We start from the raw sequence: 144,179 nt of genomic DNA, 5'->3' as shown, positions 1-144,179 counted from the left end.
ATTTCTCTTATTACTAGAGATGTTGAACATTTTTCCATATGTTTGTTGATTGCTTGTAGATCTTCTTCTGTGAAGTGTCTATTCATTTCCTTAGCCCATTTGTCGACTGGATTATTTGAATTCTTGGAGTAGAGTTTTTTGAGTTCTTTATAGATTCTGGAGATTAGTGCTCTATCTGAAGTATGATTGGCAAAGATTTTCTCCCACTCTGTAGGCTCTTTCTTCACATTGCTGATAGTTTCCTTTGCTGAGAGAAAGCTTTTAAGTTTGAATCTATCCCAGTGGTTGATTCTAGCTTTTATTTCTTGTGCTATGGGAGTCCTGTTAAGGAAGTCTGATCCTAGACCAACAAGGTGAAGATTTGGACCTACTTTTTCTTCTATAATCTGCAGGGTCTCTGGTCTGATTCCGAGGTCCTAAATCCATTTTGAGTTTAGTTTCATGCATGGTGAGAGATATGGGTTTAGTTTCATTCTGTTGCATATGGATTTCCAATTCTCCCAGCACCATTTGTTGAAGAGGCTATCTTTTCTCCATTGCATATTTTTGGCACCTTTGTCTAGTATGAGAAAATTGTATTTATTTGAGTTTGTGTCTGTGTCCTCTATTCTGTACCATTGATCTACCTGTCTATTTTGGTACCAATACCATGCCGTTTTTGTTACTATTTCTTTGTAGTAGAGTTGAAGATCTGGTATTGCAATACCCCCTGTTTCACTCTTCCTGCTAAGGATTGCTTTAGCTCTTCTGGGTTTCTTATTCTTCCAGATGAATTTCATAATTGCTTGCTCTATTTCTGTAAGGTACACAATTGGGATTTTAATTGGAATTGCATTGAATTTGTATAGCACTTTAGGTAGTATGGCCATTTTGACAATATTAATTCTTCCTATCCAAGAACATGGAAGATCTTTCCATCTTCTAAGGTGTTCTTTAATTTCTTTCTTTAGTGTTGTATAGTTCTCATTGTAGAGGTCTTTCACCTCTTTTGTGAGATTGATTCCCAAGTATTTTATTTTTTTCGAGGCTACTGTGAATGGGGTAGTTTTCCTAATTTCTCTTTCTTAAGATTCATCACTTATGTATAAAAATGCGTTGGATTTATGAGCATTGATCTTGTAACCTGCTACTTTACTGAATTCACTTATGAGTTCTAAGAGTTTTCTGGTGGAATTTCCAGGTTCCTCTAAATATATAATCATGTCATCAGCAAACAGGGATAGTTTGAGTTCTTCTTTTCCAATTCATATCCCTTTAATTTCTTTGGTTTGTCTAATTGCTCTGGCCAGAGTCTCAAGAACGATGTTGAATAGAAGTGGTGAAAGAGGGCATCCCTGCCTTGTTCCAGTTTTTAGGGGGAATGCTTTCAGTTTTTCACCATTTAGAATGATGTTGGCCATGGGCTTAGCATAAATGGCCTTTACAATGTTAAGGAATGTTCCCACTATCCCTATTTTTTCTAGTGTTTTGAGCATGAAGGGGTGCTGTATTTTATCAAATGCTTTCTCTGCATCTATTGAAATAATCATGTGATTCTTGACTTTAAGTCTATTAATATGGTGAATTACAATGACTATTGGGTCAAAATAAGAATACAAACTAAAAATGCAGAATTTGTTAAAATGATGACCTCTTAGAATCTATAATGCAGTAAAACAATGATTCTTTAAAACTTACATCAAATGTGAAAGAATGAAGAAAAATCACAAAGAAATGTAGGAAAAAACCAAGAAAAAGTGCATAATAAAAAGAAAAAAATTAGTTATAAAGCTTATAAATTTAAAAAGCTTATGTTAAAAAACAACTGAAAATAACAAAAAGTATGTGAGGAAATTATTAAAACACAGAAAAAACAAATAAAATAAAGGGTGGTACATTCCCTATATTAAATATCATTATTTGCCATAAAGATGTCAATACTTCCCATTTTAAAAATCTTTGGAGATAAGTGAAGTCATATTTGAACGTCCAGAAATGGGCCCAATTTCATGGAAATCTAAAACAGTAGTAAGACATTGCAAATAGTTCTGGAAAGCAATGAATTAAAATGGTGGTGTTTCAGTTAGATTTTCCTGCATTACCAAACAACCCAAAGTTAACTGACTTAATTCACAATAACAATGTGTTGCCTCTCATCAAACTGAAGATTGCTTGTGGAGGACTTGTGATTCCAAGGAGCAGCCTTGTAGCAGAAGCAGTACGTTCAGTCATAGGTGGTGAGGTTGGTGGGCTACCCCAGGCCAGATGTGGTGCACGAATGTGGGGTTAGGATCAGAGTCACAAGACTGTGATGTAGGAGAGTTGATAAGGAATAGTGTGTGAGGTACTGGCACATAGGGAACTGCAGTCAGAAGTCACTGCTGTGGTGCAGGCAAAGGCAGCTGCAGATACAAAAATGTCATATGCCCTGTGAAACCAGAAAGGCTCACCTCTTCCTCCTGAGGTCTTTCCAGAGTCTTCAGGAAAGGGGTTAATATTGGCAGTGAAATTTTCAATGTGTAGGTCAGATGCTCTTTGCACAATCACTGGCCTGACCTTATTACTTGGCATAACAGGGTCAGAAGTACAATGCACTATGTGACCAGAATGAGAGGAAAGGGAAACATTTGGCAACTAACACTAAAAGGCAGCACACACCACAAGACAGAGACATCCAGGAAGCTCTATGCAAAACATCCTTGGGCAACAGTGACCATGAGAATAACTGGAAGACAAGAGAGTCAATCCCCAGGTCCCCCCCGCCCATTGTGCTGAGAATTGAACCCAGGGCCTTCTGCCTGCAAGGCAAGCATTCTTCCAACTGAGCTATATGCCCAGCCTCAATCCCCTCATTTTAAAGGCTCCAAGTAGAAGAGAGGTCATGGTAGAAGAGAGTTTTGCTTTGCACTTAGCAGTGTAAGTATCTCAGAATTCCTTACTGCTCTTTTTATGTTCAAGTACAATCACATTATCTATACCCATGTGTCCTGCATCCACAACTTCAACCAACCACAGAGAGACTCTATTTAGTGAAAAATTGTGTGTACTGAATATATGTAGACTTAATTTTCCTATCACTATTCCCTGAACAATACAGTATAACAAGCACTAATTTAACATTTACCTCATAATAGGTATTATAAATTATCTATAAATGATTGAAGGTATATGAAATGATTTACCTAGGTAATATGTAAATATCCTTCTCTTTGATATAAGGGACTTGATCTTCAGTAACCACAAGGGATCTTGGGACCAGGCCCCTGTGAACCCTGATGGAAAGGTATAATTGAGCAATATTGTCTGTGCTAAAATAGAGAGGAACCAGTAAAAATAAATGTGAATTCTTTCACAGGAGTGAAAAATGCTTCTTTCTGCAACTTAGAATTGAGTTTAAAATACACAAGGAAATGGATTTTCTACAGGCATTTTACACTGCCAGGCATGACCGTGAGTTATTAGCAACGCTGACACCCTTTGACTCTACCTGCCATACTGGGAACTTAGGATAGAACCTCATTTTTGAACTAAAGATCTTTAGGGAGGTTAGTGAACAAAGGTTTCAGAATCAGTGCATAATACTGTTCTCTGAAACCTACATAAGATGGACTGAGGATCCCTTTCTTGAAGGGGCTTTAGTCAGCCTTTTTATCACTGAATTCAAAAGATCTGCCAAGAAACAATTGAGGAGGATATGTTTATATGAGACTCATGATTTCAGAGGTTGTTGACAGTAACTTTTGTACTGGATTCTAAAGTTAGATGGGATCCTTCTGTTGAATGTCACAGAAAACAGACACATATATCTTCAACAAGTGTCAGATAAGGTCAAACATTTGGTAAATGCCAACGTATGACCTGTGTATCAGGAACAAAGAAAGCCACTTGAAGTCCTTGCTTCCTCTTTAAGGGTCTACAGAGACCTAAAGGAAGTTGGAGTTTTATTTGAAAAGCAGAAAAACTTCAGGATGCAGGTCTGCTACCACTCACCTACCCTGCAGTTATTTCAGAAGGAATGATTGAAAGGGAATAATGGGGAAGGCCATTTAATCTTTTATTTATTAACAAATACCTCCAACTAACTTTTACTCATTTTTGATGTCACAAAAATGTCCCCAAGGGCTGGGTAGCTCAGTTGGTAGGGTGCTTGCCTTGCAAGCACTAAGGCCCTGGGTTCAATTCCCAGCACCGCAAAAAAAAAAAAAAAAAAAAAATGTCCCCATGATAACCCCACAATGATATTAAGATAGAACCTCTCTTGAGTGGGATTTTATTTGATAGCCTTTCATCAATTCTTGTCTCACAACAGGCATATACTAACTCCCACTGTAAGTCCCATTACCTTGAATGTTGTGAGCAGTAGCAGACCCCTGAGAAGACCCCATGTAGGCACAGACATATCTGTGAAAACTACTGCATATGTGGACTTAGTTGTTTGCCACACTGGTCAGCAGTTATCAGCCAGGGCAATTGTCAAACCCAGAGGACATTTGTCCTGGCTAAAGATATTTTGATTGTCCAAATTTTCAGGGTCCAGTATTAGGAAATCTAGTAGGTAAAGACCAGGGTTACTACTAAACAAATCATCATGCATAGGGAAGTCCTTCATCACAAAGAAGCATCTAAATCCTGCTGAGGTTTAAGAATCCTGGTCTAGATCATAAATGCTATACAGGAAGGCACTTGGCCTTTTCTGGTTCATATTTTGTCCCCAGTGCTTCAAACACAGAGATTATCTCCTAGTAGGTAAAGAAGGGAGAAAAGAAACAAAAGGGGGAGAGGGAGACACAGCCTATTCTCGGCAGAACCTTCAAACTTGGAGGCAGAGGAGTTACTAATTTGGGCCTGATTCTTGTGCTACAGTCTCTCTGTCAGAAAGTTTTTTCATCCTTTCAAAAATTTTTCAGTCAGAGCCCCATTGTTGATGTTGAACCAGATGCCTCTCCATGAATGTCAGGCAAGAATCCTCCTAGGTAGTAATTCCCAATAGAGAAAGTAGTATTTCTTCCTTCTATATCCCAATCATGCATAACGAGTCATTAAGAACTTGAGCTGCATGCACAGGGCATGCATGCACACACAAACACACACACAAAAACTAACATGCAGGACATCAAAATCCACTGCTCCAAGCTGGAACTGGTGGTCTGGGGAGGTCTTAAGTCAACTGCAAGGAAACCCTGTTGACTTCTGATACCATGCATTCCAGAGTGGTTGTGCAGTGCTTCACTTCCCCTTCCATGTTGCTATCAGAATATAAGCTCCAGTGAGACACAATGTCATGCAAAGACACCCCACTGCCCTTTTCTCTCTATCTGAGAAGTCTTCTCTTTCCAGGCTTGCTGAGCCTGCTCCAGGCAGATATCTGCTCATTAGTGTTTAAGGATCAAATGACAGACTGTTGAGGGGCATCTGCACTGTCTGCTCTGCTGGCCAAAATTTTTATCTTACCTGAAGATTCTCCATTAAAACAAGGAGTTCTGCTGTGCAGTCACTCAGAAGTCTGCTTAGTGTCCATGACATGTGTAACCCATAAGATGATAAACACTGGTCCTGGCCTGGAAGGACCAGAGGGCAGACTTGCTAGGAACATCTGCAGGATTATACTTTTCTTCATTTCTTGGAATGGATTTTGGTTATATTAACCATGACTTTACTGTTGGTAGCCTGTTTCTTTGACATTGGGGCTTTGCTGAACCTTAAGGACATGCTCTCCTATGCTGTTTGTGTGTGTGTGTGTGTGTGTGTGTGTGTGTGTGTGTGTGTGTGTGTGGTGGGTGGGTGAGTATTGGAATTGAACCCAGGAGCATTCTCCAACTTACCTATAACTGAAGAAGATCTCTAGCCCATTTCAAATTAGATTTCAAGATAGGATGTCATTAAATTGCCCAGGCTGTCTTTAAATTTGCAATCCTCCTGCTTTAATCCCTTGAGTCATTTGGATTGCTGGCACGTACCACAGTACCCACAGCATGCCGTCTGAGGGATAGCAATTCCTAGAACAGTCAGCTATCTCCCCAGTGTGTTCACTTTACCCAAACTAACAAATCAAGTTCCCACACCACCAATACCCTCCCTTTTGGAATTGTACCCTCCTGGGCCACTAGCCACTATCTGTCTACTCTAATCACACCAGATCCAGGAACCAGAGAATCAGGGAAGGCCCTTGCCCCTGGAGCCTACTGAAATTACTGAAACAATCTAATCCTAAAACTTCTTATGCTGCTTCAAATTTTCTTTCTGCACAAATACAATAAAGTCTCATTCCCATGTTCTCCCCTACCTTCCATACCCTCTGTCTCCTGACCAATCCTGGTGCCTCCCACATGGCCCTGCACAACTATTTTAGGCAACTGTAGAGGTCTGTGCCTATCAAATCTGTTTCTGGGTCTTACCATACCAGATTAAAAGAAACCCAAGTTGAACTTGCAAAAATGCCAAACCTGCAAAGTTTCTTGAAAGGGCCAGGGCAATTACATCCATGGCCTGCACCTAGGTAATGAGGGGTGTACCCAGTTCTGTGCTTTCCATTTTATACTTTAGGCACTCATTATCTGGCTGTGAAGAGCCCCTCTGTGCTGGTAGAAAAGTGTATCCCCGCCATCTAGTGGTTGCAGGGAACAATGGTGAGGATCTGCTTTCCATGACCCAAGATCTTCCATAGAAGAAAAAACGTGGTCCCAAACATGTTACCAATCATGATCACATCACAGAGACTCGGCTTTCAGAGCATCTTAAACAACATATTGGTTATTGCTTCCACTCCCAGAAAAGAATTGAATATTAAAATGTTTACAGGGTTTTGACTATTAGGTTTGGGTATGGTTGAGTTTCTCAAAGTGGACACTGCCACAGAATTCCCTGAATTCCTGGACAAAAGGGAACTGGGTGCCCGATTCCTCGGATCTCAGGATCTTGCTACCTGGATACCTGTCTGCCTGAAAGCCCAGTCTCTGCGATGTATACATATATATTGTAGATCTATAAATATATATTGTAGATCTAGTAAAAAATGATTTGTCTGTACTAGCATTTTGGTTAATGTATGACTACTGACAAATATGTATATATAATACAGAAAAAAAGCAAGAACTTTCAGAGTTGACTTATCCATTAGGAAAAAAAAAATACAGTGCCAACCTAAATTGGAACTGTTTTATCTTTAAATACAAAGAAAAAAATGAATAGTACAATCTGTCCTGGATTATATTTAATTCACTCCAGTCCAGGAGCAAAATGTAACTTTTAACTTTCTTTTCATAGGAAGAGGCCAATGAAGGCAGAAATAACTCTCTAGGAGTTTCAAAGTCATGGTCTAACAGATGGGGAGAATTAGGTCATTTTCAAGGACTCTATGGACTTAAATCTTCTTTGGGGGGGGAGGATAGCAGGAATTGAACTTAGGTGCACTCGACCACTAAGCCACATCTCCAGCCTATTTATTTATTTATTTATTTATTTATTTATTTATTTATTTATTTATTGTATTTTAATTAGAGACAGGGTCTCACTAAGTTGCTGAGAACATCTGTTTTTTTTTTTTTTTTTAGAACATCGTTTTTGCTGAGGCTGGCTTTGAACTCACAATACTCGTGCCTCAGCCTCCTAATACACAGGGATTACAGCACGTGCCACCATGTTCAGCTGGACTTAATGTTTTATTCTCCACATTTTTATTAGTGCATTATAGCTGTACAGAATGCTGAGATTTGTTGTTACATATTTGTACATGCACACAATATAAACATATAATTTGGCCAATATCACTCCTTAGCACTTACTTCCTCTCTCCCCAGCAACCACACATTGGTCCCTTTCTTCTACTGATCTTTCCATGGATTTTTGGGAGATTCATCTCCAGCTTTGTTTTCCTTTATCCTCTCTAGCTTTATCCTCTGATATGACATATGACCCTTAATCCTCTGATTTTGATTGCTTTCATTAACACAATGGTCTCTAGTTTTATCCATTTTCCCTGCAAATGACATAATTTTACTTTTTCTTTATGTCTGAATTACATTCTGTTTTGTATATATACCACATTTTCTTTAGCTTTTCATCCATTGATGGATGCCTAGGATGTTTCTGTAGTTTGGCTATTGTGAATTGTGCAGCTATAAACATGGGTATATATGTACCTCTGTAGTATACTGATTTTAATTCTTCAGGATAAATGAAGAGAAGTGGTATAGCTTGGTCATATGGTGGTTCCATGCCTAGATTTTTGAGGAGCCTTATTTCCATAGTGGTTGTACTAATTCACAGTTCCACTAACAAAAATTGTTCATTTTTTTTCCACATTATATCCAGAATTTATTATTATTTGTATTCTTGATGATTGTCATTCTGATTGTGGGAAGTGAATTTTCAGTGTAGTTTTGATAGACCTTTTCCTAATTAGTAATGATGTTGCACATTTTGGGGTGTATATTTGTTGTCTATTTGTATTTCTTTTGTTTTTGAAGTATTTGTTTAGTTTATTTGCCCATTTATTAATTGAGTCATTTGATTTTTTTTGAGATTTAATCTTCTGTTGTTCATTGTTACCATTCCCTTGTCCCTCCATTACTATGAAAGAAAGGGAACTGAGGGCTGAGGATATGGCTCAGTTGGTAGAGAGCTTGCCTCACAAGTACAAGGCCCTGGGTTCAATTCCCAGCATCACAACAACAACAACAACAAAAAGGAATTGAGAAAATCAATAGGTCAATCAATAATTTAGGTTTCAAGTGACAGAAAACCAACTCAAACTAACATCAGCAAAAGGAGTGCTTTTCTGTTACAAGTAAAAACCCTGGGTGAAGTTCTGATTGCAGGCACACCTGGTTTCAGTGATCCACTGTCTTTTTTCATTTCTTAGTTCCCATTTTTTTTTTTTTTTCTCCCCTGTGTAAGCTTGGACGGGCTCGGCTGGCTCAAGGGCGGGACCACATGTAAATTCGGCGGGCTTGGTGGGCACAGTTAGGAGCCAAATAAAATGGGACAGAAAAGTGGCCAAAGCAAGCTTTATTGGAATTTGGCTCTCGGGTGAAATTCCCAGACCCCTGGAGGTATAGGGACCCAGAGAAAGAAAATCACAAGTGGCCCTGGCTGCCCAGGGTTTTTATAGACTAGGATGGGAAGGGGTCCTGTTGAGTGACAGGTGGGTGTGAAGGGTCAGTGGAATTTTCCATCCACCTTGCTGCAAAATTTCTGGTCACCATTGGCGGGCTGGTCTTTGTTCTGGCTGCTCAGCTTTGCCCCCTACAGTCGCCTAATTTCCGACCTAACACCCTGTAGCCATAAGATGGCAGTAAGTTTTTCATGCTCAGTTCCAACCAGTCATTTTTGGGCCTCTGAAACAATCTGCCTCAAACCAACTTGGCAGACTCAGTGCCTCTTTGTTCAGGGAACTTCCATGCTGACTTCTTAGACCTGATCACCTGCCCCATGCAGAGGGGGATTTCAGGAAAATCAGGAGCTGAATATGGAGAAGAGAAAAGAGATACACCCTTTGAGCAGGCTCCCCTCTGATCTGCAGAGGAACAGCAGTCTACACCATAGAGCTGGGAAACAGCTGTTCATGTCAGCTCATGTCACTGTCCAAGAGTCCAGATATCAGGACATCCCCACTTTATAGATGAGGAGATGAGAGCCCTCTGCAAAACTACTGGCCTTGAAAGTGGTAGAGCCAGAATGTGAAGTTAAATCTAGTCTCCAAAGGGATGTTTTGAATCAGTCTTGGCCTCCCAGCTCACTGTTAGTCTTCCACGGGGAGAAATTATCATAGACCAGAGCAAGAAAGGGAAAACAGGAAGAATGAAGACTCCCTGACAGCACCTCACAGAGGCCCTGCATTGGTCAGTTTGTTTCTGGGTTTGGGAGTTTTCCTTTCTGCTCATGTCTTTTAAAGTTTTCCTCATATATTTATTTTCATGTCACCTTTGCAATTTTGCCACTTCTATTATTTTTTGTTTACTTATTTTCCTAAGTCAATTTGTCTGTCATACTTACAAAACTGTATTCAAAACTCCCAATGTTTATGGCAATTTTCAATCAAAATGAGTACCACTTGACTCAAATAAAAATTAACTTCAAAATCCCATAAAATTACTAAGTCAAATACTGGCCATATGTGCATGATTCAAAATCATCCACATCTGAGGCAGAGTCTTCAGACTACAGGAGAATCACAACTACTTGGTCACACCAAAACACACCAAAACCTCTGCCACATGCATACTTGTTTTCCAGGCATACCTGAAATCTCCCTTGCACTCTGCACTTTTCTACAACTGAGCTTCAGTCTGGCCACCTCTCTCCTCTCACACTGTTGGTGGGGTATGACGAGGAGAAGACACTGCTTCCCAACTACTCAGATTCAGCACAACTATACTAAAAGGAGGGCTGAGAAGGCGTGCAAAACACAAAGAGGCAAAGGGGACATAGGTCTATACAATTCAAGGGCAGAGCTTGTGCCAAGGGAACAGAATTCCAAAGAAGGCTGCTCTTCTTGGGAAATGATGGGAGAGAAGAAAAACCCTCCCTCAACCAAAAATACTTCCTCTACCCTCATTCTTTGGTTTTACTGTTTTGGGTAGGAACTTTCTATTTTACAGATTATTTTTATAATAACTAAAAGATAGGAGGAAACTAAATATTCAAAAGGGGGAATATAGCTGGGTCAACCAGGGTATAGCTGCTCTACAAGCTCTTGTTCAGTCTTAAGAATGATGTTTTAAAAACATGAATGGGGCTGGGACTGTAGTTCAGTGGTAGAACACTTACCTGGCACATTTGAAACACTGGGTTCGATCCTCAGCACTGCATAAAAATAAACAAATAAAATAGATACACATAAAATATTTAAAAAACATTAATTGTCATTAAGATAATGCTCAAGTATAAAAAATAAATTGCATTTATGATGAGATTACTACTGCTATCTGATGCTGTACTTCTGGGTCTTGAAGTATATAAAACTCTAGTGGTGCTAGTGAACTTCTGAAGCAGTTCATAGAAATATAGAAGGATATGACCCCATTACAGTCCTTGTCCCAACTCAGAGTCTCAGAGCCACCTGGACACCCTACAAGGCTCTGCATGCCCTACACAGTTGTCACTTGGACTTCTGACCAGGAACTCATCCTAGCCTATCCTGCCTCATGGGAGGGTCCATGCCAAGAAGGATCACACAGAACTTGCAGAATCCAACTCATCTTTAGGTTATTTTTTAACCTAAATATTCAGTCTTGAAGTTGACATTCATATAGGACTGAGTGTGTCAATGGTGCATGGGCATCGAGCCTTGACCCTCACCTCAGAAAATTCACAATGCAGGGTGACTATTCACATATGAACACTTTCTATCTCAGTGTTACCAAAGCATCGTAAGGGAACTCGAGGTTGCCAGTGCATGCCATCAACCACTGTGACAATTCTCTTTGTCTCTATTCCTGCTGCCTAGTCCCCTAGCAGGAACCCACAAGGGAGTTCCTTCATCAGCACAGTTAAAGCCCATATGTTGACATGCTGCTTATTAATACTAGGAGAAAAATCCCTGGAACCATGAATGTTTTGTATCTTCTTGGAGCTCCTACTTGCACTGGCAGAAAATCCTTTGAGAGTTTGCAACATATCTGCCATGCCAGAGATTCTCTGTCACCCTTCAGCACAGTACCTGGCCCAATGTGTCAAGAAGGAATGGCTGACTTAATTAAAATTTGATAAGCCAAGAGTGTACTAAACTGAGGTTGTGAGTACCAGAGGCACATGGCATGCCATGACTAGGAGGATCTTGGGCACATTTGTTACCAGTCTAAGCTTGATTTACCTATGATAATGGCCTTTAGGGAAATGGCAAAATGGCCTTAGATAGGAAAATACCCACTCCTCTCATCAAGACCTGTTGACCAGACCTGGCTCCAGTTAGCCTTAACATGATGGAGGAAGGTAAGACTCCTGGCCTCAATTCATTGCATTTTCTGTCCTGTCCCCTGCTCCCATCCCTCTTGTCATCTCACTTTCATTTTTTCTCATCATTATGGGCAAGACTGGATATCCCTGGAATCCTGGGTGTTCCTTAAGCTTCCCAGTCCATCCTTTAGGAGAAACATTGTTCCCATTTGGAGCAAAAGTGGAGCAAATGTGGTCCCCCAAATACATTTGATGCTGTTACTGAGAAGTAAAAGTAAAAGAGGAACATGGGACAAAAGCGATGCATCATAGCTTGTTGATTAAATGTCTTTAAGTACATTCCATTATTTTCTGAATCTCTCCCCTGGCAAAGGCTGCCAACAGTATTAGAAACTGAGAGAAAGGTAGAGGTTCAGGGTTCTGTACAAAGGAGCAGAAAGGATCCCACCCCCAGTTACATTCATCCATTGGTGAAGAGATCCCAGGGAGCAGGGAGTCTTAAAACCTCTCACATGGAACTAGGGCAAAGAGAAGTAGTGTACCTTTAAGTGAATTAGTGAGAGGCTTTATTTATTTATTGGCAAGTCTATGGAATTATTTACAAAATGAGGAAAATCTATAATCAACTTTCCCAGACTCACAATGAAAGTCAAATATTTTTTCCTAAAAGAGAGAGATCCCTGAGCCCCTCTTAAAAATAACATTTCTCTTTATTATATGACTTTTTTGCACCACTGAAATTTGGGAAGCATATGAACCTCCCTTTTGAAACAGATTATCTCTGTATGCATCAAGATAAGAAAGCAAGGATGAAGAGTTTGCGATGCTGCCCCCCCCCCCGCCCCCCGGTAAAACGCAGTTTCCAGCTGAAAGAAGGATATACATCTGGTCAGGGCTTCTGGTTTTTGTAGGAAGGCAGGGGAGCACACACTGCCTGGGATCAAGGTGACTGGTAGGAAACCTGAAGAAGCATGAGGTTGGTCTTGGTTTACGTAAGGGTGCCATCATGTGGCCACCACAGGTATTTCTTTCAAAAAATGGACCACCAGGGAGCTCGGTTTTAGAAGAGTTTGTGCTCTCTGTCTCTTCTGTGCCAATCGCTGTTTTCTGCCTTCAGCCAGAATGCAGGTTCAAGATATAGATTAAACTCAGTTGGAGAAAAATCAAGTTCTAATATTTACCATCCACAACTGAGTCTTTGAGAGGGCATCTGCCCAGTCTGCTCTGAGTCTCCACCAAAGTGGGCAGTGATGCATTGACAACTTCCCAATGGGTTCAAAGGTCATCTGTTTGTATAAGTTTGCATAGACGAGGAGAGGCCAAGTTAGTACTCCAAAAGACACTTTGAAAGGTTCTTATTATATCAAGAGTCCCAGGTAATTAAAATTTTAAAGAGAGACCTCAATTTCTTAGCATTAGAACCCAAAAGAGTTTAAAACTCTGGTAACCAGGCACCCATATTCTAGAGACGGTCTCTTATTCAGTTCGTATGTTGAAGGCAATTGGGCAAGAGAGCTGGATGTTTTCTTGATTTCTCCATAACTTCCAAGGTTCTAGGAACAAAAATCAGATTTTGGCTCAGTCTTTACACCAGACCATTATGGCCACTTATCCAGAGCCACCCACAGGTAAAATAGGGCAGCCCAGAGAAGTCCAATCCAGGCAAGTCCTCTTCTATGATCACATGTGAGAAGTCCTTTGAGCTTCTCCTTCTGTCAGTGCAGGGTGGGCAGGAGTTGCAGCGGATCTGCAATTTCAGGAGTAGGTTATTCCATGTTAAAATTGTGGCAGAATTCTGTTTGTACCACTGGACGTGGCTGGTAGGGTGGATATTTTAGTATTGGATGCTAGTTTTTCCTGCTCAAATATTTATCTGTAGACCTTATTCTGTAACCCAGTGTCACCACTGCATGGAGGCCTGTGCATATATTTATATTTACCCAATGTGGGTATAAAAATTTTCAATGGAATTGTCCCCTGTGGAGTCAGTCAGAATGGTCAACATTGATTTTTGTCCTACATGTAAGACAATCTCTTTTCAGAGTTCCATGAAGATCATTCTTGAGATACTTGCTAATTCTGTCTCCTTGGGGAATGAGCAAGTGTACTACACAACCAACAATAATACCTCTGATCTAAGGTTAAAGGAGCTTTCTTGAAAAAGATCTCCACAGGCAGAAATTGGAGATGGCCAAGAGAGGTCCAGGACAAATACCCATATATGGGAACTCCCCTAAACCCTGTTCCAGGAATTTACCACTTGAATGACCTACATTCCATTTCTCAAAGAAATCTGGACTGTATTACTCCCACTAGCAACTTAATAGGTGTAAATCTCCAGATTGTAGAAAGAAGAGAGCAAATATGTTCACATCTTCTTTAATGTTTACTGGGCATGAATATTTCTTTTCTCAAGCTACTGTTTTTGTTTTTGCTTCTTGTCCTAGGTACCCATGTAGCAGTCATCCACTGAACTTGAGTTCTTTTACAAGACTTAATCATTAGCAACTTTATCACCAGGAAATTATTGACACAAAGAGGAGTGAGGATTACACAAACAGATGAGATAAAAGTAGTCTACATGATTTCATGACTGTGTCATACCACAAAACAAATTTCTATAGCCCCAGCAGGTGAGGAGTGTGTCTTCACATGCCTTCATAATTTTTCAGTAAGAAATGCCATTTATAGCAGCAGTTCAGCCTTTCAATGCTGGTGGAATATTATGGGAGTCAATTGTACCTTCAGTCAGCCATACTTCAGGGAGAGTACATATGTGTCCTAGCGGACTGTGTCAGTATCATTGGGCTGTCATAACAATGCCATAGATGGAGTTAAACAAAAATTTATTTGTGCTACTTCCATATTCTGTATATCAAGATACTTGCTGGAATAACTTCCTTTGAGGCCCACTGTTTGACATGCAGATTGCCATCTTCTGTCTCTATATTTGCATGGCATTTTTCTGTGCTTCTCTGTGTCCTTATTGCTGCTTTTTATAAGGAGAAAGAGTTAATTAGATTAGACTCTACACCAATTAACTGGATTAACATTAATCATATCTCTAAGAACCATATATTTAAATAGAGTCAGTCTGAGGTGCTAGGTATTTGGAATATCAATATATGAGATTTGAGGAGAGGACACAATTCAGCTGGTAACATAAACTTGTCTCCTGCTGAAGACAGACTCCAAGAAAAGAAAATATTGAGTGAAGGGATATGCACATGTAACATTTTAATAGCTACATTCAGATTATTTCACATCACAGAAGAGTTGTTAAAGTTACATTGCCACAAGAAATCTCTGGTTGTATCTGTTTCTCTGCATCCAGTATTCTGTGGGTGTTGGCATTTAAAAAGTTAAATTTATTGGTTCATCTCTTGTGTATGTGGAAAATAAAATTCCACTGTTCCATTATTTTCCTGCAATTTCCCAAGTGAGAAGTTCTAGTTATCTTTAGTTGATTATCAGTCATTTTGATTGTTTTCTCCCCCGAGTCCTACTCAGATTTTGAGCCCTGTGTTGGGCTTTCTTGCACCCTGCAGTCTCCAAGCATTTGTCCTTGAGGAACCTGGGTTGTCATAGCTCTGTTACTGAACACTTCCCTCAACATAAGAGGATTAAAAATAGTCTTTCAAGTCAAAGTACCTCCTGGGATATCTTCCTCAGGCTCTCTCTTTAAAATGGAGAAGAAAGTATATTTCTCTAAATGTTCCTATATCAGGAGCAAAACAGACTTTGAGAAGATTAGAAGGAATTTCATACAATTCTGTCCTGGGCACTTCTCAGTTTTCACACATGTTGCTGAGAAGCCATTTAATATCTTGAAGCCTGTGTTTTCTCATCTTTGCAATTGGATGTTTTCAGAGGACTCAATTGGCTAAGGGCCTCATGGGGAATATTGTTATAAGTACTCGCTGTGCTGTGTATTAGTCACATAAAGTTACTATTCTGTATATGCTGAATTTCAACTGTTTATTTTTATGTTATTAATGTGAATAGTAGAAATATTTAAATTACCTTTGTGCCTTCCGTGTTGTTTTCAGTGGACATTGTTGCTATACGGCTTGCTTCCCCGTTCAATGGTCAGTCTGTCTTCTAACAGGACCAGAGAGCAGAAAAGTTAAATAAAATTTTATAGTAATTGTCATCACATTATTTTCATTCATGAATAATATACAGACAAAAATAATTCATAAACTGAAATTGCTGGGGTCCAGCCCTAGCAGGGGTCCAGCCCTAGCAGGATTCCATGGGTTCCACACTGGTAAACCGGGCGTGGGGAGACAGCGTCGGCGATGGATGGAGAATGAAAGACACAGACTCTAGTCTGGTGCAATCAATCCCACTTTATTCTGGGGAAGGCTGGGTTTATATACATTTTTCTTCAGGCTTTGATGACAGGCTTGTGATTAATAAAATCAAAGAAATTTCCAAAGCATAGCAGAAATTGTTTTTACCGAAAGATTATGAGAAAACAGTAACCTTACAGATCATCCTTACCTAATCACAATTGTTTTAAGCATATCTAACTACGTCAATGAGCTAATACAATGTTTATTGTCTTAATATCTAAACTCTATATGACCTAAGACTATTATTATTCTCGCGGTTAAAGTGATAGACAAATAAGCTCACGTGACCATTTCTACTAGGTCCATCTGGTTAATATCTAAATTGCTGAGCGAAGGGCTACAGGAGGGCAGTGGTCGCAGTGGTTCTCATGGCCAAGTTTTTTTACTGAATAGATTACATTGTCTTATGTAGCTCTTTTTCCCAGAACAGGGCATTGTGTACCAATGTTTATTATAGGGGTGAACTATTCTTTGTAGGAAGGAACTGAAAGAATGGACATTTTTTTAAGCTGTCTGTTTTATCTCAACTCCCTAAGGTTTCCCTCCCAGTAATGGGAACAAAGCCCTTAAAGCTGTTCTCTGTTCCCAAACAGAGAGTAAAAGAGTAAATTGAGCCTGATAGCCAGATAGTGCTCAAACAGTAGGATTACCAGAAACTATTGACCAGAATCTACAGCCTGTTGTAAAACATTGTGAAACATGCTGTCAGCAAACCCAGACCCCCTTTGAAATTTCCTGGCAGCTTTGTTCCCCATTTTTCCTTTTTTCCCCCTTTTCCCCCTTTCATGTGTGACCCCTCCCGATGTGTGGTTTCTGCCTTTATAAACCTACAAGATTTCCTGCTAGGGACTCGACTCCTGGAGTTGGGTCCCAGCGCGCTGGAATAAACACCTCTTGCGGTTTGCATCAAGTGACGCCTCCTGCGGTTGATTGGGGTTGCCGTCCATCCATGGGACAGAGTTGGGGTTTCCTTTTTGGGGGGCCTTACATTTGGGGGCTCGTCCGGGATAAGATGGCCCCCCTCATCCGCGGAGTCGACCTTGGAGGTAAGAAGGGGTACCCCGAAGTTGTCTGTCTTTGTCTTGTGTTTTGTTAGTTGGTCTGGTTCTGTGAGCGCGCTTTCGGTTTCGGTGGCAGCCGTTCAGTGACTCGTGAGAGTGGCTGAACAGTGGCCGGCAGACGTGCCTGGGGGGCCACAGGTTGCAGCCCTGGGGGACGCCCTAAGGGTGGAAGGAGAGCCAGGGACGCCTGGTAGTCTCCGTCGGTAAGGGCGCTGATGGGGTTCAATTGGTGGATCAGAGATTGGCGCCCGTCTGTATCTGGTTCTGGTTCTGTTGTGTGTTTGTGGCGGAGGTGGAGGAAGGGTTGGAACAACTGGGGGGTTCTCGGCCCGGGCTACTCTCGGGTGGACCCCAAAGGTTCCTTCTCTGGACTCCCGCTCCGAACAGCCCTGAAAGGTAACTTAGCAAAGTAGCTTCAGTCTCAAAAGTAATGAAAAATAAGGTTTCATAATTTTAACATCCAACCTGTCCGGATGAGATGGCTAAAATGCCTTAGACACAGAGTTTCTGTTAAAACCTGTTAGATCCTTCCACATCTCAGTCCAGGCTTACATTGAAATATAAATAAAAGAAGCCTAAAGGCTCAGTAGGAGACCGGTCTCAAACCCAGGGAAAGAAAAGGTAAAAAGAGTCTTTAAAACTCCAGCAAAGTAAATGCTATATTTTTAATTATATGTTTTTTTTGAGCTCATGATTTTTTGATCAGTTCTATTTTTTATTCAACTAGAGTTTTTGAACATCTGTTACACTGCAATGGAGATTCACCTATAAAGTTACAAGGGCTTGATTTTGTGTTATTTGTATGTTGTGCTGTCTGATGTCATGTTTTGTCTGTATCAAAACTGAGCGCTCCTAAAATTAAAATTTAAAAATGGATCCAGATACTTTTAATTCACGTGATTTAAAAAGGTTCAAATTGGGTAAACTAATAAGAGTAAAATGTCTTTGAAAATAACTTGCAAGTCTCTAGGTGGTCAAGCTAATAAAATATTGATGTTAATAAAATGTCTAATATCAATTGTTTCTAGGACTTTTCTTCAACAGGAAAGAGACAGCAAATACTGTTCAGGACACTTGTCTGATATCTTGGTTTTTTTTACAGAATAAGTGAATTAGAGTTAACATGTATGGGATTACTCTAATGTGTTTGTAGAGACATCTGATTAATTTACAAAGTTAAAATGCTAATTGTTAAATAACATCGAGTACTTTTAACTCCTTAAATTCCATGGGGTATCATACTTAAACATTATTGGTGTTTTCATAGGTTGGTAAATAAAAGGGTTTAAACTTGCTTTGTGTCATCACTAAACTAAAAACAAGGTTACTAAGAGTTATGTCCTAACAAGTGCAATTCTATATACAAAGGGTCCCAAAAAGTTTCAACTGTGTTTCAATTAGAGTACTATAAACATCAGAATATTTAATCTTATTAAAATAGAGTAATTTATCTAAATTCAGAAATTTCATAAGAGTTGTTTCAGAATGTGAACAAAAAGGGGACAACGAATAGGAAAGAGAAAATAAAAGGTTCTGGGCATGGAAATATATTTAGTAAAAGGAAAAAGGAAATGTTTCTGGGTAAGAAAGTGCTTGTGTGATGAAATACATGAGGGTCTAAGTAAGTGCTAAGAAAGTCTGTGTAAGTAAAGGGCAAGTTTCAACAAGTTTGTGTGTAACTAAGTTGGTTATATGTATGTGAGACAGCTAAAACTATTGAAGGTTTTTCCTAAGGTGAAATACTAACGTTCTGATATAAACCAAAGTTTAATCTATATGGTAGAATGACATGGTAAATGACAAGGATTTGAAACACTAATTTACTCTTAACTTTGTGTCTATTAAGTTTATTCGTTAGAACAATTAGTCTTAAAAATTGGGGTGTATACAATTATGGTTAAACAACTATTATAGAGTATTGTACTTTGTTACAGAGTCTACATTTCTCTTTAAAAACTCAATTTGGTAAGATAAAAGTGTCAAGGTATTTGTGAAATGGTCACTAGTTGTATATTAAATGTGTTCATATTTTTCAGGACCACAAGTTTTTAAAGCAAGGAATTTATTAAGCTCTGCTATCCTCCAGATTAAACTTGTCTGTAATGGTAATCTTAAACTTATAAAGAGTAAATTTTATTGGGGATTTATTTCTATCATTTAATGTTCTATTATAGGACCTGCTATCAATAGGGTATGTGTAAAATTTGTTACTTTTTACACTGGGATAAAGAATTTCAAATGTAAATGTATTTCTAAACATTAGAATCTAATTTGTTTAAAGGTTAATATTGTGAAACATGAAAGAAACATGAAAACATTTTGCCACTTAATCACAAAAGGAAAGTTAAAAGCTCTCTCAGCCTTTCTTTGATTCATGCTTTAGATACTATGTTAAATTGTGTTAATTATAAAGTTTATATAGACTCAGGAAACAGTATATGTAAACTACTTAATGGTATTTAAGGAAAAGAAGCAAAGATCAACATCAGAATTAGAACACTTAAGATCTGTAAAGAGCCACGCCTTACCTGAGATAAGGCTCTGCCTCCCATCTCACTGTGTGTAGAATAGCTCCAAAATAAGCCAGACTTCAGCTTATTTAAAGTTATAGTCAAAAGATTGGTTCTTGTTGTAAAAGTACTGTGATCTCAAATAGGGGATAGAATGTAGTTCTCAATCAAAATTCAAGATAGCTATTATACAAGCTGAATATATTTTTACTCTTGCTAATTTCATTTTGTAAAACTGTTACCTGTTAATGTTTTGCAGAAGTAGCTGCTCCAAGAACAAACAACCTAGGTAACTTGTGATAATAAGCCATCACCTATAGAATAGATAGTGGTAACTTCCAGTACTAATGCAGACTCCAGTTAGATAAAAGGGTAAATAACTGTAAAGTTATGGACATTAAGGTTAAAGCCCATTACTCTTAATTTATGACTGGTGAGACTGGCTTGCTGGATAATTAAGATCAAACTTAGAAATTGGAGTTAAATACAGAGGTCAAGAAAAGTCCATATTTGGGTCTTGCCCTCAACGTTAGCCTGAACCCAGGGAGTAAGAGAACTTCTCTAAGGAGCGTTGCAACTCTGGGTCACACAACCTCCTGATCAAGGAGATTGTTGAGACTAGAGGATAAAAAATTATCCAGTGCATCTGCTGCAGAGGAGGGTCATGGAAAAGGGGAAACATCCCTTGATGTTTCTAAAGGAAGTCACCTCATCAAGAGACCCTGCCTAATCAAAGTCACTGGTGGAGCTAAGGAGCCGCTCTTAAGTTCTGTACGAGTGACCCCTGTGGGAACTCAGCTGATTCTTTAACAAGACAGGAACCAGGTCAATTTGACCAACTTGATCATAGATACCCAGCAAAACAGTTAAAACCAAAATATAGCCATTCTTGGGCATTTAAAGGAAATAATAATTAAATGTAACTTAAGATGTACACTTGTATTAGCCCACTAGAATAAAGGCTGGAAGCTACAAATGAAAGAAAGATTCTTCAGCAAATGTGCCTGATAACTATCAAGAGAAACTGCCAGAGTCAGAAGTTTTTAGTCAGTTTAAGACCTTCCTAAGCTACACAGGTAGACTTAATCTATGTTTGCTAGTATGATTATCTATTCCTAAGTAACAGAAGTATAGAGATCTCTAGTAAACACAGGTTATACCAATAAAGGGATATTTTACAAAATCAGATGACATTAAGTAGCTTAACTATATTTTCTGGGGACATCTATGACAATGTTAAAGTCCCCAAATAAAGGCCTTGTTCTCTCCAGCCTTTGCTAGGCCTAGTTATGGGAACAATTTCTCAGTTCTTCCACCTCCTGGTGAGAGATTAACTTCTGTCATTTTCATGATACTCAGTGGCATGTTTCAGATGCTGCAACATTTACTTTGTGCTAATCTCATTTCAGTACTCATGTCTTTTTGATCTTCTATCATAGAAGCAGCCGCCCCCAGACTCGACTCCTGGAGTTGGGTCCCAGCGCGCTGGAATAAACACCTCTTGCGGTTTGCATCAAGTGACGCCTCCTGCGGTTGATTGGGGTTGCCGTCCATCCATGGGACAGAGTTGGGGTTTCCTTTTTGGGGGGCCTTACAGAACGAATGTTGTGAAACCTTATTTTTTTCCTTACCACCACACATAAACAAAGCCATCATCTGGATTGAACCACCCTGTAGGAGACGGGGAGATTTATATCTACCTTCTCTAAGGGCTTGCCTTTAGGGGGGTACCAGGGCTTGCCATTGATAAAATAAGCTGGTCCATATCTAGTAGCTACTGTGGGAGGTGCCTTGTGCTTAGAACTTGGGGAAACATTGTTATATATAAATTTCTGTGCCCCAACAGGTTCTGGCTGTGCCAGTAAATGCAGTGTTTGATTTTTAACATAATAAAACATTCTCCTGTAGTGAGGTTAACATCACAGGGTTTCAACATGTGTTTTGTCTCCATGATGTTTTTCTGGAAATTTGTAGAATTATTCCCATCACTTCCAGCAAGATCCTCAGACTGAAGTGAGTAATATATTATTAGGAAAACTCCACAGAATAACATCCAAGCTAGGGAGGCATACATATTGGCATGCAATCCTTTTAGGATGAGTCTCTGCAATCATCCTTCAGTGGAACTCTGTCAAGCACTGCAAGGAGAGCCAGGCGCCCCCGTATGAAATGACCTTATATGCAAGGTTAAGCAAATGTCCTGCAGTTTGGAGGCTTTAGGGTGTAATTACCAGATCTCAAAAGAAAAAAAAAAGTACAACCAAGAACCTGTCATTCTGGCCTTATTCATGCCTGGATTGGACATTATTCCCTGTCACTCAAAAAGAAGGTTCCCTGTGCTAAGATTGGGGGCAGGGTCTGAAGTTGTGTCCAATCAGGAGCACTAAGTGAGAACTGTCCAATCCTGTGTGCAGCCAGTTAGGAGGGGGCGGGCTTCCACAATCTGGCGGGGTTCTTTTCTCCTGCATCCGCCATTCCTGCCATTCGGCACTAGGGTTCACTCTCACTTTCTCTAGTCCCCAGTTGCTCTGCTTTTGGGGTGCTGAAGATCCCCAGGGAGCAGGCCTGATTTTTGAACACCAGGAAATGGTGAGTGTGCAGTGGCATCATGAGTCTGGGGAGGGAGGCTGTGGGAGAGAGACTCTTGGAACCGGGTACTGGCTATGGCGGGAACAGGAGCTGGTGGACATGACTCCAGGCAGTCTCTCAAGTCTAGGTCTGAGCCCTCTTCTGGGGGTACCACTGACCATTCAGGTGGGGAGCATATCAGTGACAGAGACCCCTCACAGCTTTCCTTATCCCTGCAGGGGACCCTCAGCCCCTGACTCAAATCTTATCTGGCATGTATGTGCCTGTGGCCCAGCATCTTCCCAGACAGGAGCTGTGGTCTGGTCTATAGGAACCTTGGTTCTTCCTGAGCGAGCTAGTTTTCATTTATTTTTTTATTTAATTTACTGTTTTGTTTTGTTACTGAAGGTTGAACGGTGGAATACTTCAGCTCTGAGCTATATCCCTGGTACTTTTAATTTTTATTTTGAGAAAGGGTCTAGTTAAGTTGCTAAGATTGGCCTTGTGGTTTGATTTACCTAGATTTTGTATTACAATTAAGTATGTAATTTTTATATACATATGGGTTCATGTATGCATTTTGTTTATATTGTTATTCCTTGATGATTATCGTGATAGTATAGTTTCATAATATTCGTGAATATCAGGTAATGATGAGACTTCTCTTGCTCTTATAATTGAAGAGTTTTTTGGCTTAATTTATATATATTTAACTTTGTGGTGAATTTTAGAACTGTATGCTTTGGTTCCTTCTTTCATTAAAAGTAATTCATGTTGATTTTTTTTTTTTTTACTATTGCATTATAGTTATGCCTAATATTTTGGTTCATTTTGACATTATCATGCAGGCATGGAATATAATTTTCTTCACTTCAGTGCCCAGTTGTTTCCCTTTCTTGCTCCATGTACCTTCCTGTCTTCCTTCTATTTATTGTTTTTAAAAAAATTACTGCTATATAGATACACATAAAGGTAGAATTCACTGTAATGTAGTCATATATGTACATGGTGATTTTGATTAATATATTGTAGATTAATTTGGGGAAAATTGTCGTCTTTATATTGATAAGATTTATCATCTACACATGGGATTGTAACTGTCTTTTTGTGCTTCTGATGAATTTTATTTTCTCGTAAGTTCTACCTATTTTCTAAACATGTATACTTGTGAATATATGATACGCATATTGCACCTATATAAAACTTAAATATGGTGTTTATACCATTTTTAAACTGAATATACCATGGCCAAATATGTGACTGACCCCTAGTGACCATTTTCCCCACTAGGAAAATACTATTTCTCTCTTCCCAGATGTACATTGTCTTGAACCATCTGCCTGTGTTTCAAGTGTTTGAATGAGTTCTCTTGTGTTCTTACTGGTTATCATGTTCACATGTGCTGTAATTTCAATGTTTCTGTGGTGGGTAGTATAATGTATCTTCAATAGCAAAAAAGTTTCCACAAGTAGATAATATCTTAAACAACTCTTGAGTTTTTGAGTTATATATCTTCGACAACACTATTTAGTTTTGTCTATGATGAGATTTTATTTCATATTTCTCTAATTTCTAAAGATGTTGATTTTTTATGCTTATCGAACACTTACATATCTCCTATATGAATTGATTGTTCAAGGCCCTTACCTGTCTTTCTTTTGTGGTTTCTGGTTTCAAAGATAAAAGACAGAGTTTGATTTCAGGGAATAATGGTGCTATTTTTAATTATTAAAAAAATTAATTTGCCTTTTTTCTTTTCTTGAGTATACATTATAGGTTTCTTGTCTGTCTTATATTTGGAGATTATTTTAAATGGGATTGTAGGGCTTATCTTTGAAAATTCTAATAGAAAAAATGAATAAGGGAAATCTCTCTTCTGCATGGCTATAGGAGAATGAATATATTTCCTCAAAATAATTCGGTAAGTAAATTGTTGAATGACATACTCAGAAAAACATCCACTTCTCTTTCTTTAAGGTTTTTTTTTTTATGTTTTTGACAGTGGATCATGCATTCTACTGTCTGGATTTTAGAGTTTAATACAAAATCACATGGGAGAAGATTTGGCACATTCTAGAAATATTCACACATGATTTATTATTTATTGAATGACATGCTGTGGAGATAGCAACAAGAGAATATTTATTTTTAGAAATAGTTACATATTTTTCAATTTATTATATGCCTTTTAGATTCATTTTTTTCCTGAGTTGTGCTCAGGCTCTGGGACTGTTGTGTGCTTTTTTTGTACCCAGCAGTTTTCAAACATTTACCCTTATAAAGAATCTGGGTTGGTAGATGTTTCTGAAGAGTTCATTAATATGAAAGAAGAAGAAAAAATCTGTGTTGCCTCTGTGATGTCTTCTCTAGGCACTCTCTTCAAAATGGGAAGAAAAATAATATTTCTCCAGATCAACATCCTCATATCAAGAACTAACCAGCCTTTGAGAAGCTTTGAAGGGAATTCATATAATTCTGTCTCTGGGTAGATCTCTGTGCGCTGTTGAGTTACCATTTAATGTCCAGAAACCTGTCTCATCTATACAATGGGAATAATTTTCAAGGATAAAGATGGATAATATGCTTTATGGAGGCTACCAATATATGTATGTGCTGTGGCCCACAGCTGGACAAAACACCTGGAAGACACCATGCAGATATTAATTATTGATCCATTGTTTGCCACTCACATTAATTTTCTTTCAAATCTTGTAATGACCTTTTCACTGTAGGCACCCATGTCATGCATATGCTTGAATTTAAAGGTTGAGTATTCCTTGTCTGAATTCCAGATTCTAATTCTGTAGTGGTTTAAGGTGGTGCAACTAACATGTTTCTCCTTGTCCTCCTTTTATTCTATGTCCCCAATAAAATAGTTCTCTGCTCCATGCCTTTATAACCCATGTTCAGCTATGTTTAGAAAATGACATGGAAAGCTGTATCAATTGCTGATTCATAAAGGAACATTGAGATTACTTCTGGATCATGTATGTCCTTGTTATAAACTGAACGAGGATTTCCATAGGTCCCAGGTAGGAAATCTCATAACCAGTAAGCTATGTGAAAAGGTTTTGTTTACGTATATACAGACATAGCTGCAGGCAAGTCTATTGCCTGCTTTTCTTTCAGGAGAGGACTATAATTCCTTACCAATATTTCTTCTCAGATCCAAAAAATAGGAAAGACACTGCCCTGAATGAGAGCAGACAGCTATAACCAGAAAGTTTCCAGAAGTAGACTTTATCCTATCAAATCCTGGTCATGGTTTATTCCATAACAGATATCAGATGGTAAGCAAAAGACACTCTACACAAATACATAAATCATAAAAAGATATATTATATAGTAGTATGTATAAACACACTTAACAGGCACACAAGTAGAAATCCTGCTTTCTTGACTAAGTGTCACTAAATCCCAAAATAATAAGAAAAATATATCATGTGGTGTAGTGGAGGTTATTTGGGCTTTCAAATGCAACCCTTTTTTTTTTTTTTTTTTTTTTTTTTTGGTGCTGGGGATTGAACCCAGGGCCCTGTGCTTGCGAGGCAGGCACTCTACCAACTGAGCTACCTCCCCAGCCCCTAGAATTTTTATATAAATAACATTTGACATATTTTGTGGCTGCACGTCCTGAGGATGAAATGATTGATGCCTCTAGTGAAAACAAACAAACAAACAAACAAACAAACCAGCTTTGATTGGATAATGGACTTGAAAAGCATTAATATGAATAGTGTGATCTTCCTGGTTGCTTTCGGCCTTTGCTTTTTTTTTTTTTTTTTTTTCTTTTTTCTGAGGCAGAAGCATATTCAAACCATTTTCTAGTGGAACAGATGTAATATTTGAGGACGACTGAGGGGTGAGAAAATTGAAGGTTGTCTCATTGCTTTCCTTATAAGTTATGTAAAGAACAAAATGAGCACTTATTAGTAATAGGAGTGACATTTAGAAGACTGAAGAGTAAGAAAAGTACTTGAACATTATTTCTTCAGAGAGATTCTTTATTGTTATAAAAATATGATTAATATGATGTGTTATGATACATTTAAGATATGTCAGTATTATTGATTACATTTACATTTTGCACTTATACAATCCTATACTAAGCCCTTAAGAATTCAGGGAAATCAAACTTTGGAATATGGCTTATTAGCAAAATTTAGTAATGTATTTAAAGTATAATTAAATTTTATATGAATTCATAAACCAGGCACATCTGCATTGATTTCTTTCCTAGATAAGAAAAAGCTAGAACATGTTTGAATGCTCTTCACTGAGAAAACAGAGCCAACATTAATGCAGCTCACAAACTGATGTGAATACTCATTCCACAAAAGATATTTTTAAAGAATTGTTTTTTCTTCAGTTACACTTAGTCCTCATAATAGTATGTGGGAAGGACTTTTGCATTAGGTAGTTGTCACCAACTGTAAGAATGTATGGTGGAAATTCAGGCCACAAACAGATTCCTTACAGTAAAACCCAAATAATAAATGGCAGTACATTTTGGTTTGCAACAAACTTAGTCACAGTACTAGCCACCATAAAGTCTATGTATAGATTTTTTCCCTTTTATAGGACACAAATATCCCTATGGAATAAAAATGTGCACTCTTCAAGATACTGCACTCTGACACAGAGATCAAAAGTACTGTACCACCACTTCCAACCTCCTACAGTTCTTCCCCATGGACGAGGTTCCCCCTAGAATGCAGTGCCAGTTCATCCTGAAGCCCAGGCACCTGGCTGTGTCTCAGGATTCAAATGGTGAGTTTGCTTTTCCTCCTTTACAAGAACCTTCCTTTGGCACAAGATTTCCTTCCTGAGCACAAATTTAGTACAAAGACAAGGATCCAAATTTTCATCCTGATGAAGTACTTTTTCTTTTGATTCTTCTAGTGTTTTAAAAGGAAAAGCTGAAGGTTTAAGATCATGGTTTTATAAGTAAGCAATAGGCATGGCTTCTCTATAAGTAGCAGTAAGTAGCAATAAAGTCACTTTTTTCTTCAGCTTTTCCTTTTAATCTCTTACCCATAGCAGAGTCAAAGAAGCTATAAGTGCTTCTTTGTACCCAAATATGCTATGTGTGTGCTCCCTGAAATGTTCACATTATATAAAGAAAGTTACCCATTGATGGGTATAAGAAGACAGTGAAGTCTTACCTGGATACTTGTACTGGTTAGTATGTGAGCACTAACATGATTTCTAGAGAAGTCTCTTCTTAGCTGAATAATCTAATATACATTCTGTGTAAAATCTCTCTTTCTTACCCACCCCACAGTATGGATTCTTACATAGTAAGGGTGGTGATCAATGAAAGAGCCCCATAAATTACCATACTTTTGCTCTTCCTTAATGTATACAAGTATGACTTCAAAAGAAACAAAAGAAAATGGATACTAACAAAAATAAATGTGATTTTTAAAGAGAAATAATTTCTACATCTGCCTTTTTCACTCTGAACCAACTAAAGGATTCAGTGAGCAGCATCATCAATGTGTTTTGCAAATCAGCAAACCTGGGCTCAGGAGGGAAAGTGTAGACCTTGTGAGATCATTGAGGACAACTCACTTTCTGCCACATGTCAAATTATGGGCATAATCTGAATGCCAGATGAAATTCCAAAATATTTTGTCTTCCTATGACACAATTGATGTAGTATTAAAGAAAAAGTATCTCATACTCCTTTTAACTTTAATTTATAATGACACCAGTTTGTGGAAAAATTGTATCCAAACTTAAGGAATACTGACAAATCACCATTCATTGTAAAGTTTTATTTTTATTTGATTTAGGTATTACGCAGTATGAGCCTTTAAAAGATAACCTCCCTTAAAGCTTTTAAAATTATTTAGTTAACATTATTATTTTCATACTAAAACAGACTCTCTTAAATAACTGGAACTTTGGTATGTGCTGTGTCTACTTCCTTCCACTCTGACACTTGACATGGTCTGTTGGAGTAGAGGATCCAACACTTGACACAGTCTGTTGGAATAAAGGACTCAACACTTGACACAGTTTTGTTGATCGTCCTCCATCTTGGGGACGATAGGCGTGGCATGTCTCCATGTAGCTGCTTTTTCATATTAATAATCAATATATCATTAGAAACTTATTGGGAAGGTTTTACTGTATTGGGACACAAAATAGTGCACAATAAAAATTTGGCAGTTGTACATAGATAAAATATATGAAGATAAACAATTGTAGCTGTGCTTGAGTTTAAAGGAGCCTAGGATTACTTAGTATAATAATAGATGGATAAAGAGGCATTCCTCTGAGCTTGGATGGGTTGTTTAGCCTTTGTTGCTTTCTTAGTTTCAATAGTTGATTCTACAGATACTTTACATAATAAAAACATTTAGCTTAGTCATAAATATAATTTGTGCTTTTCCTATGTTTAGTCTAATTCTTTGAGAATCAGAATAAGATTATAGTCTGCCATTATATGATATTAGAATAGACTAAATATTAACTATAATTTGATTTCTTTGCCCTTTAATAATAGTAAAAGTTTCTCACTGTTAAACACTGGAGTTCATGGTGGGAGTGGTTTCTCAGAGAATCTAGTGATGTGTTTGTTCTGAAGGTTGAAGACTGCCAGATCATGGTGCCCTCAGTTCACCTGGGAGACGAGGTTGTTTTAATCTAGCTGGGATATAAGATTGCTTTGGTCTGGACAGTCATACAGAGAGAATGTGTACTTTGAGAAGAAGCATAGTTGTACTTTTGAAGGTTTTTCTTGTTTTAAACTTAACAAAAATGATATAATCATTACTAAAAAAAATCTATAAAGAGGCTGGCAGAAAAAATAAAGATAGATTTAGCCTCAGAACACTTGGTGTCTCAATGTGCTGTTTCTCCACCACGCTGATGCCTCCCATCCACCTAGGACCCCCAACCCTTCTAGGGCTGGATCCCTGCAGGTATGATTATTATTATTATTTTTTTTTTTACTATGCCACATTGATTCAAAATTTTAAGTTTTGGGGGACCAAATGGTTATAACTGCTCTCTGTACCCTTTGTTCATTTTCTGTTCAATATGTTTTTCTTTCTAGAAGCCCAGATTGCTTTTTACTGCAACCTGCTGTGCTCTGCCACTTTCTCCATCCATTAGTGCCATCACATCTTTATTCTTGCCTCCATGCACAACTTAAATCCCATGGTATCAGGATAAGAACCCTCTTGCAGATATATTGCTTGATTCTCCCTAATTTTCTCTACATCTGAGAATATCTCACCTCTTGCTGAACTGTAAGGACTCCTAGAGGAAATCATACAGCAGAAAGGCAGTTTAGAATCAATAATGTCCAAACTCAAAAGGCAACTCCGTATTGGCTGGGCTGTCTTAACTCTGTTTTTCTAAGGTAGTTTCCAATTTTTTCAATCATGTTTTATACACATTCCCCAAACTTGCACAGATAACTTTATCATGTTCTGTTGAACTCACCTCAAACATTTTACACTCCTGAAGTTGTTAATGGTTCAGTTATCAGGAACTCCTTTTCCATAAATCTCCAGATCACTGTTTTGCTAGCTTAATTGCAAGTTGTTTAAATCTGTCCACAAATATCTGATCTAGGTGTTAACCAGAGATGTAGGCAGAAGTTGTCCACAAAACTTAGGGTTCCTACTATTATATTTTCTTCTTTCTGCCATTCCCTCTTTCCATGAACTGTGGCTATCACTGCCTTTATTTTCTAGTTCTGCAAGCCAGCCAGACTGAACTTTCTCTAAAAATATTGTCAACCCCTCCAGCCTTTTCTTTCCTCATGCTAAAAAAATGAATGAAGAAAAAACCCCACACCCCAGTGCCATGCCAATGCCTTCTTCCAAGTGTTAAACTTTTACCTGTATTCTCTATCTTAATTTAGTCATTCTTTGGTGGCTCCATGAAAAATTACTTCCTTTGTCCAATGTTTTTAATTTTTATCTGTGCTTTTGTGCAGGGGGAAGGGAAGAAGAATAGTGGTCCAATTTAGAAGTAAATTTTAAAGTGTTCTCTTTTTATATTTAAATGGTGTGAAAATCCATAAACTTTCATGTTGGAGTTAAACGTTTTGACACTATGGTGTGGTAAAAGAATAATGCCTATTTCATTTCCCTTAACTCTATTTTGCTAAAACACCTTTCCCCACGTAAGCCCTTTCTCACTTTTAGTGTAAAGCACTGTGCCGGGTGCTCATTGCCCCGGTTTCACTTCCCTCCTTCCCTCTGAGTAGATGTGGCTTACTTTCTTCTGACTGCCTTTGATGCTTTCTTCCTCCCTGATGATGTTTCATCTACTCCTATCCCTGCTTTTATCTTCACCACCACTAGTCTTGCTCCCTTCACTGAAACCAGTCTTTGTTACCCGTATGAGTCACTGTGAACAGGCCAATCTCACTCATATTTGTGGCTTTCCATGCTGCCTTCAACATACTTTCTAAAATTGTGTACTGGAAAGATATGCGAGAGATTTTGCAGTTGTAAAGGAAGGGAAAAATAATCTAGAAAATTAGTCCTTTGTCTCCATTATCAGTAGTAGAGTGAGACATCAAGTAATAAACATTGCTTGTTTCTGGAGAACAACTTAAAACAAGCAATACCTCTTCTCATTTTTCCCTCATCTTGCCGTCTTTTTTTTCTCTCTTCCCTTTCTTCTCACATTTTTTTCCCACATTTAATTGTGGCCTAATTCAATTTTCAACATTTTTACATAGCTTGTCCTATCTTGTACAATGGTAAAATATATGCATGTGCATAAAGCAGTTTATAAAGTTGTTTTTCTTCAGTAAAAGAAACTTCCTTTTGCCTGTGAGATTTTGGGAGATAAACTCAAGTAAACAGTTCAGTGAAATCCCCCAAGAGGAACATATAATAAGTTTCTCCATGATTTACAATATAGTTATAATTATAATGTAACCTCATAGGTTTTCTTTTTGTTAATAATGAACCACTATAAGAATTTTGCATCTTTCAGCCACTGTAATAAACATATTCTAAAGTAGATATTATAGAAGCAAGGATAAGTAAATTTCACTAGTTTCCTTCATTTTCAATTTTTCTGAGATTCAGAGTGGAATATTCTTAGAACATCTATCATAATCTGGGCTGGATGCTGTAGTTTGAGCACTAATTTGGACACTTCACCCATCCCAGCAAAATCTCCCAAGCCAGGACAGCTGTTTGGAGTGCCTGTAGCAGACATCTGTGAGGATAACCATCTACCCAAACCTTTACTGGTACCTCTTGGTCTAGACTGTAAACTAAGGGTAAGGGTATTTGGGAGGGAAGTTCTCTGGAATGCCAATGTGTCCTCACATGGGAAAATGATAGAAACCATTGGCATTAGCTGAGCAGTTTTTTCTTACTTCAAAAAATTTTTAAAAACTCATGGGGCTGAGGAGATAGCTCAGTCAGTAGAGTGCTTGCCTTGCAAGCACAAGGCCCTGGGTTCGATCCCCAGCACCACAAAAAAAAAAAAAAAAAAAAAAAAAGAAAGAAAGAAAAGAAAAAAGAAACTCATGTAGACTCATGTAGCAATTGCAACATAAGGAAGAGATAATCTAATCTGTTTCATGAAAAAGCAGCATAAAACTGCTCAGATAAATTAGACTGTGCTCTGTAAAGAATCAACATTGCCCCTCACCTATCCTTTCTCAAACTCCACACAGTTCTTAAAGTCTTCTTTGTCACTGTAACAGAAGAGACTTCTCAATCTTGTGTTTTCTGAGGTTTTAAGGACTGGTTTACATGTATTTCCACAATTTCTTCATCAAGATATATTCTGTGGAATATAATTATCCTTTTTTTTTATAGAAGAAAACCACTGAGCTTGCATTTTATCCCACTGAAACAAAAAACACTGATAAAAACATTTATTGAGGGATGGCGTTATGTATCAATGGTAGAGAACTTGCCAAGCATGTGTGAGGCACTGATTTGAATTCCTAGCACCACATATAAATAAATTAATAAAAATAAAGGTCCATCAGCAACTAAAAAATTTAAAAGAGACATTTAATGAGTATCCAGTATCCTTCAAGCTTTATAATAAATGGATGGCATTTTATGTTATGTTGTAGCTCTGTATATGGCAGACACTATGATTGTCATTTTATCATTTTAACTTTTACAACAATTTAAGGGGCAGTTATTATTATCATCAACATTGTTACCTTAAAAATGAAAAAGTAACCACAGAATATAAGGTTACATATGAAATAACTGGCTTTCAAATCTCACGAACTTTTTGTCTCCAAAATCTTTTCTTTTTTAACACTGCAGGTAGAATACATACAAATAGAAAAACAAGAAATTTGAGAAAACTTAAAATCTACTCTCATTAATTTTAAAATATATAATATTATTATTAAATATAGTTACCATGTTAAACAAGAAATCAGCTGAACTCCTTTTCATCTAGCTGAAACTTTGTATCAATTGACCAGTATATCTCCAGCCCAAGTCCCTGGTCACCGCCATAGTGTTTTCTTAAAATTGACTTGAACACTTGTAGTCAGCCTCTGGCTCTGGTGCCTCACTGCTCTCACATTGGCCTCTGACAGTCAAAGAAAGCAAATGCCTGTTCTCTTGAATGTACATCTTCAGGCAGTCCGCTAACATAAGGTCTTGCAGAGAATTAAAAGAAAAACTGAATAATGGATTTGAAGTAAAACTGAACTGTGAATCTGTTATTACTATTGTCTTAAAGGTTGAAGTCCATCTTTACATGTCCCATTATGTAGTTATGGAGCAAGATACATGGTTTGTTTCAGTATGTGTAATATTTCTTTCTGGAAAGATCTAGAAGGTATAAAATTTCACAAAGCTGACATTGGACTTTAAAAGTCACCACCAATCATAAGATATGTCAGATGTGCTTTAATTTTTCCTTCTACTACTCTCAACTTCACGTCTGCCACCCTTTGCACCAAATCAAAGTTTAAAAAAATTTATTCTTTCTAACTTTTCATGAAAGTAGAGTCTGTTTTGACATTAATACAAACATGGAGTGTATCTTTTTTAATTTTTAAAATTTAGATGTTTTAGTTATACAGGACAGTAGAATCCATTTTGATATAATTATACAAGCAAGGAATATATCTTAGTCTAATTAGTACCCCATTCTTGTGGATGTACATGATGATGGGGTTCATTGTGAAATTTTTATATATGTGCACAGGAAAATTATGTCAGATTCATTCCACCATCTTTGCTTTGCTTATAACCCTTCCTTCCCTCCATTCTTTATTGTCTACTGAACATCTGTTTTACCCCTTCTTGTGGGTTAGCTTCCACATGTTGGAAAGGACATTATTCTTTGGATTGTGCACACTGACTGACTTTACTTAGCATGATAGTCTCCAGATCCATCAATTTACTGACAAATGTCATAAAGCCATTCTAATTTATGGCTAATACCCCATTGTGTGTGTGTGTGTGTGTGTGTGTGTGTGTGTGTGTGTGTGTGTGTATCACATTGTATTTATTCATTCATCTTTTGAAGGCCACCCTGGTTGGTTCCATAGCTTAGCTATTGTCAGGTGCACTGCAGTTAACATCAATGTGACTGTGTCACAAGTGTGCTAATTTTAATTCCTTCGGATATATACCAAGAAATGGGATAACTACATTGAATGGTTGGTGCCATTCTGAATTCTTTTGAAGAATCTACATACTGCTTTCCAGAGTGGTTGCATCAATTGACAATCCCACCAGTAATACATGTGTGAATGTACCTTTTCCCCCACATTCTCACCAATATTTATTGTTACTTGTATTCTTGATAATTGCCATTTTGACAGGAGTGAAGTGAAATCTCAGTGCAGTTTTAATGTGCATTTCTCTAATTGCAAGAGATATTGAACATTTCTTATATATTTGTTGACCATTCATATTTCTTCTTTTGAGAAGTGTCTGTTTAGTTTCTTTGCCCATTTATTGATTATTTGATTTTGTGTTGTTAAGCTTTTTAAGTTCTTTGCACATTCAGGAAATTAGTGCCTTATCTGAGGTTCAGATGGTAAAGATTTTCTCCCATTTTATAGGCTCTCTCTTCATGCTGTTTGTTTCTCTGTGAAGAAGCTTTTTAGTTTGATGTCATCCCATTTATTGTATTTTTATTTTAATTATTGTACTTCAGGAGTCTTGTTGAAGAAGTTGGTTACTAAGCCAACTTGATGGCATGTGGGGACTTCATTTTCTTCTAGCATGAGCAGGGTCTCTGGTCTAATACCTAGGTTTATCATCCATGTTGAGTTCAGTTATTTGCAGGGTGAAAGAGAAGAGTTAAATTTTATTTCACTACACATGGGTTTCCAGATTTTCCGGCACCAGATTTTTGAAGATAATATCTTTTCTCCAATGTATATTTTTGGTGCCTTTGTCCAGTATGAGATTATTCTACTTATGTGGTTTTGTTTCTGTTCTTTCTATTCTACTCCATTGGTGTTCTTCCCTGTTTTGATGCCAACACCATGCTGTTTTTGTTACTATAACTATATAGTATAATTTAACTTCTGGTATTGTGATGCCTCTTGCTTCCCTTTTTTTTTTTTTTTTTTTTTTTTTTGGCTAAGGTTTGCTTTTACTCTTTAGGGCTTGTTATTTTCCCAAATGAATTTCATGACAGTTTTTTTCTATTTCTATGGAGAATGGCACTAGACTCTTTTTAGATGTTGATTGAACTTTATTTTATTCATTTATTTTTATGTGCTACTGAGAATCAAATCCAGCACCTCACACATTCTATGCAGGTGCTCTACCACTGAGTTACAACCCCAGCCACATCATTTGAATTTTAAGAGGAATTGCATTAAATCTTTTGGAAGCTTTTGGAAGTGTGGCCATTTGGTGAATATTAATTCTGCCCATCCAAGTACATAGATCTTTCCATCTTCTAAGTCCTTCAATTTTTTTCTATAGAGTTCTGTAGTTTTAATTGAAGTTTCACCTCTTTTGTTAGATTATTCCCAGGTATGTTTTTGAAATTATTGTGAATGAGATAGATTTCCTAATTTCTCTTTAAAGTTGATTCATCAGTGATATATAATAGCATAATTGATTCATAGCATTTTGCTGAATTCATTTATGAGTTCTAGAAGTTTTGTGGCAGATGTTTGTCTTTTTTAATTTGTTCTTTTTAATTATATATAACAATAAGGATATTGTGACATATTTATTGAAACATGGAGTATATCAAATTCTAATGGGATCCCAGTCTTGTGATCATACATGATGAGATTCATTGTGTTGTATTTACATATATAAGGAAAGTTTTGTCATTTATTCCACATTCTTTTCTATTCCTGTACCCATTTCCTTCATTTCCCTTTGTCTAATCTACTTAACTCCTATTCTTCCCCACTACTTCCTTGTGTTTTAGCATCCATGTATCAGAGAGAACATTCAACCTTTGTATTTGGGGGTTTGGCTTATTTTACTTAGCATGATAGTCCATGCTAGGATCCATCCATTTACTGGCAAATGTCAGAAAGTCATTTTTTTTTTATATATGAGCAATATTTCATTGTGTATCTATACCACATTTTCTTTATCCATTCATTTGTTGAAGGGCTCTTTGATTGGTTCCATAGCTTAGCTATTGTGAATTGAGCTGCTATAAATACTGATGTGTCCACATTACTGTAGTAGGCTGATGTTTTTCTTTTCTTATGAGGGAATGAATCCAGGGATACTTAACTACTGAGTCATCCTCACCTACCTTTTTTATATTTCATTTAGAGACAGGATCTTGCAGAATTGCTTGGGCCTTGTTAAATTGTTGAGGCTGTCTTTGAACTCCTGATCCTCCTGCCTCTGCCTCCCAAGCTTCTGGGGCAGTATACTGATCTTAACTCCTTTGGATATAGAGTTTTTAGGTCTTCTAAATATAGGATCATGTCATCAGCAAATAGAGTTTGATCTCTTATTTTCCTACTTCTATCACTTTAATTTCTTTCTTTGTCTAATTTCTCTGGCTAGAGTTTCAAGGACTATGTTGAGTAGAAGTGGTAAAAGAGGGCATACCTCTCTTGTTCAAATTGTTATAGGAAATGCTTTCATATTTCTCTATTTAGAATGTTTGCCTTGGTTTTGATGTGTCTAACTTTTACAATGTTGAGGTATTTTCCTTCTATCCCTGATGTTTCTTTTTCTTTTTTATTTTGCATTGCTGGAGATTGAACCCAGGGCCTTGTGATCTATATCCCCAGGTCTCTAGTGTTTTTAAGATGAATGGATACTGTATTTTTTCCATTTATAGAGATAATCTGTGATTCTTGTCTTCAAGTCTATTTATTTGATGAATTACATTTATTTATTTATGTATATTGAATCAATTGTGCATCCCTGGGCTTAAACCTACTTAATCATGAATTTTTAAATAATCAAAGAAAATACAGAACACTTTTATGAAAACATATAGCTTACTTATGGTGACTTTCTAGTTCACTGACTTCCTAATAAAAGTTTTCAAAACTACACTTTTATTAAGCTTTTGACATAATTATCAAATATACAATAATGAGCAAACATTTGTTTTACAACTAAAAGTAGACACAGATATAAATTCTATTTTCATAACCATTTTGCAAATACACCTTCCTCTCATCCCTTAGGGCCTTTACTTTAAAAGTGAACTAGAAATGACTATTTGCTGCTTCTTTTACCTTAACCGCATTTGGCATTCATTATGGTTCTTACCCCTTACCCACATTGACTTAAGTTACATCTATAATTATACAGTTAAAGTGTACTGTATTTTGTTCCCCATATTCTTGGAAATTCCCTACATTTGTAAATTCTTAAGTCAAGAATCTTGACCATAGCAGAGGTTTCTGTACACTTTTCTCAGGCCCCATCTTCCATGGGGTTGGAATGCAGAAGATCCTGGTGTAGAAAAGGACCTATCTTGCATCCCAGGACCTGTGACATGGAAAACAAATAAAGAAAAACTGGTGAAGAATTTAATGTACCTATACCAGCTGAGTAGCCGAATGCTCATAGAACCAACATCATTTTAATAAAATTAGGTGTTTCCTCATGTGGGTCATATGTTCCAAAACAAACCCTGTTTGAGACTTATGAAGTAAAGTATCACTAAAGGGGTCTAAAGGGCTTGAGCTAGATGGGTTTTGCTTAAATGTAAGACTAGCACTTCAGGGGCTGGGGGTATAGCTCAGTTGGTAGAGTGCCTGCCTCGCAAGCACAAAGCCCTGGATTCAATCCCCAGCAACTCCCTTCCAAAAAAAAAGACTAGCTCTTCAAACTTAAATTTGAATAATATTGCTTCAGACACTATAAGTTTAATTCCCTAAATCTTTGAGTCTACCCTCAAATTTAATTCCTGGAATCTCATTGCCAATGAATTGTAGAGTTTTGATGACCTGGGCTCTCGTTTTGAAGGGTAAGAGCATTTCAGTTAATTACTGCAATTTAATAAATATAATTCAGAACAAGAATCCATATCATTCTTAGGATGGTTGTATTTCTTAATTTGTTTTTGGGTATCTGGGAGAGTTCATTGAGATATAATGACATGTAATCTTTTAAATAAAGGTTTGAGAATTAATGTTTTATCTTCAATTAGATCATTAGTTTGATATTCATGTGATTTAAAAACATAGCATTTGCCATTCTCTCATTATTTTTTGTAATGGGAATTGAAACCAGGATCAGTTTACTGATAAACTACATACAGTTCTATTTCTTTTTAATTTTGAGGGATGTTTTTGCTGAGATGTTGAGGCTGGCCTCAAATTTGTAGTCCTCCTGCCTCAGATACTTGAGTCACTGGGATTATAGACATGTGACATCATGCTCACTCACTATCCTCTTTTTATTCATTTTTATTTTTATTTTATTTATTGATTTATTTATTTGTGGTGCTGGGGATTGAACCCAGGGCCTTGTGCTTGCAAGGCATGTACTCTACCACCTGAGCTATATCCTCAACCTTTTCTCTATCTTGTTTGTGTTACCCCCTTTTTAATTACCAGAGATAGCCCCTTCTAAATCTGGCTTTTTGACTGGTTGATCCAACTAAATTTGCTTTGGAATTATTAAAACTTAATAACTCTACCCAAGAAAAGGTAACTTTGTGATGACATATCTGAATCACAAGTATGTAGGTAGATTTCTACTGAAAGAGGCAATAAAACATAGAAGTACTTTGAATAACTCCATCTTCCCCCTTACTAACGCTCTTTAAAAGTATGGAAATAAATTGACATGAGTAAAAATATTTTCTTAAAATTTTCCAAGGACCTCAATTATAGTTGATTGGTTCTTTTTTTTTTTTTTTTTTCATCCCCCATTTATACTTGATCATGTGGCACATAGTAGCAGTTCAATTATGGCATCTTCTGTGGCTGGAGCCATACATCACAGTGATGTGCACAAAAAGGTGAGGGTCCGTGCCAGCTCTGGGAAAGTTCATAAGCAGGGCAGAGATGCCCACGTAATCAGCTAACTGTAGTACTGAGGTAAAACTGCTTTTCTTAGCAATGTAAACATGATATAGGTAACAGGTTTTTTGTTGCCTTCTACAAGGCAAATACAGGTTAATGATGTGGTGTTACCCCAATTGCACAAATTTGCCTGTCTTCATGTTGTAAATATAAATTTGCAAGAATATAGCCAATAATGTGTTCAGTGCTCAGATAATACAAATAGAGTTCTCTCTGCCTCAAGTTTATTAACCTGGAAACAAGATTGTAAGTTTTTTCTTTTAATGTCATATGAAAAGCAACAGAGAGAGAGAGAGAGAGAGAGAGAGAGAGAGAGAGAGAGAGAGAGAGAGAGAGAGAGAGAGAGAGAGAGAGAACAACATGGGTGGGGGAGTTGGCCAAAACCAAATTACTAAGACCTGGCAGAAGTTTGTTTACTTTAAGTTTAATATAAACAAAGACCAAACAGCAAATATCTTTGTCATTTCCAAACTTGTTTTGCTGCACCAACTCTGCACTTGGTCTGAGTGGAATAGGTTTTGACATCACCTTGAATGTTTTCTTCCCTGAAATATGTGAGAGCTCTTCTGTGGGGGATATAGGGAGAAACATTAAATACTTTGATGCAAACTGTGTCTTAGTACCACTAGAACGTGATGTTCTTCCTCATGAAATATTTCATTTAATACGTTTTGTAGTGCCAGCTTTTTCATTGTGAATTCTTTTAACTTGTGTTTATCAAAAGTTATGAAAGGTTTTTATTTTATCCTCAAATATGAAGTTTATTTTTCCAGGGAATAGTATTCTTGGATAGCATACATTTTCTTTTGGAACTTTGTTGAAATTATTTCAAGTCCTCCTAGTTTTTATGGCCTGGGTTGAAAAATCACCTGAAATCCAGATTGGTCTACTTCTAAATGTGACCAGTTTTCTCCAGCTGCTTTAAAAATTCTGTCTTTTTTCTGTAGGTTAGGCAGAAATGTGCCTCGAATTGGGTTTGCTGTAATTTTGTATATTTGGAGTGCTGTATGCCTCCTGTATTTGATTTTTCAATTTATTTTTAAAATTTGTGAATTTTCCTGTTATTTTATTGAAAATATTGTGCATTTCTTTAATTTGTACCTCTGAGCCTCTATAATACCTAGATTTTAATTTTACTATTATCTCATAATTCTTGAAAATTCTGTTCATGGTCTCTTAACATTTTTTCTCCATGATCAAGTTTATTTTCAAGATCATGGGGCTGGGGTTGTGGTAGAGCACTTGCTTAGAAAGTGTGAGGCACTGTGTTCAATACTCAGCACCACATATAAGTGAATAAAATAAAAGTCTATCAAGATCTAAACACAATATTTAAAAATGAATTATGTCATTGTGTTTGTTGCCTGAAACATATCTTTCAAATGATCTAGTCTATTAGTAATGCTTTTCATTGATTTTTTTAAATTTTATTTTAATTGTAAACAAATGGGATACATGTTGATTCTCTGTTTGAATTTTTAACTTGGTATATTGATTCTTCCATTTCAAGTATTTCCAGTTGATTCTACTTCCAAAATCCCTATTTCCTTTTCAAAGTGATCTTTCACTTCTTGTATTTTCTCTCTGATTCCACTCTTTACATCATCTTTTACCTCTTAGATCATCTTATCTATTAACTTTCTATATTTCATCCCTGACATTTCCTGCACTGCAGTGTCAATGGAGTCTACTGTGAATCATTCTGTTTTGTTGTGGAAGTTTTCCCTTGCTTCTTAATATTGTTTATGTATCTACCCATCTATTTGAATGGATTTGAAGCAGTAGGGCTTCTACTCTGCAAGCTTTTAGTGATCTTGTAGGTTTACAGTGCCTCACAGATTAGGGGAGTCAAATAAAAGCGAAAAACTTTATATATAACATATGGGATTAAATTAAGTCCTTAGTTCCTATTATGACATCTACAGTGTTGGTTGACACGGTAAACAAAAATGGTGAGATCAGCAATTTCAGTAAAAGCAGTAGGTACTCACAAATTATGTCTGTCATAAACTCAGATAATAGGTAATATTTATGAATTTCTCCGTATTAACTGTTGCTATAGCATTAGTGGTAGGATCTGGTATGAATCTACATTGGAAAGAACAGATCAGAGAGTAGAAAAAGGTTTGCAATTTCAAAAGTTGAATAGGGCTGATGCAGAGGCAACATAGGATGTGTTTATGAGGGACAGGAGAAGAATAGAGGTATAAAAAAAGCAAGAGCAAAAGAGCAGACAATGAATTTGTCTTTTATTGTTTGTCTTCTATTTTTAGATTTTTTAATTAGTGCATTATAGATATACATAAAATTGAAATTCACTGTGCTTTTTTCATTTATGTACATGAGAGAGTTTTGTTTGTTTCATTCCACTATTTATCCTCTCTTTGTCCCCCTTCCCTTCCCTATAACCCGTTCCTTTACTCCGCAGATGTCTCTTCTATTTTCAATGGATTTCCCCTTTTTCCATTATTTGGTCAAGCATTCACATATGAGGGGAAACATTTGACCCTTGACTTTCAGAGTCTGGTTTATTTCACATACAATTGTATTCTTCAGTTTCATCAATTTTCCATCATTTTATTCTTCTATATGACTAAGTAAAACTCCATTGTTTATACACACCATATTTTCTTTATCCATTAGTCTGTTGATGGGTCTGTGGGCTGGTTTTGGAATGGTTATTGTGAATTGTGTTGCTTTAAATACTGAAGTGCCTGTGTCTTTATAGTATGCTGACTTTAGATCTTTAGATATATACAGAGGAGTGGAACAACTGGGTGCACTACAACTTCCTATTCTTCTGTGTGTTCACATAGAAACATAGAAAAGTCATGTCTGATTCATTCTACGGTCATTCCTATTCCTATCCCCTCCTTTCCCTTCATTCTCCTTTATCTAACTCAAGAAACTCCTATACTTTGCTTCCCCCTGATATGTGGATCCCTCACATTATTCACATTATTCTTGGTAGTTGCTATTGTGAGTGAAGAGAGATAAAATTTCAATGTAGTTCTTTTTGAATGTAGTAGTTTTATTGAAGTATAGGAAAAGAGCAAGGGGACGATAATAGACTTTCTCCTCCATGCAGTTTTTTAAAAAATTTTAATTAAAAATCATAAATTTACATAGGGCAATGTTGTTTGATTCATTCTGTTATTTTTTTCCCTTCCCCCCCACCCCTCCCACCCCTCTTTTCCCTCTATACAGTCCTTCCTTTCTCCATTCTTACCACCCTCCTTATCCCTAACCCTAAACCTATCCCTAACCCTAACGCTAACCCCTCCTACCCCCCTTATATGTCCTCATCCGCTTATCAGCAAGATCATTTGTCGTTTAGTTTTTTGAGATTGGCTTATCTCACTTAGCATGATATCCTCCAATTTCATCCATTTGCCTGCAAATGCCATAATTTTATCATTCTTCATGGCGGAGTAATATTCCATTGTGTATATATGCCACAGTTTCTTTATCCATTCATCAACTGAAGGGCATCTAGGTTGGTTCCACAATCTGGCTATAGTGAATTGAGTAGATTTCCAGTGTATCACCTTCCCTCCTTCAGTAGCCTGAAGTCTTGGAGTAACTTGATAACGCAGTGCTTCCAAGGAAAGCTGCCCCTAGTCCTCTACTGGTTCCAGGACTTGGAGCTGGCTCTGTGTGGAAAGGCCCTCACTGGGGGGTCTGCTCCAAGAAGCCAGCCTGGAAAGGTGCTTCCCACCAGAGGGGGCCGGGCTGCAGGCTGCTTGGGGAAGTCCCTGGCTGCCGTGTCCTGGTCCTTGAAGCAACCTGTGGGCAGGAACTCGCAGCCCTGGTTCAGGGACTTGAAGCTTGGTTCTGTGCAGAAAGGCTCTCACTGGGGGGCCTGCTCCTGGAGAATCTGGTCCTGTGGGAGGAGCCGAGGGCCAGAGCCCGAGGGCTGCCTGGGGAGGACTCTAGCTGCTCTGCCCTACTCTAATAAGCCACCCGAATCTGGGCCTGCGAATCCGGGCCTGCCACCCGGGCAGTGCTTCACCGGGTGGGGGAGACTCACCCCGAAGCTCTATTTTAGTCTGAGTCTCTCAATGCCTCCCCTTCTTGAATCCTGGGTTCTGGAGCGACTGGAGATGCAGCCACCCTCTAGTCCGCCATCTTGGATCGCCCCCTCCATGCAGTTTTGATTTGCATTTTCCTGATTGCTGGAGATGTTGAGAATTTTTTCATATATATGTTGGCCATTTGTATTTCTTCTCATGTGCAATGTGTGTTTAGATTTTTCCCCATTCAGTAATTGGGGGAGTTCATGGTGTTTCCAGTTCTTTTTATATACTGTGTATTAATTTCCTATCTGAGGAGAAGGTGAAAAAGATTTTCTTCCACTGCAAGGCTCTTTATTCACATTCTTGTTTTCTGTCTGTTGAAGAAGTTTTGAAATTTTATTTCATCCTACTTATTGATTCTTGGTTTTATTTCTTGCGTGGAAGTTGATGCATTTGTCAATATATTGGAGTGTTGGACCTACATTTTCTTTAAGCAACTGTAGTTTCTTGTTTTATTCCTAGATCTTTGATCCACTTGGTGTTGGCGTTTGTGCAGGGTGAGAAATAGTGACCAAGTTTTATTTTTTTCCACATATGAATATCCTATTTTCATAGCACCATTTATTTTCTTAAAAAAATTTTATTATTATTTTTATTTAGCTTTTAATTTTTTACAGACTGCATTTTGATTCATTATACATAAATGGAGTACATCATTTTGTTTCTACGGTTGTACACAATGTAAATTCTTACCATTTATGTAATCATACATGTACATAGGGAATGATGTCTGTCTCATTCAACCATTTTTCATACCCCTCCCTCTCATTTCCTTTTACATATTCTAAAGTTCCCCCATTTTTCTCTCATTCCTCACACCCCACTCCCATTATATATCATTATCCACTTATCAGAGAAACTTTCAGCCTTTGGTTTTTTGGGCTTGGCTTATTTCACTTAGCATGATATTCTCCAATTCGATCCATTTATTTGCAAATGCCATAATATTGCTCTTTATGGCTGAATAGTATTTCATTATGTATATATATATATCAGAGTTTCTTTATCCATTCATCTGTTGAAGAGCATCTAGGTTGGTTCCACAATCTAGCTATTGTGAACTGAGCTGCTATAAACATTGATGTGGCTGTGTTACTATAGCTTGCTGATTTTAGGTCCTTTGGGTATAAAGTAAGGAGTGGGATAACTGAGTCAAAAGGTGGGTCCAGTCCAAGTGTTCTTAGGATTCTCCATACTGCTTTCCAGAGTGGCTGCACAATTTTTTAAAAGTCTCTTCTCTCCAACATATATAGTTGGTAGTTTCGTCACATGTCAGGTCACTGTATCTATGTGGATTTGTCTGTTTTCTATTCCATTGGTTATATATATGTCATATATATATAGATTTATATGTATATATTTATGTATATGTATTATATGTATTTACATATAAATTTATATATGTAAATGAATATATATAAATTATTTTTTGGTACTGGTGATTGAACATAGAAATGAATTGCCGATTAGCTATGTATACTACTAACCACTTTTAAATGATTTCCGTATTTTTATTAGTACATTATAGTTTTGCATAATGATGAGATTTATTGTTACACATTCATACATGCATTCAATATAAAAATATACAACATCATTTTCCCTCCCTCCCCCAGGTTCCTTTCTTCATTTTTTATTTGTTCTTTTTAGATTACACATGACAGTTGAGTATATTCTGAGATATTATAGATGCATGGAATTTAGCTTATTCTAATTAGGATCCTATTGTGGTTGTACATGATGTAGAATTCACTGGTCATGTATTCATATGTGAAAATAGGACAGTTATATAAAATTCATTTTAATGTCTTTCCTATTCCCATGCCACTCCCTTACATTTTTTCCTCTTTTCTAATCCAACGAACTTCTGTTTTTCCCTCCCAACCCCTTATTGTGTGTTAGCATCCACATATCAAAGAGAATATTTGGCCTATGGTCTTTTGGGACTGGCTTATTTCACTTAGCATGATAGTGATTCATCCATTTACCAACAAATAGCATAATCTCATTCTTCTCTATGGGTGAGTAATATTTCATTGTGTATACATACCATATTGTCTTTATCCATTCATCTGTTGAGGGGCACCAAGTTTGGTTCCATAGTTTTGCTCTTGTGAAGTGAGCTCCATCACTCTAGTATGCTGATTTTAAATCTTTTGGATATCTACTGAGGAGTGGGATAACTGGGTCAAATGGTGGTTCAATTCCATATTTTCTGAGGAATGTCCATATTGCTTTTCACCAATTTGCAGTCCCACCAGCAATGTAAGAGTGAACATTTTTCCCCACATTCTCACCAACATTTATTATTGTATTCTTGATAATTGCCCTTCTGACTGGAATGGGATGGAATCTCAGTAGTTTTAATTTGCATTCATCTAAATGCTAAAGACATTAAACCTATTCTCATATATTTGTTGACCAACTGTATTTCTTCTGTGAAGTGCTTGCTAAGTTTCTTTGCCTATTTATTGATTTTTTTGGTGTTAAGTTTTTTGAGTCTTTATATATTCTAGATATTAATGCTCTGTCTGTAGTGAAGGTGGCAAAGATTTGTCTCATTCTGTAGACTTTCTTTTCATGTTCTTGTTTTCTTTGCTGTGATGAAGATTTGTCATTTGATGCCATCCCAATTATTCATTCTTTATTTTACTCTTTGTGCTTTAGAAATCTTGTTGAGGAAGTTGGTTCCTAAGCCAACATGGTGGACAGTTTGGCCTATATCTTTGGCTAGTAGGCAGAGAATCTCTGATCTGATGTCTAGGTCCTTGACCCAGGTTGAGTTGAGTTTTGTGCAGGTTGAGGAATAGGGCTTCAATTTTACTGTAGTGCACATGGATTTCCAGTTTTCCCAGCACAATATGTTGAAGAGTCTATCTTTATCCAGTATATGTTTTTGTCACCTTTGTATATTATGAGATAACTGCATATATATAGGTTTTTCTCTGTGTCTACTATTCTGTTCCATTTGTCTTCATGTCTGTTTTTGTGTCAATACCATGCTGTTTATTATTACTGTAGCTCTGTAGTATAACTTAAGGTTTGATGTTGTGATGCCTCCTGCTTCAGTTTTCTAACTAAGGCTTGCTTTAGTCATTTAGGGCCTCTTGTTTTTCCAAATAAATTTCATGATTGCTTTTTCTATTTCTATGAAGAAAATCATTGGAATTTTTATAGCAATTGCATTCAATCTATAATCCTTTTGGTAGTGTGTCATTTGACATATTAATTCTGCCTATCCAAGAACATTGGAGATCTTTTGATCTTCTAAGGTCTTCTTTAATTACTTTCTTTATTGTTCTATAGGTTTCATCATAGAGGTATTTTGACTCTTGTTGGATTTATTTCAAAGTATTTTTTGAGGCTATTGTGAATGACTAGTGTCCTAATTTTGCTTTCAGCTGATTCATCAAGGGTGTATAGGAACACAATTGATTTGTGGCATTAATTTTATTTCCTGCTACTTTTCTGAATTTGTTAATGGATTCTAGAAGCTCTCTGGTGGAGTTTTCTGAGTCTTCTAAATTTAGAATCATGTCATTGGCAAATAGCGATAGTTTAAGTTTTTCTTTCCCTATTCATATCCCTTTAAATTTCTTTCTTTTGTTTAATTGCTCTGGCTAGACTTTCAAAGACTATGTTGAATAGAAGTGGAAAAAAAGTGCATTTCTGTCTTGTTCCAGTTTCTATCAGGAATACTTTCAGTTTTTTTTTTCCATTTAGAATGATAGTGACCTTTGGTTTAGCATATGTAATATTTACAATGTTGAGAAATATTTCTAATTTTTTTGGTGTTTTAAGCATGAATAGATGCTGAATTTTGTCAAATGCTTTTTCTGCATCTATTGTGATAATTATGTAATTTTTATATTTAAATCTGTTGATGGGATGAATTATGTGTATTGATTTCTGTATGTTAAACCATTCTTGCATTCCTGGCACAATCTCACTAGATCATGGAGCTCTATATTTTTATTATGTTCTTTGCCAATATTTTATTTACAATGTTTGCATCTATGTGTACAATTATCTTTCCTTGCTGTATCTTTATCTGAGTTTGTTATCAGGGTGATTCTAGTTTCATAGAATGAGTTTGGAAGTGTTTTCTCCACTTCAACTTTATTTAATAATTTAAGAAGTATTAATGTAACACATTCTATGAAGGTCTGGAAAAACTTGGCTAAGAATCTATCCAGTCCTGGGATTTTCTTGGTGGTAGGTTTTTGATGGCATCTTCAATTTCATTGCTTGAAATTGTTCTGTTTATATTTTCTGTGACCTCCTTCATTAATTTGGATAGTTCATATTTCTCTAGAAATCTTTTGATGATTTCATGATTCTCTATCTTATTAAAGTATAGATTTTTCAATATAGTTTCTATCATCTGAGTTTCAGTAGTGTCTGTGGTGCTACTTCATTTTCATTATGAATTTTAGTAATTTGAATTTTCTCTCTTCATTAGCATGACTAAGGGTTTATCAAATTTATTAATTTGCTCAAAGAACCAACTTTTTTATTGACTTTGAATTTTATTTGTTTCAGTTTCTTTGATTTCAGCACTGATTTTAATTATTTCCTGTCTTCTACTGTTTTGGGAGTTGATTTGTTCTTCTTTTTCTTGGACTTTTAGATGTAATGTTAGGTTAATTACTTGGTGATTTTCTATTTTTTTATTGAATGAGCTCAGTGTGATAATCTTTCCTCTTAGAACTGCCTTCATAGTGTCCCAGAGATTTTGGTATGTTGTGTCACTATTCTCATTTACCTCTAAGACTTTTTTTAACTTCATCTCTGATTTCTTCAGTTTTCCATTAGCCATTCATTATTATGCATTATCCACTTGTTAGGGTAGGTTCTATTTTTTATTTTATCATTGATTTCTAATTTCATTTTATTATTATCCGATATCATGCTAGATATTATTTCTAATTTTTTGTATTTACAAAGAATTGTTTTGTGGCCTAAAATATGGTCTATTTTAGTGAAGGATCCATGTGCTTCTGGAAAGAAAGTATATTCAGTCATTGATGTATGAAATATTCTATATATGTTGGTTATGTCTAGATTATTAATTGTATTTTTTATTTCTAAAGATTCTTTAGGTTTTGGTTGGAAGATCTATCAATTGGTGATAGACATGTATTAAAGTCACCCAGTACTATTGTGTTGTGGTCTGTTTAATTCTTGAAATTGTGAAGAATTTGTTTGATGTATGTAGATGCTCCATTGTTCAAGGCATAAATATTTGTAATTGCTATGTCCTGTTGATGTCTAATTCCCTTAACCAGAATGAAATGACCTTCTTCGTTACTTTTGATTAACTTTGGCTTTGAGTCCACTTCATCTGATAAAGGGATGATGATATATTATATATATCCCTCCTTGTATAATAGTTCCATGTAAATAATATTTTTTTTCCCATCATTTTACCTTTAGTCTTTTCCTATCAGGTAAGCCTCTTGGAGACAGCATATTTTGGGGTCTTGGTTTTAAATCCAATCTGTCAGTCTATGTCTTTTAACTGATGAGTTGTACCATTTAAATTCAATGTTATTATTGAGATATGATTTTATTTCCTGTTATTTGAGTTATTTCTGTTTTTTTTTTTAATCTGAATTAGTTTCTCCTTTGATTAACAATCTACTAGTGTTGTTCTTCCCTTCACTGGTTTCCACTTCTTCATGATATATCTTATTGTCTGTTTTGTAGTGAAGGTTTTCTAGTTGTCAGTGCTTTTAACTTTTGTTTAATATGGATGGTTTTTATTTCATTGTAAATTCTGAAACTTAATTATTCTGAAAATAGTATCCTTGGTTGGCGTCACTTTTCTTTCAGAGCTTGGTACATAGTATTTCAAGACCTCCTATCATTGAGTGTCTGAGTTGAGAAATAAACTGAGATCAGATTTGTTTCCCTCTAAATGTTACCTGTCATTTTCTCTGAATGTCATTAAATTCTGTTCTTATTCTGTATGTTAAGCATTTTTGTAATAATTTGTCTTTGTGTGGGTCTCTTGTAATTTTGTACATTTGGGTCCTTTTGTTTTTAGATGCATTTAATGAGTCAGAGTCTCTGATTCAGCTAGGACAGACTGCCCCTCCAGTCTCAGGATTTTTCACTTTAAGCCTCAGGTAGAAACATTGTTACCATTGCTTGAGTTCTGGATAGCTGAACTAGGAGAAATGCTGCCTTATTCTAATGGACCAACTTGTGCCTCCCCTTTCACATTTTATTTTGAGACGTGATCTTGGTAAATTGCCAAGTCTAACTTTGATCTTGAAATCCTGCTTCAAATTCCTCTGTTGCTGTAATTAAAGGTCTGCACCATTACACCAGCTTCTAAGTAACAATAATTCTTAAAAAGTTTTCTAAGTTTCATATGCTTTTGTTGTTTTCAGCAAGAATCTTGAATTTTCAGTCTGTGCTGAACCACATTAACACCCAATGACTTCCAATGGTGTAATGAACAGAAAGTCAACACAGGTTAGTCATGTTGAAGAAGATGGCCTCTTAAAGAATATTGTTCTGCCTCAGGCCTCACCACCACAACCTACCTTCCAGTACCTGTGTATCAGCCAGAAAAAGAATAACATTGACTGCCTGGCATGTATTTTTTAGAAACCTTGCATACCTTGGGTGAAACTCACTTGATCATGGTGCATTATCTTCTTAATGTTTTGCAATGTCATTCAACAATAATTTATCAAACATTTTTACATGTGCGTTTGTCACGAATATTGTTCTGAAGTTATGTGTCCTTGATATCCCTTTGGTTTTAGAATCAGGGTGGTTCTTGCTTCATAGAATAAATTTGACTGTGTTTTCTGCTGCTCCGTTTCATGGAATCATTGGAGAAGAATTGGCTTTAGTTATTCTTTAAAGGTCTGATGGAGCTTGATTGAGAACACTTTAGCTATTGGGTTTTTCTTAACCTTAGCTTTCTTGATCCTTATTACTTCACTCTATGCTGATAACATCCCTCCTTTTGGTGAACTTTGAGCTCTTTTAGAGAAAATCATACAACAGGAGTGCAGTTTGGAATTATTAATGACAAAACTCAAATGGTAACTTCACATTGACTGGGCAGTGTTTGTTTTTATAAGGTAATGTCCAGTTCCATGGATCACCTGCTTTATACACATCCCCCACACATGCACAGACAACTTTGCTATGTTCTTTTTTTAATTTATTTTTATTATAAACAAATGGGATACATGTTGTTTCTGTTTGTACATGGAGTAACAGCATACCATTTGCGTAATCATACATTTACATAGGGTAATGAGGTTTGATTACATTCTGTTATTTTTTCCTTCACCCCCACCCCCCCACCCCTCTTTTCCCACTATAGAGTCCCTCCTTCCTCCATTCTTGCACCCCTCCCACCCCCCATTATGTGTTCTCATCCACTTATCAGTGAGATCATTCGTACTTTGGTTTTTTGAGATTGCTTATCTCACTTAGCATGATGTTCTCCAATTTCATCCATTTACCTGCAAATGCCATAATTTTATTATTCTTTATAGCTGAGTAATATTCCATTGTGTATATATATATATATATATATATATATATATATATCACAGTTTCTTTATTCATTCATCAATTGAAGAGCATCTGGGTTGATTCCACATTCTGGCTATTGTGAATTGAGCAGCTCTGAACATTGATGTGGCTGTATCTCTGTAGTATGCTGATTTTAAGTCCTTTGGGTATAGGCCGAGGAGTGGGATAGCTGGGTCAAATGGTAGGTCCATTCCAAGCTTTCTAAGAAATCTCCACACTGCTTTCCAGAGTGGCTGTTCTAATTTGCAGCCCCACCAGCAATGTATGAGTGTACCTTTTTCCCCACATCCTCTCCAACACCTATTGTTGCTTATGTTCTTGATAATCGCCATTCTAATTGGGGTGAGATAGAATCTCAGTGTAGTTTTGATTTGCATTTCTCTTATTACTAAAGATGGTGAACACTTTTTCATATGTTTGTTGTTTGCTTGTAGATCTTCGGTGAAGTGTCTGTTCATATCCTTAGCGCATTTGTCTATTGGGTTATTTGTATTCTTGGTGTAGAGTTTTTTGAGTTCTCTATATATTCTGGAAATAAAGTGCTCTATCTGAAGTATGAGTGGCAAAGATTTTCTCCCAGTCTGTAGGCTCTCTCTTCGCATTTCTGATAGTTTCCTTTGCTGAGAGAAAGATGTTTAGTTTGAATCTATTCCAGTTATTGATTCTTGCTTTTGTTTCTTGTGCTATGGGAGTCCTGTTAAGGAAGTCTGATCCTAAGCCAATGAGTTGAAGATTTGGACCTACTTTTTCTTCTATAAGATGCAGGGTCTCTGGTCTGATTTCAAGGTCCTTTATCCATGGTGAGTTGATTTTTGAGCAGGGTGAGAGATAGGGGTTTAGTTTCATTCTGTTGCATATGGATTTCCATTTGTTGAAAAGGCTATTTTTACTCCATTGCCTATTTTTGGCACCTTTGTCTAGTTTGAGAAAATTGTATTTATTTGGGTTTGTGTCCATGTCCTCTATTCTGTACCATTGATCTACCTTTCTATTTTGGTTCCAATACCATGCCATTTTTGTTACTATTGCTTTGTAATAGAGTTGAAGATCTGGTATTGCAATACCCCCTGTTTCATTCTTCCTGCTAAGGATTGCTTTAGCTATTCTGGGTTTCTTATTCTTCCAGATGAATTTCTATTTCTGTAAGGTACATCATTGTGATTTTAATTGGAATTGCATTGAATCTGTATAGCACTTTGGGTAGAATGGCCATTTTGACAATATTAATTCTTCCTATCCAGAACATGGGAGATCTTTCCATCTTCTAAGGTCTTCCTTGCTATGTTCTTTTCACGATCTAGCTTCAAACATTATAAATTCTTTAAATTGTCATTAGGTCAATCACCAGAACTCAGTCTTCATGAATCTTCAGATCTCAGTTCTGTTAGCTTAAATTTGTTTACAATCAGATGTTAGGCAGAGAAGGTATCCACAAAACTTGGGTTCCCCACTCTCAGGTTTTCTCCTTTCTTCATTACTCCTCACTTTGTATTACCTAGGGAAATCTGTCTGTTTTGTACATCTGCATGCAGCCAGACTACAGGTTTGTGTTAAGATACTTTTACTCCTTCACCCTGGGGCCTGTCTTCATGAAAAATGATGAAAGAAAACCTGTGCCCAGCCCAGACCTGATTTGGTCATTCTTTAATTCTTTTGGGTAGGATTCCTTTTGTTCCTTTGTCCAGAGTTCACAATTGTTGTTTCTGCTTATGTGCTCGGGATAGGAAAGAAGAGGGTCAGCCACACTAAGAAGTAAGTTTATAGAGCTCTCTTTTTATATTCAAATGGTGTAAAAATCCATGAAACTTCTTGTGGAAATTAAACACATATGATACCCCAAACTTCTTGGTACTATGCTACAAAATCCCAATGCCCTGTCCTTCTTTCTTCCTTCTTCCTGTTTTCCTAATTAGATATATTTCCCACGTAAACCATCCTCATTTTTATTGCAATTCACTGTGCCGGATGTTCCATCTCTTGAAATCTGCCTCCCCACAGGAACACATCTTCTCTTCCTTGGCAAGGCAAAAAGGGCTTCCCCTCAGTCACCCTTGCTGAGCTTCTCTGTGTCTGTGGCCAGCAGTTGCCATACAGTTTATGTTGTTTTTCATTTATCAGGGAAAGTTTAGATGCATAAATGATATGTCCCACTGTCAGACAAAGAGAAGGAAAAAAGAATCATAAGAATTTGTCTAGTCCAATTATTAAGGAAACCTGAAATGCTCAGTTTCCTTCAGTGGTTTACAAACAATATGCTAGTCTCTTTTATTCTGTGCTACTGAAGATCAGAACAATGAAGTAATTTCCCTGGAAATAATCCATTGTTATGTGTAATTATGTGTCAAGTATTTTGGTAGTGTGTGTGTGTGTGTGTGTGTGTGAATTTGATATCTTTCGTTTTGAGAAGGCCTATATTATTTTGGATGAGTTTCTTTTGGTAGGGAAAATTTGGGAAATATCCAAAAAAAAAATGTTCTGAAAGCAGTGGAGCAGGCTGATCTACTATAAGAATCACAGCATGAATATTTTAATGTCCTTGTGCCTTAAATGACTACTCATCAAATATGCAGAATTTCACAGAGAAAATAGAGAGCTGATATACTTATGAAAGAAAATATCCTCAGCTTGGTGACTATCTTGTTAAATAATAATAGACTATTTCAGAACTAATATCATTACAATTGTATGTTTTTCTTTTTTGAATTTCTCTTTCCTGTATTACATCATTCTATATATGATCTTGATATAACTTGTTCACAAATGATTTAAATTCTATTGACAGGGTATGACATGTGAATGTTTTGAATAATAGTTTATCTTTAACACATGCATGTTACAATTAATGAAGCATCTATAATTATTTTATAAGTGAAAATATAGCATTCATTATTGTTTACCAAAGAGACTTTAACTGAAGTACTTTGTTAAAATAAGCAATGCCATAATATTTCATGTGGTTCAGTCTTCAAGTGCTGAAGGGGAATAAAAAAGAAAAGAAAAACTACAGCGAGATTGTCTTGTAAACTGAGTTATAATGTTCTAATGTATCACATAAAGGGGTATGTGGACATAATAAAAGAAAGTAAAATTAATATGTACTAGTATACAATATTTAAGGTTAAAACATTCAGTTATGAAATTTTGTAGAGCCACAATTATTGAATCACTTTTGTGCCAAATAATGATATTGATCAATATCTTTAAGAACTATCAGAAAGCTGTGTCATAAATGTCTCTTCTGCACTATATATTGCTCAGTGATACCACTTTCCATATATCAATACTGATCTTATTTGTATAGTTCAAAAATTCTAAGACTATTTCAATACCTAAATATTTATATGTATGTATGTATGTATGTGTGTGTGTGTGTGTGTGTGTGCGTATATATATATATATATTTTTTTTTTCCATGCTAGGGACTGAATTCAGGGCCTTTTGCTTCACAGGCAAGTACTCTACAAACTGAGCTATATCCCCAGCCCTATATTTTTAAATAAAATACATTTTTTGGATTTTTTTTCACATCACAACCACTCTGGAAAAATAAATAAAGATATCTCATAATTAAAACCTGCAGTGAACAGATTCAGACAAACATCATTACCCTATGTACATGTATGATCACACAAATAGTATGAGTCTACTTCATGTACAACCAGAGAAATAAATTTTACCCTATTTTTTATAAAATAAAAAAGTAGAAAAACCTGCAGTGAACTTCACTCAGTGGTTAATTTGGGCCACTCCACACCCTCCAGGATTCATTTTTTCTCCCAAAATGTCCCCACAACTTCACAATGGAACCATATAATTTAAAACTTTAAGTACTTGGGATTTATGGTTCACATGAAGACATTATCTGAGCAATTTGAAATGATGAAAGGCTCTCCATGTAAAAAAGATGTTTTGTAGTCACAATTACCTCAATAAGTATTTATATTCAAATAACCTGACATATCATGCCTTAGCAATTTCGAAACCATTATCTTGACAATGGCCATTAATAAGTTATGCAAATGTGAAATGCTAAAACAGCTAAAAAGCTGTTCTGTTTCAGTGTTCTAAGAGTGCTGCAGAACTCAGGTAGTGAATTTTTTTTTTTTTTAAGTTAACATAACCATCCCAGAGTACTGCATGCTAATTCAAGGAAGGTAATACCTTTACTAAGTTACAAAACTTTGGCAAAGCATTTCAGTCTCTTTAATACAATAACATATTATTTATGTTGGAGTCATAGTTTAGACTTATTAATAATATTCACTCCAAAATTATCATTAAGTACCATATCAAAACAAAGGTTTCTAGGAAAGCATGTTATTTTATACAGTTTAATGTATTTTAAAACTCTATGATTTCTCCTTTTAGAGTGATTTCCCTCATGCACACTGTTCTATTCTGTATTACCAAAGTGATCTCACTTGTTTCTGAGGTTGGTCCAGAGTCAGGTACAGTTCCAAAATATGAAAAGTGTTAAAATTATATTTTATGGAGACTCAATGTCAATACCAATTTTCCCAAGTACTCTTTAAAAAAAATTGTTAAATTTTTTACATAAATACTAGAATTTTAGAAATTAGTCATTTCAAGCTCACTAACCTCAGGTGATTCCTTGGATTTCAGAAGCCTTGTATCTTTGTTTGGATATAAAGTCACATAACCTTACTCCAGATTATTTTTAAAATTCTACCTAAAATATAGTTGTAGTTTTTAATGACAAATACATACATTGTCTGCTTGGAGAGACCTAGGGACCTGATACATCCTGACTTTTTCATTTTTTGACTCAGAAGTCTGGAGTCTGAATCATGTGATCTGAAAGACCATAAACACAGGTCCTGGACTACAGGCACCAGAGAGCAGGTTTGCTAGAAGCACCTGCAGAGATACACTTTCTTCCTTTCTGGGTATGGAAACTACTTCCATTAACCATGCCATTTATTGTTGGTACACTATATCATTGACATTGGGGCTTTTCTGACCCTGAAGGGCATGCCCTCCTATGCTATTTTGTGTGTGTGTGTGTGTGTGTGTGTGTGTGTGTGTGTGTGTGCATGCGCATTGGGGGTGGTTATTCAGATTGAACTCAGGAGCATTCTACAACTCACCCACAACTGAACTAGATCCCTAGCCCCTTTTTAAATTTTATTTTAAGGCAGGATCTCACAAAATGACCCAGACTGGCCTCCTGCCTCAGTTCCTTGAGTCACTTGGATTACAGACATATGCCACTGCACCCAGAACATGCCTTTCTGGAGAGAGCTAATACCTGGAGAGTCAGCCATCTCCCCAGCATGTTTACCTTACACAAACCAATCCAGTTCCCACACCACCAATTCCCTCCCTGTTGGTCTTCCAAAGTCTTGTGCCACTATTTGATTGCCTTAATCATACCAAGCCCAAGTCCCAGAGAACAAGGGATGGTCCTAGTCTACTAGAGCCCACTGAAATTATTGAAACATACTAATCCTAAACCTGCTTATGCTGCCTTCTCTTTATTTCCTGAACAAATAAAATAAAGTCTTTTTCCCAAGTTCTCCCTCACCTTCCACACTCTGCTTTCTGACCAACCCTGGTGCTTCCCATATTGCCTGGCACAACTGTTTATGGAAACTGTAGAAGTCTTTGAGAGTCAAACCTGTTTCTGTGAGTCTTACCATACCAGATTGAAACACACCTATGTTACCCTTACAAGAACGCCAAACTTGCAAAGCTTCCGAAAAGAGGCAGGGCAATTGCATCCATAGCCCAAGTCCCTGGGCCTGGGTCATGGGAGCCCACCCAGTCCTCTGTATTCTGTTATGCCTTCCCCATCTTTGTGCTGAGGAATAGGAAGGGCTGCAAGAGATGGGAGGGGAGGAAGGTCGCTACACCTGGAAAGTGGGAATTGTGCAAGCACTCTTTCTATTGCACATAATTTCTTTGATCATGGCTGCAAACTTGGGTCACAGAAGAGGCACGGGAGCAGACAAAAGCCGACAATAGTCTGTAGTAGAGCTAGACTTTGGTGTTTCAAATACTAGTTTTCTTTTCACTTCCTCAGTTACCTTCTCAATGAACACTTTAAATCATCATAAAGGGCAGGTCATTTTCTTTCCTGGGTGTTCCTACAATCAGATTAGACGTTCCATGAGACAAAAATGGCCTGTCGTGACTTTGTGACCTCTCCTCCTACTGATTGGTATTATCAGGGCCTGTGATCAGATCTCTGTCATCCCCAGGACTAAGAACTATGGGAACATGGTCAGCCTAATGTGCATGAGGATTAGGACCTGTAAAATTCTAAAGGATTTTCCTGCTGCAGTACCAAGGTCATTACTCCCTCCAGTCAATGCCCCTGGATGCACATCACTTCCTGGACACCACAGTAAAATCATCCTCAGCATACTGACAATTTAGGGACTCTGATGGGGTCAGAGAAGTCAGAAGTCTGACTGCAGAGTGCCCTTTGTTTTTTGCAGAAAAGTGCACTCTCACCATCTAGTGGTCTCAAGGGGAAACAGCAGGGATCTGCACACCATGACCCAGGATCTTCCATACAGGAAAAACGTGGTCCTCTCAATCGCAGTCCTCCCAATCGTGATCTCGGCGCAGTGACATGGTATTTAGAGCTTCTTAAACAACAGATTAGCTAATGCTTTCACCTCTGGAAGAGAAGTAAAGGTCAAAACATTTATAGGGTTTTGACTATTAATCTTGGGTGTGGTTGTGGATTTTAAAGGGGACACTGTAACAGGATTCTCTGGACTCCTAGGTGCTAGGGAACAGCTTGCGCAGCCTTTTGTATCTCAGGGTCTGTCTACCTGGGCTGAAACTGACTAACACTGGAAGCCTGCCTGTCTGCAGTGTCAGTTAGTGAGATCATCATAAAAAGGGTTTTTTCAAAGTGGTGAAAAAGATTGTGTTCTTGGAGGAAAGACCAAAACAGGTGGTGTACTGCAAGTGTGTACCCAGAGAGATCATGAAACTTAGGATCCCTGCATCTGATACTGTAGGTCTGGGGTGTGGCTTGAGAATCTGCATTGCTATCAAGTTCTCTGGTGAAACTCAGTTGTTCTGGGACCCACTCTTAGAAACTCATTCAACCATAGTAAAACTTAGGCAGAACTGTTTCTTCTTAAATGATAGGGGACTGATAGGGGACCGACAGATGTGAGCACATGAATTTAAGAGAATAATTTTATAAAGTGGGCCCACTGTGCTGATTTCTGCTTGCTTTCTTTTTCAAGAAGCAATTTACCTGCAACCCTGCCAGGCCTAAGTGGACAGGATATGTCATATTCCTCAGGAAACTACCAGTTTTCTGCAGGAGAAATACAGTCCTGATATAATGTTGATAAGGAAGGGACATTTTAGTGACCCTTTCCACAGGCCAGATGCCAAAACTCAATGCAATAAAGACAATTCCTTCTAATCATATAATCTGTAAGAATTTTTGGTTAAGAATTCAATGAGAAACCGTCAGCATGGGTGAAAGTCACCTAGGCTTGTTGTGGCAGTGGGGACTTGACAGTCTGAAATCATTAAGCTGTCAGTCAAAAATCAAGATGAGGACATTGTTGGAATTATCGGGAAACTTCTCTAGGACTCTCTAATGAAACTAGAGTGCAGAAGAGGCACACAGTCTCTCATTTCTGAAAGGACTCACTCTCTTTTTCCAGAGTGTCCCTTTCCCTTGTCCTATCCCTTCAATAAACCCATTTCTATTACTCTGAGTGACATTTCTGAAGTCTTTCTGACTTGATCACAAGAATTGGGGTTTGAAGAGGAGCCTTTTTACTGTCTCAATTTCTCAGAAGTCACCAGTTCTGTAACATTAAACATTTGAGTGGGCTGGGGATATAGCTCAGTTTGTAGAGTGCTTGGCCTTGCAAGCACAAGGCACTGGGTTCAAATCCCCAGCACCACAAAAAAATTTTTTTTTTTTTTTTTAATTCTCATGATCTGCATTGATCTTGCTCCAGATACACTGTCAAGATTTCAGGGACCTCAGTCTACAGCTCTTTCAGGAAGAGTCAAAGGTAGAAATTGTAAGAATAGAGGTAAACACTAGGAGTGTCTTTGCCCTTCTCACACTCTAGCAGATAGGTTCACCAGGAGATAAATTTGGACCCATTTCTGAGCATCAAGTGCCCTTGTTTCCCACTGCAACATGCAAATGGTCAATGATGCCAGGATTCTCATCATTCATATTCCCCAAGGCCAGGTTTTAGGTGACTCTACAAGATATACATAATTTTTCATTACTTTTTTGCAAAGATTTACATGTGATGCTTTTCATGATAGAGATTTACCAGTACAAAGGGGAAGCCTTGGCACTGTACAAAAAGCATGATTTCATACAATGATCATTTCCTGCCTGCAGTCTCCAGCACATGGGTTCTGACCAATGCTGGGTCCAATAAGAAAACTGCATTTAGCCAGTTAAAGGTGAGCACTGCTCTGAGCTCCTCCCTTACTTCCTGTTTGGTCAATAAAACTGCAACCACATTTGGCCAATCAGAAGTGATTGTTGCTCTGACACCCCACCAACAGGAATCCACAGGGCTATACCTGTTCTATTTACTCAAGAAATATGCCTCAGTTGATGTGGTTCTTAATATGCACTGTAGATCTAGTGAAAAATGATTTCCTTGAAATAGAAAGCAATTTTTTGGTTTCAAATGTATGCTCATTGACAAAAATGTTATTTATAATACAGAAAAAAGGAAGCACTTTCAGAGTTGACAGTAGGCAGAGTGCCTGCATTGCATGGAAATGTTTTATTTTGAAATCCTAAGAAAAATATATAAATACATTCTGTCCTGGATTATATTCATCTACATACCAGCCCAGTAGCAAAATGTAACTTTTAATCTTCTTTGAATAGGGAGTGATACATGAGGGTAGACACATGTCTCTGGGACTGTCTAAAGTCATGATTCAATATGTGGCCAGTATTCAAAGCTTGTATGGACTTAAACTTTTTTGTCACATTTTTTATTGGTGCATCATTGTTGTGAGACCAGGGCAAAGAGAAAATAGCTGATTACCAATGAAAGGGAGATGGGTAGATATCACTCACCATCAATTGATTGCTGACAGCCCCTAGGGGAGAAGAAGGATCACATCTTCCAATAAAAGCAATCACCACCTTGTTGGCTCCCTTCCTGCCCTTTTGGTCATCTTTGGCCACAGAGGCAAGGTAAGAGGAGGAGGGGACATGAGAGAAAAGGAAACCTAGAATTTATAAAGGGAAAATTCACCCCCACTCCTTTGGGCATCAACACTGGACTCCTTTCCAGAGAACTAATTCTTTTCATTAAATTAAACTTATTTTCTTGCCTTGGAACTTCTTGGGTGTTTAATCTTCAATGCAGGAGGAAAAAGGACCCTTTTTTAAGGTCCTGGTTTCAGTTTTTAAGACTGGTTTCAGTTGTACATAATGCTAGAAATTGTTGTTTCATATTTGTACATGCACAAAATATAACAATATTATTTGGCTAATATCAATCCCCAGCACTTCCCTCCTCCCTCCCTACATCCCACCCCTTTGTCACTTTTCTCTACTGATCTTCCTTTTTTTTAGAAGTTTTACCACCTGCTTTGTTTTCTTTTTTCTCTCTAGCTTCCATATATAACATATAACCCTTAACCTTCTGGGTTTGACTTATTTCCATTAACATGATGGAGTCTCGTTCCATCTATTTTCTTGCAAAGACAAGTTCAGTTTTCTTTATGGATGTGTAAAACTACATTGTGTGTGTGTATATATATATATATCACATTTTCTGTATCCACTCATCTATTGATGGACAATAGACTTGATTTAGAGTTTGGTTATTGTGAACTGTGTTGCTGTAAACATGGGTATGTGTGTTCGTTCCACTGCAGCATGACGACTTCAATTCTTCAGGTTAAATAGTGAAGAGCAGTCCTGCTGGGGCATATGGTGGTTTCACACCCAGTCTTTTGAGGAGCATCCATATTATTCCCATAGTGATTGCATTAACTTACTTTCCTCCCAACTGTATGAAAGTTTTTCTTTTTCTCCACATTCTCTGAAGTATTTATTGTTTTTATTCTTGATGACTGCCATTCTGACTTGTGTGAGGTAAAATCTCAATATAGTTTTGATTTTCCTTTCCCTAATTGGTAAAGATGTTGAATGATCTTTCATAAATTTCTTGGTCATTTGTATTTCTTCTTTTGAGAAGTGTCTGTTTAGTTTTTTTTTTTTTTTTGCACATTTATTAATTGGGTTATTTGATTGTTTTGGAGATTTAATCTTCTGTTGTTCCCTGCTATCATTCTTTTTTCCCTCCATTACTACAAAAGGGAATTGAGAAAAATAATAGGTCTGTCAATACTCTTGGTTTCAAGTGACAGAAAACCAACTCTAACATAGGCAAAGGTAGTGTGTATGTGTAGGGGGGTTGTGTTCTTTTACAAGTAAAAACCCTGTGGGTAGTTCTGAATGCAGGCACAGCAGGTTTCAGTGATCCAATGTCTTTTTCTCTCTCAGTTCCCATTCCATTTTATGGCCTTCCCTGTAGACAATAGATGACAATATGCTTTCCATGCTTACTTTCTAACAGTCTTTGTAGGCCTCTTAATCTCTCTGGGCCAACTCAAGGCAATGTGGCAGGCTAAGTGTCTCCTTGTTCAGGGGCCTTCCATGCTGTGACTTCTTAGGCCTTGTCACCTGCCCCACTCATCCCACATGGGGTGAAATGCAGGGGGAGAGCCCAGATAAAATCAGGAGGTACTTCTGGAAGAAGAGAAAACAAATACTGTAGAAAGATAACACCCTCTGGGCACACTCCCCTCTGATTTGCAGGGGAAAAACTGTCTACTTCATAAAGCTGTGAAGTCTCTGTCTTTGTCAGCTCATGACACTGTTCAAGAACCCAGAGACCAGAACATCCCCTCTTCATTGATGAGAAAATCAGGGCTCAGAGAAAGAAAATCTTCCTTCCCAAGGCCACTGACCTTCAAAGTGGTAGAGCCAGAGTATGAAGCCAAATCCAGTCTCCAAAGTGTGTTTTGAATCAATCTTGGCCTCCCAGATCATTGCTAGTCATCCTCAGGTACAAGAAGATTATTGTAGATCTAGAGAAGGAAGAGGGAAAGCAGGAAAGATGAAGAGTCCCTGACAGCACCTCACAGACCCTGCACCAATCAGTCCGTTGCTGAGTTTGGGAAGATTCCTGCCTACTCATGTCTTCTAGAGGTTTCCATACATATTTATTTCCATGTCAACTTTGCAGTTTTGGCACTTATATTATTTTTGTTTACTTATTTTTCTTAATTCACCTTATCTGTTTTACTTACAAAAATATATTTAAAATTACAACCGTCAAAGGCAATTGTCAATCAAAATGAGTACTACTTGTCTCAAATAAAAATTCATTTCAAAATTCCATAGAAATACTAAATAAAATGCTCACCAACTGTTCACCATTTAAAATCACCCCATATCTGAGGCAGGATCTTCAGGCTCTGTTTGGAGAATTACATCTAGCAAGTCACACCAGAAAACACATGACTCTATGCTCCTCTACCACAAATAACTTTCCAGGCATGCCTGCAGTATCCCTTGCACTCTAAGAGCAAGGTGAGGGAAGTCACAGCTCCTCACAATGAGGTGGTCAGGATTTTCTACCCCAAACATGGCCTCATTGCCAGGCTCCTAGTTCTGACCACTGCATCCTTAGTTTCTGACCACATACCCTTGCAGACATATGATATTCAGAGGCTGTGGTGCCTTCTAGCACCATTTTGCCTAAAAATTCAGTCATATCATAACTCCTAATTTACCTCTTCTGTGATTATTACTGTTTAAGTGCTCTCTGAAGAAGAAACAAGGTTTTCACAGTGTCCTCAGGAAGCCAGGCAGTTCTAGACTAAGCACAGTCACATCTTGGCCCACTATCCTTCTGTACAGGTGCTGCTGAAATGTCTGCCAGAGACCAATCTCCATGGGAAGAGAGAGGAGACACCAACTCCAAAAGGAAGAAGGGTCTTTGAGAGCATGAGGGAGAAGCTGCTCACTGTAGAGAAAAGGAAGTCAGTTCTGAGGGCCCTTGTCTCCTTATCTTGCACAATTTCTGGATCAATGTCGCCTGACTTCTAGCACAAGTTTCCAACCCAGATTACATTAAGTTCATAGTTCCAGGGACAAACTTCTCATCTACAATAATCTAGTTTCTGTTGTACAACCATGTAGTCACAATGACATTCTCTGACCTGGGAGATAAACCACATGACCTGATAGACTAATGATTCTATAGAAATAGAAATCATCTAAACAGCTCTACTCCACCCAACTCTCATCCAGAAGACTTCAAGACTTTCCATCCTGTTGATAGGGAACCTCAAATCAGATGCTGCATATAGATTAAGTTTCATCATTTTCAGAAAGCAATATGGAGTCACTATGTTTTAGAGGAGGCAGGACAGTGGCCTGAGCCCTTTTCTCTCACAGGTGGCGGCTCGGCTCCCTGCTGCTCAGTCCTGTTCCTCAACTGAGCTTCAGTCTGGCCACCTCTGGTACCTCTTCAAATGCTAGTGGGGGTGTCCAGGAGGGGGTACTGCTTCTCAGCTACCCAGATTCAGCACAACTACAACATGAGGAGAGCTGAGTATGCATGAGAGACACAAGGAGGCTAAGGGGACAGAGGTCCAAACAATTCAAGGGCAGAGTTTGCACTAAGAAAACAGGATTACAAGGAAGGCTGGTCTTGTGGGATAACAATGGGAGAGAACAGAAAACCTCCCCCAATAAAAAATACTTCCTATACCCTCACTCTTTGGTTTTACTCCTTTGGTTAAGGTCTTTATGTTTTACAGATTATTTTAATGAATGCTAAAAACTAGTAGGAACCCAAACATTGAACAGAACAATATGTCTGGGTATGGCTGTTCTGCAAACTTTCATGCAGCCTTATGAATAATGGCCTAAAAATATGGATGGTTTAAGTGATTCAGGTAATATTCAAATGTAAAACAGTAATTGCATGTATGATGAGATTACTATTGTGCTATCTGATTTTCTTGAGCAAAATATCTGAAGTATATACAAGTGTGATGGTACTAGTGAGCTTGTGGGACAGTGTGTAGAAATATAGAAAGATATGATCCAATTATATTCCCTGTCTCCACTCAGACTCATGGAGGTGCCATGCAAGAAGAATGGCACTGAATTTTGCAGAATTCAAGTCATCATGAGGGTTTTTTTTAGTAAATATTTAGACTTGAAATCAACATTCAAATGGAACTGAATGTGTCAATGCTGCTTGGGCATTGAGCCCTGGCCCTGATCTCATCAATTTTACAATCCAGGCTGAATATTCACAAGTGAACCCTTTGCTTCTGGCTCCTTTAGCATTGTAATGGAACTCAAGGTCACCAGACCATGCTGCCAGCCACTGCTATAGTTCCCTGTGTCTCTTTCTGTCTCTCTCCCTCCTGCCTGCCCCACCCACCTCAGCAAGACCCACATGTTGATGTACTGTTTGTTAACACTAAAATAAAATTAGAGCCCTGGTCTTCTTACTGTCATAGCTTCTTGTTGGTGCTGCTACTTGCACTGGCCAGAAAATCCTAGGAGAGATTGGACCATGTCTTCCTTGGCCGAGAGTCTGTGCCAGCCTTCATCACAGCACCTGGCCCAATGTGTCTGAAAGGGATGACTGCAGAAGACGTGTGTACTGACCTCAAGTTGTGACTACAAGAGGCCTGTGGTATGACATGGCTGTGAGGAACTTGGGAATATTTGTTACCAGTCTAAGCTTGACTTCACTAGGGAAATTGCCTTCAGGAAAATGGCCTTAGCTAAGGAAATGGTGTATCCCTCTCACCAAAACCTGAGGACCATGCCTAGATCCTGTTAGGCTACACTCCATGGGGGGAGATTGAGCTTTCAGTCCCAATATGTTGCATTTTCTCTCCTGCCCTTGACTACCTTCCCCATTTTCACCCCACATCCATTTTAAACAACTGTTACTTGGCATCCATGGAATTCTGGGAATGTGCCTGAAGTTTCTCAGTCAATCCTTCAAGAGAAATATTTTTCCCATTTTGTAAATGGAGCAAAACTGATCACCAAAATACCTTGAATGCTGTTATTGACAAGCAAAATTCAAAATTACTGAAAAGAAATGTGGAACCAAATTGCTATAGTCACAGCCTGATGATGAAATGTGTTCAGGTACAATCCAATATATCTGAATTTCTACCCCAGTAGAGATATACCAAATGTGTCAGGGACTGAGAGAAAGGTAGATAGATGTTCAGGGTGCTACACAGAGAAGCAGAGAGAACTCTATTCCCATCTCTATTCATCCAAGGGAGAGATCCCAGGGAGCAAGGAATCTCAAGGCTTCCCACATTTATCTAGGGCAAAGAGAAACAGTACACATTTTAGTGGATTAGGGAGAGTTTTTATTTATTTATTGGAATGTCTATCCAGTTGTTTACAAAATTTGGAAAATCTGCAATCAGCTTTCCTGGACTCACAATGAAAGCCAATTTTTTTTTTTTTTCTTAAAGAGACCCTTGAGACCATCTTAACATTAAGTCTCTGTATTATGTGACTTTTTGCATCATTGAAGCTTATGGAGCAAGATAGCACACATAGCTTCCTTTTGAAACAGGTCAGCTCTATTTGCATGAAGACAAGCAGACTGGGGTGAGCAGTTTGTAATGCTATTGTTTTTCCCTTGAGAAGCACAGAGTGTTCTGCTGCAATTAAGGATACACACTTGCACAGGGCCTTTGGCAGTTTTTCAGGAAGGTAGGGGAGAGCAGTTTTTCAGGAAGGCAGGTGAGAGCAATTTTTCAGGAAGGCACGTGAGTGCCCACAGCCTGGGATGCAGGGAAAGCACCCAGGTTGACCTTGGTTTGTGCAAGGCTACCATCATGTGGCCACTGCAGATATTTCTTACCAGCAAACTTAGCAAGCCCAGGCACATGGTTGGTTTGTACACTGTTCTGAGCTCTCTTAATAGGCCCCTTCTGTAATGACTGTTGTTTTCTACCTCCAGCCAGAATATAGGCTCAAGATATAGCTTGATCTCAGTTTGAGGAAAATAAGGTTCTAATGTAGGCATTCAAGTCCAAGTCTCCAGGCCTACTGTGAGCCTCCACCAAAGTGGAACCATATATTAATAAATTCTCAAGGGGCTGAAAGGCCATTCCTGTATGTATAATTTTGGATTGATAAGAAGATGACAAGCCAGCACACCAAAAAACACTTTGGTGAGGTTTTATTATAGAAAGAGGTCCAGGTACTTAAAAGTTGAAGAAGTGACAATTTCTTAGCATTACAACCCAACAGAACTTAGAACTCTGGTAACCAGGCACCCACATTCTAGGAACAGTCCCTTGTTCAGCTCATGTGATGGAAGATGTGCAACAGAGCAAGAAGTTTCCCTAATGTATCCAAACCTTCCAAGGTTCTAGGCACAAAAAGGTCCAGAGTGGGAGTATTTTTAGATGTTGACTTAGCCCTCACAACAGACCATTATGACCACTTATCAGGAGGCACACAAAGGTAAAAGAGAGGAGCCCAGAGATGACCAATCAAGGCAAGTTCTCCTCTGGGATTATATCTGAGATGTCCTTTGACCTTCCCTGTCTGTGTGTGTGTGTGTGGGGGGGGGATTAGGGGACCTATAATAATAGGCGTAGCTTATTCCACTTGAAACTGTGGCAGAACTTTCATGTTATACCACAGAAAATGATGGGTAGGCTGGAAATGATGGGTAGGCTGGATATTTAAGTATTGGATACTAGATTTTTCTACTCAAATATTTATACAAAGAATTTATTCTGTAACCAAGTGTCACCAATATATGGAAGCCTATGCATATATTCATCTATACCTAATCTGGGTATAAATATTTTCAGTGGTAGTGTCCCCTGTGGAGTCAGCCAGGATGGCCAGAGTTAATTATTGTCCAACACGAAAGACAATCTCTTTTCAGAGTCCCATGCAGATCATTGTGGAGCTCCTTCTTAATTTTGTCTCCTTGGGGAAAGAACAAGTGAACCACACAACCAACAATGATATCTCTTGTCTAAGTTAGATGGGACTTCTGGAGAAGGGTCTCCACAGGCATAAAAATTGGAGATGTCCAAGATAGGTCCAGGAAAAATACTCAAGTATGGGGACACCCATAAACACTTTCCAGGAATTTACCACTTGAATGACCTATATTCCCATCCCTAAAGAAATCTAGACTGTGTTACTCCTCCTGGCAACCTAGTAGGTGTAAATCTCCAGATTACATACTTGTAGAAATAACAGAGAAGATATGTCCACATTGTTTTTAATGATTACTGAGAATTGAATATTTCTTTTCTGCTGCTACCTGCCCCAGGCAAGCCATATACCAGTCATCTCCACTGTACTTCTAGTTCTTTTACAAGACTTAACACTAACACCTTTATCAGGAAAGTATTGGCCTAAACATGAGTGAGGGTTACACAAAAAAATGAGGTAAAAGCAGCCTACATGTTTTACTTGACTACCATACCAAAAAAAAATCTCTGATGGGTCAGGTAAGAAGAGTGTTCTCACATGCCTTTATAATATCTAGTAAGTAATGTCATTTCTTGCAGCAGTTCAATCTTTCAATGCTTGTGGAATGTGATGTGATTCAATTGTTCCTTCATTCTCCCGAGATGCAGGAACAGTGTATATGTGTTCTAATAAACTGCATCGGTATCATTGGACTGTTACAAGAATGCCACAAATGGGGTTAAACAGAAATTTGTTTTAATTTCAGAGTCTGTATATCAAAGTGCTTGCTGGAATGATTTCCTTTGAGGTCCACTCTTTGACATCTATATTGCCATTTTCTGTCTCTGTTTTTCTGACATTTTTCTATGCTATTTGCGTCCTTATTGCTGCTTTTTAAAGGAGGAAAGGTGAATTGGATTAGACTTTACACCAATTAGCTGGATTGAATTAATCATGCCTTTAGGAAACATATTTAAATATTTAAACAGAATCTCAGTCTGAGGCACTAGGGATTTGGAACATCAATATATGAGATTTGGGGAGGGGCACAATTCTGCTAATAACAAACTAGTCTTCTGGTGAAGACAGACTCCTGGGAAAGGGAATACTGAGTGAAGGGATATGCATATGTAACATTTTAATAGCTACAGTCAGATTACATCACAGAAGGGTTGCTGAAGTTACATTGCCACAGAATGTCTGGTTTTAACTACTTCTCTGCATCCAGAATTATCTGGGTGTTGGCATTTAAAAATTATTTTTCTTGGTTAATCTCTTGTCCATGTGGCAAACAAAATCACTATGTTCCATTTCTTAGAGTTTCACAACTGATAAGCTTGAGTTATCTTTTAGTTGATTTATCAGCCATTTAGATATTTTTCTTCCCTAAGTCATACTCAGATTTTGGGCCCTGTGTTACAGTTTTTTGCACCCTCTAGTCTCCAAGCATTTGCCCCAATGAGGAACCTGGGCTGACATAGCTCTGTTTCTAAACTTACTTTAAAGTGAAAATAGGATAAACATTAGTCTCTCAAGTCAAAGGAATCTCATGGGATGTCTTCTCTAGGCTCTCTTTAAAATGGAGAAAAATAATATTTCTGTAGATGGAAATCCTCTATATCAGGAGTAAACCAGACTGTGAGATGCTTAGAATGAATTTGATACAGTTCTGCCCTGTGCAGTTCTCAGTATAGACACATGCTGCTGAGAAGCCATTTCATACCTAGAAACCTGTGTTTTCTCATTTCTACTCTTGTATGTTTTCAGAGGACTCAGTTGGATAATGTCTTCTTGGGGGTTTTTGATTTAAGTAGGTGCTGTGCTTCCCCAGCTGACAAAACACTTTGAAGTTACTGTGTAGGTACTGCTTAATCTTCACCTGACACCATATTAATTTTCTTTCAGAAATAAAAACTTTTCATCATGGGCACTCATGTCATCCACATGCCCAAGTACAATGTCAACTCCTCCTGGCCTGAAATCCTGATTCCAACTCTCTAATGTTTTATGGTACTGCTAATAGTTATATATCTCCCCCCACCTTGGCCTCCCTTTTGCTGTATATTGTCAATAAATAAAAAGAAAAAAACATTCTGCTGCATGCCTCTCTAGCCCATGTCCCTCTTTGTTTTGATCTCATAGGGCTTTGTGTTCCTTTACACCTCTCTCGATCAAGCAGTTCTGTAATTAACAAACCCTGATTAATAATATCAACCTATATTTTGATATGTAAAGGAGTGTTAAGTTAAATTCTAACTGGTGTTTGCCTTAGATATAAAGTGAAGCAAGATTCCCAAAATCCTGGAATGGAAGGCCCAAGATTACACAGATATATGAGTGTTCAGCTGAGTTATATACTACATAGGACTGAATTTTATATACATATATCACAAATTCTGCTTTTTTTTTTTTTTTTTTTTTTTTTTTTTTTTTGCGTTGCAGGGGATTGAACCCAGGGACTTGTGCTCTACCAACTGAGCTCTATCTCAAGCCCCCCAAAATCCTGCTTTTTGTTTCACTTAATTTTTTAACATTTATTGACTCATTACATTTGAGACTGTGCTATAAGCACTGTACATATATTAACCCAAATGTAGTTAACAGCAAGGCAATTTTACGCTAAGATCTCTTTACAATAACAAGTATACAACTTATCGCCCTAACAGAATCTTATTTGTCACAAGTTTATCCATACATTTTACACATGTCGTAAGAAAAAAAAAAACATGCATTTTGCAATTAAATTAAAACACTTCATTATTAAAAATCAAAACTGGGTTAATTATATATATAGCACAATGATCATATTTCCATTTTCTATTTCATACATTTTAAAATCTACCAAAATATCTTAAACCAATGTCAAATTAATAAATATATTGGATCTCTCATGCCATCAGCAGATATTACAGACCAAAAGCAATATGCTAAAATGTATTATAAAAGAGGTATTTCTAAAAGAGCATGAGATGCTAAAAGGAGATGCCAGAGCATAACCAGGAAAATACTGCTTTTTTGATGATAATAAGACATTGAAAAAACCTTGTGATATGATGGAGGTATTTTGGCTTTGAAGTCAGACACAGCTCATCATGAATCCCAGCCCACCTGCTTATTAGTTGTGGAAGTTTGTCCACCAGAAGAAACAGATATTACAGCCAGGTCTTCAGGTCTAAGTCCAAATTGCCAAATAACTTTGCATTTAATATATTTAAACAATAGAATCAAGACTGTGGAAGATTGCAGGCTATGTGACTTTAACCTCCTGGGCTCCCCCATTTTCATTTTTATGCTGTGTGATATCTGCAATGGGAAAGAACCTATGACCAGTGTGAAGTGGGAAATAATGATCTACTTTTGGACACTTCCTGGTTGGAGGTTCCTGCTCCCACTCAGGACACTGTTTCTCCTTCTTATGGAGTCTGAGGAGAAATATTAGTAGAAAACTGTATCCATCAACTCTAGCATATAAAGAGATAGAACAGGACCTTTAAGTCTCTGACATCAGGGCACTCATAGCTCTCAAATCTGGAATATAGCTACTGTGCACTGAGTTATGATAGGGTCAAACTTGAGGGTGTAGTTCTCAAAACACAAATACTTTATTAGCAGTATTTTATTAGTCACAGATAACATTGTGGATGTACCAGGTCATATTATTTATATTAATTTTAACTTTATTTTTATGTTATTAATGTGAATACTAGAAATATTTTAATTATCCTTGTGCCTTCCATTTGTTTGCATTGGACAGTGTTGCTTTAGGGGGTTACTTCCCATTTCAAAGTTCAGTCTGTCTCCTAAACAAGAACAGAAAGCAGAAAAGTCAAATGGAATTTTATAGTAATTGTCATTATATTATTTTCATTCATGATTGATAAACAGGATATAACCCATAAAATGAAATGATCTTATGTGCAATGTTAAAAGCAAAAATTAAAAAAAAATAAATTAAAAAAAGAAAAAAGCAAATGTTCTGCTGACGGGGCTAGATCCCACTTTGGGAAGAAAATCTTGCCTTAAAACAGAAGCAGAAGCAGCCTGAGGCTCTGAGGTGCAATTCCCTGACCTCAAAAAAAAAAAAAAAAAAAAAAAAAAAGGAAGAAAAAAGAAAAAAGCTGCAACCAACAAACCTGTCATTCTGGCTTTATTAATGCCTGGATTGGATAGTACTCCCTGTCACTCAAGGAAAAAAAAAAAAAAAGACTCACTGGACTCAGACTCAGGGGGTATGGTCTGAAGCCCTATGCAATCAGGAGCAGTTAGTGAGAGCTAGCCATGCTGTGTGCAACCAGGGAGGAGGGCTGGCTTCCACAATCTGGCCGGGGGTCCTTTTCTCCTGAGTCCACCATTTTTACCATTTGGCTACAGGCTTCCCCCTCATCCCTTGAGTCTTGGTTTACTCTACTGTGCTGGTGCTGAAGTCCCTAGGGACAGGCCTGTGTCCTAGGCACCAGGAAATGGTGAGTGTGCAGTGGCATCAGGAACCTGGGGAGGGAGACTGAGGGAGGGAGACTGTTGGAACCGCGGGACTGGCTGTGGCGGGAACAGGAGCTAGCAGACGGGGACTCTGGGCAGTGTCTGGAGGCTGCAGACCTTATCCCTCCTCTGGGGCAGTACCCCTCAGTCCTACTGGCCATTCAAGTGGGGAGCAGGTCAGGGAAAGAGATCCTTTGCCACCATTCTTATCTTTGCAGGGCATCCTCAGGCCCTGCCTCAAATACTATCAGGCAGGTGTGTGCCTGCAGCTGGGTCTTCCCAGATGCTGGAGATTGACTGGTGGGACGATTATCATAATCAAATCCCCATATCGTTTTCCTGCAGGAGAGGAGCTGTGGTCTACAGGAACCTTGCTTCCTCCTGAGCTAACTTATTGTTCATTTTTACTTTCTCTTTCTTCACTTCCTTTTTTCTTTCTTTTTCTTACTGGAAGTTGAACCGAGGGAAGATTTAACACTGAGCTATATCCCTAGCACTTTTTATTATTATTTTGATACAGAATCTAGCCAAGTTGCTGAGATTGGCCTTGTTATGGTTTGATTTATCTGGACTTTTGTATTGCAATGAAGTATATAATTTTTACATACATATGGATTTATATATGGATTTCATTTACATTGTGATTCCTTATTACAATAGTATAGTTTAATAATATACATGAATGTCAGGTATGATACGTATTTTTTTTGCTCTTACAATTGAAAAATTTCTTGGCTAATGTTATGTATAACTTTGTGGATGAATTTTACAACTTTATACTTTGGATTTTTATTGCATTAAAAGAAAAGCATGTTAATTTTTAATTATTGCATTATAGTTACACATAAAATTCGGGTTCATTTTGACATAATCATACAAGCACGGAATATAATTTGCTTCACTTCAGTACCTAGTAGTCCCCCTTCTCCTCATCCCTTCCCCTCTCTTCCATTTATTTATAATTTTTTAAAATTACTGCTTCATAGATACACATAAAGGTAGAATTCACTGTGATATATTCATATGTGTACATAACAAATTTGGTGGGAACATATTGTATTTTAATTCTGAGGAAATTTTTTTATTTTTGTAATGATGTTTTATCATCTACATATGGGATGTGTAATTGAGTCTTTAATGAGCATCTGATGATTTTCATTGTTTTATAAAATCTATGTACCTTCTTCCTGAACATGTATACATGTGAAATACCAGTGCATATTACACCTACATAAAATTAAACAAGGTGTTTTATACTATTTTAAAAACTGGATATACTGTGACCAAAATGTGACTGGCCCTTAGTGACCAGTTTTCTCTGAAGTTATTATTTATCTCTTCCAAGATGTACATTCTCTTGTACCATCTCCCTTGGTTACAAGTGTTTGGATGAATACTGTTGTGTCCTTACATTATCATAGTCACATATGCTGTCATTTCAGTGAGTCTCTGTGATGGGGAGTATGATATATCTTCAATAGCAAAACAGTTTCCACAATTAGATAACTTAAACTCTTCTCAAGTTTATGAGTATTCACTTGTTTTATATCTTCATCAATACTATTTGATTTTCTCTCTGATGGGATTTTATTTTATATTTCTCTAATTTCTAAAGATGTCAAACTTTTTATGATTATTGAACACTTAGATACCCCCTGTATTAATTGGCAGTTCAAGGATCTTGTTTTCATTTCTTTGTAGTTTCTGGCATCAAAGATATAAAAATAAATCCAAAAAGGCAGATAGAGTTTGATTTCAAGAAAAAAAAGGGTATTAATTATTTAAAAAATTATTTGCCTTGTGGGGTCTCTTGGTCCAGCAGAAACCCACCAAATAGTTGAGGAGGGTGTGGAAATGGAGTTGAAGAAAGACCTCCAGAGATCAGTTTAAGAGAACTTGATCAACTTTATTGTAACATGGGCAGGATTATATCATCAAGCAGTCGCTGGGCAGAATATCTCTGAGAGTTGTTGGACCCAATGGGCTTACGACATGCGCAGGGATTATAAACAATGGGCTGAAAGGTCACTGGCAGAGAAAATAAGAGGAAAGAAATGTGGCTGAGGATGGAAGGGGGCTAGGTTACCATAGTGATAGGGTTAAGTGCGGTTAGTGTCCTAACCACAGTATCACAGTTCAGGCCCTGAGACCCTCTCACATAGGCAACGTAAGCCTCTTTCCACCTCATGTTCCCAACATTACTTTTTTTCTTCCCATGAGCATATAATGTAGGTTTCTTTTCTGTTTATTTGAAGGTTATTTCAAATGGAATTCTAAGGGTGTATCTTTGGAAATTCTAACAAGAAAAAAAAAATAGGAAAAATCTCTCTTCCCTATGGCTGCAGGAAAATGAATATATTTTCTTAAAATTATTTGTTAGTAAATTGTTGGGTGACACATTCAGTGAAACATTCACTCTTCTTCCTTGAAGTTTTTTTGTTTTTTGTTTTTTTGAATGTTTTTGACAGTGAATCATACATTCTATTATCTGGATTTTGGAGTTTAATGCAAAATCATATATTAAGTGGGATAAGAACTGGAAAATCCTAGAAATATGCATAAATGGTTGTTCACTGAATGATATATTATGACAATACCAACAAAAGAACTTTTATATTTTAGAAATAGTTACATATTTTTTCTTTTCAATTTCTTACAAGCCTTATAGATTTATTTATTTACTGAGTCATACTCAGACCCTGGGCCTGTGTTGTGCTTTTATGCATCATGTAATCTCCAAGCATTTACCCTCATAAGTTATCTGGGTTGAAAGCTGTTTCTGAATAATTCCTTAACATGAAAGAAGGAAAAATATTCGTTTTACTCCTGGGATCTTCAAAATGAAGAAAAAATAATATTTCTCCAGATTGACATCCCCTATGTCAGAAGCAAACAAGCCTTTGAGGAACTTTGAAGGGATTTCATACAGTTCTGTCTCTGGGTAGTTTTTGGGTGCTGCTGAGTTGCCATTCAATGTCCAGAAACCTGAGTTGTCTCATCTCTACAATGAGAATAATTTTAGAGGACACAGATGGGTAATGCTCTTATGTAAGCCACTAATACATGTATATAGTCACTCATGGCATCCACATTACCAAATATTAAAGGTTGAATCTTCCTTGTCTGAATTCCAGGTTCCAATTCTCTGGTGGTTCAACTAATTTTGTTTCTCCTTGTCTTTTTTCTCTGTGTCCCCAGTAAGAGTTCTCTGCTCCATGGCCCTATTGCCCATGTTCAGCTATGTATAGAAAAGACTTAGAAACCTGTATTATTTGCTAACTGGTAAAGAAGGGTTCAGTTTATTTCTGGCTAGTGCCTGTCCTTGTTATAATCTGAACCAGGACTTCCCTAGGGCCTGGAATCGGTATATGAAATGTGCACACACACACACACACACACACACACACACACATATATATAAAAATGTAGGCATATACACATATACATATATATATATGCATAGATGCAGACAAATCTCTTGTCTGCATTTCTTTTAGGTGAGGAATACAATTCCTTACCAATATTTCTTTTATCTTTTATGCCCTGAGAGCAGGGAGTTTTACCAAGCAAGTTTCCAGAAGTAAACTTTTTCCCACCCAGTGCTGCTCATGGTCCATTCCATTCCAGATAGCAGACAGCAAGGAAAAAAAAAAATATTATATATATATATGTAAATATATTATAAATTATATGTGTATATATATAATATAGTATGTATGTACACACACACACATACACATAATTCTTGTTTTTTTTTTAATTTTTAATTTTAATTAAAAATCATAAATTTACATAGGGTAATGTTGTTTGATTCATTTTGTTATTTTTTCCCCTTCCCCCCTCCCCTCCCACCCCTCTTTTCCCTCTATACATTCCTTTCTTCCTCATTCTTACCACCCTCCTTATCCCTAACCCTAAACCTAACCCTAACCCTAACACTAACCCCTCCTACCCCCCACCCCGGTATGTCCTCATCCGTTTATCAGCGAGATCATTCGTCCTTTAGTTTTTTGAGATTGGCTTATCTCACTTAGCATGATACCCTCCAATTTCATCTATGTGCCTGTGAATGCCATAATTTTATCATTCTTCATGGCAGAGTAATATTCCATTTTGTATATATGCCACAGTTTCTTTATCCATTCATCAACTGAAGGGTATCTGGGTTGGTTCCACAATCTGGCTATAGTGAATTGAGCAGCTATGAACATTGATATGGCTGTATCTCTGTAGTATGCTGATTTTAAGTCCTTTGGGTATAGGCCAAGGAGTGGGATAGCTGGGTCAAATGGTGGGTTCATTCCAAGCTTTCTGAGGAATCTCCATACTGCTTTCCAGAGTGGCTGCACTAGTTTGCAACCCCACCAGCAATGTATGAGTGTACCTTTTTCCCCACATCCTCACCAACACCTATTGTTGCTTATGTTCTTGATAATCGCCATTCTAATTGGGGTGAGATGAAATCTTAGGGTAGTTTTGATTTGCATTTCTCTTATTACTAGAGATGTTGAACATTTTTTCATATATCTGTTGATTGCTTGTACATCTTCTTCTGTGAAGTGTCTGTTCATTTCCTTAGCCCATTTGTTGATTGGATTATTTTATTCTTGGTGTAGAGTTTTTTGAGTTCTTTATAGATTCGGGATATTAGTGCTCTATCTGAAGTATGATTGGCAAAGATATTCTCCCACTCTGTAGGCTCTCTCTTCACATTACTGATTGTTTCCTTTGCTGAGAGAAAGCTTTTTAGTTTGAATTTTTCCCAGTTGTTGATTCTTGCTTTTATTTCTTGGGCTATGGGAGTCCTGTTAAGAAAGTCTGCTCCTAAGCCAACAAGTTGAAGATTTGGGCCTACTTTTTCTTCTATAAGATGCAGGGTCTCTGGTCTGATTCCGAGTTCCTTGATCCATTGTGAGTTGAGTTTTGTGCAGGGTGAGGGATAAGGGTTTAATTTCATTCTGTTGCATATGGTTTTCCAGTTTTCCCAGCACCATTTGTTGAAGAGGCTATCATTTCTCCATTGCATATTTTTAGCCCCTTTGTCTAGTATGAGAAAATTGTATTTATTTGGGTTTGTGTCCGTGTCCTCTATTCTGTACCATTGATCTACCTGTCTATTTTGGTACCAATACCATGCCGTTTTTGTTACTATTGCTTTGTAATAGAGTTGAAGATCTGGTATTGCTTCGCTCTTTCTACTGAGGATTGCTTTAGCTATTCTGGGTTTCTTATTCTTCCAGATGAATTTCATAATTGCTTGCTCTATTTCTGTAAGGTACATCATTGGGATTTTAATTGAAATTGCATTGAATCTATATAGAACTTTTGGTAGTATGGCCATTTTGACAATATAAATTCTTCCTATCCATGAACATGGGAGATCTTTCCATCTTCTAAGGTTTTCTTTAATTTCTTTCTTTAGTGTTCTGTAGTTCTCATTGTAGAGGTCTTTCACCTCTTTTGTGAGATTGATTCCCAAGTATTTTATTTATTTTTTTTTTGATGCTATTGTGAATGGGGTAGTTTTCCTAATTTCTCTTTCTGAAGATTCATCACTTATGTATAAAAATGCATTGGATTTATGAACATTGATCTTGTAACCTGCTACTTTACTGAATTCACTTATGAGTTCTAAGAGTTTTCTGGTGGAATTTCCAGGTTCCTCTAAATATATAATCATGTCATCAGCAAACAGGGATAGTTTGAGTTCCTCTTTTCCAATTCGTATTCCTTTAATTTCTTTGGTTTATCTAATTGCTCTGGCTAGAGTCTCAAGAACAATGTTGAATAGAAGTGGTGAAAGAGGGCATCCCTGCCTTGTTCCAGTTTTTAGGGGGAATGCTTTCAGTTTTTCACCATTTAGAATGATATTGGCCATGGGCTTAGCATAGATGGCCTTCACAATGTTAAGGAATGATCCCAATACCCCAATTTTTTCTAGTGTTTTGAGCATGAAGGGATGCTGTATTTTATCGAATGCTTTTTCTGCATCTATTGAAATAATCATGTGATTCTTAACTTTTAGTCTGTTGATATGGTGAATGACATTTATTGATTTCTGAATGTTGAACCAACCTTGCATCCCTGGGATAAAACCCACTTGATCATGATGCACTATCTTTTTAATATATTTTTGTATGCGATTTGCTAAAATTTTGTTGAGAATTTTTGCGTCGATGTTTATTAAGGATATTGGTCTGAAATTTTCTTTCCTCGATGTATCTCTGTCTGGTTTAGGTATCAGGGTGATATTGGCTTCATAGAATGAGTTTGGGAGGGTTCCCTCCTCTTCTATTTTATGGAATACTTTGAGAAGTATTGGAATGAGCTCTTCTTTAAAGGTTTTGTAGAACTCGGCTGAGAACCCATCTGGCCCTGGACTTTTCTTTGTTGGTAGGCTTTTGATGACCTCTTCTATTTCATTGCTTGAAATTGATTCATTTAAGTTGTGTATGTCCTCCTCGTTCAGTTTAGGTAATTCATATGTCTCTAGAAACTTGTTGATGTCTTCGAGGTTTTCTGTTTTGTTGCAGTATAGATTTTCAAAATAGCTTCTAATTATGTTTTGTATTTCACTCGTGTCTGTTGTGATATTTCCTTGTTCATTCCGAATTTTAGTAATTTGAGTTTTCTCCCTTTTTCTCTTTGTTAGTGTGACTAAGGGTTTATCAATTTTGTTTATTTTTTCAAAGAACCAACTATTTATTTTGTTAATTTTTCCGATTGTTTCTTTTGTTTCAATTTTGTTGATTTCAGCTCTGATTTTAACTATTTCCTGTCTTCTACTACTTTTGGTGTTGGTCTGCTCTTCTTTTTCTAGGGCTTTGAGCTGTAGTGTTAAGTCGTTTATTTGTTGATTTCTACTTCTTCTGTTGAGTGTGCCCCATGAAATAAATCTTCCTCTCAGTACTGCTTTCATAGTGTCCCAGAGATTTTATATGATGTGTCTTTGTTCTCATTTACTTCTAAGAATTTTTTAATTTCCCTCCTGATGTCTTCTGTTATCCCTTCATCGTATAATAGTGTATTATTTAATCTCCAAGTATTGGAGAAGTTTCTGTTTTTTATTCTGTCATTTATTTCTAATTTCAGTCCATTATGATCTGATAGAGTACAAGGTAGTATCTCTATCTTCTTGTATTTGCTAACAGTAGCTTTGTGGCATAAAACACGGTCTATTTTAGAGAAGGATACATGTGCTGCTGAGAAGAAAGTGTATTCGTTCTTTGTTGAATGGCATATTCTATATGTCAGTTAAGTCTAAATTGTTGATTGTGTTATTGAGATCTATGGCTTCTTTATTCAATTTTTGTTTGGACGATCTATCCAGCTGTGAGAGAGGTGTGTTAAAATCGCCTAGTATTATTGTGTTGTGGTCTACTTGATTTCTGGATTTGAGAAGGATTTGTTTGACGTACATGGATGAGCCAATGTTCGGGGCATAGATATTTATGATTGTTATGTCTTGCTGATTTATGCTTCCCTTAAGCAGTATGTAATGTCCTTCTTTATCCCTTCTGACTAGTTTTGGCTTAAAGTCCACATTATCTGAAATGAGGATGGATACTCCAGCTTTTTTGCTGTGTCCGTGTGCATGGTATGTTTTTTCCCATCCTTTCACCTTCAGTCTATGGGTATATCTTTCTATGAGATGGGTCTCTTGCAGGCAGCATATTGTTGGATTTTTCTTTTTAATCCAATCTGCCAGTCTATGTCTTTTGATTGATGAGTTCAGGCCATTAACATTCACAGTTATTATTGAGATATGATTTGTATTCCTATTCATTGGACTCATTTTTGTTTTTTGACATGATTTGGTTTCTCCTTTATTTGGCTATTCCTTTAGGCTAGTTCCTCCCGTTGCTGATTTACATCGTTATTTTTCATCTCTTCCTCATGGAATATTTTGCTGAGAATGTTCTGTAATGCCGGCTTTCTTTTAGTAAATTCCTTTAGCTTTTCTTTATCGTGGAAGGATTTTATCTCATCGTCAAATCTGAAAGTAAGTTTTGCTGGGTATAAAATTCTTGGTTGGCATCCATTTTCTTTCAGGGCTTGGTAAATGTTGTTCCAGGCCCTTCTAGCTTTTAGGGTCTGGACTGAAAAATCTGCTGATATTCTTATTGGTTTTCCCCTGAATGTAATCTGAGTCTTTTCTCTCGCGGCCTTTAAAATTCTGTCTTTATTTTGAATGTTAGGTATTTTCATAATAATGTGCCTTGGTGTAGGTCTGTTGTAATTTTGCATATTTGGAGTCCTATAAGCCTCTTATACTTGGTTTTCCACTTCATTCTTGAGATTTGGGAAATTTTCTGATATTATTTCATTGAATAGATTGTTCATTCCTTTGGTTTGTTTCTCTAAGCCTTCCTCAATCCCAATTATTCTTAAATTTGGCCTCTTCATGATATCCCATAATTCTTGTAGATTCTGTTCATGATTTCTTACCATCTTCTCTGTTTGGTCAACTTTGTTTTCAAGATTAAATATTTTGTCTTCAATATCTGAGGTTCTGTCTTCCAGGTGATCTATCCTATTGTTTATGCTTTCTATGGCGTTTTTAACTTGGTTTATTGTTTCCTTCATTTCAAGAATTTCCGTTTGGTTTTTTTTTCAGTATCTCTAACTCTTTATTGAAATGCTCTTTTGCTTCCCTTATTTTCTCTTTTAACTGTTGATTGGTGCATTCATTTAATGCCTGCATTTGTTCTTTCATCTCCTCGTTTGCTTCCCTCATTGTTTTAATTATGTACATTCTGAACTCCCTTTCGGACATTTCTTCTGCTGTGCTGTCATTGGGTTTTATTGATATAGTATCTAGGTTTGTTTTGGACATTTTCTTCCCTTGTTTTCTCATATTGGTCAGATGTCAATGGGCCTCTGTGATATTGCAGATTTCCTCTATTGGCTTATAGTGACCCTGTAGATTTCCAGTGTATCACCTACCAGCCTTCAGTAGCCAGAAGTCTTGGATTAATTTGATAATGCAGTGCTTCCGAAGAATGCTGCCCCTAGCCCGCTACCGGTTCCAGGGAGAGAGACCTGGAGAGGCCTCTTGTTGCACAGCCCTGGTTCCAGAGGCTGGTTGTAGGTCGGAGGTCTCCACTGGCTTGGGGACTTGTGGCTGGCTCTGTGTAGACAGGCTCTCACTGGGTGATTTGCCCCGAGAAGCTAGCCTAGAGAGGCGCTTCCTGCTGGAGGGGGGCTGGGCTGCTTGGGGAAGTCCCTGGCACCCTGTGCTGGTCACTGAAGCAACCTGTGGGCGGGCTGTAGCTGGCAGTGGGGTGGGCTGGAGCTGGCTGGGGCGGGCCGGAGCTGGACCACGCTGCTTCTGTGCAGAAGGGCTCTCACTGGGGGGCCTGTTCCGAGATCCTGGAGGATCTGTCCCTGTGGGCGGAGCCCACCGCCAGACTGCACCGAGCTGCCTGGGGGAGACGCTATCTGCCCTGTCCCACTCTACTAAGCCACACGAATCCGGGCCTGCCACCCAGCTGAGCTTCGCTGGGTGGGGGAGACTCACCCCGTGGTTCTATCTTAGTCCGAGTTTCTCAATGCCTCCCCTTCTTGAATCCTGCGTTCTGGGGCCACTGGAGATGCACTCACCCTCTAGTGCGCCATCTTGGATCGCCCAGTGGAAAAAGCCTGCAGCTGGAGGGGGACAATGCTGCCTGGAGAGGTCTCTGGCTGCCCAGCCCTGGTCCCAGAAGCTGCTTGCGTTTCGAATATCTCCACTGGCTTGGGGACTTGTGGCTGGCTCTGCATCGAGAGGCTCTCACTGGGCGGTCTGCCCCGGGAAGCTAGCCTAGATAGGCGCTTCCCGCCGGAGGGGGCTGGGCTGCTTGGGGGAGTCCCTGGCGCCCTGTGCTCAATTCTTCTTTTTTGAACAAATGTCACTAACCAAGTCCTAAATTAATAAGAAGAGTTGTTTGAGTTATGTGGTATATTGGAGGTATTTGTATTTGGGATTTCAAATTAGACACTTTGTGTGTGTGTGTGTGTGTGTGTGTGTGTGTACTGAGGATTGAACACCCAGGGGCCCTTAACCAGTGAGCCACATCCCCGGCCCTTTATATGTTTTATTTAGTTACAGGGTCTTGCTGAGTTTCTGAGGCTGCCTTTGAATTTGCTATCCTCCTACCTCAGCTTCCCAAGCTACTGAGATTACAGGTGTGTGCCACAATGCCTGGCAACACATTTCATCTTGATTCCAAACTCAGTTGCTTATTGAGGGGCTTTCATCCTAGGAAGGAAAAAATGTCATAGATTGTACATTAGGTCTAAGGCCAAATTGCAAAAAAGTTTGCTTTTAATGCATTTAAATAATAGACTCCGAGCTTTGTATCTGAACACCTGAGCCACAACTACTGCAAAGAACTGAATCCTTCACTTATAACTTACAAAAGAGTGGTCAGGACCTTCATCTTCCTGAGATCAGGGGAATCATAGTTATCAAATTTTGAAAATGTTTCTGTGAACTGAGATATTCTGGAGGCTTGACAGTTTTCTGAGTGTGCTGTTCCAAAAATACATGTACTTCACTAGTAATATTTTGTTGGTCACATAATGGTAATATTCACATAATGGATATGTTGGGTTATGTTATTAAACTCAAGTTCTGCTACTTATTTTTATGTGAATCGTAGAAAACTTTTAATTACCCTTGAAACTCATATATTATTTTCATTAAATATTACTGTCTTAGGGGATTCCTTCCCAGTTTAATGTTCAATCTGTTTGCTCACAAAAGAGAGCAGGGAAGTTAAATGAAATTTTATAGGATTGTCACTTTATTATTTCCAACCATGAATAACATATAGACACATATAATCCACAAATTGAAAAGGCCTTATATGTAAGGTTAAATGCAAATGTCCTCCTGGCTGGAATGGACCCCACTTCTCCAAGAAAATCTTGCCTTAAATTAGCTGCAGCCTGAGGTTCTGGATTTCAATTCCTAGCACCTCAAAAGAAAAAAGCTACAGCAAGAACCTGCCATTGTGACCTCATTCATGTATGCATTTGATGTCACCTCCTCTTAGAAAACTCACTAGACTCAGTCTGGTTATGTTAAAACATAAGCCCTGTCCACTCAGGAGCCCTTAGGTAAGCATTGTCTAATCCAGCACACAGGCAGTAAAGAGGAGCAGGCTTTGACAATCTGGTGTGGTTTTTGTCTCTGAAATCTGCTAGTGTTGGTATCCCTCTCTAGGCTCCCTCTCTTATGTTCAGGGGACCTGGTTTGCTCTGCCATGCAGGTGCTGGAAGATCTTATAGAAAGAAAACTGGTCCCCTCAAAAGCCAGTAATAGGTGAGTGTGCTGTGGCATCTTGAAACTGAGGGGAAAGGCTGCTTAAAACTGACTGCACTGATTATGGTGGTAACAGGCAATTTCAGATTGGAATCCCTGTGGTAGCCTTTAGTGTCTGCAGGCCTGGGTCCTCCTCTGGGGAAGGTCATCCCTGAATCCCCACTGGACAGTCAAATGGGGCATATGTCAGCAGTAGACTCTGGAAGTCCTGTCCTATCCCTGCAGAATATCTGCAGCCCCTACTTGAGGTCCTATCTGAGCACATATGTGGCAGCATTCCAGCACCTTCCCAGATTGTGTGGTGGATTGTGAAGTGAGATGATCATCAGATTCACAATGTCATGTATTGTTTTTATGCATGAGAGGGACTGTGGTCTATAGGGCTTTCAGTTCTTCCTTCCTCCTGAGCTTGCTTTTCTTTCTTTTTTTGGGGGGGGGATCATTTGCCCTAATGTAGAACCTGGGTTGACCTGTCACTGAAGACTCTCCTTAACATGAAAGAAGGACAAACAATAGTGTCTCAATTCAAACAGCCCTCCTGGGATGTTTTTGCTAGGCTCTCTTTAAAATGGAGAAGAAATATTATTTTTCTAGATAAATGTTTTCTATATCAGTAGTAACCCAGACTTGGAGAATCTTAGAAGGAATTTCATACAGTTCTGTCCTGGGCAGTTGTTAGTCTGACATATGATGCTGAGAAACCATTTGATATCTAGAAGCCTGTGTTTTCTTATCTCTACAATTGGATGTTTTTAGAGGATTCATTTGGATCAAAGCTTCATGGAATAATTATATAAGTTGCTCCCACAACTGTCAAAACACCTTGAAGTTACTGTGTAGATAGTGCTTAACCATTTTCTGACATACCACCACTTTTTTTTTTTTTTTTTTTTTTTAAAATCTTACAACCTTTTATCAGGGTCACTCATATCATCCACATGCCCAGACACAATATGCCAACTCTTGCTTGTCTGAAATCCAGATTCCACTTGTTTGATATTTTATGGTACTTCCAATAATTGTATGTTTCTCCTTGGCCTCCATTTTCTCTACACCCTCAATAAAAAAAAATTCTGCTGCATGACTCTGTAGTGCATGTCCCACTTTGTTTTGAAAATATAGGACTTGGTGGTCCTTTACATTCCTCTAGACCAGCCTGTTTATAATTAATAAACCTTGATTTAAATTCCCACATATTTAACATCAACCTATATTTTGATATGTAAAGTTGTGTTGAGATAAATTTTAGCTGGTGTTTGCCCTTGAGGTAAACTAAATCAGGATTTCCTGAATTCTGAAATGGGAGCACCAAGATGATACAGTTATATGAGAATGTTCTCTTTGTATTGTGCTATGTAATACACAGGAGTGGATTTTATATACATATATCACACATCCTGCTTTTTTGAAATATTGTCACTTTTCAAGTCTGATGAGAATAAGAAATATTGCAAGGGTTATGTGATCTGGTGGAACTATTTTGGCTGTGGAATCAGATACAGCTTATCCTGAGTCCCAGTGCACCTACTTAGTAATTGTGGGACTAGGTTCACAGGAGGAAACATATATTATATCTTGGCCAATAGGCCTAACCTCAAATTGCCAAGTAAGTTTTCATTTCATGTGTTTGAAGGCAGAATCAGGACTATGGAAGATTGCTGGCTAAGTGTTCCTAACCCCTAGACATCTTCATTTTTCTGCTGTATGATGTCTGCAATGTGAATAAACTGTGGCCAGTATGAAGTGAGAAAGACTTTTGGACACTTCCTGATTGGAACTTCCTGCTTCCACTCAGAGTATTGTTTCTTCTAATTTGGGGCCTGAGGAGAAATATTATCAGTGGATTCTATCCCTCAACACTAGCAGGTAAAGTGATAGACCAGGCCCTTTAAGTCCCTGACATCAGGGGACCCATATCCCTCAAACCTGGAATGTTACTACAGTAAAATAAAGTATACTGGAGAGAGTCAAACTTGAGGGTGTAGTTCCAAAAGCACATGTTCTTCATTGGTAGTATTTTATAAATCACATGAAGGTAATATTCTTGAAAGGCTGTGTTATGTTATTAATATCAATTCCAACTCTTTCTTTTTATGCTATCAATATGAGTATTAGAAATATATAAATTATCCTTGCACCTTAGGTGTTGTTTTCATTGGATATTGTTGCCTAAAGGGGTTGTTCCATTTAAAGTTTAGTCTCCTAACAAGAACAGAAAGCAGAATCTTTAAATAACATTTTATATTAATTGCCATTATATTATTTTCATTCCTGAATAATACACAGGTGTATATAATCCATAAACTGAAATGGAAACATGCACCAATTCAAATGTTCTGCTGGTTGGACTAGATCCCACTTCTGGAAGAAAATATCGTCTTAAAATAGTAGCAGCCTGAGGCTGTGGGGTGCAATTCCCAGACCTCAAAAGAAAATAAAAAAAGAAAGAAAGAAAGAAAAACTGCAACCAAGGACCTCTCATTCTGTTCTCATTCATGTGCATAGGCTATTATTCACTGTCACTCACAGGGAAGGCTCCCTGGTCTCATACCCCAGAGGCATGGTCTGAAGGCCTGTCCAATCAGGAGCAGTTAGAACTGTCCAATCCTGTGTGCTGACAGGGAATTGGGGGTGGGCTTCTGCTGCCTTCTCCATTTCTCCTGAGTCAGCCATATTGGTCATTCAGCTCTAGGCTTCACTCTCTGCTTAGGATCCCCAGGTCACTCTCCTGTGCAGGGGCCGAAGGTCCCTAGGGAGAAGGACTGGCTCCAGAACACCCGGAAATGGTGAGTGGGCAGTGTCATGACGAGGCTGGGGCGGAAGGCTGTTGGAATGGCGGTACTGGCTGTGGCAGAAACCAGACCGGACAGACCGGGACTCCCTGCAGACTCGAGTCTGCAGGCCTGGGCCCTCCTGTGGGGCAGTAGCCTCCATCTTACTTGCCATCCAGATGGAGAACATGTCGGTGGTAGAGACCCCTCACTGCCTTCCTTATCCTTGCAGGACATCCTCAAATACTACCTCACAGGTGTGTGTCTGTGGCCCCGCATTTTCTCAGATGTTGGCGATTGACAGAGGGGCCCATTATTGTAATCAAATCTCCACATGCCATTTTCCTGCAGGAGAGCAGCTGTGGTCTGTAGGGACCACGTTTCCTCCTGAGCCAGCGAATTTTCATTTTTCCTTTCTTTTCCCTTTTCTTTTTTTCTTTTTTCTTTTTCTTTTTTTTCTTTCTTTCTTTTTTTTTTTTTTTTTCTTTGGTGTGTGTTGCTGGAATTGATCCTTGGGATACTTTACTACCGAGATATATCTCTAGTAATTTTTATTTTTTACTTCAAGACAGGGTCTAGCTTATTTGCTGAGAGTGTCTTGTTATGGTTTGATTTATCTAGACTTTTCTATTGCAATTAAGTATATGATTTTTACATACATATAGATTCATATATGGATTTAGTTTATATTATGATTCCTTGTTGATTATTGTAGTAGTGTAGTTTCACAATATACATGAATATCAGGTAATGAGAAGTACTCCTTTTCCTCTTATATTTGAAAAATTTCCTGGCTAAAATTATATATAATTTTGTGGATGAATTTTAGAAGTCTATGGTTTCTTATTTCATTAAAAGTAAAACATGTTGATTTTTTTATTTTTGCACTGTAGTTATGTATAATATTTGGGTTCATTTTCACATAAACATGTAAGCATGGAATATAGTTTGCTCCACTTCATGACCCAGTAGTTTCTCTTTCCCTCTCCTCCTATCTTCTCCTCTCTTCCATTTATTTATAGTTTTATATATTACTGCTTTATAGATACACATAAAAGTAAAATTTACTGTGATATATTTATATAGGCACATAGCAATTTTATTGGGTAAATTGTAGGTAAATTCAGGGGAAAATTATCTTCCTTGTAATGATGAGTTTTATCATCTACACATGGGATATGTAAGTGTTTAATGTGCTTCTGATGAATTTATTTTCTCATAAGCTCTACATATGTTCTTTCTAAACATGTGTACATGTGAAATATCACATGCGTATTGCACACATATAAAACTTAAGCATGGTGTTTTATACTATTTCTTAAACTGAATATAATATAACTAAAAATTTGGTTCCTAGTAACCATTTTTCTCACAGATAATTATTTATCTCTTCCAAAATTTATGATCACTTGAACCATACCCCTGGGATTGTATGGTTGGTGTTTGCCTGTTATCTTGGTCACGTATGCTGTAATTTTAGGAAGTCTGTGTGACAATGAGCACCATATATCTTCAATAATAAAAGTTTCCACAAATAATGATAAACTCCTTCAGTTTAAGAATATTCATGTGTTTTATATCATCATCAATATTTTTGTCTGTGATGGAATTTCATATTTCTCTAAATATTTTGAATATTCCTTTAGATTTTGAATTTTTTATGATTATTGAAGATTTAGATATAGATATCCCTGTATTAATTGGCAGTTCAAGGCATTTGCCTGCATTTCTTTTGTGGTTTCTGGCTTCAAAATTAAGAAAATGTATCCAAAAAGGCAGATAGAATTGGATTTCAAGAAAAAGGAAAAAGGTTTTGCATTTAATTAATAAAAATATTTACATTTTTATTCCCCTGAGTTTGTATTATAGATATCTTGTATGTTATGTATTTGGAGGTTATTTCAAAGGAAATTCTAGGGCTTATCTTTTGAAATTCTAACAGGAAATATAAATAAGGAAAACCTCAGTTCCCTATGACTGCAGGAAAATGAATATATTTCCTTAACATTATTTGTAAAGTAAGTTGTTGAGTGACACATTCACAAAAACATCCACTCCTTCTTTGAAGATTTTTTTAATGTTTTTGGCAGTGAATTATGCATTGTCTTATCTGTATTTTGGACTTTAATACAAAATATATAGGACAAGATTTGGCATTCCACTAAATATGCGTTATAATCTATTGTTTTGTGAATGATATGTTGTAGAGATAGCAAGAAATGAACATTTATTTTTAGAAATAGTTACCTATATTTTCTTTTAAATTTATGAGTCTTTTAGATTTATTTCTCTTGTGAGTCATACACAGACTCTGGACCTGTGATGTGCTTTTTTGTACCCTGTGATCTCCATGCACTTACCTCATAAGGAATCTAGGTTGATAGCTCAGTTTTTGAAGAGTTACTTAACAAGAAAGTAGGAAAAAACATTTGTGTTGGTCCTGAGATGTCTTCTCTTGGTACTCTCTTCAAAATGGAGTGAAAAATTTCAGATACATCCTCTACATCAGGAGCAAATCAGCCTTTGAGGAGCTTTGAAGGGATTTCATATAGTTCTGTCTCTGGGTAGTTTTTTTGTGCAACTGAGTTGCCTTTTAATATCCAGAAACCTGTGTTTACTCACCTCTGTAATGGGAAATAATTTTAGAGAACACAGATGGAAAATGCTTTTCATGGAGGCTAGTAATACATGTATGTGCTGTGGCCATTGCTGACAAACCACCTGGAAAACACTGCAGATACTAATAGTTTAGCCATTATCTGCCACTCACATGAATTTTATTTTCAAAGTTTGTAATAACCTTTTCACTGTAAGCACCAATGTCATTCACATTCCCAACAAAAAAGGTTGAATCTTCCTAGTCTGGATTCCAAATTCCAATTCACTGATGTTTCAAGGTGGTAAAACTAATTGTGTTTTCTTGCACTGCTTTTATTTTGTGTCTCCAAAAAAAGGGGATGTCTGCTCCATGCCTCTATCAGCTATGTTTAGAAAGTGACATAGAAACCTGTTTTTTTTTTTTTTTTTTTTTTTTTTTTTGCTGATTTGTATAGGAGGGTTCAGATTACTTCTGGCTGGTATCATTCCTTGTTATAAACTGAACCAGGATTTGTCCAGGTCCTAGAAAAGGAACCCCAGAAATAATCAGGTATATAAAAAGGTTTTGTTTATATGGAATATATGTGCTTATTCTGTATATGCACAAATGTTCAGGCAATTCTCTTACCTGCTTTTTCTTCAGGTGAGTATTACAATTCCTTATCTCTATTTCTTCTCAGGTTCAAAAAACTGGAGAGACACTGCCCTGAATGAAAGCAGGGAGCTTTAAGCAGAAAGCTTCCAGAGGTAGGTTTTCTCCCTCCAAATGCTGGCATGGTCCATTCCATTTCAGATATCAGAAAGCAAGCAAAATATATTAAGATTACACACACACCCTTAGAAATCCTGCTTTTATTTAATAAGTGCCACTAACCAAGTTTTAAAATAATAAGAAAAGTTGTATGAGTCACATGGTGCAGTGGAGGTGACTGGGCTTTTAAATTAGACACAAGATAATTTTTTTTTGTACTGGGGATTGAACCCAGGGGCACTTAACCACCTATCCACATTCCCAGCACTTTTTAAAATTTTATTTAGTGACAGGTTCTTGCTAAGTTGCTGAGGCTGGCTTTGAACTTGCAATCCACCTAATTGAGCCTTACAAGCTGTGGGGATTATAGGTGTGCGCCACCATGTGTGGCAACAAAATTCATCTTGATTCCAAGTCCACTTGCTATTTAGGGGCTTTCACTATTGGAATAAAATTATCATAGACTAGCTATTAGGTCTAAGGCCAAATTGCAAAATAAGGAGTGATCTTTAATCTTGAATCCACACTGGCTGCTCAAGTGAGGCATATGTCAGCAGTAGGATTTCATGTTTCTGCAGAATATTTTCAGCCACTATCTGCATCCCTACCTGAGCACATATATGCCAGCATTCCAGCACATTCCCAGATTGTGTGGTGGATTGTGGAGAGGGAAGATCATCGGAATCGCAAATCCATGCATTGTTTTCCTGCATGAGGAGGGTCGTGATCTGTATTCTGTATGTTTCTCAGTTCTTCCTTCTTCCTGAGCTCATTCTTCTGTTTTGGTGGGATGGTGAGACTGTGATTTGAACCCAGAGGTCCTTTACCTCTGAGTTACATCCCTGGCACTTTTTATTTTTAATGTGATACAGATGCTGAGTCTGGCCTTAAACTTGTGCCCAGACTCATGAGTTGCCGGGATTACAGGTGTGTGCCAACCTGGCTGAATCCTCCTGAATGTTCTCAATGTATGGGAAGCAAAATGTGAAATCCAGAACCCTGTCTCACAGCTTAAACCTTTATATTTATGTCAATAAAATCCTAAAATTTCAGCTCCCTGTTCATGTTTTCAATGACAACTTTCCCTATCCTCAATATTGTCAATTATTTTCCCTATTACATTTCAAATGAACACATAATTTTTTAATTTTTTTAAACCAATAACTGGATAAAACTTTCTACATGATTTGTGTTCTGGCTGGGTACAATGACAAATATGCAAAATCCCAGAGACTCAGGTGGCTAAGCCATGAAGATTGCAATTCCAAGGTCAACATCAGAAATTTACATTAAGCTTGGACAACTTAGAAAGACCTGTCTCAGATTTTTAAAACACAGACTGGGTATGTAACTCATATTTAACATGCCCCTGTGTTAAATCCCCAGTAGCATAGAAAAAGACAAAAGCAACGGCTTTTTTTGTTGCTATTATTTATGAGAATTTCACATGATAGAAAAGTAGAGAAAAATCACTTGACCTTTGTAAATACATGTGCTTGTATTCTCCTTTTGTCTCTCCAAGGCCAGAAACCTTGTCAAAATGTTTTTGTGTTGAGTTCCCCTGATGGAAATTATGTGAGAAAGTTCTCCTTCCCTCTCTGCTATTTTTCTGTTACTGTGTTTCAGAACTGTCTGATATGAGGAACCCACAGTTGGCACATCTAATGTTTCTTGAGAGTCTTGTGAATATCAGTACTTGGGTCTTTTCTTGTTAGACAGTAGACTTAATTTAGGGAGTATAGTTTTTCAGGGAAATAGCTGAGTACCCTAAAGCTGGAAGAAATCTCCTGGGGTACTCCTCATCCAAAATGCAGTTCAGATGTTTCCTGACCTTGGCTACTGTGACTATTGCTACAGTGAAGATGAGAATGCAACCATTTAACATACTGATTTCAAATACTTTGGAAATGCACCCAGAATTATTATTATTATGTTAGTTTTTAAAGAACTTTCAACTTTCAAGGCTTTTTAAAAATTGGTTTTACTAAATTTATTTCTAGCAGTTTAAAGTGTTTCTTTCTTCCATATCCATATAATTGGGGTAATTGTTATTTTTCCACTTTTTGCTAGTAGCCATTCTAACAGCTGCACTCAGGGCACAAAAGGTCTTACAGTTGAATGGTGCACTAAATTCATCATGCAAGTTTGTTAGAATTGAGGCTGCCTTATACTCACTGAAAGAAGGTGATGTGATCCTATTTTAGAAGTAAACAGGAATCTGTTCTTTTATCCCTTTTTCATCACTCCTGGTGGGGATTTTAGTCCATGGAAATGCTTGCATACCAATATGGACCCTCTTCTTTGTGATATACTGAGATATGCACATGTGCATTTGTCATTGCTCCCAAAGCCTGGAGGTTTAGGATGTAGTCCATTGAATGGAAAAGTTTAAATTTTAGACAAATTCCTTACAGAAAGAATTGCTCAGTCCTGGAGTTATTAGTGAGGTGAACTGAGGAAGAGGGCTCATGAAGTATTTCACTTCCACTTGGGCTTCCAGTCATGGGATGTATTTCCCTTGTTAACTCTTTGGTGCTGGATAAATAGAAGCTCAACTGTTAGCAACAGCCTTTTGCAGATTATGCTGGCAAATATCTTTTAGGGAAAATTGGGACCCTTGAGTTTTAACTTCTCTTCTTCCCTGGTCCCATGAAATAAAACACAGGGATCTTGCATTTTCATAGAAAACCACTCCTTTTCTCTGATATTTATACTCATGTATATCTACTCTCTTTCTCTGTGTGTACCAGTTAAACTTCAAACTAGAGGAAATTTATAATTAAATGTGCTATATTTATGACCCCAACTGTCTTCCTCTACTCAGGGTGACAGTAGATTTAAGTATCCCATCCCTGTTATAAGGATAATTGCTCAAGAAATGGTAATATCCTAATATAACCCAACCTTTCCTATTCATACGATGGTAGATATTTTTGTTTTATATGCCCCTAATTAATTTATAAATTAAAGACAGATTCAAAACAGGAGTAAATATTGATTTGGTGTATCCGTGAGCAGACCAAGAGTCAGGAGGTTCATATTCTGCTACATTTTTGTATACATCCCTCTTAATATCTGCTTTCTGGTGGGTGGTGCTGGGGTGTAAGTCCAGTGTTGCCCACATTCTGCACACAATCCCGACCAGTGTTCTGGGCCTCTTGTTCCAATATCTACCTTTTGGCTGGATTGTATCATTCACATTAAATACTTTCCTTGATATGATTGTATTTATATAGGCCTTTGTATTGCACTTAACAATACAAACACTATTTACATACATATGGATTGACCTATTTAATTTTCTCTATTGTGATTTCTTGGTCTTTATATTATCACAATATTATAATTTCATAGCATATATTAGTATCAGGTAATGATAGCTGGTACTTTGCTTTTGTATTTCAGAGAGTTCTTGGCTGATTATATGTATATATGTATAAACTTCCTGGAGAATTTTGGATGTTTTTACATTGTTCCCTTCTTAATTTCATTGAGGTATTATTATAGTTGACTTGGAGAAAATGTTCATCCTTATGATATATTTACCATCAATACATAAGGTGTGCAATTAGTTCTTTGATGTACTTCTTTGTATGTTTATTTTTCTCAAGTTCTGCACATTTTAAAATATTTTTACATATGAAATACAACATTTATGTGACAACTTTTTAAAATATACATGGTGTTTTTTAGTATATGTCAAACTGAATATAACAAAAAATGTGTCTACCTTTGAGAACCATTATTTTCCACACTTTATTATTAATTTCTTTATAAATATACACCCCCTTTAATCATGCCCCTGGGTTTCAACTCAGGAGAAATATGGCTATGTCCTTATATGTCCAGGTGTGGTAACTTCAATCTCTGTTTCTGGTGGTAGTGTATCATGTATGCTTGATTAAAAAAAAATTCTGCACATGGATAATAACAGTTAAAACTATATCTTCCCTTTATGAGAATGCCTTTCTTCCACATGTTCATCAATACTATTTAACTTTGTGTATATGATGTCATTTTATTTTACATTACTTAATTTCTAAAGATTTTTAGTTTTTCAAGATTATGGAACACTTATATATGGCTTATTTAAAGTGAATGTTCAAATCTCTTGCCTGCTTTTCTTTTTGAGTCTGTAGTTTTCTTCTTATAAGTGTTTGATTATATATGAGGTAATTAAGTCATTTGTCCTTGCACCATTTCATGGTATCATTTGATAATGGAATTTTTATTTTAATATTATACAATTTATAAATTTAAAAATATTATTTTGTGTAATCTTGAAAAAAATAACTTTTTTGTTGTTCTTTTCCCCTTTTTTGATATTGGGGATTAAAACTGGTGTTCTATTACTGAGCTATATCCTCAGCTCTTTTTTTTAATTTTATTTTCAGACACATTTTGATAAGTTTCTTGGGTCGTTCATAGACTTGTGATCCTCCTGCCTTAGCCTCTAGAGTACTGGATATTTGTGTTGTGTACCACCATATGCATCCTGTCTCACTTTCTTTTGTCAACTTTTGGATGCTTTATATTTTCTTTTATATTTCACTTTTCATAATTCTTATATTTATATTTAGTATGTGAAAATGGGTTATGTGGTATGAGTAAAGCATACAGTAGCATTTTTACTATCATACAAATATCCCCATATCCTAGAATTTTTCTTTGGAAAGAATGCCATGTTTCCTCTTTCCTACACTACAATCTCTATGATTTAAAACTGTCTAAATAGCAAAAGACTTATTAAGAGTTTTGTCTTGAGTTCCACCATGTATTAATTTTATCATGAGGTCTACCCTGATTGCTTTAACTTTATAACATCAGTCTGTTATGGCATTATGGTGTTTTGGTCAGTGGTAGATTTCATGTACAACAGTGGAATGAATGTATCAAAGGGCCTCACCATGTAGTAGTGTGTCCCATCTAGATTCTTGTCATTACACTCAGGTATTTGGAAAATAGCAGAATCAGCTTAGAATGAATTTCACAGACTATAGTCACTTCAAGTGGGCCATCATTATATATATACATATGTATGCAATTACAAAGAATATAATTGGTATAATTTTTACTTATTGAATTATTGAATTTACCAGGATCCCTCTGAGTTAGTAAGTGATTCACTAAGTTACTGAGGCTGTCTTTAAACTCTTTATACTCCTGCCTAATCCTCCTGAGTTGTTTGGAATACACGCTTGCTCCACTACATCCGGCTCATTTGCTTTTTAAAAGCACCATCATTGACTTTGGTGATTCTGTGTTATGCTTATTTTCAATATCTTCTAATTTTACTCTTTTGCTTCAGATTTTCTTTTCTCTACTCTTACTTTTATAAAATTTATTTCTTTCAAACTATTGAGATGGATAATTTGCTAATAAATTATGGTTTCCTAATTTATGTCTGTATATTTCATTTTTAACATCAGCTTTGGATACATCCCACTTTTTAACAGTCTTATGGAGGTTTAATTGGCACATATTAACCTGCACATATCTTAAGTGTATACTTTTATCTTGTGGCATATGTACATTTTCATGAAACCAGCACCACAATCATCCAAATTGTTGTGTCCATTATTAAAATATGTTCCCAGAAATTACATTCTATTTATGTGTGATCTATAAAATGTATAAATGCAATCTACTGCCATGTACAAGTAAATAGAAAAAATAAAATAAATTAAAAATGAAATATTACCAAATGACATTTTAAATACTTTCTTTTGCTCTTTCTCACAGCCATTCATGTAATAAATTTCATTTTATTAACCACAGCAAGAACAGGCACACATTGAAATTACAGAGTTTCTTAAATTAACACAAAGGCAAAATAACATGTACTATTGCTTACATCAAGAAATAGAACATTAATGATGCCCTGAGAACACCTTCATGCCCTCTTCCTCTTAGTACATCTACATAATGTCTGATAAGTACTCTTTTCCTTTTCTATATAGTACTATTTATCCTTTTTTAAAAACAAAGCAAGCAAAAAATAAAAGAGAAGCATTACTCCCTCTGGACTTACTGCAAAAAGTGGAGTAAAAATTGGAAGCTGTGAGTTTGTTCCTGACCCTGACCTCGCCCCAGCTATCTGCTCTTGATAGGAGAATTCGTGAGGTAAATCTAGAGAGGGCTGGAAGAGCAAGGAAGGGCAGAAGTACACCTGGTGACCAGAGGAAAGCTCAAATGGAGCAGGCCAGGTGGCGTAACCAGGGGAGCGTCAGAGGGGAGCGTCAGCATCTAGACAGGTGGAAACTAGAAGGCTGGAGTAAAGAGAATGGCATCTCTGTGCAGTTCTCCAAGCTACGAGCAGGTAGAATGTTTGCACCCTAGTTTTTCCCACTCTCACTTTCAAGGGGCATTCCATCCCAAACCCATTGGAAGGGTTCGCCTGCTGTCACCCCTTTTCTGATTTCTGCCAATGGGAATTTACTTTCTTTCTCCTGTCCTTCCTAATCTTGTGTATATTGTTTATTCCCCTCTTCATACTCAGCAGATATTTTTCCTCCTCAGCCCCCTTCTAAGCCTCCTCTACCACTTCTTTATTTTTCTCTTTCCATTTTATTTATCCTTCAGGTCCTTGGTGCTAATTAGACCACTGCCCTATGCTTTTCTCTGAGATGGTGCTGGGGCTCTATTTGTACTTATAGAAGACTGGGTCCCATCACCCAGGTTGAAGGGCCCTAGCCTGCACAGTGTGGTGGCAGCTGGAGGAAACTATCCCAGTGGTAAAGTCAGCAGTGGTGGGTTTCAGTTAGAACATTCTCTTATAATCATTTTTTCCACTTCTTTTGTATCTAGGGTAATAATTAATGGTTCCTAGTATGTGCCTGAGTAGAAAGTGCCTTGCCATTTTCCAAAGCAACTATAATTTTTACTTTACCACAGCAGGCCTGACAATTCCAATCATTTAACTCCTATGTGACCATTAGTTTTTCGCATGTGTTTGATTGTCCCCCCCCCCCCGTGAGTATACAATAGTCTTTTACCTTGAATTTTAATGTCCTTAAATAATATTGCTTCATACTCATATTCATTTTTTGTCATTTTAATGTTTCCTCCTTTGTGAAATCTTTTGAAATTTCTCATTTATTCTGTACTCTGTTGAGATGTATTTTTCCTCAAAGAAATAGTTGAGCATGGGTTTCTCAACCTCTTGTGGTAGATCACAATTGGCAGTCACACCCCAAAGGAAGGAGAAACTTCCTTTCATTGCATGGTCAAGCAGAGAACTTCAAGGACAGTACCTTGTTTCTCATCTTTATTATATAGTCTTATAACCTTTTGTGTCAGGTAGGTGTAGGGCAGGAGGTGTCATGAGTCTCTTTTAACTTCTCACTGGTAGCTTGGAATTCTGGTGTACAAATCAAATGCTTTATTTTTTCCTTTTAAGGCTCAATACAAGAGTTTACATATTAGTCCAAAATTAAAGTATTTGACTGTTTTAGTCAGATTTTCTTTATGACTGTGATCAAAATTCTGTACAAGAGCAATTTTAGAGACAGAAGAGTTTATCATGGGGCTAACATTTTCAGAATTCTCAGTTCATAGTTGGTTGGCTCCATTCCTCTGTGATGGGATGAGGCAGAACACCACGGCAGGAGAGTGTAGTGTATAAAAGCATCTGAGAAGATGGTACAGGGAAGCAGAGAGTGCTCTGCTCAACAAGTATGAAAGATAATTCTTAAAGACCTACTCCTAGGGACTCTTCTCCTCCTGCCATACCCTAGTTATCTGGAGTTAACATTCCATCCCTGAGGCTTAATGCAATAAATAGACAAGACTCTCATAACCTAATTGTTTAATATCTAAACCTTCTTGCATTGTCTCATGCATGAGTTTTGGGGGACAACTAATATCCAATCATAACACTGACATTTACAGGAACCCTTGTACCTGTCTCTAGTTCCTGAGCTTTATAAGGCTTAAGATAGCCTTCTTTAAATCTGACATCAAAATTCAGGTCCATTGGATAATCTGGAATCCCAGTAAGTTGACATGCTTACAAAACTCAGCCATTTTAGTGGATACCTCTTATCCACATGAGATGAGGTATTTTACTGTAGCAATATAGTATTTGAAAATCTGAGTTCATAGTTGGTATTGGCTATAAGCAGATAATCATCATATTGAGAAAGGATTTCTTACTCCACTCATAACCCTCAGGTAACAATTTTGATAGAATTCTATTCAAAAAATTACAAAAAATTAAATCTCAAAGGAAGAAAACCCAGCAATACTGGATTGTTACATTTGTATTGAAGTCCTGTTGCTCAAGAGCAGTAATTAGGAATACCTTATCAGAGGAATGCAAAGGAACTCATCTCTTAAAATTATACTTAACCAACCATTGTTATCTGGGATTACAATTAGTAAAGTATATGGATTTGGTACTATTGGATGAATATCTGAAACTATGTTACTTTTAACTCTCAGATCTTGCCTGAATTAGCATGCATCAGTTGGCTTTTAAATTCTTTCCTTTTTTTTTTTTTAAAGAGAAGATTGGGTTATTGCAGGGTGTTTGGCAAATACAACCAAATCCATCTTTTAAGAACTTGTCCACAAGATATTTCAACCCTATTGATATTTCATTTTGAAGGATGTATTGTTTCTTCATGGGGTATTGCCATCTCCTTAAACAAAATATTGTTTGAGAAAATATTTGTCATCCTTTGAACAATATAGCCTTATTTATTTATTTATTTATTTTGACCATGGATTGTACCCATGTATCCATATCCTCAGCACTTTATATTCTTGTTTCTATTTTGAATCAGGGTGTCACTAAGTTGCTTAGGGTCTTGCTGTTTTCATAGGGTGGCATTGAAATTGAAATCCTCTTGCCTCCTGCTCCCAAAGAGCTGGAATTAGTGGTGTGTGCCACTGTGCATGACTCAATCATTTCTTTAAAAAAAACTATCACAAATTGATTTCTGTTTTTAAAAATTGAATAATTTTTATTTTTCTTTACATGAAAAATTATTTTAATGTATAAAAAGTTGATATTTTTATATTTGTGCACATAAAATACAAATATCATTTGATCCGATTCATTTTGTTGTCTTCTCGTTTATAGTAACTGCCCTGCTCTGATAATTGTTTCGATATTCAAACTCTCTTTTTTTTTTTTTTTATTTTATTGTAAACAAATGGGATACATGTTGCCTCTCTGTTTGTACATGGCGCAAAGGCATACCATTTGTGTAATCATAAATCCACATACAGTAATGTTGTTTGATTCATTCTGTTATTTTTTCCCTTCCCCCCACCCCTCCCACCCCTCTTTACCCTCTATACAGTATTTTCTTCCTCCATACTTGCCCCCCTCCCTAACCCTAACTCTAACCCTAACACTAACCCTTCCCTCCCCCCCATTATGTGTCATCCTCCACTTATTAGTGATATCATTCGTCCCTTGTCTTTTTGAGATTGGCTTATCTCACTTAGCATGATCTCCAATTTCATCCATTTGCCTGCAAATGCCATAATTTTGTCATTCTTTATGGCTGAGTAATATTCCATTGTGTATATATACCACAGTTTCTTTATCCACTCGTCAATTGAAGGGCATCTAGGTTGGTTCCATAGTCTGGCTATTGTGAATTGAGCAGCTATGAACATTGATGTGGCTGCATCTCTGTAGTATGCTGATTTTCAAACTCTCTTTTGACCTTAATATTTCCTTAAATCTGAATTTCAGATCAAATAAACTTTGGTAAATATTGAGCTCTACCATTTAATGGATACTTCATAAAATATCATAAAAATGAATATTTTTACTATTATCTACATTATTTTTGGTTTTATGACTTAAGATATGAAAAACTTATAGAGAGTTATGTACACATTTGAAAAAAACTAAAAAAAAGATTATTATTGAGACAGGCAACATGGTGTATCACAGTGGGGCAGCATTTCTCCCAGCTCACTTACCTAGAACTCAAGCGGTGAAAATAGTACTTCTATCTGTGGCTCCAAGTGAAAAAATCTTGAGACTGGTGTGTCAATGTGCTCTTGCTGAACCAGACACTGTTCAACTCATTAAGTTGATCTAAAAAGGTTACCCCAAGTTTACCAGTCATCTTTGGAAGCTGAACCAGGAGTCATCTTGAGAGTAAACAACAGCTGCTCCAATGGATAGTGGAAAACCAGATTTGGGAGATTATGACTAGGTCAGCATAAACCTACCTGAGCCTAGCAAAGACTTAGCTGAGATCAACCAACCAGGGAAAAAAGAAAACAAAAACATTTCTTCCCAGGTAAACTACAGTTGGAGAGGTAGGGAGAACCCAACTCTCTCCAATTCTTTGAGTCCTGTGGCTCAAAGGAGCTCATAAGGCCAGCTGCAAGGCATCAGATATTTGATGTGGTGAGTTTCAGGGGACATAGCTCTCTGATTGACTGCCTGACTGGCTCTGGGCACTTCCAACACCACAGCACCCAACTGTCCCTTGAACCCACCATTTGGCACATGCTGAGTCCCTGGCATTCACCCATTATAGTGCCCTACCTGTTGTGACACCTGACAGTTTTCTGGCATCCTACTGCTCCTGGCTTGCCCTATCTGTCTGGTCCCTCTGACCACAATCTGCCTGGGAGACAAGAGACACAGTATTCCAAACCCCCAAACCTCACACCTTGCCCACTGCTTGACCAAGTGTGCCTGCAATTTCACTGCTTGACCCAGAGCCCAGTGTGCCAAGCTGCAATGTCCCTGCCAGTTGAATCTGAACAATCGGCATTGTTCTCTGGCCCACAGGCTGTCCCAAACAGCCCAACATTTCACCTGAAGTGCCTAGTCTATCACAGATTGACATCTGCCAGGTTTTAGAGGAATATCTATTCAACAATGCCAGCAACTCATCACAAAATAAAGCAACCAGAACCTCACTAAAAATAAGTCCTTGCAACCAGGAACCCCATCCATGGGACTTTCTGTCGTCGAACCCAGTTGTGGAGCACACACTGGTAATGGATGGACAGCTCTTCCCATTTCACCCCTTGTCTATCTCACAAGAAGAGAAGTTTAGAAGTCTTGAACCCAGCTGGCAACAGGGTGAGCAACACACTAAAAAGGAAGGGCTCAACAGCCCACACCCCATACACCTACACTCAGTTCACACTCAAGAAGAAACAAAATCAGTTGGGGACAGAGAGCAATCACATATGCTCACTCTTTGTCCAACACAGCCAAAATGACTCTGATTTCTTGACTTTTCATCCAGGTTTTTTAATTATTTTACTTTTGGTTATGTTTTATTTATTTTTTTTTTTTTTTACTTGGATATGTACTAATTGGTTCAAGAACACCTATGAATGTAAATGCTTGTTACTCTTCCTGATTTCTAGTCTTTCTGTTGGAGGTTGTTTTTTCATGGCCAGTTTTTTGAGGGTCAGGGTTTTTTTGTTTTTTTTTTTTAATTTTTAGTTGTCAATGGACCTTTATTTCATTTTTATTTATTTATATGCAGTGCTGAGGTTCAAACTCAGTGCCTCACACATGCTAGGCAAGCGCTCTACCACTGAGCCGCATTCCAGCCCCCAGGGTCAAGGTTTTTGATTAGCATAGTTTGATTTTGTTTTGTGTACTTTTTTCCACCACTGTTTTCTCTACTTCTCTTTTCCCCCTCTCCATTTCTATTGTGAACAAACAAATTCTATCCCACTCTTCCTTTATACTCTCTTCTATTTTCTATTTTCTTCTACTTTCTTCTTAGTATATTCCTTTATACTCTTTCTTCTATTAACATGACATCCTATGTTACCATTTCATCTGCCCTATTTACCCTTTAAAAAATTGCACACATTGTCTCCCTTCCTACCTCCTTTTTCCACATGCTGAATGGATCCTTAGTACCTCTTAATGCTATTTGATGTATATAATGTCTTCCCCCCCACCAATGCCAGAGCAGTAATTAATATGGCAGAAGTCATAGACAACACCATTGTTTGATTTTGTGCCAGAAATAATTTATGATTAGTTTCTTTTTTACTAATGGAAATTGCTGATCCTTCTATTTCTGAATTTTATACCAAGTAACACTGTAGATGTCAAAATATTAACTAAGTACCTTATCTACTGCTGTATGTTCTTGGCATAGATTTTTACTTTCATTGGCCTCTGCCCCCAAACTGTGAGGTGCTTATATCATAGAGGGGCACTAGTGACTTAAAAAATAGAAACTCTACTGCTTCAGATCCATCCAGATAGATGAGTGGACACACAATCAATATGGAAAATGAAGGGGAAAAAACATACAAACAACACAGAATACTCAACAACGGATTCCATTGACACAACAATGGAGGAAAGGCCAGAGTTCGAACTCAGAAATTTCATGGTTCAACTGATCTATGAGGTGAAAGATGACAAAATAAAAGAATTAAGAGAGAAAATACAAGAATTGAAGTGTAACTTCAATAAGGAGATATAGATCCTGAAGAAGAATCAATTGGAAATTTTCAAAATGAAGGTAGTAATAAACCAAATTAAAAATCCAGTGGAAAGCATCACCAACAGACTAGACTACATGGAAGATAGGTTATCAGGGCTTGAAGACAAAGTATATAATCTTAAAAAAAGGTGATTACAGATAAAAGATGTTAAGGGACATTGAACAGAAATTTTAAGATAAAGGCTCTGAAATACAGACAAAATACTGCACAATCTTAACAATAAAAGAACATCAGAAAACTTCCAAAATCTTAAAAACAAAATGGAAAATCAAATACAGAATGCATACAGAACGCCAGATACACAAAATTGCAAGAGACCCATTTCAAGACACATCATTTTGAAAATATCTAACATACAGAAAATATAGTCTTATAAGCAGCAAGAGAAAAAGACTGGTCACATTTTGAGGACAACCAGTGCAAATCTTATCTGATTTTTTAACCCAGACCCTAAAAGGCAGGAAGCATTAGAATACTATATACCAAACTCTTAAGAAAATGGATGCCAACCAAAAATACTATATAAAGAAAATTAAGGTTTTGATTTGAAGATAAGATAAAAAATTTCCATGATAAAGAATTCACAACTTAAAGTTGACACTACAAATGATACTCAAAATATTTAAAAAATACATGGAGAAAAAATAAAAAACTAGTAAAATCAGAAACAATACTAGAATACTCAAAGGAGACTCAGTTCAAGTGAAAAACTAGAAATAAGCCAAAAGGACAAAAAATAAAAAAGCATCTTTGAATAATAAAACTGAACACAAATTGTCTAAATTCATTTTAAAAAGCCATAGGCTTGCAGACTGAATTGAGAAACAACACACATTTATATGCTGTCTTCAAAAGACTTATGCATAAAGAAAGACATCCACAGAGTGAAGGTGAAAGTTTGGGAAGAATATATTATTCATGTTTTCTTCATAAATAAGCAGTGGTTTCTATTCTCATATCAGATAAGTTGGACTTCAAAGCAAAGTTAAACAGAAGAGACCAAGAAAGCCATTTTTTCTGCTTAAGAGAATCTTACAAGAAGAAATAGCAGTCATTGATATTTATGTTCTAAAAGGAGCAGCTACATATATCAAGCAAACATTCCTTAACATCAAGAATCAAATAGGCCAAAACACAATAATACTGGGTAACATTAACATATCCCTCTCAACATTAGATAGATAATCCAAACAAAAAATAAATAAAGATGCTACATAACTAAAAAAATTTAGACTTCACAGACATTTATAGAATATTTACTTGATCAATGACTGAATATACCTTCGTCTCCACGGCACCTGAAACATTTTACAAAATATAATTAAAATTCAATGATAAGACAAAAAGTAGAAAATACTCAAACACCTGGAGACTAAATCATTGCAAATCATTTTATTGAATGGATTGCAGTATGAATCAGTGGTGAAATAAAAAAATACTTAGAAGTAAATGAGAATAGTGGTACAATGTATCAAAACTTCTGGGCTACTATGAAGGACACTGTAAAAGGAAAGATTGTATTATTGAGTTCCTTTATTAAATAAACAGGAAGACACCAAATAAATGAAATAACATTACATCTCAAGGCCCTAGACAAAGAACAAATCAATAACAATATCGATAGAACCCAGGAAAAAAAATCAGAGTCCAACTCAATAATTTTGGCCTTATAAAAACAATTCAAAAATCAATGAAAAAAGTTAGTTCTTTGAAACACTAAACAAATTTGATAAATTTTTAGCTCAGCTAAATATAGGAAAGAGAGAACAATGTAATATTTTTAAATCCACAAACCCTATAGAAATAGAGAGGAGTATCAGAAAGTACATTGTTCTTATACTCCAATGTGTTAGAATATTCCTAGCTATGTATGACCTAAAGAAACTGAATCAGAATAATCTAGAAAATTTGAAGAGACCAAATTCTAGTAATGAAAGCCATAAAAAAACCTACCAAAAAGAAAAATCTAGGACTGAATGGATTCTCAGCCAAGTTCTACCAGGCTTTTAAAGAAGAATTAACATCAATCCTCCACAATTTTTTGCACAATAGAAAAGTAAGGAATGGTTTCAAACTAATTCTATGAAACTGATAGCTCTCTGATACCAAAATCAGACAAAGTCACATCAAAGAATAAAAACGTTATGCTGATATCTTTGATGAACATAGGTGCAAAAAATTCTTAATAAAGTACTGGAAAATTGCATACAAAAACACATTAAAATGAGAGTTCACCATGGTCAATCCCAAGGCTGACATCATTCTAAATGGAGAAACTGAAGACATTCCCACTAAAAACAGGAAGAAGACAAGGATGTCCTCAATTACCAGTTTTATTCAACATACTCCTTGAAACCCTGGCGAGAGCAAGTAAGCTAAAGATAGAAATTAAAGTGATGTGAGCAGGAAAAAAGTGTTCAAACTACGTCTTTTTGCTGTCAACATGATTCTATATGTAAAAGTCCCAAAACCTCAACTGGTAACTTTCTAGAACTCATGAAGAAATTCAGCAAAGTAGAGGCATACAAAATTAATACCCTTAACTCAACTGAATTTCTATACATCAAAAACGAATCAGGTACAGTAGAAATTAGGAGAACTAAATCATTCGCAATAGCCTCCAAAAAAAAAAAAAAAAAACTACTTAGGAATCAATCTAATAAAGAGATGAAGTGCCTCTACAATGAAAATCAGTGAACAGAGCTACAGTTAAAAAGGAACTACATAGGCATGAAAGCAAACGGGACAGAATTGAAGATGCATACATTAATTCCACATAACTATAGTTACCTCATATTAGACAAAGGTGTTAAAAGTGCACGCACACTGGAGAAAAGACGGTCTTTTCAACAAATGGTGCTGGGAAAACTGGAAACCCATACATAATAGATAAAAGTTAATACCTGTTTTTCACCCTGCACAGACTTAACACTAAGTAAATCAAAGACCTAGAAATCTTACTAGAAATGCAGAATCTACTAGAAGAGCAGTTAGGCCCAGATCTCCAACACATTGTACAGGAACTGATTTCCTGAATGAGACTCTAAATAATAATAATAAATAATAATAATTAATAATAATAATAATACATTAGGTGGGACCAAACTAAATACCTTCACAACAAAAGAAACATGAAGACAGAACCTACAGAATGGGAGATGAATTTTGCTCCCTCTATATGTTGTCAATTTCTAGGATGTATAAAGAATTCAGAAATCTTACACACACACACACAATCAATAAAGGGACAAAGGAACTGAACAGACCTTTCACAAAGAATAGAGAAATAATCAACAAATATTTCAAAAAATGTTTAACATCTTTAGATATTAGAGAAATACAAATTAAAAGTGCCCTGATATTACATCTCAGTATGGTCAGTATCAAGAATATAAGTAACACGTGCTCATGAGGATGTGCAGAAAATGGAATGCTCACACATTGCTGGTGGGACTGCACATTGTTGTAATCCCTCTTGAAAGCAATATGGATATTCTTGAAGAAATGTATCCACCATTTTAACGAGTGAACCCACTCCTTAATATATACCCAAAGGACATTAAATTCAGCATACTACAGTGACTCAGCCACATTCATATTTATAGCAGCACAATTTAAAATAGCTAAGTTGTGAAAGAAATATAGGTGCTCTTCAACAAATGAATGGCTAAAGAAATTGGGGCATATATACAGAATGCATTGTTAATCAGCCATAAAGATGAATGACTCCATGACTTTCACCAGTAAATGGTTGGATTTAAATATTATGCTAAGTGAAATAAACCAATTCCCGAATCTAAAGGTTGAATTTTTTGCCAATACGTAAAATATAAACCACATAAAGTGGTGGACGGTAGGAAAAGTTCATAAGATTAGACAATGGTGAAAAAAAGAAGGAAGGATGATAGGAATAGGAAAGACAGTAGAATAAATCTAACATGATTTTCCTATGTATATATGTAAAAATACCTAAGTGAATTCTACCATCATGCCCGCCCACAAGAGAAATGTCATTCTAATTAGAATAGGATATATCCCATGCTTGTATAACTTCATGAAAATGGATTCTACTATCATGTAGAACTAAAAAGAACCAATAAAATTAAATAAAAATGACAATGGTTTCAAAAGCTAGATGTCTATCCTGTTGTAACTATTATACAATATATACATGTACCAAAACTTTATTGAATAAATATAATTTTTATTTTATATATTAAAATAAGTTTAATTTGAATAGCAGAACAAAATATTCAAATGGGATTGTTGTATATTATAATAGTATGCATAAATATCATAAAATATTTGAACTCAAATTCACTAGTAAATGTTTCTTTTATGGGGTCAACCTCATTGCCTTTCAAAAGTTTCTCTAATCCCACTATGGTCTTGGAATAGCTAGAAAAATTGTTACATTTCCAGAAAACCCAGCTCCATCCCAGAACTGTTGAATCAGTTTCTTCATGTCAGTAATCTCTGATTCATGTTTGTACAATTATGTCTGACAATTCCCTGCACTTTGACTCATTGTACACAAATGGGGTACAACTTTTCATTCCTATGGTTGTACACAATGTAGATTCACACAATTCATGTAATAATACATATACATAGGGTAATACTGTTTCATTCTACTCTATTTCCTTACCCCCTCTTGCCCCATTTTCCTCTACACAATACAAATTTCCTTCATTCTTCTCTTCCCCCCACCATACCCCCTCATTATATATCCTCATTCACTTATCAGAGAAAATATTTGACCTTTGGTTTTTTGGGCTTGGCCTATTTGACTTGGCAAGATAATTTCCAACTTCATCCATTTACCAGAAAATGCCCTAATTTTATTCTTCTTTATGTCTGAGTAATATTCCATTGTGTATATATACAACAGTTCCTTTTTCCATTCGTCTATTGAAGGTCATCTCAGTTTCATAACCTAGCTATTGTGACTTGAACTTCTATGAATATTGATGTGGGTGTATCACTGAAGTATGCTGATTTTAAGTATTTTGGGTATAAACCTAGGAGTGGGGTAGTTGGGTCAAGTTTTCTGAGGAATCTCCATATTGCTTGTCAGAGTGGCTGCACCAATTTGCAACTCTACCAGCAATGTATAAGTGTGCCTTTTTCGCCACATCCATGCCAACACTTATTATTCCTTGTGTTGTTAATATTAGCCATTCTAATTGGAGTTTGATAAACTCTTAGTCATTTTGATTTGTGTTTCTCTAATTACAAGGAATGATGAGCACTTTTTCATATATTTGTTGATCACCTGTATATTTTCTGTGAAGTGTCTTCCCAGTTTCTTAACCCATGTATTGTTTGGTTTCTTTGTATTTTTGGTGTAAAGTTTTTAAAGTTCTTTACACTTTGGAGATTAGTGCTCTGTCTGAAGTATGTGTTGGAAAAGATTTTCTCCCACTATATAGGCTTTCTTTTAACATTATTGATTGTTTCCTTTGCTGAGAAAAAAGCTTTTTAGTTTGAATCTATACCATTTATTTATTCTTGCTTTTATTTCTTGCACTATGTGGGTCTTGTGGAAATCTTGTCCTAAGTCACCGTGATGGAGATTCGGGCCAAATTTTTTTCTATTTGGTGAAGGGTATCAAGACCAGTTCCTAGATCCTTGATCCATTTTGAGTTGAGTTTTTCATAGGGTGAGAGATAGGGTTTTAATTTCATTTTACTGCTTATGGATTTCCAGTTTTGCCAGCACCATTTGTTTAACATTCTCCATTTCTCCATTGTAAAATTTTGGCAACTTTGTCTAGTATGAGGTAACTGTACTTATGTGGGTATGTCTCTGTGTCTTCTATCCTTTACCATTGATTTTCCTGTCTATTTTGGGGCCAATACCATTCTCTTTTTGTTACTCTTCCTCTATAGTACAATTTAAGGTCTGGTATTGTGATACCTCCTGTATCACTCTTCCTATAAATGATTGATTTTTGTATTCTGGGTATTTTGTTCTTCCACAAGAATTTCATGATTGCTTTCTCTATTTATATGATAAATGTCATTGGGAATTTAATTGGAATTGCATTAAATATGTATAACACTTTTGAAAGTATGGCCATTTTGATAATATTAATTTTTACTATCCAAGAACATGGGAGATCTTTCCATATTCTAAGATCTTCTTCCATTTCTTTCTTTAATGTCCATTTCATTGTAGAGATCTTTCATCTCTTTGATTAAATTAATTTCCAAGTATTTTATTTTCTTTGAGACTATTGTGAACAGAGTTATTTCCCTTCTAGATGTTACATTGCTTATGAATGAAAATGCTTTAGATTTATGCAGGTTGATTTTCTATTCTGCTATTTTGGTGAATTCATTTATTAGGTCTAGCAGTTTTCTGGTGGAGTTTTTTGGATCCTCTAAATATAGAATCATGTCATCAACAATTATTGACACTTTTAGTTTTTCTTTTCCTATTCAATTTCCTTGGTCTGTTTAATTGTTCTGGCTAGTATTTCAAGGATGATGTTGAATAGAAGTCGTGAAAGAGGGCATCCCTGTCTTGTTCCAGTTTTTAAAGGGAATGTTTCAGTGTTTCTCCACTAAAAATGATGTTGGCTGTGGGCTTAGTATAAGTGGCCTTTACAATGGTGAGGTATGTTCCTACTGTCCCTATGTTTCTTAGTGCTTTGAGTATGAAGAAGTGTTGTGTTTTGTAAACACTTACTCTGCATCTATTGAAATAATTATATGACTCTTTACCTTAAGTCTATTGAAGTGATGAATTACATTTATTGATTCCCAGATGTCAAACCATCCTTGTATTCCTGAGATGAACCCCACTTCATCGTGGTGCACTATCTTCTTTATATGTTTTTGTATGCGATTTTCTAAAATTTTTTTTAAGGATTTTTGCATCTATATTAATCAGGGATATCAGACTAAAATTTTCTTTCCTTGATGTGTCTTTGTCTGATTTTGGTATCAGAGTGATACTGCCTCATAGAATGAGTTTGGAAAATTTCCCTCCTTTTCTATTTCCTGGAATACTTTAAGGAATATTGGCATGAGCTCTTGTTTGAAGGTCTTGTAGAACTTGACTGAGAATAAATCTGGTACTGGGCTTTTCCTGGTTCATAGAGCTTTGATGGCTTCTATTTCATTGCTTGAAATTGATCAATTTAAATTGTATATGTCCTCCAAGTTTAGTTTGGGAGGATCATATGTCTTCAGAAATTTGTCAGTATCTTCAATATTTTCTATTTTGTTGGAGTATAGATTTTCAAAATAGCTTCTCATTATGTTATGTATTTCAGTGGTGTCTGTCATATTTCCTTTTTCATCCCAAATTTTCATAATTTGAGATTTTTCTCTCCTTTGTTAGTGTGGTTAAGGGTTTATTTTATTTTTTTTTTACTTTTTCAAAAAAATAACTGTTTCATCAATTTTTGAATTGTTTCTTCTGTTTCTATTCCATTGATTTCTGATTTTAATTATTTCTTGTCTTCTACTTTTGATGTTGTTCTGTTCTTCTTTTTCTAGTACTTTGAGATGTAATGTTAGGTCATTTAGTTGTTGACTTTTTGTTATTTTCTTGGATAAGCTCCATGCAATTAATTTTCTTCTAAGTACTGTTTTCATGGTGTCCCAGAGATTTTGATATGTTGTATGATCAATCTCATTTATCTATTCCAATAATTTTTATTTTCTCCTTGATGTTTTCTATTACCCATGCTTCATTCAATAGCATATTATTTAGTCTGTAGGTGTTGGAGTAGTTTCTATTTTTTGTCATTGATTTCATTCCATTATGATCTGAAGAATGCAAGGTAATATCTCTCTTTTTTTTTTTTTTTTTTTTGCATTTGCTAAGGGTTGCTTTGTGCATAACATATGGTCGGTTTTAGAGAAGGATCATGTGCTACTCTGAAGAAAGTGTATTCATTGTTGATGGATTGAATATTCTATACATGTCTGTTAAGTCTAAGTTATTGACAGTTTTATTGAATTCTGTTTTCTTCTTTAGTTTTAGTTTGGGAGATCTATCCAGTGGTGACAGTGGTGTGTTAAAATCACCCAGAATTATTGTGTTGTGGTCTGTTTGATTCCTGAAAGAATTTGTTTGATGTACATGGATGCATCATTGTTTGGGGCATAAATATTTATGAAAATTATGTCTTCCTGATTTATGCTTCCCTACAACAGTACAAAATTTCCTTTTTTATCCCTTCTGACTATGATTTGAAGTCCAATTTATCTGATATAAGAATGAAACCCCTGATTTTTTCTGAGTCCCTGTGTGTGGTAGGTTTTATCCCATCCTTTTACCTTTAGTCTGTAGATGTCCTTTTCTATGAGATGAGTCTTGTGAAAGCAGCATATTGTTGGGTCTTTTTTTTTTTTAAATCCAATCTGCCAACTTATCTCTTTTGATTGGTGAGTTTAGGCCATTAACATTCGGGGTTATTATTGAGATATGATTTGTATGCCCAGTCATTTGGGTTTATTTTTGGTTTTTAACGAGTTGGTATCTCCTTTGATTGGTTTTTCCTTTAAGATAGTACCTCCCTTTGCTGACGTACATTGCTGTTTTCCATTTCCTCCACATGGAATATTTTGCTGAGAAGTTTCTCTAGTACAGGATTTCTATTTGTAAATTCTTTTAACTTTTGTTTATCATGGAAGAATTTATTTTTTTTCTCTTCAAATCTGAGGGTTATTTTTGCTGGGTAAAGGATTCTTTGCTGGCAACCACATTCTTTCACAGCTTGAAATATGTTTCTTCAGGCCCTTCTAACTTTTAGGGCCCAGACTGAGAAATCTTCTGACATCCATATTGGTCTCCCCCTATATGTAATATGATGCTTTTCTCATATAGCCTTCAAAATCTTCAACTGCTTATTGGAGTGATCATCCATTGCCTGCATTTGCTCTTTTATTTCATTCTTTGCTTCACAAGTTATTTTAATTATGTGTATTCTGAACTCCTATTCTGACATTTCTTCTACCATGCTATCACTGGGTTCTCTGAATATAGAATCTAGGTTTGTTTGGAACATTTTCTTCCCTTGTCTTTTCATGTTGTTCACATACCTTTCCCTCTAGCACTGCAGATCTTGGATGTTGCAGTTCCCCCCTATAGGCTTATAGTGACCCTATAGGTTTCCAAAACCTTTTCTTTAAGGGGGAGATCAATATTAGCAGCATCCAGTAGAGACAATATGCAGCCCTAATCTAAATATCCCCTTTGAAGACATTAACAATTTTGTCATAATAAACAGAGAGGATGAGTTCAAATTTTATCTACAGTATAACAGATAGATTTGCAATAAGGTCTGCAGTTTCTAATGGAGGATGTAGAGGATGGGGAGTGGTGTAAGATGTAACTGTTAATGGGATAAGAAAAGAGTATATAGAAGTTCTAGATCACAGAAAGTGTGAAAGTGTAATCAAAAGAAGTTGGTTGTTAGCATGAGAAAAGAGAAAGACACTCTGAGGAAACAGGTAAGAAAAGAAAAATAGAGCAATAAAAGTAAACAAACAAAAACTTAAAATTTTTCAAAATGGAGAAAAAAAAAAAAAAACCCTGCACTTAAACAGTTGTGTTTTATTCAAAGTTCCCAGTCTTCAGTAGCCTGACGCATGAGAAGTACATGACAATGAGCTTCCAGTTTCCAGTAGGCATCTCAGGATTGTATTTGCCCCACCTAAAGATGGGAGCTTCTGCTTCCTGGATAATCCAAGATGGCCACACTGCCTTACAAGTATGTTGACAAATGGGGAGCTGCGGTTTGGGACATGGGTGTGGTTAGCCAGGAGTCCTGGAGGCAGGGTTTTGTTTGTTGCAAAGAGTTTCTGGAGCAGAGTGTGTTCTGTCTAGTTCAGGGGTCCCGGAGGTGGGATATGGTCAGTTTGTCTGGGTGTCCCATTAGCAGGGTGTATTCAATTGGGCTGAGATGTTCTGGAGATGGGACTTGGTCAGTCTGTCCATAGGTCCTGCAGGACCTGACTATTGTCTCAAAATTGTGGCAGCAACATGTAATGAAATCCGTGGGTACTGTGGCAGTGGACTTCAGGCAACAGGAGGCAACTGGTGATCCCCTGGTGGTCTGCAGTTTGTCTGCAGGCTAAAAGTACACAGTCACCTCTTCAACAGAGGTTCTCTGGGCAGTCAAAGGCCTGATGCATTGAGCGCCTCCTCCAGTAGATCCATGTTCTGCAGCCACTGTCAGATAAAATTCAGGCTGCTTCCTTCTCTTCTGTACTATTTATTTACCTATTCTTATTTCAGAAGATGTTGACATTCAGTGATGTGGCCATTGATTTCACTGAAGAGGAGTGGAAATGCCTTCAGCCAGCTCAACAAAACTTATATAGAGATGTGATGTTAGAGAATTACAGAAACTTGGTCTTCCTGGGTATGCATAACTTCCCTTCACAATTTTTAATTAATTATGATTATTTTATTTTCTTCCCTGGATGAATATCTTCCGGAAACTTCTCTATAAGAATGTGTTTCAGATTTGCGCTTTCAAGAAAAGCAGGGCATTTTTGGTATAAATAAAATATTAATGACATTCCTCTTAGTCTTTAATCTCTCCCTTTCTTGATATGTTATATATGCTTCACTTTAGAAAAGTAATACTGAGAGTAATTGAGTGATATATTGTGGCCTAACATATAAGAAGACACAGTTGAGAGACCAAAAGTTCAAGGAAGAAGCCAACCTTTAAAATGTTGATGGAGAAGTTTCCTAGCAGAAAAGATTTTCAGACGCTTAGGTTTATTTCTCCCGTTATCATTGAATATGTACTGCCCTATGTTTATCATGTTTTAAAATTCTTTAAAATCTTCTGTGTGTCTACAGTGGTGTCCCAGTTCATTTAAATTAACCACCCAAACTCTCCTTTGCTAGTGAGTGTCAGCATGATCTAAAAGGTTTTCGACTATTTGTGGGTCTCCATGTGATAATGTGCACATTTTTGGAGAATTCTAGGTCAAGCCATTTTAATAAACTAATATCCTAAAGCAGTTTAATATTATTAATGTATTTATTAATTAAAATTCACTTACATGTGCTCTTTATAAATAAATACTATTTATGGATTTTCTGTGAAATGAAAGTCAAGATTCACAATAAATGCTCTTTTGTGGGATGTAGCGATAGTTGCAAACTGTAGTTATATGAAAGCATTTGTAAATGATATATCTATGGTTGGTTAAGTCTTTCATGTTATAGACTACATTTCATGTTGTAGAAGAGGTTTTCTCACTTCACATAACACTTATTTTTGACTATATTTTATGAACATATGACAATTTCTATTACTTCACAAATTAGGATATTTTTAAAATTAAGATATGCATGATTCCAGTTTCTATTGCCCATAAAATTTTATATGCTTTTACTTGTTTGTGTAAATAGAAAACCTTTTAAAATGAATTTTTTTTTATTTTATACAGATTGATTACTTATCCTGTATATGTATAGAGCAATGTAAATTTTTTATATGTTAATGTAATAGGGATAGAATCTAGGGGTACTCTAATAATGAGCTACATCCCTAGCCTCTTTATATTTATATTTGGAGAGAGATTCTCACAAAGTTATTGAGGATGGCTTTGAAATTATTACCTCCCTGCCTCAGAATTACAATAGTAATTCTAGATTATATGCATGCTCTCTCTATATATATTCATGAATTTGTTCTTATTTATAGGATAAAGACCATAGCATTTTAAAGGTACCTTTCAAACATTTTACAATCTTTTTAGTTTTACATTTTGTTTATAATTTTAATTTTGATGAAAACCACAAAACAATACTTGCTCTCTGACCATATCATGCATATTGTTCAGCAATATTAATTCAATTTGTCATGTAATATATCTGTAGAATTCTCACATCTCAAAAATCAATAAATATATTTTCATGTAAACAAGTGCTCATTTTCATCTTTTCCTATCACTAATGTCATTCTCACTTCTGTTCATAAGGGGTTTCTTTTTTTTGCATGTTTGTTTGTTTCTTTATTTTTAGTTATCTTATATCTGTAGAGTTCTCCCATATTTTTCTTTGTGGTAGTGACATATTTCAGTTAACATAATGTACTGAAGATTTATCCTGATTATAGAGCTTGCAAAAATTTATTACTTTGTAACTTGAAAAATATTCTGTAGTTTCTATATTCCAAATTGCTCCATCCACTCATTTCAAGGGTTATTTGGTTTGCTTCCTCATAGTGGCTCTGTTGATTAATGCTGTAGTAAACCTTCGTGTTCAAATGTCTTAATTTGCTGTATGTGTGAGGTCTTATTACACTCAGAATTCACTTTGTCCATCTGTCTTCATTGATGTCACTATTACCAATTAAATTTTACAGTTTTTAATATTTTCAAATTATGAAACAACCTTTTCCCAATTTTGTTTCTATTTTGAATACTTTTGATATCTCCATAAAAATTTCAGATTCCATAAAATTTCTAGAATAATTGTTTTCTGTCTCTGTAAAACATATCATCAGGAGTTTGAGAGATATTTACATAGTCTCCAGATAACTTCGAAAAGTACAGAGGTCTTTTAATTTAAGTTTTCAATTCTGGAAAAAAATTACGTTCAAGATTGTTCAATCAATTGCCACATGTGTGGATTTTTGAACATCCTTTCCACTTTTGATTTCTAACATTCTCTGATGATCAGAAAATAATTTTAATATTTTTATACCTATTAACCTATGGTTTATTACTTTTCTGTTGGCTGATCCACTTTGATATTCCATTTCTATTGAAAACAATTAGTATATAAATCAAATTTCTTTACATTATTTTCAAAGAGTTCTGTTTTTTTTAATTATCATTTTGTTTTAATTTTTCTTTAAAGCAAGTGCATATTGGTGTCTCCTAGTATTCAAATGTTGCTTTCTATTTCTTTATTTACTTCTGTCAATCTTAACTTTTTATGTCTTAGATATATGGTGTGAGTTGAGACTATAGCTATTCTTTTTGCAGTATCCTAGGGAAAGCTTTCTTATCCTCATGTAATATTCTATTTTGCCTATTTTCAAAGGGTTTTTTATTTAAAATACATTTCATCTCAGATAACTTCTTGCTTTAAACTTTTCTATATCATAATCTGGCCTTCCCAGCTTTCTTTTGGCCATGTTTTTGTGATACTCTTTTAGTCCTTGTTTCCATTCTACATGTTTCCTTAGATTTAAGTTCTCTGTAGATTGCATTATTTGTATTTCTTTTAGATTTATTTTTCTTTTTTAAAACTTTTATTCTTTTTATATATACATGACAGTAATATGTATTTTGACAAATGTACATACATGGAATAAAACTTTCCATATTTGTGAGTGTATGCAATGTGGAGTTACACTGCTGGTGTATTCATTTATGAACATAGGTGATTTATGTTTGATTCATTCTATTATCATTCTTATACCCATCTCCACTTCCTTCCTTAATTTTACTTTATCTAATTCAATGAAATTTTATTCTGTGTACCCCCAACTTATTGTGTGTTAGCCTCCACATATCAGAGAGAATATTCGGACTTATGAAGTGGTATTTAATACCTGTACATGTAACATTCAACAGGCATTTGTAAACATCTAGACAGACTATATGTTTTAATTAAAAACTCAATTTGTCCACTATGTATATGACAGTTTTGAAGACACTGCATACATATAACAATACTTTTAATTTGAAAATGATTTTAAAATATGAGCATTCTGGTACTTCACCAACCCAGTATGCTATAATGATCCAATTTTAAAAAGAAATTAGCACAAAACATAACAAAATTTGTTTACTAATTCTACTTTTGTCATACAGTGGCAATCTCATTAACATCTAGAAAAACTAGGAGTAGATTACAACTTGTTTTCCTTTATATACACTATATACAGAGCAAAGTAAAACAAAACCCACAAACATTGGATCAGTGGTTACTTTTGCATCATTGTAAGCACAATGGTGTGGTGTTCTAGAGAATGAGCATACAATGCTTGTTACTCAAAAGGTGTTTCGGCTCTTGTCCTCCCCAAAACATTTCCTAGAAATGTTCAAAAACAGTAATTTACAAAATGTGTTATATTTTACCACTTTTACTTTGAACATTACAATATCTAAAAAGTCGATATTTCTAAAAAAATACTTAGCATTGTCAACTACATATACAGGAATGAGGTGTAAAATACACCATGCAATGGTTGTAATATGAAAAATGTAATTACACATAACCAGTCTGGCCCAGGACCCTCCCGTCTCAAGATCAAAGTCTTCTTCATGTCCTCTAACCCCCTGAATAAATGTGGACAATGTCATTCCTAGAGGTGGTCTAGCAACTCCATTTCAATGTCACTTCCAGAAGACATTTCTGACTTTTTAATTCAAATGGGTTTTTATGTAACAATATATTATAGCTTTAACCTATATCAGCAACTGGTTTAAAATTTAGAATGTACAGATGTTGCAAAAGTTTTAAATGGTTGGGGGGCAAGTTGAGAGCAGCTGTTTCATATTATATGAACAGGTCTTCTACAAATGCCCAGTAAATCTTCTTGAAGGATGTTGGGCATTTCCAATTGGTCAAATAGTTTGTTACCCTGCAGGGTCTCTCTTTGGTAGAACAACACCATCTGTCTAAAGGTGCACACTGTTCCACTCTTTATGTTCCACAACGTTACTCACCTTCTAGGATGAATAGACATTTGTTTGCCTTCTCAGGATGAGGTGTCATCCAATGGAGCCTGAACAGAGTGGACACTGAGGGCCCTTGTCTGTGCTGATTGGCCAGACTTTCTGTCATCCATTAACCGCCCCCCCCTGCTGGAATTGACACTTTTGGATGGCCACTATTCTTCTTGAAATACCTTACAATGGTGATATTTACTCAGTGCAACTTTGAACATGATTGGTCCAGGAGAATTGACAGCCAAGGTTTCCTGGGTCTGGGATGGAAAGATCAATGCTACCATCAGGTCATGCAGGGAGGTTTCGCAGTCTTTTACAGCCTAGGGCTGTAAAACCAGCGAGCAGTCACAGCAGTAGTTCTGGAGGTCTGCAGGGCAGAGGCTGCACCATTTTCCTGGGTCCCTCATCTTACCTAGCAGCCTGGGACAGGAAGGCCACAGAAGGTTTTTAGAGTAGGTCCTGTTCCATTTCTTGCTACTCTCTGTCAGAACTGATTTGGCAGTTCCTTCTTTTAGATTTAATTTTTCTAGTTAAGTTGTTTTGATTTGCTTTATAATCATTAATAATCTAATATAATTTTAAAAGTGAAGAACTCATTACTCCTACCTTGTAAGTCATAATCTATATTTCTTATATTTTCTTTTACTGATTCGCTTAGTGGTTTAAAGTGTGGTTCACTGCATTTCATAGTGGCATGCTTTGATTCCTCTCATCCTTCCCTTTATATGTTTTATTCCCACTTCCCTTACATATATTCTATAGGTTTTTCATTTTTCACAGAATCTTGGTTGCTAAAACTGGCTTTGAACTTACGGTCATCCTTGCTCAGCCTTCCTCATGTTGCTAGGACTACAGATTTGTACACAATGCCTGCCTTTCTCATACACATTTCCTTAAGGAATTATTTACATACAAAATTTCTGCTTATTTATATTAACAATTTTTCTCAGAATTTTCCTCATTAAACTTCCTTTAAATGATTATTTAGTGTTTTTTGGGCAATTCATAACTTACTAATCCAGTGTTCTTTTTGTAATGTTTTGGTCTATTACTTTGATTCATACCTCATTTCCTTTATCATTATGTGTGGTACTATTTTTAATTGTTTTGTACATTTAAAAAACAGCCAATAGTAGATAATAGAGACATTTGTGAAAACAATGTGGAAGTTTTGAAATCAATGAAAAATAATCAAGTACAGTTTCAAGCTACATGCTTGAATCCTAGCATTTTGGGAGGACATTCAAAAAAATTTCAAGGTTGAGGCAGGTCACAGAAACTTAGAAACAACATGTCTCAAACAAATTTTAAAGGGCTTGTATTTGATTTCAGCTGTATAGCACCCTTTGGCTTAATCCCAAGCACCACATATAAAAAAAAATAAATAAAAGTAGAACGACCTCATAATCCACAAATGCCAGTACAAAATATGTATCAATTAGAAATTACATCAGTATGTTGGAAACATATCTCCACTATTGCATTCAGTGTAAGCATGGTTCTCAGTATTCAACTTACAGAATAAATCTATGTGCCCATCAATGATTGAATGAGTAAAAACATGGTATTTACATATTACTATTTTTTCTATAAAATGAAATGTATTGTTATTTAAAGTGATATGGGATTAATATGCAATATTATACCTTATGTGAAGTGCAGCAGACACAGAAAGTAAGTTGCAGAAGCATCTGATTCACATGTAAAAATTAGAAATTCAGGGTGTGGTTATCAGGTACTGTGTTTTGTGGAGTGTGGGCATACTATTACTCAAAAACTACAAATTTTTATTTCAATGACAAAACATGGTCAAGAGTTTTGCTGTACCACATGGTGACTGTTTTGTTATATATTCCTGATAAATGCTAATAGATTAAATGCAATATTTGTAAGCACAAAACTGATAATTATACAAAATACTTGTGCTATTAATATTACATGTATCATATCACCTTGTATAAATACATTAAAATACAATGATACAATTAGTAAATGCACAAAGTTGAATTTGTCAATTAAATCAGCAAATAACAAATATTAAAAATGCAATTTATTAGTATTGATTTCCATGTGCTGCTTCATCTAAGTAATATTGACATAGGCTGTGCAAGGGTTTTATTGCCTCTTAAATTTGTTTTCATGTAGAATCTTGTAGACGCATAATTTTTTTCTCTTTAAAATTTTGTCCATATTTCTTCTTAAGATTCCCTATCTTCTTAAAACTTGTTGAATATTCATTGTATTAGCATTCAAAATCTACCTGTTAGTTCCAGATCTCTGTGTCTTGGGAGACCGAAACCAATTTTCACACAATCTTCAAAGAAGCCAGATATGTTGGTGTATGTTTTATATTTTACTTATTCTACTGAGAGTGAAGGCAGCTTGTAGATTTTTTCCTAATTGTTCCATGCTGTATAAGAAAGGAGGAAAGAGGTTGGTTGATAAAAGCAAGATACGTCCTTTCTCTATACTATATTGCTCTCTATAGAAATATAGTCATCTTGGATATTGTGCTCCGTACAATTTGTGTAATTTTTACAACATATTTGTGACTGTACATTTTTATGTAACATGTTTCTGAAGTAACGATGGCCCTTGTTTGCTACACTGCTGATGTTCTGACATTGCTAACTGTGCTATAATTTCCAGTTATGTATACTAAATATATTCATCCCAGTCTATTGAGTAATTTTTTAAAAATTTTCATTTATTACAGCAATGATGTTTCATAATACTGAAGAATTTTCATCAGACCAGGGCATAAGACATGTGTTTCAAAAAGTGATTAATGGAAAATATGAAAATTGTGACCTTGAATATTTACAACACAGGACAATATGTAGAACTTTAAGTGAGAGTGAACATCAGAAATCATATTATCAAAAACCATGCCTCATTCACCAGCAGAGAACTCATACAGGAGAAAAGCCCTTCAAATGTAAAACATGCAACAAAGCTTTTAATGACAAATCGCACCTTATTTGCCATCAGAGACTTCATACTGGAGAGAAGTCCTACCAATGTAAACAATGTGGCAAAGCTTTTAATGCAAAATCACACCTTATTTGCCATCAAAGTATTCATACAGGAAAGAAGACTTACAAATGTACAGCATGCGACAAACCCTTTAATAAAAAAGCAGACCTTAGTCACCACCAGAGAATTCATATTGGAGAGAAACCATACAAATGTAAAGAATGTTGCAAAGCTTTCTATCAAAGATCACACCTCACTAAACACCAGAGAACTCATACAGGAGAGAAGCCCTTCAAATGTACAGCATGCAACAAAGCTTTTAATGACCAATCATATCTTATTTGCCATCAGAGACTTCATACTGGAGAGATGCCCTACCAATGTAAAGAATGTGGCAAAGCTTTTAATGCAAAATCACGCCTTATTTGCCATCAGAGAATTCATTCAGGAGAGAAGCCCTACCAATGTAAAGAATGTGACAAAGCTTTCTATCAAAGATCACACCTTACTAAACACCAGAGAACTCATACAGGAGAGAAGCCCTACAAATGTACAACATGCAACAAAGCTTTTAATGACAAGTCGCATCTTATTTACCATCAGAGAATTCATACTGGAGAGAAGCCCTACCAATGTAAAGAATGTGGCAAAACTTTCTGTCAAACATCACAACTTACTAAACACCAGAGAACTCACACAGGAGAGAAACCCTACCAATGTAAAGAATGTGGAAAAGCTTTTAATGCAAAATCAAACCTTATTCGACACCAGGGAATTCATACTGGTGAGAAGCCTTAGGAATGTTCAGACTGTGGAAAAACTTTTAATAAAAAAGTATGACTAATTCACCACCAGAAAAATAATACCAGAGAGAAGCCCTACAAATGCAAAGAATGTGATGAAGCTTTTAATGGAAAAGTATACATCTCACTAGCAGAGTAATCATACTGAAAAGAAGTCCTACAAATAAAAAGAATGTGACATTTATTTGTCAAAAATTACTTTTAATTGTTTCCAATTAGTTATATGTGACAGTAGAATGCATTCAGAAAAGTTTTACACAAATGGAGCACAAATTCTCCTTCTACAGGCTACAGGTGTTGCAGACACAAAAGTAGTTTAATCACACATGAATTCAGGGTAATGATATCCGTATCATTCCACTGTCCTTCCCCTCCTTACACTGATTCCTTTCCCCTCACTACCTGCTGTACAAACACAAGACTCTTCATCCCACCTCCCCCCCATTATAGATCAGCATTTGCCTGCCAGAGAAAACATTTGGCCTTTAGTTTTTTGGGTTTGACTCATTTCACTTTTTGTGTTATTCCCTAGATCCATGCGTTTACTAGAAAATGCCATAATTTCCTTTTTCTTTAAATCTGAATAACATTCTATTCTCTGCATATACTTCATTTTCTTTATCCATGCTTATGTTGAAGGGTATCTAGGTTGGTTCCCTAGTTTAGTTATTTTGAACTGAGCTGCTTTAAACAGTGATGTGCTGAGTCACTGTAGTACACTTGTAAGGCCCCCAAAAAGGAAACCCCAACTCTGTCCAATGGATGGACGGCAACCCCAATCAACCGCAGGAGGCGTCACTTGATGCAAACCGCAAGAGGTGTTTATTCCAGCGCGCTGGGACCCAACTCGAGGAGTCGAGTCCCTAGCAGAAAATCTTGTAGGTTTATAAAGGCAGAAACCACACATCGGGAGGGATCGCACATGAAAGGGAAAAGGGGAACAAAGCTGCCGGGAAATTTCAAAGGGGGTCTGGGTTTGCTGATAACATACAACATGTTTCACAATGTTTTACAACAGGGCGTAGATTCTGGTCAATAGTTTCTGGTAATCATTCTGTTTGAGCACTATCTGGCTATCTGGCTCAATTTACCCTTTTATTCTCTGTTTGGGGCTGTTTCTTGGAACAGCTTTAAGGGCTTTGTTCCTATTCCTGGGAGGGTGACCTTAGGGAGTTAAGATAACTGGGAGGGTGACCTCAGACAGCTTAAAAAAATGTCCATTCTTTCACACTGGATTTAAATCCTTTGTGTTTAAACCAGAGTGGGATAACTGGATCAAATGGTACTTTCATTCTGAATTTTCTGAGAAATCTCAACAAAATTTCCAGAATGGTTAAACCATTTTGTATAACAAGCAGCAATGTATGAGTGTACCTTGTTCCATACATCCTCAACAAAACATTTTTTGTTTTATTTTTTAGAAATTGTAATAGGAGTGGAATAAAATCTTCAAGTAGTTTTGAGCTGCATTTCTCTAATTACTATAGATAATGAGCAATTTTTCATGTTAGTTGATCATTTGTATTTTTCTGTGAAGTGTTGATTCAGTTCATTACCACATTTATTGATTGGGTTATTTTTGGTGTTAAGTTTTTTTATTTCTTTATATATTCCGTACATTATTGCTTTATTTAAAGTGTTTATGGTAAAGATTTTATTCCATTCTATAGGCACTCTCTTCATGTTATGGATTGTTTCCTTTGCTGAGAAGATTTTTATTTTGAGTCCATCTTATTTATGGTTTCTTGATTCTACTCGTGCTTTTGGAGACTTGGTAAGGAGGTCAGTTTTAAAGCTGACTAGTTGGAGGTTTGGTCCAGCTTTCTTCTGTTAATTTCAGGGTGTGTATTATAGTGCCTACATCTTTTTTTGGGGGGGGTGTGCTGGGGATCGAAACCAGGACCTTGCGCTTACAAGGTAAGCACTCTACCGACTGAGCTCTCTCCCCAGCCCCAGTGCCCACATCTCTACTCACTCTTGATTTTTCCACAGCATTAGAGATAGAGTTTTGATTTCATTTTGCTACATATGAATTTCCATTTTTTTCCAGCAACATTTGTTTAATAGGCTATCATTTTTTCAATGTATGTTTTTGGTGCCTTCATTTAGAATGAGAAAACCTTATTTATTTGGATTTGTCTCTGTGTCTTCTGTACCGCTGTACTACATGTCTATTTGGGTGCCAATGCCATGCCATTTTTGTTACCATTACTCTCTATGTCTGCATTGTGATCCCTCCTGCTATATTCTTCTTGGTATGTATCACTTTGGCTATTCTGGGTTTCTTGTTTTGCAAATAAATTTTACGGTTGCTTTTTCTAGTTCTTTGAAGAATGTCATTGGGATTTTAGTAGGAATTACATTAAATCTGTAACAGTCTTGGTAGTATGATCACTTTGACAATTTTCTGCCTTTTCAAGAGCATGGGAGATCTTTGTGATACCGCTGTTTACCAGTGACGAGTTCTGCTCCCTCTAATGCTGAAGTCTGAGCACTAGAGAAGCACGCCAAGGCAAGCATATTAAGCAGGTTTTATTTAAAGGTAATAATACAGACTTCTCCCGGCAGGGAGAAGGGGGCCATGGCTGATGTTCTAAAGTCCCAAGAAGTGAGCGCACCCTACATCTTTTATAGATTAAGGTCTCTTTTGTTCTCCAGTTCTCTCCCCGCTTATCTCTCCTTCCTGCCTACATGACTAGGCCTGGTTTTGCATTAAGTGAGAAGCCATGGGCAGGGGGAGGGCCAAGGTGATTCAGGCAGGCAAGGGCCCAGGGGGCATTAATTAGCAGCTCCTTGCTTGCAGTCCTTGATAAAGGCAGGTATGAGCTCCGGAGATCCTTGACATTCCATTCTTCCAGGGGCAGTCTCCAACTTCCAGAGGCAGATGGCTTCGTTTCCTCGAATTGTCCCAATTCCCTATTTCTACACTAACTACCTGTCCTTAATTCTGGCTTCATTTGCATCTTCTAAGTGTAAAGATAGAAAGAGCCCGCACCTGTGTAAATACAAATACGAGGCTCTTCCCAAACTGCCCTCAACCCCTCATAAAAGCTGCAAAGAATTTTCGTCTCTTATCTGTATAGGCCAGGTGACTGACCCTAAAGCAAACTTTGCTGGCAGAAAAGCAAACTTAAAGATAATGATAACCCTCCTCTCGGAGGTCAGGGTGACCCACAACTTAAAATGACATGCTTTGTATACATTTTTATATGTTAGCCAATCAAAAAGAGCACTGTAAAACTGTTTGCCTTTCATTATAAAAGCCTGCTGAACAAGGGCTCAGGGCCTCTTAGCATTACTGGTTCCCGAGTGCTGGGAGTACCAGGCTCGAGCTTGCTAATAAATGACTCTTTGTTGCTTGCATTGATCGTGGTCTCTGGTGGTCTTTGTGGGGTCTCGAGCTGCTGGGCACAACACTAAGGATTTCCTTTATTTTCTTATTTAGGATTCTGTAGTTCCCATTGAGGTCTATCCCCTCTTTCATTAAGTTGGTTCCCAATATTTTTTACTGTTAAATTGACTAGTTTTAATAATTTCTCCTTCATTTGATTCATCACTGACGTATAGAAATGCATTTGATTTTGGTATTGATTTTATATCCTGTTATTTTTCTGAATTTCTTTTCTTTTTTTTTTTGGCAGTGCTGGGGATTGAACCCAGGGCCTTGTGCTTGCAAGTCAAGCACTCTACCGACTGAGCTATCTCCCAAGCCCTGAATTTTTTATGAGGTATGGAAATTTTCTGATGGAGTTTTTGGGTCTTCTAAATGTGGAATTTTGACTTTGTAAAATAATGATATGTTAAATTATTATTTTCTTATTCATATCCCTTTAATTTCTTTCATCTGTCCAGTTGCTCTGGCTAGAATTTCAAGGACTATCTCAAAAAATTGGTGAAAGTAGTCATTCGTGTCCTCTTCCAGTTTTTATGGGGAAAGTTTCATTTTTTCTCTACTTAGAATGATGTTATCCTTTGGCTTATCATAGACTTTCACATTGTTGAGCTATGTTCCTACTATCCCTTGTTCTTCTAGTATTTTAAACATGAATGGATTTGCATTTTGTCAAATGCATGTTCTCCATCTATTGAGATGACCATATGAGTCTCATCTTTAGGCCTATTGATGTGATGAATTATGTTTATTGATTTCCATATGTTGAGCTAACCTTGCAGCTCTGAGAGAAACCCCATTGGATTGTGGTTAATGATCTTTTTAATGTGTTTCCATATGTGATTTGACAGAAATTTTAAAAGAATTTTTGGGTCTTGTTCATCAAGGATATTGATCTGAAGTTTTCACTCCTTCATGTGTCTTTTTTTTTTTTTTTCTTTGTATCAACACAATACTCAGAATGAGTTATGAAGGGTTCTCTTCTGTTTAATAGTATAATTTGAGGTTTATTGGTGCTAATTCTTCTTTGAAGGCATGGTTGAACTCACCTGAAAATTCATCTTTATACATGTCTTTCCTTGGTTAGTAGACTTTTGATTGCTTCTTCAATTTTATTGTTTTTATTGGGCTGTTTACATTGTGCATGTCCTCCTGATTCAGTTTGGGTCATTTATTTGTCTCTAGAAATTTTTCAAGGTCTTCAAGATTCACTGTTTCATTGAAGTGTACGTTTTCAAATGATCTTATTTCCTTCTGTACTTCAGGAGTGTCCGTCTTGATATCCGCTTTACATCATGAATTCTAGTGATTTGTGTTTTCTCTTTCACTTCAATGTGTAGCTAAGTGTTTACCCATTTATTTTCTCAAAGAAGCAACTTAATTTTTAAAATCTTTTTAATTGTTTCTTTTGTTTCAATTTCATTTATTTCAGCTCTGGTTTTCATTACTTCCTGTCTTCTGCTAGTTTTGGTATTGATTTGTTCTTCTTTTTCTAGTGATTTGAGATATAAAGTTAAGTCATTTATTTGCTGACCTTTAATTCTTTTAATAAGTGAGCTCAATGCAGTGATCTTTACTTTTAGGCCTGCCTTCATAGTGTCCCAGACATTTTGATATGTTTTATAGGTGTCACTTATCTCTAAGTATGTCTTTAATTTTCTCCCAGATTTCTATTGCAGTCCATTTGTTATTTTGGCTCCAGGTGTTGGAATAGCTTTCATTTTTATTTTATTATTGATTTCTAGCTTCATTCTGTTATGATCTGATAGAATGTAGGGTAGTATTTCTGTAGTTTTTATTGGCTAATTATTGCTTTGTTTTGTAACATAAGCTCCATTTTAGAAAATAATCCATGTGCTGCTGAGAAGATTGTGTATTTGCTTGATGATGAATGAAATAGTCTATGTCTTCTAAGTCTAAATAATTTATTGTATACTTTAATTCTATGGTTTCTTTGCTTAGTTTTTGTTTTTAAGATCTATTCATTGGAAAGAAAGGTATATTTAAAGTAAGTGATTTTTATTGTTTTGTATTCTACTTGATTCTTGAAGTTGAGAAGAGTTTGTATGTAGGTGCTCCATTTTGGGGGGAATATATATTTAGAATTATTATGTCTTCTTGATGGATAATTCCCTTAAGCAGTATGAAATGTCCTTCTTTATCCCTTCTAAGATTGGCTTGAAGTCCTCTTGATTGGATATAATGATGGAAATCATAACTAGTTTATGAAGACCATGCATGTGGTATGTTTTTTTCCCAAAAATTCACCTTCAGTCAGAGTCTTTGAGTGTCTGGGTTGAAAAATCAGCTGAAATCCAAATTGGCCTTTCCCTATATGTAATTTGATTTGTTTCTCTCACAGATTTTAAAGTTCTATCTTTATTTTGTATGTCAGATTTTCTCATAATTTGCTTTGGTGTGGATCCCACTTCAGGAATGGTTTCTGGGTGCTTTCATTTGTGCCATGATTTGGATGGGCTCTTCTACTGCCACTTAGGCAAGTGGAATCCCATCTGTTGCCCCAGACCCTCTGATGCTGGTCTCAGATTCCATTTGCCCTGACACTTGGTTGCATATCCACCACCAGCTTCAGATTGGTAAGTGTCCCGTAGGTTGATTTAAACACTCCTCTGCTGAAGTGAGACATGACTGTTGGTCATCCAGTGCCCTTGAGGCAGTTGAGGAGTGGGGGTTCCTTCAGTCATGACTTTCACAATTATGATCGGCCGGCTTAATTGACCTTATCTGATGGGTGGATCCCCGATGTTTATGGTGGAGATTTCCTTTCTGGGTTGAGGCTCCTCTTTAGTTTTCCTCTCAAAATTTCTGCCACCAGGTCCTTAACCCCCTTGCCTTTTGCCTGGCACAAACCGATGGAGGTGACAATTCCCATCATGTGCTGCCTTCTCATCTCCAGTCAACTAGTCTGTGACCTTGGGATGCCTTAGATGCTGACTTGGCTATTTATCAGTCTCCGCCATGGGATCTGGGTCCTCCATTCTGGCAGATTTACCGCTGTGGTGTCTACAAGATAATCTTAAACTTCCTTACCTGTCCTACAGGAACCAAAACTTTTTCAGTTGTGTAATGATATTTGACCACATTGATTTCAGATAATCAATAAAAATGGCCACTTAATGGCATACAACTTCTGTGAGTCTTTGCTCTTCCTGCAAAACTGAACACCTTCTTTTGGCTTCTCCCCTCCTAATCACTCCTCCTTCTCCAACTTTGACCTAGATAATGATCTTCCCCCATACTGGTCTCCTGCAGCAGAGGCCCCACTGGCCTTTGCTCCTCTATCTCCTTTGCCCTGCTCTGTTTTGACTTCTGCCCTGTCTACCCAGTCTTTCTGCCATGAGGTCTCAAGCACATGATCTAGCTCCCCTATGGGAGGTTGCTGGTGGGGAGCAAAGGATCAGAATCCATGTTCCTTTCTCCCTCTCTGAACTTTCCCAGAGAAGCAGCTAGACTCCTTCACCTCCAAACTCTGCAAACTTCTTTAAGAAATTTTAGTATCTTACCTAGTCTTACTGTGTTAGATTTAAAAGATGTCTTTTTCTGTATACCCTAGACTCTCAATCACAATTTCTGTTTACCTTTAAGATACCAGATGGTGGATCTCAATTAACCTAGAAAATGTTGCCTGAAGGATTCGGCAATAGCCCTCACCTGTTCAGCCAAACCCAAGTTAAGGATTTAATAAGGGTTAAAAATTCCTAGGCAGCATTTTTTCTTGCAATGGAATGTAAGCTAGGAGGCACAGAGAGGGACCAACCTGAGACTGAAGAAAAAAAAGTGTCCATTTTAAAATTCTGGGCTGAAAGACAGGAAAATGGTTTTAAGACTCTTGCTCTCTTTTTCTCCATCTCCCTCTCTCTCCCCCTTTCTCCCTCTCCTCCCCCTTCTGCCTGTCTTTTTCTCACTCTCTTATACTATAATTAATAGCCATTAACCTTTTTTCTTGTAGGACTCTTGTTTTTCCTTAAATGGTATATTTTTCGAGCTCACAATTTTGATCTTACATACCTAGGTTAATATTTTTCTGATCAGTTCTATTTATTCAATTTTAAAGTTTGTTTTTTAAAACATCTGTAATGCAATGGAGATTCACCTACCAAAGACTACAAGGTCTTTTCTTTTTTATGTGTATATCATGTCTAATATTGTATTGTCTATATAAGTGCATCAAAATATGTATGATATCAAAATTGACACAAATAACAAACACTCGTGAAATTAAAATTTAGAAAATGGATGCAAATACCTTTAATTCACATGATTTTAAAAGGTTTAATTTAAATTGGTTAAACAGATGAAGGTAAAGTGTCTTTAAAATTACTCACAAGTCTCTCTAGGTGGTCAAACTAATAAAATGTTAATGTCTATAAAATGTCTAATCCATTGTTTCTGCAACTTTTTTCAACATAAAAGAGATGGCAAATATTGTTCAATACACTTGTCTGATATTTTGTTTTTGCAGTAAAATAAGTAGATTTGACACATGAGATTACTCCAATGTGTTTGTTAGAGACATCTGATTAATTTACACGTTTAAAATGCTAACTTAAATAACATTGAATACTCTTAACTCCTTAAATTCCATGGGGTAACATGGTAAATAAAAAGTGTTTATAATTGCTTTGTGTCATCACTAAAAACAAGGTTACCAGTGGTTAAGTCCTAACAGGTACAATTCTATATACAAAGGGGATTCAATGGTTCAACTGTGTTTCAATTAGAGTACTATAAATAACATAAAATATTTTATCTTATTAAAATGGAGTAGTTTATCTAAATTCAAAAATTTTATAAAAATTGTCTCAAAATGTTAAAAAAATGGGTCAACACATGGGAAAGAAAGTAAAAGGTTTCAAGAATAAAAGTATATTTAGTAGAAGAAAAAAATGTTTTTGGGTAAGAAAGTCTATGTGATAAAATACATGAGGGTCTAAGTAAGTGCTAAGGAAGTCTGCGTGTAAGTAAGGGGCAAATTTTGACAAATTTGTGTGTAACTAAGTCAGTTAGATGTATGTGAGACAATCAGTTAAAACTATGTAGGTTTTTTTCCTAAGGTCAAATATTAATGGGTTAATATAAACCAATGTTAAATCTATATGTTAAAATGACAAGGATTTCTTAAAAGCACTAATTTACTCTTAACATTGTGTCTGTTAAGTTTTATTCTTTAGAACAATTAGTCTTAAAATTTAGGGTTTATATGATTTTGGTTAAACAACAACAGTTGGAGTATTGTACTATGTTACAGAGTCTAAATTTTTCTTTAAAAGCTAAACTTGGTTAACATAAAAATGTCAAGGTAATTGTGGAATGGCCACTCTTCTTTGTATATTAAATGTGTTCATATCTTCCAGGTATACATGTCTTTAAAGTAGAAAGGTTATCAAGTTGCTGTTTTCCAAATTAAACTTGTCTGTAATGGTAATTTAAAACTTAAGAATAGTAAATTTTATTGGGAATTTATTTATATTATTTAATGTTCTATAACAGGACCTGTTATCAGTAGGGTATATAGAAAGTTTGTTACTTTTTACACTGAGATAAAAAATTAAATGTAAATGCATTTCTAAAAGTTAGTGAGAGCCTAATTTATTTAAAGATTAATATAGTGAAACATGAAAACAAAAAACATTTTGCTACACAAAAGGAAAGTTAAAAGCTCTCTCAGCCTCTCCTTGATTTATGTTTTGGATGTAATGTCATATTATGTTAATTAATGTTCATGTAGACTCTGTAAACAACATATTTAAACTTTGTAAAATGATGTTTAAAAAGGAGGCAAAGATCAGCTTCAGAACTAGAACACTTTAACTAAGATTTGGGAAAAGCCCCACCTTACCTGAGAAAAGTCTCTGCCTCCCACCTTTGTATGTATCAAAATGGCTCCAAAATAAGCCAGAACTCAGCTCATTTAAAGTTATATTCAAAAGGTTGGTTTTTATTTTAGAATTACTCTGATCTCAAATAGGGAATATAATACATAGCTCACCAAAATTCAAGATACCTATTACACAAATATATTTTTACTGTTGTTAATTCCACTTTGTATTTTCTGTGTAATCTCTATAATTGCTGCCTGATTAATGTTTTCAAAAAATACTGTTTCAAGAACAAAGAACCTCAATTAGAGATAATAAGTCATCATGTATATGACAGGTAATATAGACCCCAATTAAGTAAAAGGGGTAAATGGCTGTAAAGTCATAAACATTGAAGTTAAAGCCCAGGACTCCTTCTGACTGGTGAGACTGGCTTGCTCAATATTTAAGATCAAACTTAGAGATTGACATTAAAATACAGGTGCCAAGATAATCAGTATTTGACTTTTGCCCTCTGAGTCAGCCTGAATCCAGGGAAAGGAACTTCTGTTAGGAGCTTTGTAACTCTGGGTGACGCAACCTTCTGATCAGGGAGATTAATGAGACCACTAGAGGATTAAAAAGCCAATCAGTTCACCTGCTTCAAAGAGGAGGGTCATTGAGAAAGGGAGACATCCCTGATGCTACCAAAGGAAGCCACCTCATCAAGGAGATCCTACCTATCAAATGGCACTAAAGGAGTTAATAAGCTGCTCTCAAGTTCTCCATGAGTGTCCCCTGTGGGAACTCAGCTGACCCTTAACAGCAGATAGGAACAAGGTCTGTTTGACCAGCTTGATCTTGAACACCTAGTAAAACAGTTAAAACAAAAACATAACCATTCCTCGGCATTTAAAAGAAGAAACAATAGTCAAATGTAACTTAAGATGTATATTTGTGTTAACCCAAAGAATAAATAAGACTGGAGACTACAAAAGAGATTCTTAGACAGGCAGGAGTGCCTGATAACTATCAAGAGAAACTGCTAGAGTCAGAAAATTTTGGTCATTTTAAGGCCTACAGATCTTTCTAAACAGGACCAAGCCTGCTAAATTGCCTACACAATTTTCTACAAGATCATATACACAAGTTCAACCAATCAATCAACTGCTTCTTCAAAACCGCCAGCCCCTAGCACACAAAGCTGATTCCTGTGATTTACTATTGACACCTCTGACTCCAAAAACTTTGCTCCCACCCAAAACCCTCCCTAATTTCCTTTTTACAGAAATGAGACTTTTCACCTCTCACCTGCAGGAAGAATCTACAGAACAAAGACCATTATCCCTCCTCTGGTATCTATAAAAACAAAAAGGGATGAATATTGTCATCAGATCTGCCATTTTGCTGCCACCATTATTCTGCCCATCCACACCATTTTTAAACCTAAATTTTTAGCCTGAGAACTTACTAGTCAGTCATTGGTTCAGATAGTTAGCCCTCAAACTTTCTCATCAGTCATTGGTCAGATTGTTATTAACCCATAAAATTTCACTACCTAAGAATGGCTCCCCTGCCATTCTCTCGCTCACCCTTGTGGCCAGGCACTCTGCCTGTCCACTTAATAAAACCTCTTGTGTGAGTTCCCACATCAGGAGTGGTTTCTGGGTGATTTCAGGTGGGATGCTTATAGATGTGTTAGCCCTTATTATATACACAACAAACTGAATGAATCACCACAGAATTACAATATTTTTAAAATCAATAAAGGTTCCATAATATATTTCTGTTTGTAAAACATTCTTGAAATGATAAATTCATAAAAATAGAAAAGGCTTAATGGTGGCCATGAGTAGTGGGGAGGGCAGCAGGAGAAACAGGTGTGACTCAGGTCAGCAAGAAGGGTATTTGTGATGAAAATGGACTATGCCTCAGCTTTATCATCTTTAATGTCACAGTGTGAACCCTGGGGGGTTCTATATAAAGTGAGCAGAGGATGTCTCTCTTTTTCTTAACACAACTCCATATAAATCTACAATTGTTGAAGAAAAAAATCACCCTAATTGAATAAATAAAACTTTAACTGATTGAACCATACTGAACTGATATACAAGTGATTATCATTCTAATATTATCCAAATTTTCCTTAGAAGTCTGGTAAAACAAGCATAAAAAATGAAAAAGTGTAAACAATAATCACAAGAAGTGCTTTCTAGAGAATTCATAAAAATGTCTTCCAGGTAAAAAACTGGTTGTACATCCATGTTATTCTCAATAAATATTGTTTTCCTCAAGTTAATTATACATTTCAATACTACTTCACAGTGCACAATGTTCACATGAAAAATGCATGCAAATTTATTTTCTATAAATTAATGAAGCTGAAATTATGTGTTCCTTTAGAAGTTCAGGAGGAAAATAATAATATATACTTGAAAATATTTAACCCTTAATATTTTAATGGAGCTCGTAATGATAAGGAAAATATGAAAAAAGTGTTCCTTTAATTATGGTGAATCCAAGAATAACTATGAATTATTCAATCCACAGATTCCATTCTACAAAATGATTCAATTCTTTTCTCACAGACTAAATCATCAAGCAAAAATCACAGATACATGAAATAAACTTTTTATAAGTAATTGATGAGTTAACTAGAAGTAGAGCAGTTTGTTTTCATGTGGTAAACCACGAAAGAAGGCATTTATGAAAGCCTGAGGGAGGAAAATGACTCCAAAACATAAGATAAGCATTAATTTAAAAGTTATGTTGTCAAGCTATCTGACCATAATTGAGTTCAGATCTTTAAAATGTTATCAAACAGAAATCACTGACTCACCTAAATCACCTTCACCTGACACAGAACAGAGCCAATGCTGGCAACTTCCATTAAACCCAGAGTAAGCAGTTTCTTAGTGTGACAGTATTTCAGAATTCAGGTAATGAATATACTACAGTTAATTTTTCTAAAGCAGCTAGTAGCAAAACATGTTCAGTCATACGTTTCCAAGACCCAATCAAAGAGAAGGATTAACATTTTATTAAGAGCAAACTTCTGTGAAAGAAGATGCTACATAGCAGGCTTGGTAAATTTAGGTAGGAAATTCAGATTTAGGTTGGAAAGCTCCTGCACAAGAGATTGCATCTCCATTTTCAAAAGGTCATTGGAAATCAGCAGATTCTCCTTCCCTATTTTAGAGCTCACCTCTGTTTTCCAAATAGAAATCAACAGAGGGAGAAACAGTGGACTGACAAAACCGCAGATGCTGAAAGTTTTGCTCCAGGTATTACACAACACCCACTTGGGATTGGGAACCAGGCCTTGGGGGACATGGAGGACAGGGCCCAGTGGAGAGGACTGAAAGAATCGGTCGCTGTGACTGGCACTTGACATTTGAAGTTCACCGAATGTCAGTCATTCTTAAATAACAAGTGCTGAGACTCAGACACTAATCAACCCACTCTTAATCAGAGTAATGAAACGAGTCTCCAACATTCCTTGAAGTAGCAGAGAGTGGGGTCAGAGCTTTAAAGATTTTTCATGGCTTTGATTAAGGAAAAAAGCACCAAAATGGCGCACACTCACTCGCTCAGTTTTCCTCTCATGGATGCCTCACGGATTAAAGGCACACCACATTAACCAACCCACAATCTCCAGACCTAGCGATGCTCCACTCTGACCCAGTGCTCAGGAAAAGGCGGACACAGAAGCTCATGCTCACCAAGTTCTCGATGTTGCGCCCCAGAACCCAACCCAGATGGAGAGTCCACCTGGCCTACACCCACCCTATGCCGCTCAGGTGACACCCCAGCCTGTGCCCCCCCATTCACCATGCCTGGCCCACAAACAGGCCCATGCCCCTGGTGGTGCCAGTGTCAAGCACACACCGACTTTCCAAGGGCTCCCAGAACAATAGCACTTGAAGCACCAGCAGTCCCAACATCCACCACTTCCAGGGCCGAATTTTGTCACCCGCCACCTTGCACCAATGTCCCAAGTGTTGGCGCTAGGCCGCGGCCAAGAGGGTCCCCGAGGTCTTCCCAGTCCGCTAGTTTGGGGTGAGGCGTGATGTATCCACCAAAGACCCTGCGTCCAGCGCTGGAGTGGGTGGGAACACAGCAGCTGTCCTGCAAGAGATAAAGTTGCCTGGCCACTCCTGGCCACCACTGACCCGCCCCCACCCCGACCAGTGCTGAGAAGAAAGAGCCCTGGCTCACTGTCGCCTCTCCCTGGGCAGCATTCACCATTCCCCATTCAGAGTCCCTCCACACACACCACTTGTGCTGAAGCAGATGACCCAGAGGGGTGGCTCACACCTGGATTCAGCCCTTCCCACCTGCCTGCAATTTTGTGCTTATCTGGCATCTTCCCACGCAGGCAACTGGGGCGGACACTGCAGACAACTGCATCTCAGGACGTGCTCAGGGTGGGATTTTCAGGCCCGACTTGTGTGAACAGAGCACCCTGGTGCTGTGGGCCAGGTGGAACCCATGCAGGTAAGGCAGGGCAAGGGAATACTGCTGGTCTTGGACCTGGAGCATGCGGGTTTGCCCCTGAATGTACCCAGGGAAGTGCCCTGCACCCACCCACACACAGTCTCTGTGATTGGTAGTGACATACAAAGTTGGTGTACCTGTTAATGAGAAATTCATGCAAATGTTTTTTTTTTTTTTATTCCTAGCAACAAGAAGCACCATGGGGCCCAGCCCCTCCTACAGAGAGCCATGCCAGAGGGTGGGAGAGCAGTGACTGAGATTGTCTCTGATAACCTCAGAGCTGTGGCATGCCCAGAGCCTGGGAATGTTTGTGTGCAAGGGCACAGGATGCTTAGCTGCTGTGGCAATGTCTTGCATGAGCAGGCTCTGTGCAAGAGTCCTATTAGCTCTGACCTTCATCTCAGGTACACAACTCCAGGAAAGGTAGGAATTTTTATGATAGACAACCACACTACTTCACCAGCTCTGCTTTCCAGGTTTCTACGTGTCTTATAGTAACTTTCAACAATGGACTTTCTTGAGAGCTATGCAAAGATTCTATCATTGCACTTTCCAACTGTGGATTGCCACTACAGAAAAACTACATAGGATATCCTAATTTCTGAAAATTTCCTGAATATAAAGAATTGCATAGTCTTTAACCTGATAATGAGACATATATAAATAAAGATTGCTGGCATAACTCTTTAGATCTGCATCTCCATCAGAGAGCAGAGCTCCACCTGATCCCAGCTTAATTTTCCAGGTCTGTGTCTGTGAATCTTAAGTTTTGTAATCAATGGAATATAATTGTAACCCATATAATTTCTCAAAATCCTACTGGGCAGGCTTTAGTTGAGTGTGCACATCACACACTTAAACGTGCCTTTTAAAAGAAAACAAAAAGGGAACATAGACTTGCTCATGTTAATAATGCTGTCAATATTGCCTTGCTCACAGAAATGGTCTTAATGTACAGTATGAAGATAATACACATTGCTGGTCCTCTGTCTTGACAGATACTTTTCCCCTATGGAACCCCAACCGAATATTTAGGTAAAATATCAAGTTCCACCAGGTCCAATATGGTAGGATCCTGCACATTTAATTGCATGCAGAAGGGGATATGCTGTTGTTATTACTCCTACATGTCCTGTCTGAATTCCTGCCAGATGTATGAGATCCATCCATCTTCATGAGTTGGCATCAAGGACTTCTCAATTTGATTCCCAGATTCTATTTGGCCTTGGATGAAGAGGATGCTAATTCAAAGAAGGAACATCCAATAAGAACAAGAGGCCCCCAAAACCCTCAGTCTTCTAATGATCTAGTGACTTGGGGAGATATAAAGATTTTAACAGCATCTGCTCAACATTTGCTAGCCCAGATGGATTTAGAATGTACCCTGGGAAATTTGGTTACAGTTCTGTTTGCCAAACTTACCCAGAATTCCACAACTATGCTGACTCTTATTGTGCTATTTGTGTGTTATTTTATCCTTGTTGGTGGTGCCCCAGTACTTAGCAAAAATTAATTCTTTTGAAATTTGTATCATCAATCTATTCTTGATAATATGGCAACTATTGTCCATTTTCTGATGTTACATCATGAGGGATGCCAGAATTTAATAATATGTGTTGTTTCCATTTAACTAATAATAGAACCCCATTTAAAGGGAATTGGATCATCTTGAGGACATTGTAAAGAAGGTGCAACAAGAGGATGGAAGATGGGATTTTTTAGATTGGTTAACCTCATGGCTACCAAATTTTGCATACATCAAAGAGCTTTTTATTGGAGAATGTTTATTGATATTTGCCTTATTATACTGTGCTTCTTTTTTCCAAGGTTTGCCTTGCTTTCTCCCTCCACCTTCCTTGAACAGAAGACTAGTCATGTCTATTCTAAAGGCCATACAAAACAAAAAAGGGAGTGGTAGGGATTTCAGATCAGTCAATGTACAGAGGAGCGAAAGTCCCTTCAGTTGAGCAAATGCCTCAGGACACAGTAGGTGCTCTGTTTGAATGACTTAGAAGTGCTCTGCAACTCCTCTGTCCATGAGGCCTGGAGACACTATCTGATTATAATAACCTTTGGTCCTAGTGGACTCTGAGAAGCAAGTTATGTGATCTGGACATGAACAAAGATAAATGTACTATGTAACCTAGTGTAAGTTGATATGACCCTGGAATAGATGATAAACTGGACTGGCTTTCTCACGAGAGCTACTTCTTGCTTTTCACAATCCTGTGTGCTTTCCTAGCTCTCCCATTAACCCTTATACCTGGACCCCAATTAACGTTTACACACCACCCTGCACAAGTCCACACAGGAAAGGAAAAGTGGGAAAACTAAGACCTGATGACAGCAGCCAAGTGGAGCAGATGGATTAGGAACTACATCTGACCCTAGTCTCACCTTTGCCCCCTTCTCTCACTTTGACAGAAAGGAGACAAGGCTTAAATGCAGCACAAAGGAGCCCTGTGGTTTTAGGACACATTGAGGGTCCCTAAGGGGCACTGGCTAACAGAGCCCAGTAGTGTCCTTTCCAAGACCCTGGTGTCCTGAAGATATATCAATGTGACTGGACATGGAGAGAGGCTATTTTTTATTTTCTTTTGCCAGCCACATGGGTTTCTTCAATCTCACAAGATTATATGAAAACCTAGGGGGAAATATTAAGCAATACCTATTGAAAATTTTTATAAGCATGATAAACATCACTCTCCTGTGTCCTTTCTTAATGTCTTAATTCCTCTTATGGCTTATGAGATAAAAAGAAATTTTTTTCTAGATAATAGATTTATAAATTTATTTTTAAGAAAAAACATGCAGCTTTCTAAAATATTAGTAGAGCCAACTATTTGTAAATTGATACATTCTGTTCCATCATTCCAGATGTGGAACAACTATAAAAACATAAATTGTTCAATGAACATACAACTTATGGTAATTTTGAGAGAATATGTGACTAGTATGTTCACAGAATTGATGGGCTAAAAATCAAAATCATCTTTATGAAAGTCTATGAAAAAACCTGGAAAATACTAATATTTATATAAGTAGCTTTCCTTCAATAAGAAATATAGATGAACAACTCCTATAGAAATAAGCAAAGAAGATGAACAGGGAACTCTCAAAAAATAAAAAGGGAAATAAATGTTTGATAAAGACACAAAGAAATTGAGCCCTTCAAAAATGAAAAGGAAAGTCATAATGGGCTTCCTTCATGTATCACTGGTAGAATCTAAGAAGTTCACCCAGAAGGGACATGGTAATCACACATTGGCCCTGGCAGGTTCTTGACTTACACAACAGAAAGAAATTTATGGCATATGAGAAGAAGCACAAAGATTTATTCAGGAAAACAAGGAGATTATTTAGAAATGTAAATAAAAGAACTGGATATACACTCAACGGGCGAAGCACGTACTTGAGACTGAGATTCATTTTAGGGGTAATGGGCTCATCCTTTTAAGAGAAATTTTGTAGATAGTGAAAATGAGACATGGCGAGGGGTGGGGGGGTCAAGGGTTTATCTATCTGTTGAACTCAACACTTAATCATGGATCATGGGGTCCATTACCATTCCCTGCTTCTCTCAGGGTCTCTATGTCAATGTCATCCAGTCAACACATAATGTGTACAATATACTGATGAGTCTCTAATAATATTTCTTCTTCACTTTATTTAGTCTAAGTGAAATATTGTGAAAACTAGCAATAAATATGGACATTAATTTGACTCACAATACTCTAAGGTTCAAGTTCTTTTAAACAATTTATTTCTGGAGGAGAATAGTCTTGGGGAGTAAAGGTGAGGGTGCTCATAACAGTTTCTCAGGTTTAAATTTGCAATTTTTTGTTGGTTTCCCTTCTACCTATCCTTGTTTATTCTGTCTCTACCTCAAGTGGCATGGAATCATGTTCTCCTGATCTTATAAAATTTCAAATGTGAATATATATAGTAAACTAGTAAGGTGTTTTCATAAAAAAGCAGGTGGTGATAAGTCTAATAAGTCACTTGTTACCTAACTCATTAAGAAATGTCCCTAATGGATTCTCAGGAGGTTCTCTGAGAAAAATAATCCCCAATACCATTAGAAGGCAAGTTAAAATATGAATCCATCCACAAGGGAATGTTTTCAATCTTTCATGTGCAAACCAAGGTCCCCATTCCCCATCCTGGGGTGTTGTTACTTACACCTGGACCTGTGAACCTCTCCCGATGAGAACTCTCCCCTCTGGAGGCTTCAGTGTTTCACTCTCAGATTCTTACCAATATCTAATTCCAGTCTTACAATCAGCACAACCCCAAACTGCTGAACAGAAACTCTAGGGTTAGAGACAGCAGGCTATGGTTTAGTAAGTCCTCCAGGTGATTCCATAACAACTCAAGTTTGATCACCATTGGTGGAAAGAAATTGATCTCATTCTAAATTTTCAGGAAGTTTTTATGAGACACTTTTTTCCAGCCCTGGTGCCAAGCAAGAGAGAAACAATTCCAAGGTGAGGCAGAAGATGGCAAGAAGGGTACAGGTGTGAGTGAAGTCTGAATCCTAAAGAAAGGTGCACCCAGAAGGAGGGATTCATGCTGAATTCTTTCATTAAATTTTGAGTTTTTGAAATCCATCCATGCTTTTGCATCAATCAATAATCCATTCCTTCATATTGCTGAATAATATTCTACCAATAGACATACTATGACTTCTTAATCAATCTCCAATTAATAGACATTTGTATTATTTTGAGTGGCTGCTGTGCAGATTTATTGTTTTTTCAAATATTTTTCTCTTTTGGTATATATATATATATTTCTCAATGCTCTATATCTAGGAGTAAAACTACTTTTTCACAGAACTACTTATTTTTTTCATAACATGAATTGAACGTAGTGGTGCTTAACCACTGAGCCAAATCCCCATATCTTTATTTTTAATTTTAAAACAGGATCTCACTAAATTGCTTAGGACATTGCTAAGTTGTTAAGGCTGGCTTTGAACTTTGGATTCTGCCTCTGAAACTTAATAATAGTTTTCTACCTATGTTGTTGCAAATGCTTTTTAATGGACAAATACTATTCCATGTGTATATATACAACATTTTCTTTATTCATTTATCAAAATTTCAAGCGTTGAAAAAATTAGTGGGACATGGTGTGCACACCTGTAACCCTAGTGGCTTAGGTGAGTTAGGCAGGAGGATCACAAGTTCAAAACAAGACTTAGCAATTTAGCGAGGCCCTAAGCAACTCAACAAGAACCTGCTTCAAAATAAAATATAAAAGAAGATCTGGGATGTATCTTAGTGTTTATTCGACCCTGGGTTCAATTCTTGGTTCAAAAAATTTAATTTGTGATTACTTTAGATAAAATTATATATAGAAAGTGACAAGGAGAAGGTATATTTGCAACATTAGCATTACACATTTTAGTTCTATACACAAAAATAAAAAAATAATTGACATAATAAATATCCACAAGAGAGTTTCATAAGATCATTAATTTTCTAAAATATTTTAAATTATCATGCATTCTTTCCTTGGTTTATTTCTTTTCAGAAATCATAAATAAAAACTCAAAACTATTATAAAAAACAAAGAAATAGCTTTTCTCTCTAGCAAGACTAAGCCTCTCCTGTTACAGCATTTACAATTTAGTTGGGGTTTCAGTGGGCATCAGTAGATAGATACACTTGCAAAAGTTAGTTATTAATCCTCTTTGAAATATTTTTTCCTACTGAGGAGATGAGACTGTTAATACAATTAGTCAAGGTAATTGTTAGAATGCAGTAAGTAGGTTGCTTTCAACTTAGGGATGTAATTGTTGTTGTTATTATTACTATCACAGCTCCTCTGGAGGAATTGCTGCATGTGATCTTAAAACTCAGTATTGTAAAACATGATTACAAATAAGTAAATCTTTCAAATACAATACCTTCTGAAGCCAAGAAAGTATAGAAAACATCCTTAGGAATGATAGATAGAATGGACTGGAAAGTTATTTTCTAAAAGAATATCAAAATATCATTTATATTCTTGGCTAAATATATTCTATTGTTCTTTGTCTAATTAGCTTGGCCCAGCTATTTCCCACATTCACTAATGGCAATATATGGTTGTAAGGCAAATTTTTGCTCTGAATTTTACTTTTTCATATTATCTGCAAAGTCCACTATGAGAAATACTCACACTATAGGCAGATTTCTTGCTTGTAAAATTTTCTGTTTTCAGAAACAATGCCAATTACTGTTTGTCGCTGGCTCTTTGCGGTACCAAATCCATGGATATTTGTCACCACCTGCAGCAACAATTTGCACAGGTCTTATGGGTGGTGGACTGGAAACTGAGCCACTTCTATCTCTGGGCTGCTTCCTTGCTTGCTTGTTTATAGAGGATAGAGGAAATGAGGTTTACTTGCTTTGAGAGGAGAGAGAGAGAGAGAGAGACAGACAGACAGACAGACTTTGCTTTCAGAGATATCTATGTCTTCTTAGTTTTCTGCTGCTTCTTACTGGTGCATCCTGCATCCTGCGAACTAAGGGTGCGTCTACCTAAGGTGCTTTAGTGATGCACCTCAGTTCTCCGCTCTGTGATCTGCCTTACGCCGCTTTCTGCTAGCTGCTGTGCCGTTTCTTTCTACTAGCTGCTGCTTCTGCTGTCTTTTCTTTCTTCTTGCCCTATTCCTGCTAGCTGCTGTGTTGTGCTGTCTCGCTCTGCCTACGCTTATATCACCTCCAAGAGGTGGAGAGCAGGGCCACACCTCTTATGCAAAGATTAGGCCAGATGCTAGAAGTCCAAGCAGGCACAATTAGAAGTGCTTGAGAACACATGTGTATACATGGTGTGGGTGGATGATAAATCACCCGAGTGTGGTTATGTCAATCAACCTCCTCGCTGCCTATGTGATCAGGTGCCATTCTGGTGCTGTCAACATGGCACAGCCCCCAACAATTCCCCCTTCTTTATATAAAATGAAAAGAAAGCTGGCAGGGATCATGTCTCTCTTAGGTTGTCCATGGCAGAGCAACATCCTTACCCGTCATTGGACAATGAGGCTCTAGCCTTCATTTCCTGTCTTAGGTTGGTATGAGCTCCCCATGAATCTTACCTGTCTTTGACTACCGATCCAGCACACCAAGCCATATACTGGGAGATTGTTCTGCTTCAAGGGCGGCCATGGCCTATTTTATGATGACATAAGCCTGTTGACTGGCTTTGAGGCATTTGTAGATGTAAGATAGAATTAACACAAGCACACCCAAGCCTATTAGTGTAAACCCTAAAAATCCCCAAAATCTGGTGCCAAACTGTGCTGAAAAAAAAATCGTTTCACCATCTCTACATTTTTAATATTAACTCCATTAACCTTCTAGTAAGTGCACTTCCCTTCACTTATAAACCCTCCTTAAAGGTGAGGTATCAACATGAGTGATTAGAAAGTGAGTTACACAGGATGAAAATAAGCAGCTTGCTTTACTGAGAAAAAGATGAAAATGATCTGTGTGGCTAAATCAGCTTATGAGGGCTATGGGTCCAACCAATTCCAATTTAGGAATTGCCCGAGTGATGCAATCACTATCAGCAAAAAGATCTGTTACTCCCCAAACTCTACAAGGGCTATGACAACTGCTTCCATTTTGTGAGCCTTGAGTTGAAGAGTTCTGTGCCTTGTTTCTTAAATGATTTGGTAACATCTTGCCCTCAACAACAGTCGTTAGCACTTGTTAACCCAATGTTTTCCCTTTCTGCACTTTGGGCAAAAACCTGTGGTACAAGGTGTAACAGATTTTACTATAGTCATCTCTTGGCTTTTCTTTTGTTTGGGCATTGTCTCTTTGCTGCTGTATATATGTGCATACATTCCAGGATCATATTGATTTTTGAGTATCTATTGAAGCATATTAGCCTTCTATCAGCATATCAACATTTCTACCTTGCTACTGCATTTCTGCAAGCAGTTTCAACAGCTATTTCTTGCCACTGAGCTCTCCGACTAGACATTGTCCTCCAGATAACACTGCTCTGCATAGCCTTTTCCAGTCATCACTGTCAAAGTTCTTTGTATTAGATTCAGCTCTCTCCTATCTTTTTCCCTGTTCTTAAGTTTTCACTACCACTTAGTTATTCCTTTTTGGGGTTCTTTGTATTAGGTTTAGCTCTCTCCTACATTTTTCCCTTGTTCTGAAACTTTCTGAGTAATTGTTTTCTAAGTCATTACCACACAGTTATTCCTCACTTTGTTTTCTTTAACAGTTCTTCTCTGTTGCTATTAGATCCTGTTTATGAATATCCCCTTGTGGCACACTGAGCAACTTTTCCTCTATAAACCCTGAGCTTATTTCTGCTAGAATTTGAACATATGATCGTACAGTGGTTTCCTTATTTTCTAATTCTTCCCCAGTGTTTCCTTCCTCCCCAGAACTTTCCTGTTTTTGGTTACCCCAGCTAACTTCCTTTTTTAATCTCTCCCAGCACTTCTTCTCCTTCTTGTTTCTTGGCTCCTTTTGAATTATCCCTTCAGACTGACTTCATGATAGTTCTGAATCCATCCTTCACTGTACAAAGGCCACACTAACAGTAGTATAAACACACAATACAAAATACACACATTCCGGAGCTCCTTTATCATCCTCTTTACAATGTGACCAAAGATGAACTCTTGAAAAAAAACAAACACACAAAATCTTATTATTTTAATACCTGGCCAGTCCGCTGGGGTTACTTTACCCAGCTCCCTGTATACTAGTTTAACCTTTCTTGACTTATTTTATTTGACTTGTTTTAGTTTTAAACACAAACAACACAAATACATGCATTTTTGTACTTCACTGTCATGTCCTTTGTGACCTTTAGTTCTTGATCAACACTATTTCTTTTTACTATCCCTCGCCCTTAAACTGCTCTGGCCAGAGACTCCTGTGAGGTTCCTACTTTCCCTGCTGTATCTATTCCCGGAGTGGATCTTGAATTTTCCCTTACCCTATTCCTGTGAGGTTCCTCACTTTCCCCACCGTGCAGATTTCCCTTTTTTTTTTTCCTGTAAGGTTGTTGCTAATTTTCCTTCCCTGCATGCTCCCCATTTCCCATACAGGCCACCATTTGTTGCTGGCTCTTTGCGGTACCAAATCCGTGGATATTTGTCACTGCCTGCAGCAACAATTTGCACAGGTCTTATGGGTGGTGGACTGGAAACTGAGCCACTTCTATCTCTGGGCTGCTTCCTTGCTTGCTTGTTTATAGAGGATAGAGGAAATGAGGTTTACTTGCTTTGAGAGGAGAGAGAGAGAGAGAGAGACAGACAGACAGACAGACTTTGCTTTCAGAGATATCTATGTCTTCTTAGTTTTCTGCTGCTTCTTACTGGTGCATCCTGCATCCTGCGAACTAAGGGTGCGTCTACCTAAGGTGCTTTAGTGATGCGCCTCAGTTCTCCGCTCTGTGATCTGCCTTACGCCGCTTTCTGCTAGCTGCTGTGCCGTTTCTTTCTACTAGCTGCTGCTTCTGCTGTCTTTTCTTTCTTCTTGCCCTATTCCTGCTAGCTGCTGTGTTGTGCTGTCTCGCTCTGCCTACGCTTATATCACCTCCAAGAGGTGGAGAGCAGGGCCACACCTCTTATGCAAAGATTAGGCCAGATGCTAGAAGTCCAAGCAGGCACAATTAGAAGTGCTTGAGAACACATGTGTATACATGGTGTGGGTGGATGATAAATCACCCGAGTGTGGTTATGTCAATCAACCTCCTCGCTGCCTATGTGATCAGGTGCCATTCTGGTGCTGTCAACATGGCACAGCCCCCAACAATTCCCCCTTCTTTATATAAAATGAAAAGAAAGCTGGCAGGGATCATGTCTCTCTTAGGTTGTCCATGGCAGAGCAACATCCTTACCCGTCATTGGACAATGAGGCTCTAGCCCTCATTTCCTGTCTTAGGTTGGTATAAGCTCCCCATGAATCTTACCCATCTTTGACTACCGATCCAGCACACCAAGCCATATACTGGGAGATTGTTCTGCTTCAAGGGCGGCCATGGCCTGTTTTATGATGACATAAGCCTGTTGACTGGCTTTGAGGCATCTGTAGATGTAAGATAGAATTAACACAAGCACACCCAAGCCTATTAGTGTAAACCCTAAAAATCCCCATAATCTGGTGCCAAACTGTGCTGAAAAAAAAAATCGTTTCACCATCTCTACATTTTTAATATTAACTCCATTAACCTTCTAGTAAGTGCACTTCCCTTCACTTATAAACCCTCCTTAAAGGTGAGGTATCAACATGAGTGATTAGAAAGTGAGTTACACAGGATGAAAATAAGCAGCTTGCTTTACTGAGAAAAAGATGAAAATGATCTGTGTGGCTAAATCAGCTTATGAGGGCTATGGGTCCAACCAATTCCAATTTAGGAATTGCCCGAGTGATGCAATCACTATCAGCAAAAAGATCTGTTACTCCCCAAACTCTACAAGGGCTATGACAACTGCTTCCATTTTGTGAGCCTTGAGTTGAAGAGTTCTGTGCCTTGTTTCTTAAATGATTTGGTAACATCTTGCCCTCAACAACAGTCGTTAGCACTTGTTAACCCAATGTTTTCCCTTTCTGCACTTTGGGCAAAAACCTGTGGTACAAGGTGTAACAGATTTTACTATAGTCATCTCTTGGCTTTTCTTTTGTTTGGGCATTGTCTCTTTGCTGCTGTATATATGTGCATACATTCCAGGATCATATTGATTTTTGAGTATCTATTGAAGCATATTAGCCTTCTATCAGCATATCAACATTTCTACCTTGCTACTGCATTTCTGCAAGCAGTTTCAACAGCTATTTCTTGCCACTGAGCTCTCCGACTAGACATTGTCCTCCAGATAACACTGCTCTGCATAGCCTTTTCCAGTCATCACTGTCAAAGTTCTTTGTATTAGATTCAGCTCTCTCCTATCTTTTTCCCTGTTCTTAAGTTTTCACTACCACTTAGTTATTCCTTTTTGGGGTTCTTTGTATTAGGTTTAGCTCTCTCCTACATTTTTCCCTTGTTCTGAAACTTTCTGAGTAATTGTTTTCTAAGTCATTACCACACAGTTATTCCTCACTTTGTTTTCTTTAACAGTTCTTCTCTGTTGCTATTAGATCCTGTTTATGAATATCCCCTTGTGGCACACTGAGCAACTTTTCCTCTATAAACCCTGAGCTTATTT

The 144,179-nt window shown here is 37.0% G+C and overlaps 1 protein-coding gene across 1 annotated transcript; it reads left to right on the top strand.

Annotated features, from left to right (window-relative positions):
* The first annotated feature begins 26,525 nt into the window (after positions 1-26,525).
* LOC306666095 (uncharacterized protein) lies at positions 26,526-126,855 on the top strand. The gene is made up of 6 exons (XM_079147935.1): positions 26,526-27,141; positions 88,318-88,384; positions 110,445-110,584; positions 111,112-111,238; positions 118,240-119,283; positions 125,128-126,855. Exons 2-6 carry the CDS (start codon positions 88,348-88,350, stop codon positions 125,253-125,255), a joined length of 1,476 nt encoding a protein of 491 aa, XP_079004061.1. The 5' UTR covers positions 26,526-27,141; positions 88,318-88,347; the 3' UTR covers positions 125,256-126,855.
* The last annotated feature ends 17,324 nt before the right edge of the window (positions 126,856-144,179 follow it).

This window comes from Sciurus vulgaris, assembly GCF_902686455.1.
Source record: "Sciurus vulgaris genome assembly, chromosome: 7".
In the NCBI taxonomy this organism is placed as follows: Eukaryota; Metazoa; Chordata; class Mammalia; order Rodentia; family Sciuridae; genus Sciurus; species Sciurus vulgaris.
Note: the sequence above shows the minus strand (reverse complement) of the source record. Positions and strands in the feature narration are given on the sequence as shown.

Bases quoted from the DNA above. Each gene is read 5' to 3' on its own strand.
- LOC306666095 (XM_079147935.1), top strand. From the start codon at position 88,348: ATGAAAGCAGGGAGCTTTAAGCAGAAAGCTTCCAGAG. The intron at 110,585-111,111 runs GTATGTTGACAA...TTCTTATTTCAG, and splicing joins ATGGCCACACTGCCTTACAA to AAGATGTTGACATTCAGTGA. The intron at 119,284-125,127 runs GTGAGAAGCCTT...ATCCCACTTCAG, and splicing joins ACACCAGGGAATTCATACTG to GAATGGTTTCTGGGTGCTTT.